The sequence below is a fragment of the Salvelinus fontinalis genome, chromosome 10, assembly GCF_029448725.1.
Source record: "Salvelinus fontinalis isolate EN_2023a chromosome 10, ASM2944872v1, whole genome shotgun sequence".
NCBI classification, from domain to species: domain Eukaryota; kingdom Metazoa; phylum Chordata; class Actinopteri; order Salmoniformes; family Salmonidae; genus Salvelinus; species Salvelinus fontinalis.
In genome coordinates this window covers 31,367,267-31,499,440 of record NC_074674.1, presented here as the reverse complement: position 1 = coordinate 31,499,440, position 132,174 = coordinate 31,367,267, and the positions used below count along the sequence as shown (strand labels likewise).

General features: G+C 44.3%; 1 protein-coding gene across 1 annotated transcript; it reads left to right on the top strand.

The window, feature by feature from the left end:
- Nucleotides 1–38,510: 38,510 nt before the first annotated feature.
- LOC129864012 (protein mono-ADP-ribosyltransferase PARP14-like) lies at nucleotides 38,511–82,489 on the top strand. The gene is made up of 18 exons (XM_055936537.1): nucleotides 38,511–38,783; nucleotides 38,942–39,057; nucleotides 69,485–69,512; nucleotides 69,790–70,026; nucleotides 70,190–70,417; nucleotides 70,608–72,899; nucleotides 73,035–73,315; nucleotides 73,560–73,796; nucleotides 75,631–75,852; nucleotides 75,998–76,112; nucleotides 76,223–76,378; nucleotides 76,657–76,719; nucleotides 76,955–77,140; nucleotides 78,280–78,483; nucleotides 78,614–79,234; nucleotides 79,904–80,049; nucleotides 80,350–80,524; nucleotides 80,700–82,489. Exons 1-18 carry the CDS (start codon nucleotides 38,600–38,602, stop codon nucleotides 80,981–80,983), a joined length of 5,775 nt encoding a protein of 1,924 aa, XP_055792512.1. The 5' UTR covers nucleotides 38,511–38,599; the 3' UTR covers nucleotides 80,984–82,489.
- Nucleotides 82,490–132,174: the final 49,685 nt, after the last annotated feature.

Sequence of the window (132,174 nt, the reverse complement as noted above, 5' to 3'; positions counted from 1 at the left end):
GGGTACTGGATAGCTCAACGGGGAAAGATCTATCAACCTCTGAGTAATTAGAAATAACTAAAAGTGTTACTTTCGTCCCGGGTTTGTGCCGAAAAGCTCCTCCCTGAATCCCCCCCCCCCCCCCCCTTGCTATTTGAGATTTCTGATCACGTTAGGCTGCATTTCATTTAATATTTTATGACGGTTTGATCGCGGGGAGGCACTCGTAATGTATGCAGTTTTCGTTTTGGCTATTTGTTTCAAGTGTATTAGTCTACAAATAAATTTCTTTGTCAAAATTCCTCATCTCTCCCATGTCTTATTCGACTAGTAGCTGTTCTGAAATGTTTATTGCTTGCCTACATTTTACTCCCTCCTCTATGTTTAATATAACACACATACATTAATTATTCATTTCGGTTGCCTATCCTGATGTGAAGTTTGTTCTATACGGCTCTAACGGCTCGGGACAGACGGACGGCTCTAACGGCTCGGGACAGACGGACGGCTCTAACGGCTCGGGACAGACGGACGGCTCTAACGGCTCGGGACAGACGGACGGCTCTAACGGCTCGGGACAGACGGACGGCTCTAACGGCTCGGGACAGACGGACGGCTCAGACGGCTCGGGACAGACGGACGGCTCAGACGGCTCGGGACAGACGGACGGCTCAGACGGCTCGGGACAGACGGACGGCTCAGACGGCTCGGGACAGACGGACGGCTCAGACGGCTCGGGACAGACGGACGGCTCGGACGGCGCTGGGTAGACGGACGGCTCGGACGGCACTGGGCAGACGGACGGCTCAGACGGCACTGGGCAGACGGACGGCTCAGACGGCGCTGGGCAGACGGACGGCTCAGACGGCACTGGGCAGACGGACGGCTCAGACGGCACTGGGCAGACGGACGGCTCAGACGGCACTGGGCAGACGGACGGCTCAGACGGCACTGGGCAGACGGACGGCTCAGACGGCACTGGGCAGACGGACGGCTCAGACGGCACTGGGCAGACGGACGGCTCAGACGGCACTGGGCAGACGGACGGCTCAGACGGCACTGGGCAGACGGACGGCTCAGACGGCACTGGGCAGACGGACGGCTCAGACGGCACTGGGCAGACGGACGGCTCAGACGGCACTGGGCAGACGGACGGCTCAGACGGCACTGGGCAGACGGACGGCTCAGACGGCACTGGGCAGACGGACGGCTCAGACGGCACTGGGCAGACGGACGGCTCAGACGGCACTGGGCAGACGGATGGCAATGACGACTGGGCTGGAGACACGCACCATAGGAAGAGTGCGTGGAGGAGGAACAGAGTTCTGGAGACGCACAGGAAGCCTGGTGCGTGGTGTAGGCACTGGTGGCAGGTCTCCTACCTGACTTCGCCCCCCCCCCCCCAAGAAATTTTTGGGTGAGCCTCTCGGGCTTCCAGCCGCTCTGCCTTGCTAGCGCCTCATAATGCCGCCTCTCCGCTTTTTGCTGCCTCCAGCTCCGCTTTGGGGCGGCGACACTCCTCTGGGTCAGTCCAGGGTCCTTTTCCGTCCAGAATTTCCTCCCATGTCCATTCCTCCTGGTACCGCTGCTGCTGTCGCTGCTGCCTGTTTCCACGCTGCTTGGTCCAAGTTTGGTGGGTGATTCTGTCACGGTTTTCTTCCATAGGTGAAGGAGAGGACCATACTGCAGCGCGGCTAGTGTTCAACATGTTTAATTAGACGAATAAACGGTAACACTAATACAAATAATAAAATAACAAATGTGAAAACGGAGACAGGCCTATCTGGTGCAGACAAAACACAGAGACAGGAAACAATCACCCACAAAATCCCAACACAAAACAAGCCTCCTATATATGATTCTCAATCAGGGACAACGATTGACAGCTGCCTCTGATTGAGAACCATATTAGGCTGGACACAGAAACAGACAAACTAGACACACAACAAAGAATTCCCACCCAGCTCACGTCCTGACCAACACTAAACAAGCAAAACACATAAGAACTCTGGTCAGGACGTTAAAGGTCCCAGTGCCTGCAACGGTTTGTATTGGTAAGTAAACTGCTACAAAAAATATACTCGCTGGTGATTTCCAAATATTGTGTTTTTTTATGGCAGTCTATGAAATATTTAGTAGCCTACGGCAGACAGATTAAAGTCTACTCTTTCAGCAGAAGCCATTTGCTTTGCAACCTGTATTTTACCGTTACTGTATTTGAAACATGGCGAAAGGCCTGTTTATACTTCCTCCTGTTTTTTCACTGACAGATTTCTTGCGCATTCCCGACTGTAGGCTATGCCTTGTTATTGGACTACACTCCATAGCTGGTGTCACGTTCCTGACCTGTTTTCCTTTGTTATGTATTTGTTTTAGTTGGTCAGGGCGTGAGTTGGGTGGGTTAGTCTAGGTTTTCTATTTCTATGTGGGGTTTTGTGTTCGGCCTGGTACGTTTCTCAATTAGAGACAGGTGTGTATCGTTTGTCTCTGATTGAGAGTCATACTAAGGCAGCCAGGGTTTCACTGGTGTTTTGTGGGTGTTTGTTTCCTGTGTCAGTGTTTGGGCCACACAGGACTGTTTGAGGTTAGTCACGTTTGTTGTTTTGTATTTTGTAGTGTTTTCTTGTTATTTACATTAAACATGTACAATTACCAATCCGCATCTTGGTCCGATCCATGCTCCTCCTCGTCTGAGGAGGAGAACGACATTGACAACCTTGACAGCTGGGCTATTTTTAAATAAATAATCTATTGATCCTCTGTGGCTAATCTTCTCATGGTGTAGTAGGCTATTCTGAATTATTTAATTTATTTCTGAACAGACAGCAGTAATTATATGACTTTGGCAAATGTATTTCAATTGATCAGGGGTGCTGCAGCTCCTCCAGAACCCTTCGTGTGGCTATGATTCCATAAGGAAATAAAAATGAAGAGCAATGCCGGAGGATATGAGAGTTGCAGGCTCATGTCTATCAGAGCAGAAAGATGGAGAGAGATCATAGAAAGTGAATCTCATCCTAGTTCTGTGATAGATACAGGCGAGCCTTTCACACAGCCACGGTCATGCGTTGGTCTCAAACATAAATTACAATAACACTACGTTTACATGCACAGTAATACTTCGATATCAAAATAGATTATGGCAGTAGGCAGATTATGTAATAGTCATGTAAACACCTTATTCTGCTTATCTTAAAAAGGCTTAAGATCAACATCGAAGTAAGCATACAACGATTAAAACAACTTTCTTTTTTGTTGCAATCTTTTGAATTGTTAGGACATGTAAACAGCTTCATCTGCTTTCCAGTTGTGTATTTGATCTGTGCATGTGCTAGCAGCAGCCGAGTGAGCCACCCTCTTTAGCCTGAATGAAGTGAGATCGGAACAACTGAATGTATGCGTCTTAGAAGTAGTTTTCACATACAAACTTTATATGTCTGAACTCAGAATCAAATACGATTTTCTGCATTTATCAGAGTGCCATCAAGTCGCCTGATTTCAGATGTAAACAGGATAATTAGGGTAATCGTTCTTCTTGCAAAGCATGTAAACGTTTTATTCAAACTGTTATATTAATCTGATTATCTATGATAATCGCATTATTGTATGCATGTAGCCGTTGCGGAAACCATAAGCTCGGAATGGCCCAACCCGAAACAACTCTTACATGCTGACCACACCGCTCGCATCGAATGCACAAGCATTGCAAAATAAATTTACACATACATGTTATTCAATCATTGCACCCACACTGCTTGCGGATCAATGAGCGTCTCTGTAGCCAGGCGCTAAAATAGAACTTGGTTCTACTTGTGATGCTTGATGTGCTGCAAGTCCCGCCTCTCCAATCTCCTCATTGGTTTTTAGGAGCAGATACCCACTTGGGTGATTGAAAGATAAACTGAGGTCCGCACTCCAGTCCAGTTAGTAGTGGTAATGTACCTAAAAGTTGGTTGCCAAACGCCATATCAAGTCAGAAAAAGAAGAAGCCTGAAGGAGGAGATATTACTAGAAACAAACTCGGTTTACCCTTTTATCTGCGGATTCATTGTTGGAGTAGAGGACCTTGTGCATTTCAGGTAAAATAACAACCCAATGTCTATATCCCAGGACAAGTAATTGCCATAAATGTTGAATGTTTTCGGCCTGACCCCAATTTAATATAGTTACCAACAATGGGAGAGTGGTGCCAGGAAATAACCTCTCACTCAACTTCAACAAAACAAAGGAGCTGATCGAGCTCAGGAGGCTGAAGAAATTTGGCTTGTCACCTAAAGCCCTCACGAACTTTTACAGATGCACAATTGAGAGCATCCTGTCGGGCTGTATCACTGCCTGGTACAGCATCTGCACCACCCTCAACCGCAAGGCTCTCCAGAAGGTGGTGGGGTCTGCCCAACGCATCCATGGGGGCAAACTACCTGTCTCCAGCCTTACACTGGGTGCACACCGAGCAGGAGGAAACATAAACCCTCACATCCTTAGCCAAAGTGGGCCACCAGTACTTCCCGCTAAGACAGCACACCATCCAGCCGATCCCAGGATAACCAGAGGGTGACGTGTGGGCCCAATAGATCAGCCGGTCGCGGACAGCAGACGGAACGTACAGACGCTCAGCTGGACACTGAGGGGGAGCGGGCTCTGCACGTGACGCCCGCATCCAGCTCCCACACTACCGGCGCCACCAAGCAAGAGGCGGGGAGTAAGGGAGTGGGATCCATGGGCCGCTCCTCTGTGTCATACAGCCGGGACAATGCGTTTGCCTTAACGTTCTGGGAGCCTGGTCTGTAAGAAAGGGTAAACACAAAACGGGTGAAAAACATGGCCCACCTTGTCTGGCGAGGGTTCAGTCTCCTCGCCGCCAGGATGTACTCCAGATTGCGGTGGTCAGTCCAGATGAGAAAAGGGTGTCTAGCTCCCTCAAGCCAATGTCTCCACGCCTTCAAGGCCTTGACGACAGTCAACAACTCCCGGTCCCTCACGTCATAGTTTCGCTCCGGGCTGAGCTTCTTCGAGAAGAAGGCACAAGGGTGGAGCTTCGGTGGCGTACCCGAGCACTGAGAGAGCACAGCTCCTATCCCAGCCTCGGACGCGTCCACCTCCACTATGAATTCCAAAGAGGGATCCAAATGGGCCAGCACGGGAGCCGAGGTAAACAAAGCCCTCAGGTGACTAAAAGCCCTGTCCGCCTCAGCAAGCTCACCAGGCCCCCTTCAGCAGTGAAGTAATGGGAGCCACTACCTGACAAAAACGTACAGGTCATGCGCCAACAGAAGACCAAGCACTCTGCGCACCAGGGACACATGCTCGGCATGAGGCGGAGTATATCAAAATGTCATCAATATACACCACTACACCCTGCCCGTGCAGGTCCCTGAAAATCTTGTCTACAAAAGCTTGGAAGACTGATGGCGCATTCATCAACCCGTACGGCATTACGGGGTACTCATAGTGCCCAGAGGTGGTTCTGAAAGCCGTCTTTCACTCGTCTCCCTCTCGGCTTCGCACCAGGTTGTAAGCGCTCCTGAGATCCAGTTTAGTGAAGAAGCTCGCCCCGTGCATTGACTCTATCGCTGTGGCTATGAGCGGTAGCGGGTAACTATACCTCACCGTGATCTGATTTAGACCCCGGTAGTCAATACATGGACGCAGACCTCCCTCCTTCACAAAAAATAAACTCGAGGAGACGGGTGAAGTGGAGGACCGAATGTACCCCTGACGCAGGGATTCGGAGACATATGTTTCCATAGCCTCCGTCTCCGCCTGTGAGAGTGGATACACGTGACTCCTGGGAAGTGCAGTGTCTACCAGGAGATCTATCGCACAATCACCCCGTCGATGAGGTGGTAATTGAGTCGCCTTCTTTTTAGAGAAGGCGAGAGCCAAATCGGCATATTCAGGGGGAATGCGCATGGTGAAGACCTGGTCTGGACTCTCCACCATAGTAGCACCAACGGAAACCCCTAAACACCTACCTGAGCACTCTCGCGACCACCCCGTGAGAGCCCTCTGTGGCCAAGAAACAGTGGGTTCATGCCAATCTAACCATGGTAGGCCCAGCACCACGGGAAATGCAGGAGAGTCAATAAGGAAGAGACTAATTCTCTCCGTATGACCCCCTGCGTCACCGTGCCCAAAGGAGCGGTGACCTCCCTAATCGACCCTGACCTTAATGGTCGACTATCTAAGGTGTGAACGAGAAAAATGGGGATCCCTAAACTATGGGCTAAAGCTTTATCAATGAAATTCCCAGCCGCGTCTGAATCGGCGAGCGCCTTATGCTGGGAATGGGGGGAAACCTCAGGAAAAGTGACAGACACAAACATATGTGCAACAGAGGACTCTGGGTGAGGATGGTGCCAGCTCACCTGGGGTGACGCCACGTCGCCCTGCCTGCTGCCTCGATTCCCAGAGGAACCCACCCGGCACCGACCGGCAGTGTGGCCTCTGTGGCCATAGATAGTGCACAACTGGGAACCCCCTCCTGTCTCCCTGCGAACCACCCATCCCAGCTCTATGGGTATTGGAGAGGGGGTGCGGGAGGATGGAACCACCAGACCCCGATCTGAACGTCCGCGAGTAGCCAGCAAGTTGTCCAGCCGGATGGACAGGTCCACCAGTTGGTCAAACGAGAGGGTGGTGTCTCTGCAGGCCAGCTCCCAATGGACGTCCTCGCGTAGACTGCAACGGTAATGATTGATCAGGGCCCTGTTGTTCCAGATGGTAAAGGCGCTCACCCGCCGCTCTACCCTCAGGTGGGTGGTTGAAGACTGCCCGGAAACGGAGGGTGAACTCCTCAAACTGATCCAATGCCGCATCTCCCTCTCTCCATACGGCGTTGGCCCACTCCAGGGCTTTCCCGGTGAGAGACGAGACGAGGGCGGACACCCTCTCACGGTCCGATGGAGCTGGGCGGACCGTGGCCAGATTGAGTTTTAATTGAAGGAGGAACCCCTGGCAGTTGGCAGCACTCCCGTCGTACTCCTGTGGCAAGGAGAGACGGATCCCACTGGGTTCAGGCGGGAAAGGGGCGCTCAGGGGAGACCCCAGTTGTGCTGGTGGAGGTGCTGGAAGAACTCCCTGTCATCTCCCATCGGTCCAATGTCTGGACAACGCGGTCCATGGGGGCACCAAGATGGTAAAGTATTACTGCATGCTCCTAGACGCGCTCCTACACCTCCATGGCCGGGGTAGCTTCTCCTGTTGACTCCATAGAAGGGTCGGTGATTCTGTAAGGGGTGCGTGTTGGTGGCAGGGAAGTCAGGCGCAGGAGAACGAACTTCGCATAAATGGAGTCATTTAATAAAACTAAATATATAAAATAATCAAAGTGGGTACAAAACCCGTCGCACACCAACACATAACTTGCACAAACATACAATCAAACAATCACCGACAACGACATGATTGGAAACAGAGGGTTAAATACACAACATGTATTTGATGGGATTGGAACCAGGTGTGATGGAAGACAAGACAAAACCAATGGAATGGAACGCCCAACCAATGGACGGCCGAACACCGCTCGAACAAGGAGAGGGGACGACTTCGGCGGAAGTCGTGACAGTGGCAAGAATTCTATATAATAATTTTAGCTGAAAACTCTTGAATCTTGCATTGTTTTTTTTATCAACTCATTAACCATGGAATTGTTACATCAAAACTCTCTTCCCAACTATTTTGCAATCTGTATAGCACAGTTGTCAACATCCTGGTCCTCAAATGAAACTGGTATAGTTTCCTATTTATGCTATTTTTATTCCTCTGCCAGTTTTGATCCTTTATATTGGGCAGACAGACCAGTTCCCTACCTCCTCCCGCTGCCACCTGCCTCCTCCATTTTCTAGGATTGGTTGTACTGTTACACCATAAACACCTCAGTCATTTCTTTTAGGATGCTAGGTGTAACTAAATGTCAATATTTCTTGTTCCATTGAGGCCAAAACTCAACAGCTCACGCCACCAAGCAGGATACAGCCTATGCTTTGATTGAAACAAAATACAAGGCTAATAGTATGTAACATCATTGTTTCTAATTTGCTCATGAAACAGTAATTCAAAAAGATCTTAGTGCATATTCCCATGAAACTGATTGAGATGAAATGATTGACATGCAGTTTGGAGTTTGGACATTTTTCCGGAAAACGTGAAAAATTAGACTTCACTATTGACAGTGATGACGGACTATTTTGAAATAAACTCAGCAAAAAAAGAAACGTCCTTTCACTGTCAACTGTGTTTGTTTTCAGCAAACTTAACATGTGTAAGTATTTGTATGAACATAAGATTCAACAACTGAGACGAACTGAACAAGTTCCACAGACATGTTACTAACAGAAATGTAATAATGTGTCCCTGAACAAAGAGGCGGTGAAAATCATAAGTAACAGTCAGTATCTGGTGTGGCCACCAGCTGCATTAAGTACTGCAGTGCATCTCTTCCTCATCGACTGCACCAGATTAGCCAGTTCTTGCTGTGAGATGTTACCCCACTCTTCCACCAAGGCACCTGCAAGTTCCTGGACATTTCTGGGGGGAATGGCCCTAGCCCTCACCCTCTGATCCAACAGGTCCCAGACATGCTCAATGGGATTGAGATCCGGGCTCTTCGCTGGCCATGGCAGAACACTGATATTCCTGTCTTGCAGGAAATCACACACAGAATGAGCAGAATGGCTGGTGGTATTGTCATGCTGGAGGGTCATGTCAGGATGAGCCTGCAGGAAGGGTACCACATGAGGGAGGAGGATGTCTTCCTTGTAACGCACAGCATTGAGATTGCCTGCAATGACAACAAGCTCAGTCCGATGATGGTGTGACACACTGCCCCAGACCTTGACGGACCCTCCACCTCCAAATCGTATCCCGCTCCAGAGTACAGGCCTCGGTGTAACGCTCATTCCTTTGACGATAAACGCGAATCCGATCATCACCCCTGGTGAGACAAAACCGCGACTCCTTAGTGAAGAAGAAATTTTTGCCAGTCCTGTATGGTCCAGCCATGGTGCGTTTGTGCCCATAGGTGACGTTGTCGCCGGTGATGTCTGGTGAGGACCTGCCTTACAACAGGCCCATTGGCCCTCATTCCAGCTTCTCAGCCTATTGCGGACAACCTGAGCAGTGATGGAGGGATTGTGCGTTCCTGGTGTAACTCGGGCAGTTGTTGTTGCCATCCTGCACCTGTCCCGCAGGTGTGATGTTTGGATGTACCGATCCTGTGCAGGTGCTTTTACATGTGGTCTGCCACTGCGAGGATGATCAGCTGTCTGTCCTGTCTCCCTGTAGCGCTGTCTTAGGTGTCTCACAGTACGGACATTGCAATTTATTGCCCTGGCCACATCTGCAGTCCTCATGCCTCCTTGCAGCATGCCTAAGGCACGATCACGTAGATGAGCAGGGACCCTGGGCATCTTTCTTTTGGTGTTTGTCAGAGTCAGTAGAAAGTGTCCTAAGTGTCTTAAGTTTGCATAACTGTGACCTTAATTGCCTACCGTCTGTAAGCTGTCTTAATGACTGTTCCACAGGAGCATGTTCATTAATTGTTCATGGTTCATTGAACAAGCATGGGAAACAGTGTTTACACCCTTTACAATGAAGAGCTGTGAAGTTATTTCGATTTTTATGAATGATCTTTGAAAGACAGGGTCCTGTTTCTTTTTTTGCTGAGCTAAAGTAAGATAACATGTTTTTATTGTCACACAATAAAATGTATTCTTCTTTTAGGTATTATTTTAGAGGAGGATGCATTTTATCCAAATTCTATAATGATATTCAATGGGCTACAAACGTTGATTGAGAAATGATGACATCATTTAAAAATATTTGGCTCCCGCACCTAAAAGAATAGCACTACAACACCACTGAGTACATGTAGGCCTAATTATGATGTTAGTTGACATTCATGTGGAAACTTTACTTTAACACTGCTTACAACTAAAGATAGCAGTCTGTTACAACAATCCTTATTTATCTTTAGACAAACTGTATGAGACAAATACATGACAAATCTGGGCACGGCAACGAATGCGCACATTTATCTCTGATTGGTTGAATCCGGACAACTGTAGCTGGAATGCAATGGCCTCAACACCGTTGATAGTATAGGTTCATACATTTGATTTCACAGTAAGTCAACAATAGAACAGTCAGTGGTGTAAAGTACTTAAGCAGAAATACTTTAAAGTGCTACATAAGTAGTTTTTTGGAGCATCTGTACTTTACTATTTATATTTTTGACAACTTTTACTTTTACTCCACTACATTCCTAAAGAAATTAATGTACGTTCTACTCCATACATTTTCCCTGACACACAAAAGTACTCGTTACATTTGAATGCTTAGCAGGACAGGAAAATGGTTTAATTCACGCACTTAAAGAGAAAATAACTGGTCATCCCTACTGCATCTGATCTGAAGGACTCACTAAACACAAATTCTTTATATCTGAGTGCTGGAGTAAAAAAAACAAGAAAATCTTGCCACTTGGTTCACTTAATATAAGGAATTTGAAATAATTTATTATTTTACTTTTGAAACTTAAGTATATTTAAAACCAAATTTAATACCAAATACCAGACTTTTACTCAAGTCAATCAATCAATTTTATTTTATATAGCCCTTCGTACATCAGATAATATCTCGAAGTGCTGTACAGAAACCCAGCCTAAAACCCCAAACAGCTAGAATGCAGGTGTAGAAGCACGGTGGCTAGGAAAAACTCCCTAGAAAGGCCAAAACCTAGGAAGAAACCTAGAGAGGAACCAGGCTATGAGGGGTGGCCAGTCCTCTTCTGGCTGTGCCGGGTGGAGATTATAACAGAACTATGCCAAGATGTTCAAAAATGTTCATAAGTGACAAGCATGGTCAAATAATAATCATGAATAATTTTCAGTTGGCTTTTCATAGCTGATCATTAAGAGTTGAAAAACAACAGGTCTGGGACAGGTGGCGGTTCCATAACCGCAGGCAGAACAGCTGAAACTGGAATAGCAGCAAGGCCAGGCGGACTGGGGACAGCAAGGAGTCACCACGGGCGGCAGTCCCGACGCATGGTCCAGGGCCCAGGTCCTCCGAGAGAAAGAAAGAGAGAAGGAGAAAATTAGAGAGAGCCAATATTTTCAAAATGTTCATAAATGACAAGCATGGTCAAATAATAATCAGGAATAAATCTCAGTTGGCTTTTCATAGCCGATCATTAAGAGTTGAAAACAGCAGGTCTGGGACAGGTAGGGGTTCCATAACCGCAGGCAGAAGAGTTGAAACTGGAATAGCAGCAAGGCCAGGCGGACTGGGGGCAGCAAGGAGTCACCACGGCCGGTAGTCCCGACGTATGGTCCTAGGGCTCAGGTCCTCCGAGAGAAAGAGAGAAGGAGAAAATTAGAGAGAGCCAAGATTTTCAAAATGTTCATAAATGACAAGCATGGTCAAATAATAAATCAGGAATAAATCTCAGTTGGCTTTTCATAGCCGATCATTAAGAGTTGAAAACAGCAGGTCTGGGACAGGTAGGGGTTTCGTAACCGCAGGCAGAAACAGTTGAAACTGGAATAGCAGCAAGGCCGGGCGGACTGGGGACAGCAAGGTGTCAGCATGCCCGGTAGTCCTGACGTATGGTCCTAGGGCTCAGGTTCTCAGAGAGAAAGAGAGAACGAGAGAATTAGAGAGAGCATACTTAAATTCACACAGGACACTGGATAAGACAGGAGAAGTATTCCAGGTATAACCAACTGACCCTAGCCCCCCGACACATAAACTACTGCAGCATAAATACTGGAGGCTGAGACAGGAGCGGTCAGGAGACACTGTGGCCCCATCCGAAGAAACCCCCGGACAGGGCCAAACAGGAAGGATATAACCCCACCCACTCTGCCAAAGCACAGCCCCCACACCACTAGGGGATATCCTCAACCACCAACTTACAATCCTGAGACAAGGCCGAGTATAGCCCACAAAGGTCTCCACCACAGCACAACCAGGGGGGGGCGCCAACCCAGACAGGAAGTTCACGTCAGTAACTCAACCCACTCAAGTGACGCACCCCTCCTAGGGACGGCATGAAAGAGCACCAGCAAGCCAGTGACTCAGCCCCAGTAACAGGGTTAGAGGCAGAGAATCCCAGTGGAGGGAGGGGAACCGGCCCTGGAGAGACAGCAAGGGCGGTTCGTTGCTCCAGAGCCTTTCCGTTCACCTTCACACTCCTGGGCCAGACTACACTCAATCATATAACCTACTGAAGAGATAAGTCTTCAGTAAAGACTTAAAGGTTGAGACTGAGTCTGCGTCTCTCACATGGGTAGGCAGACTGTTCCATAAAAATGGAGATCTATAGGAGAAAGCCCTGCCTCCAGCTGTTTGCTTAGAAATTTTAGGGACAATTAGGAGGCCTGCGTCTTGTGACCGTAGCGTACGTGTAGGTATGTACGGCAGGACCAACTCGGAAAGATAGGTAGGAGCAAGCCCATGTAACGCTTTAAAGGTTAACAGTAAAACCTTGAAATCAGCCCTTGCCTTAACGGGAAGCCAGTGTAGGGAAGCCAGCACTGGAGTAATATGATCAAATTTCTTGGTTCTAGTCAGGATTCTAGCAGCCGTATTTAGCACTAACTGAAGTTTATTTAGTGCTTTATCCGGGTAGCCGGAAAGTAGAGCATTGCAGTAGTCTAACCTAGAAGTAACAAATGCATGGATTAATTTTTCTGCATCATTTTTGGACAGAAAATTTCTGATTTTTGCAATGTTACGTAGATGGAAAAAAGCTGTCCTTGAAACAGTCTTGATATGTTCGTCAAAAGAGAGATCAGGGTCAAGAGTAACGCCGAGGTCCTTCACAGTTTTATTTGAGACGACTTTACAACCATCAAGATGAATTGTCAGATTTAACAGAAGATCTCTTTGTTTCTTGGGACCTAGAACAAGCATCTCTGTTTTGTCCGAGTTTAAAAGTAGAAAGTTTTCAGCCATCCACTTCCTTATGTCTGAAACACAGGCTTCTAGCGAGGGCAATTTTGGGGCTTCACCATGTTTCATTGAAATGTACAGCTGTGTGTCATCCGCATAGCAGTGAAAGTTAACATTATGTTTTCGAATAACATCCCCAAGAGGTAAAATATATAGTGAAAACAATAGTGGTCCTAAAACGGAACCTTGAGGAACACTGAAATGTACAGTTGATTTGTCAGAGGACAGACCATTCACAGAGACAAACTGATATCTTTCCGACAGGTAAGATCTAAACCAGGCCAGAACTTGTCCGTGTAGACCAATTTGGGTTTCCAGTCTCTCCAAAAGAATGTGGTGATCGATGGTGTCAAAGGCAGCACTAAGGTCTAGTAGCACAAGGACAGATGCAGAGCCTCGGTCTGACGCCATTAAAAGGTCATTTACCACCTTCACAAGTGCAGTCTCAGTGCTATGATGGGGTCTAAAACCAGACTGAAGCATTTCGTATACATTGTTTGTCTTCAGAAAGGCAGTGAGTTGCTGCGCAACAGCTTTTTCTAAAATTTTTGAGAGGAATGGAAGATTCGATATAGGCCGATAGTTTTTTATATTTTCCGGGTCAAGGTTTGGCTTTTTCAAGAGAGGCTTTATCACTGCCACTTTTAGTGAGTTTGGTACACATCCGGTGGATAGAGAGCTGTTTATTATGTTCAACATAGGAGGGCCAAGCACAGGAAGCAGCTCCTTCAGCAGTTTAGTAGGAATAGGATCCAGTATGCAGCTTGAAGGTTTAGAGGCCATGATTATTTTCATCATTGTGTCAAGAGATATAGTACTAAAACACTTAAGTGTCTCTCCCGATCCCAGGCCCTCGCAGAGCTGTGCAGATCCAGGACAGCTAAGCCCTGGAGGAATACGCAGATTCAAAGAGGAGTCCGTAATTTGCTTTCTAATGGTCATGATCTTTTCCTCAAGGAAGTTCATGAATTTATTACTGCTGAAGTGAAAGCCATCCTCTCTTGGGGAATGCTGCTTTTTAGTTAGCTTTGCAACAGTATCAAAAAGAAATTTTGGATTGTTCTTATTTTCCTCGATTAAGTTGGAAAAGTAGGATGATCGAGCAGCAGTGAGGGCTCTTCGGTACTGCACGGTACTGTCTTTCCAAGCTAGTCGGAAGACTTCCAGTTTTGTGTGGCGCCATTTCCGTTCCAATTTCCTGGAAGCTTGCTTCAAAGCTCGGGTATTTTCTGTATACCAGGGAGCTAGTTTCTTATGACAAATGTTTTTCGTTTTTAGGGGTGCAACTGCATCTAGGGTATTGCGCAAGGTTAAATTGAGTTCCTCAGTTAAGTGGTTAACTGATTTTTGTCCTCTGACGTCCTTGGGTAGGCAGAAGGAGTCTGGAAGGGCATCAAGGAATTTTTGTGTTGTCTGAGAATTTATAGCACGACTTTTGATGCTCTTTGGTTGGGGTCTGAGCAGATTATTTGTTGCGATTGCAAACGTAATAAAATGGTGGTCCGATAGTCCAGGATTATGTGGAAAAACATTAAGATCTACAACATTTATTCCATGGGACAAAACTAGGTCCAGAGTATGACTGTGGCAGTGAGTAGGTCCAGAGACATGTTGGACAAAACCCACTGAGTCGATGATGGCTCCGAAAGACTTTTGGAGTGGGTCTGTGGACTTCTCCATGTGAATATTAAAATCACCAAAAATTAGAATATGATCTGCTATGACTACAAGGTCTGATAGGAATTCAGGAAACTCAGAGAGGAACGCTGTATATGGCCCAGGAGGCCTGTAAACAGTAGCTATAAAAAGTGATTGAGTAGGCTGCATAGATTTCATGACTAGAAGCTCAAAAGACGAAAACGCCATTTTTTTTTTTGTAAATTGAAATTTGCTATCGTAGATGTTAGCAACACCTCCGCCTTTGCGGGATGCACGGGGGATATGGTCACTAGTGTAACCAGGAGGTGAGGCCTCATTTAACACAGTAAATTCATCAGGCTTAAGCCATGTTTCAGTCAGGCCAATCACATCAAGATTATGATCAGTGATTAGTTCATTGACTATGACTGCCTTTGAAGTGAGGGATCTAACATTAAGTAACCCTATTTTGAGATGTGAGGTATCACGATCTCTTTCAATAATGGCAGGAATGGAGGAGGTCTTTATCCTAATAAGATTGCTAAGGCGAACACCGCCATGTTTAGTTTTGCCCAACCTAGGTCGAGGCACAGACACAGTGTCAATGGGTATGGCTGAGCTGACTACACTGACTGTGCTATTGGCAGACTCCACTAAGCTGGCAGGTTGGCTAACAGCCTGCTGCCTGGCCTGCACCCTATTTCATTGTGGGGCTAAAGGAGTTAGAGCCCTATCTATGTTGGTAGATAAGATGAGAGCACCCCTCCAGGTAGGATGGAGTCCGTCACTCCTTAGCAGGTCAGGCTTGGTCCTGTTTGTGGGTGAGTCCCAGAAAGAGGGCCAATTATCTACAAATTCTATCTTTTGGGAGGGGCAGAAAACAGTTTTCAACCAGCGATTGAGTGCTGAGACTCTGCTGTAGAGCTCGTCACTCCCCCTAACTGGGAGGGGGCCAGAGACAATTACTCGATGCCGACACATCTTTCTAGCTGATTTACACGCTGAAGCTATGTTGCACTTGGTGACCTCTGACTGTTTCATCCTAACATCGTTGGTGCCGACGTGGATAACAATATCTCTATACTCTCTACACTCGCCAGATTTAGCTTTAGCCAGCACCATTTTAAGATTAGCCTTAACGTCGGTAGCCCTGCCCCCTGGTAAACAGTGTATGATCGCTGGGTGATTCGTTTTAAGTCTAATACTGCGGGTAATGGAGTCGCCAATGACTAGGGTTTTCAATTTGTCAGAGCTAACGGTGGGAGCCTTCGGCGTCTCAGACCCCGTAACGGGAGGAGTAGAGACAAGAGAAAACTCAGACTCAGACTCCGACTCGCTACATAATGGGGAAAACCGGTTGAAAGTTTCTGTCGGCTGAATGAGCGACACCGGTTGAGCATTCCAACAGCATTTCCCTCCAGAAGCCATGAGAAAGTTGTCCGGCTGCGGGGACTGTGCGGGGGGATTTATACTAACGTTACTATCTGTACTTACTGGTGGCACAGACGCTGTTTCTTCCTTTCCTACACTGAAAATACCCTTGCCTAACGATTGCGTCTGAAGCTGGGCTTGCAGCACAGCAATTTTCGCCGTAAGGCGAAAGTCAAGTCAAAGTCAAGTGGGTGACTTTCACTTTTACATCAGTCATTTTCTATTAACGTATCTTTACTTTTTTTCAAGTATGAAAATTGGGTATTTTTCCCACCACTGCCAAAAGTTGAAGCTAGTGTTTTAAAATGTAGCAATTCATATAGACCACGTATTCCCAAACTGGGGTACACGCGCAATTCCGTCGGGGGTACGCCAAATAAAAATGTGATTCACATGAAAAATATATTTAAAAAAAGTTATATATATATTTATTACTTTTTTCCCCATCATATTTTCAAACAGTCCATTTATATTTTCCAACGGGGCTATAGATTTGGGCGAGTTTCTCTCGCCCGAGTAGCCTAATTTCACTGCCAAAAATAAAATTTAACAATCTAGTGTTCAGCGAAATAACAACAATGTCAAATACAGGTAGCCTAGTCAAATAATTAACATCAAATCACATTAACCGTTAACTCTCTCACGGGAATTCCATTAACCGTCCGTATGTAGCCAAACGAAGCTGCTGCTCATGTTGGTATCTGTACTGATGGTGTAAAAGCCATGACAGGGAAACATAGTGGAGTTGTAACGCGCGTGCAAGCAGTTGCTCCCGACGCCACTTGGGTACACTGCAGAATCCACCGAGAAGGGAATGCCTGACAGCTTGAAAGACATTTTGGACACTACAGTGAAAATGGTTAACTTTGTCAAAGCAAGGCCCCTGAACTCTCGTCTATTTTCTGCACTATGCAACGATATGGGCAGCTACCATGTAACGCTTTTACAACATGCAGAACTGCGCTGGTTATCAAGGGGCAAAGTATTTACACGTTTGTTTGGAATTGAGTGGCGAGCTTAACATTTTAATAAAAATGTTCATAAAGTTTTCTTTACTGACCATAACTTTCACTTGTCTGACCTCTTGCATGATGAGAGTTTCTCACACGACTGGCCAATTTGGGTGATGTTTTTTCTCGCCTGAATGATCTGAATCTAGGATTCAGGGACTCTCTGCAACTATATTCCATGTGCGGGACAAAATTGAGGCTATGATTAAGAAGTTGGAGCTCTTCTCTGTCTGCATTAACAAGGACAACACACAGGTCTTTCCATCATTGTATGATTTGTGTGCAAATGAACTCAAGCTTATGGACAATCTCAAATGTGATATAGCGAAGCAACTGAGTGAGTTGGGTGCGTAATTACGCAGGTACTTTCCTGAAACGGATGACAAACAACTGAGAGCCTCATGAAATTGCAACAAGCGGTTTTTTGAAAATGTAATTTAATCAGAAGCCACTGCCAGATTTGGCTGCGCAGAGAGTATCCTGCCTTGGCAATTTGTGCTGTTAACGTGTGTCCTAGAAAGGTTCCGCTAGCGGAACCCCTGATAACATTCTGCTGAAAAGGCAGCGCGGGAAATTCAGAAATATTTTTTAGAAATATGTAACTTTCGCACATTAACAAGTCCAATACAGCAAATGAAAGATAAACATCTTGTTAATCTACTCATCCTGTCCGATTTAAAAAATGTTTTACAGCGAAAACACAACATATGATTATGGTAGATCACCGCCAAGTCCAAAGAACACACAGCCAACACAGTCACAAAAAGCAGAAATAGAGATAAAATGAATCACTAACCTTTGATTTTCTTCATCAGATGACACTCATAGGACATCATGTTACACAATACATGTATGTTTTGTTCAATAATGTGCATATTTATATTAAAAAAATCTCAGTTTACATTGGCTCCATGTTCAGAAATGCCTCCAAAATATCCGGAGAAATTGCAGAGAGCCACATCAAATAACAGAAATACTCATCATAAACTTTGATGAAAGATACATGTTTTACATAGAATTAAAGATACACTTGTTCTTAATGCAACCGCTGTGTCAGATTTCAAAAACACTTTACGGAAAAAGCACACCATGCAATAATCTGAGACGGCGCTCAGATAGAAATAACATTTCTCCGCCATGTTGGAGTCAACAGAAATACGAAATTACATCATAAATATTCCCTTACCTTTGTTGGTCTTCATCAGAATGCACTCCCGGGAATCCTAGTTCCACAATAAATTGTTGTTTTGTTCGATAATGTCCATTATTTATGTCCAAGTATCTACTTTCGTTAGCACGTTTAGTACACATATCCAAACGCTCGCGCAGATCCAGGCGAACGTGGGACAAAAACTTCAAAAAGTTATATTACAGGTCGAATAAACTTGTCAAACTAAGTAGAGAATCAATCTTTAGGATGTTGTTATCATAAATATTCAATAACGTTCCAACCGGAGAATTCCTTTGTGTCTATAGAAGTATTGGAACGCAAGGCGATATCATGTGGAATGCGCGTGACCAGGACCTGGCACTCTGCCAGGCCACTGACTCAAAAAGCTCCCATCCGGCTCAACATCACAGTAGAAGCTTCATTCAAGGTTCTACAGACTGTTGACATCTAGTGGAAGGCGTAGGAAGTGCAAACAGATCCATATCCCACTGGAATTTCAATAGGCGATGAGTTGAAAATTGACCAGCCTCAGAATTCTCACTTCCTGTTTGGATTTTTTCTCAGGTTTTTGCCTGCCATATGAGTTCTGCTATACTCACAGACATCATTCAAACAATTTTAGAAACTTCAGAGTATTTTATATCCAATAGTAATAATAATATGCATATTTTAGCAACTGGGACAGAGTAGGAGGCAGTTCACTCTGGGCACGCTATTCATCCAAAGTGAAAATGCTGCCCCCTATCCCTAAAAGGTTTTAAGACTGATGCCCTTTGCAAACACGTACCTATGTGAGAGTGGATTCTCAGCTCTCACTAGCATGAAAACTAAATACAGGCACAGACTGTGAGCGGAAAATGATTTAAGACTGAGACTCTCTCCAATACAACCCAACATTGCAGAGTTATGTGAATCCTTTCTCATTAACCTGTGGTGAGTTATTCACAATTTTAGATGAACAAATAAGATTTTAAGATGATTAAATAAAGGGCAAAATTATTGATTATTATTATATTATTATTTGTTCCCTGGTCCTTTAAGTGCTCTTTGTCACTTCCCACGAGCCGGGGTTGTGACAAACTCACACCTATTCTTATATTTAATAAATGTATCATATAGTGTGTGTGTGGCAGGCTTACCATAATGGCAAAAAACAACATTTGAGAGTGCGCTGACCCTGGTGCTAGAGGGGGTCCTCAGCTGGAGGTTGGATGTTTGAAGGGGTACAGGACTATAAAAAGTTTGGGAACCACTGATATAGACTACTCACCAACGGAGAGCAAGCCTCTTCCAGATTTTTCCCCGATGATGATGACCCATCGTTTCTCCCCTCTCATGCGAAGACTGTTTGGGTATGAAACGTGTTGTCCTATTTCACTGCTTCCACTGTTTCACTTTCGTGTCAGGCTCGGTTGAGGAGGAAATTGTGTGTACAATGGACCTATTGATCCTATAACCACACCTTAAATGAGTAGGCAGTGGGGTATACAAACCTTTTAGCCTATGCTTTTCTCACTAATGTGTTTAACTTAAGAACGTGTTGTTTAAAACAAATGGCGAATGGAAACGATGTGCATTATATTTCCACCTGCTTAACCATTAACAAAAATAATGAATGTTAGTTCATGCTCTTGGAGAGAGTGAACGTGATCACAGACAGACATGGGCAAGATGTCCCAATGGACAGGACCTTACAGGAGGAAGGTACACATGTTCACCAGTAGATGACACTATGCCTCAGATAATAACTTTGCTAGAATTTTCTGAGAGCTGGAGCAATGAGGGAATCCTCTTTCTGTCTCTCTCTGCGTAAATCATTTTCTTTCCATGGCCCCTTACACAGAAAGACAGATTGACAGTCACTGGATCCAGGTTCGAGTCCAGGTCAGGGGTTCCCCCCCAAATTTGCTACACTAGTTAACAGCTGCACTGCACTAATTTTCCTGGCAGTAAACAGTCTGTAGTCTATTGAGTCACAGGTGTAGCCCTACCCGATGACGCACAGAGGGAAATATGGCACAAGGGAGGGAGGGACAGCATGGGCTAAGGCTGGGGTGGGCTGTTAGCTGTCTCCAAAATTAAGCATCATTAAAGATTCCAATACAAAAGAAAGGAAATATGATGGAAACAGAGGAGATAATGGATGGATAAAGACAGAGTGTATCAAAATGGTGCTGTAACTTTTGCACATTTCTACAGAGCCCTTACGGAGCTGGATAGCTCAACTGGGAAAGATCTTAATACACTGTACCTCAGTTGACAAACACCAAATCTATTTTGGAAACAATTCCTCTCCTTCTCTAGCCATCTGTCTGTTGTCTTCATCCATCTCTCTGTCTGTTGTCTCCATCCTGTCTTTTCCAATCTGTTGATCTGAAAGTCATTCGAGGTAAAAATGTTTTAGAGTAAAACAGAGATCAGATCAGATAAATCCTGTAGATTGAAGCTTTATTTCTCAAGTGAATAAAATGCACAGCAAACCTTTATTACTCCCATAGTTTATAATACGTTAAAAACACCAACACTGCATCAGAGAAAATACAACATGAACACACACTCCTACAGAGAAGTGTGGAAGAGAAATGGATCCGAGATCATTACTAAATCCAGAAAGATGGATACTGTGTATTTCCTCAGAAGCCAGACAAGAAGGACAGAGGGAGAGGAAGCAATTCCCTGCATTACCGCTCTCCTCACATTCAGCATGCTATCATTCACACTGATGCTGCAGTACAGAGGGATGTGTAGGGGGCAGATAAAAATGGAGGGAAAAGGGGTGAGATAGAAACAGAGATACAGGAAGGGGGAAGGTGTCAGGAGTATATCTTCCTCTCTCTGTGTTTCTGTCTCTCTTTCTTTTGTCTCTAATAGAGCATGGCGTTTCTCAGAGTAGCTGAATTCTCATAGTAGACCTCAGGACTGTGAGGTCTGCTTCAGCTGCAGTGTCATGATGGGGAGGGAGCAGCTAAATACATGATTATTAATGATGTTTATGGCTGCACAATAGAGACCATAGAGATCCTATTAATTACTAAAGGGGCTATGTCATAAACCCTCATAGTTCCTGAATGGGATGAAAATAGCAGCCATATTGGTCAGGGAGAAATCCAAACCAGTCTAATTGGAATTAATGGCAGTAAAGGCATAATCTAGATTGTACTTATGCAGGAAAATAAAACAAAAGGCATGTGATGTATCAAAAATTGTGTAATAGATTGATTTGTCAACCTAAAATATTGTCATATAATCATAAATACAGTTTATACGATATTGTCCAACTTTGACGTATAAATAGCCTGTAAAATATATTGAGTGAACAAAACATAAGGAACACCTTCCTAATATTGAGTTGCACCCCCTTTTGCCCTCAGAACAGCCTCATTCGTCGAGGCATGGACTCTGCATTAGCATCGAACAGCTCCCGTGATATGCAACTTTTCAGAGAAGTTAGGAACAAATATACACAAGCAGTTAAGAAAGCCAAGGCTAGCTTTTTCAAGCAGATATTTGCATCCTGTAGCACAAACTCAAAAAAGTTCACCTCTTCCCAGCTGCCCACTGCACTGAGGCTAGGAAACACTGTCACCACCGATAAATCCACTACAATGGAACATTTCAATAAGCATTTTTCTACGGCTGGCCATGCTTTCCACCTGGCTACCCCTACCCCGATCAACAGCCCTCCACCTCCCACAGCAACTCGCCCAAACCTCCCCACTTCTCTTTCACCCAAATCCAGATAGCTGATGTTCTGAAAGAGCTGCAAAATCTGGACCCCTACATATCAACCGGACTAGACAACCTGGACCCCCTCTTTCTAAAATGATCTGCCGAAATTGCATCCCCTTTTACTAGCCTGTTCAACCTCTCGTTCGAATCGTCTGAGGTTCCCATAGATTGGAAAGCTCCCGTGGTCATCACCCTCTTCAAAGGGAGAGACACTCTAGACCCAAACTGCTACAGACCTATATCTATCCTACCCTGCCTTTCTAAGGTCTTCGAAAGCCAAGTTAACTAACAGATCACCGACCATTTCGAATCCCACCGTACCTTCTCCGCTATGCAATCTGGTTTCAGAGCTGGTCATGGGTGCACCTAAGCCACGCTCAAGGTCCTAAATGATATCATAACCGCCATCGATAAGAGACATTACTGTGCAGCCGTATTCATCGACCTGGCTTAGGCTTTCGACTCTGTCAATCACAACATTCTTACTTGCAGATTCAACAGTCTTGGTTTCTCAAATGATTGCCTCGCCTGGTTCACCAACTACTTCCCTGATAGAGATCAGTGTGTTAAATCAGAGGGCCTGTTGTCCGGACCTCTGGCAGTCTATCGGGGTGCCACAGGGTTCAATTCTCTGGCCGACTCTCTTCTCTGTATACATCAATGATGTCGCTCTTGCTGCTGGTGATTCTCTGATCCACCTCTATGCAGACGACACCATTCTGTATACCTCTGGCCCTTCTTTGGACACTGTGTTAAATAACATCCAGACGAGCTTCAATGCCATACAACTCTCCTTCCGTGGCCTCCAACTGCTCTTAAATGCAAGCAAAACTAAATGCATGCTCTTCAACCGATCGCTGCCCGCACCTGCCCGCCCGTCCAGCATCACTACTCTGGACGGTTCTGACTTAGAATATGTGGACAACTACAATTACCTAGGTGTCTGGTTCGACTGTAAACTCTCCTTCCAGACTCACATTAAACATCTCCAATCCAAAATAAAATCTAGAATCGGCTTCCTATTTCGCAACAAAGCATCCTTCAATCATGCTGCCAAACATACCCTCGTAAAACTGACCATCCTACCGATCCTCGACTTCGGCGATGTCATTTACAAAAAAGCCTCCAACACTCTACTCAACAAATTGGATGCAGTCTCTCACAGTCCCATCCGTTTTGTCAGCAAAGCCCCATATACTACCCACCACTGCGACCTGTACACTCTTATTGGCTGGCCCTCGCTTCATACTCGTCGCCAAACCCACTGGCTCCAGGTCATCTACAAGTCTTTGCTAGGTAAAGCCCCGCCTTATCTCAGCTCACTTGTAACCATAGCATCACCCACCCGTAGCACGTGCTACAGCAGATATATCTCACTGGTCACCCACAAAGCCAATTCGTCCTTTGACCGCCTTTCCTTCCAGTTCTCTGCTGCCAATGACTGGAACGAACTGCAAAAATCACTAAGCTGGACACTCTTACCTCCCTCACTAGCTTTAAGCACCAGCTGTCAGAGCATCTCACAGATCACTGCACCTGTACATAGCTCATCTGTAAATAGCCCATCCAACTACCTCATCCCCATACTGTATTTGTTTATTTATCTTGCTCCTTTGCACCCCAGTATCTCTACTCGCACATTCATCTTCGGCACATTCTACCATCCCAGTGTTTAATTGGCCTATTTATTGCCTTACCTGTCATGTTCCTGACCTTATTTTCCTTTGTTTACTCTTTATTTAGTTGGCCAGGACGTGAGCTGGGTGTGTATAGTCTATGTTCTGTGTTTCTATGTTTAGGTTTGTCATATTGACCTGATATGGTTCTCAATCAGAGGCAGGTGTTTTGCGTTGTCTCTGATTGGGAACCATATTTAGGTAGCCTGTTTATCACTGTAGGTTTGTCTGTGATTGTTTCCTGTGTCAGTGTTTGTGCCACACGGGACTGTTTTGGTTAGATTTACTTTTGTTATTTTGTATTGTGTCTTGTTCAGTTTATTATATTAAAACCATGGACACTTACTACGCTGCGTCTTGGTCCGATCCCTGCTCTTCAGACGAAGAGGGGGAAATCGGCCGTTACATTACCGCTCTTATCCTACCTCATTTGCACATGCTGTATATAGATTTTCTACTGTATTATTGATTGTATGTTTGTTTATTCCATGTGTAACTCTGTGTTGTTGTATGTGTCGAATTGCTTTGCTTTATCTTGGCCAGGTCGCAGTTGCAAATGAGAACTTGTTCTCAACTAGCCTACCTGGTTAAATAAAGGTGAAAAAAAACAAGGTGTCAAAAGCGTTCCACTGGGACACTGGCCCATGTTGACCCCAGTGCTTCCCACAGTTGTGTCAAGTTGGCTGGATGTCCTTTGGGTGGTGGACCATTCTTAAAACACACAGTAAACTGTTCTGTGAAAAACCCAAACACCTTCCAGTTCTTGACACTCAAACTGATGCACCTGGCACATACTACCATACACCGTTCAAAGGCACTTAAATATTTAGTCTTGCCCATTTACCTTCTGAATGGCACACATACACACTCCATGTCTCAATTGTCACAAGGTTGAAAAATCCTTCTTTTACTGTTCTCCTACCCTTCATCTACACTGATTGAAGTGGATTTAACAAGTGACAACAAGGGATCACAGCTTTCACCTGGATTCATCTGGTCAGTCCATGTCATGGAAAGAGCAGGTGTTCTTAATGTTTTATATACTCAGTGTATATGTAAGCAGACCATAAATGTCAACATTTTTGTTTTTTGAGAGAGAGTATATAGTAGACGATATGTGTCAAAAAGTGATTGATTACTTATATCTGTGTCTTATGTTTATGCCCTTTAAAGGACAGCCTGTCCGGATGTCCTCACGCTATCTTGGGTGTGCTTATGTAACATGATAGTGCAGCTGTTTCTCCGAAGTAAAGCAAATGTTTGCAATAAAAAGTAATGGCCTGATGATTGATGATGTGAAACAGTTGGGAATGTTTGTAGTGAATGGGGGAGGCCTGAGTTTGAACTGTTTCAAAAATGTGAAACAGTTGGTAATTTTTGTAGTGAAGTTATGGAGCTGCTGGGTAGTGAGCTTGTGACCCCTTGTAGAATGAAAAAGTCATTTCCGGGGTCGGTCTGCCTGAATATAATTAATTGTTAGACTTGTCCTGTGACAAAAAAATGGCATCGATGGTTTTGACATTGTCACCCAGACATGAAGGACACAATATACCTGGAATTGGTCTAGGATACACCAGATAAGACAGGTGAAATACTCCAGTCATAACAGACTGGCCCTAGCCCCCCGACACATAAATTATTGCAGCATAAATACTGGAGGTTGAGACAGGAGGGGTCGGGGGACACTGTGACTCCGTCCAACGGTACCCCCGGACAGGGCCAACCCCCACACCACTAGATGGATATCTTCAAACCAGCAACTTATTACCCTGAGACAAGGCTGAGTATAGTCCATGAAGATCTCCCCCACGGCACAAACCCGGAAAATACCCAAATATAACATATGTGAAAAGATGTGCTCAAAGTAAAGCTTTGCTGGTTAATTATTATTATTACCATTATGATACCATGATTATTATTATTGTTATTATATATATATTTTTTTACATTTGCCATAACTAGTAAGCCATACATCCTGACTCAATATGGGCTACCAAATATGTACCTGGGCACATATGGGAGGGGTGGGACCACATGCATTTTTTAAATTGAGGCGAGAACATGACTGCTATATTGTAATTAAAATCATTGACCCATAAGAGAACACATGAACAAAGCAAGGGATGACCCATATAGTACTAAAACAACATTACTCTTAATGAGAAATATAATCTAATAAACAAATATTTGCATAATCAAAGACATAACAACTGGCTCCAACATTGTATTTAGCTGAGGATAAAACTTTAATATTGGCAGTAAGGTCATTGAGAATAACAATAGACAATAGTTATTGTTGGTATTTTAGAGATAAATATAGTGGTTCATGAATGTTAAAGATTTGTTCACAGTGGGGATTTTGAAAGAGGGGGATTAGAACCCCAAAGTAATAGAGGTAAGAAAGATCATAAAGGTATTTTCAGATTCAAGTTTAGGGGGGTAATAACTTTGTGGAAATCACTATTCACACTATGTGGATTAGAAACATGTACAGACATAGAGAACCATCACATCAAGGAGGTGTAACAATGATGAATGGCTATTCAATGTACAACAGTATTCTTCTGTAGCAAGCAATACGTGTTAAATATGTTTACATAATCCATGGTTGAATGGTTTTATGAACTCCTTTAGAGGCTTGCAAGTAAGTTTTAACAGGCCTCATTCAGCAGTCTGAATTAACCTAGAGGCAACCAAAACATCAACGTTTATAGAGGCTTGGAGATTCTTTCCACAAGTAAGGTGGAAAGAGCTGCTTTGCCTAACTCTGTACAGACCAAAGGAATTTCCAGAGCTAGCAATGCCTGAGACTGTATGATAACTCCGACTCCTACCTCTAATGGTTATTGTAGACCAAATCAAAGTTTATTGGTCACATACACATGGTTAGCAGACGTTAATGCGAGTGTAGCGAAATGCTTGTGCTTCTAGTTCTGACAGTGAAGTAATATGTAACAAGTAATCTAACAATTCCCCAACAACTACCGAATACACACAAATCTAAAGGGGTGAATGAGAATATGTACATAAAAATATATGGATGAGCGATGGCTGAGCGGCATAGGCAAGGTGTAATAGATGATGTAAAATACAGTATATACTGTACATATGATATGAGTAATGTAAGATATGTAAACATTATTAAAGTGGCATTATTAAAGTGACTAGTGATCCATTTATTAAAGTAGCCAGTGATTGGGTCTCAATGTAGGCAGCAGCCTCTCTGAGTTAGTGATTGCAGTCTGATGGCCTTGAGATAGAAGCTGTTTTTCAGTCTCTCGGTCCCAGCTTTGATGCACCTGTACTGACCTCTCCTTCTGGATGGCAGCGGTGTGAACAGGCAGTGGCTCGGGTGGATGATGTCCTTGATAATCTTTTTGGCCTTCCTGTGACATCGGGTGGTGTAGGTGTCATGGAGGGTAGGTAGTTTGCCCTTGTGGGGCCTCAGTGTTGAGGGTCAGCAAAGTGGAGACGTTGTTTCCTACCTTCACCACCTGGTGGCGGCCCGTCAGAAAGTCCAGGACCCAATTGCACAGGGCGGGGTTGAGACCCAGTGCGTCCAGCTTGATGATGAGCTTGGAGGGTACTATGGTGTTGAATGATCAGCTGTAGTCAATGAACAGCATTCTTACATAGGTATTCCTCTTGTCCAGATGCGATAGGGCAGTGTGAGGTGTGATGGAGATTACATCGTCTGTGGAACTGTTGGGGCGGTATGCAAACTGAAGTGGGTCAGGGTGGCCGGTAAGGTGAAGGTGATATGATCCTTGACTAGTCTCTCAAAGCACTTCATGATGACAGAAGTGAGTGCTACGGGGCAGTAGTCATTTAGTTCAGTTATCTTTGCCTTCTTGGGTACAAGAACAATGGTGGCCATCTTGAAGCATGTGGGAACAGCAGACTGGGATAAGGAGCGATTGAATATGTCCGTAAACACACCATCCAGCTGGTCTGCGCATGCTCTGAGGTTGCGGCTAAGGAAGCTGTCTGGGCCAGCAGCGTTGCGAGGGTTAACAAGTTTAAATGTTTTACTCACGTCGGCCATGGAGAAATGGGGGGAGGGCGCAGTCCTTGTTAGCTGGCTGCGATGGTGGCACTGTATTATCCTCAAAGAAGGCAAAGAAGGTGTTTAGTTTGTCTGGAAGCGTGACGTCGGTGTCTGTGACGTCGCTCGTTTTCTTTTTGTAGTCCGTGATTTTCTGTAGCCCCTGCCACATACGTCTCGAGTCTGTCGTTGAATTGCGACTCCACTTTGTCCCTGTACCAACATTTCCCTTGTTTGATTGCTTTGCGGAGGGAATAACTACAGTTTATTTTCAGCCATATTCCCAGACCTTTTTCCATGGTTAAATGCGGTGGTGTGCGCTTTGTTTTGCGAGAATGCCGCCATGCATCCACGGTCTCTGTTTAAGGTAGGTTTTAATAGTCAAAGGGGTTTCAACATCTCCAATACACTTCCTTATAATCTCACTCACTGAGTCAGCGTATAGATTGATGTTGTTCTCTGAGGCTGACCGGAACATTTCCCAGTCGGCGTGATCAAAACAATCTTGAAGAGTGGATTCCGATTGGTCAGACCAGTGTTGAATGGTTCTAGTCACTGGTACATCCTGTTTGAGTTTCTGCCTGTAAGACGGTAGGAGAAAGATAGCGTCGTGGTCGGATTTGCCGAAGGGAGGTCGGGGGAGGGCTTTATATGCAACGCAGAAGTTAGAGTAGCAGTGATTGAGTGTTTAACCCCCGCGAGTACTGCAATCAATATGCTGATAGAATTTAGGTAGCCTTGTTCTCAAAATTGCTTTGTTAAAATCTCCAGCTATAATAAATGCAGCCTCAGGATATATGGTTTCCAGTTTACATAGAGTTCAGTGAAGTTCCTTGAGGGCCGTCGTGGTGTCTGCTTGAGGGGGAATGTACACAGCTGTGACGATAACTGACCAGGTGCGGTTGTTATGGGTCGGCTTCTGGGATTAGATCCATTGTCCTGGCTGGTGGTCAAAACAGAGGATCCGCTTGGGGAAAGTCGTATTACTGTTCATTTCTTTCTTCACTATGGCCAACTATGTTCAAACTATGAATAGAAACTATAATTAGAAACTATTCACACCCTGACCAAACCAAAATAGAGACAAAAAACGCTGCGCCTTGGTCTGTCTCTCCTCACGACCGTGACACTTTGATCAAAGTATGATAAGAAACTGTGAAAAACTATGAAGCCATGTCTGTGTGCGTGTGTGTAACGGCTCTCTTTCGGTGAGTGAGTTGACCAAGGCGCAGCGGGTTGTGAATACATAATAAACTTTATTTAACAAGACGAAACTAAACACACGAAGAACACTTGAATAATTTTACAAAACAACAAAACGAACTAGATAGACCTAAACTATGAACTTACATAAAACGAGGAACACATAAACAGGAACGACCGAACGAACGAGACGAGACAGTACCGTGTGGTGCAACAAACACAGACACAGTGACAATCACCCACAAACAAACAGTGAGAACACCCTACCTTAATATGACTCTCAATTAGAGGAAAACGCAAAACACCTGCCTCTAATCAAGAGCCATACCAGGCAACCCAAAACCAACATAGAAACGGAAAACATAGACTGCCCACCCAAAACTCACGCCCTGACCATCACACACATAAAAAACACCAGAAAACAGGTCAGGAACGTGACAGAACCCCCCCCCCCCTCAAGGTGCGAACGCCGGGCGCACCAGCACAAAGTCCAGGGGAGGGTCTGGGTGGGCATCTGACCACGGTGGTGGCTCAGGCTCCGGACGCTGTCCCCACACCACCATAGTCACTCCCCGCTTCTGTATCCCCCTCCCAATGACCACCCTCCAACTAAAACCACCTAAATGAAGGGGCAGCACCGGGATAAGGGACAGCACCGGGATAAGGGGCAGCACCGGGATAAGGGGCAGCACCGGGATAAGGGGCAGGTCCGGGCTGAGGGACTCTGGCAGCTCCGGGCTGAGGGACTCTGGCAGATCCGGGCTGAGGGACTCTGGCAGATCCGGGCTGAGGGACTCTGGCAGCTCCGGGCTGAGGGACTCTGGCAGCTCCGGGCTGAGGGACTCTGGCAGCTCCGGGCTGAGGGACTCTGGCAGCTCCGGGCTGAGGGACTCTGGCAGCTCCGGGCTGAGGGACTCTGGCAGCTCCGGGCTGAGGGACTCTGGCAGCTCCGGGCTGAGGGACTCTGGCAGCTCCGGGCTGAGGGACTCTGGCAGGTCCGGACTGAGTGGCAGCTCATGACTGTAGGGCACCTCATGACTGTAGGGCAGCTCATGACTGTAGGGCAGCTCATGACTGTAGGGCAGCTCATGACTGTAGGGCAGCTCATGACTGTAGGGCAGCTCATGACTGTAGGGCAGCTCATGACTGTAAGGCAGCTCATGACTGTAGGGCAGCTCATGACTGTAGGGCAGCTCATGACTGTAGGGCAGCTCATGACTGAAGGGCAGCTCATGACTGTAGGGCAGCTCATGACTGTAGGGCAGCTCATGACTGTAGGGCAGCTCATGACTGTAGGGCAGCTCATGACTGTAGGGAAGCTCATGACTGGAGGGCAGCTCATGACTGGAGGGCAGCTCATGACCGGAGGGCAGCTCTGGCAGCTCCTGACTGGCTGGCGTCTCTGGCAGCTCCTGACTGGCTGGCGTCTCTGGCAGCTCCTGACTGGCTGGCGTCTCTGGCAGCTCCTGACTGGCTGGCGGCTCTGGCAGCTCCTGACTGACGGACGGCTCTAGCGGCTCCTGACTGACGGACGGCTCTAATGGCTCGGGACAGACGGGCGGCTCTAATGGCTCGTGGCAGACGGATGGCTCAGAAGGCGCTGGGCAGACGGATGGCTCAGAAGGCGCTGGGCAGACGGATGGCTCAGACGGCGCTGGGCAGACAGATGGCTCAGACGGCGCTGGGCAGACAGATGGCTCAGACGGCGCTGGGCAGACAGATGGCTCAGACGGCGCTGGGCAGACAGATGGCTCAGACGGCGCTGGGCAGACAGATGGCTCAGACGGCGCTGGGCAGACAGATGGCTCAGACGGCGCTGGGCAGACAGATGGCTCAGACGGCGCTGGGCAGACAGATGGCTCAGACGGCGCTGGGCAGACAGATGGCTCAGACGGCGCTGGGCAGACAGATGGCTCAGACGGCGCTGGGCAGACAGATCGCTCAGACGGCGCTGGGCAGACAGATGGCTCAGACGGCGCTGGGCAGACAGGCAGTGCAGAAGGCGTTGGGCAGACGGCCGACTCTGCCCTGCTGAGGCGCACAGTAGGCCTGGTGCGTGGTGCCGGAACTGGAGGTACCGGGATGACGGCACGCACTTCAAGGCTAGTGCGGGGAGCAGGGACAGGGCACACTGGCCTCTCGAAGCGCACTATAGGCCTGGTGCGTGGTACCGGAACTGGAGGTACCGGGCTGAGGGCACGCACCTCAGGGCGAGTGCGGGGAGAAGGAACAGTGCGTACAGGGCTCTGGAGACGCACAGATGGCTTAGTGCGTGGTGCCGGAACTGGAGGCACTGGGCTGGAGACAGCACCATAGGGAGAGTGCGTGGAGGAGGAACAGGGCTCTTAAAACGCACTGGAAGCCTGGTGCGTGGTGTAGGCACTGGTGGTACTGGGCTGGGGCGAGGAGGTAGCGCCGGAAATACCGGACCGTGTAGGCTTACTGGCTCCCTTGAGCACTGAGCCTGCCCAACCTTACCTGGTTGCATGCTCCCCGTAGCCCGTCCAGTGCGGGGAGGTGGAATAACCCGCACTGGGCTGTGTTGGCGAACCGGGGGACACTATGCGTAAGGCTGGTGCCATGTAAGCCGGCCCAAGGAGACGTACTGGTGGCCAGATATGTAGGGCCGGCCTCATGACATTTGGCTCAATGCCCAATCTAGCCCTACCAGTGCGGGGAGGTGGAATAACCCACACTGGGCTATGCACCGTACAGGAGACACCGTGCGCTCTACTGCGTAACATGGTGTCTGCCCGTACTCCCGCTCTCCACGGTTAGCCTGGGAAGTGGGCGCAGGTCTCCTACCTGCCCTCGGCCCATTACCTCTTAGCCTCCCCCCCCAAGAAATTTTTGGGTGGTACTCACGGGCTTTTCGGGCTTCCGTGCTAGACTCATCCCCTCATAACTCCGGTTCCCTTCTCCGGTTGCCTCTGCTCTCCTCAGTGCCTCCAGCTGTTCCCATGGGAGGCGATCCCTTCCAGCCAGGATCTCCTCCCATGTGTAGCAACCTTTCCAGTCCAAAACATCCTCCCAAGTCCATTCCTCCTTCTTGCGCTGCTGCTGTCGTTGCTGTCCGTTAACCCGCTGCTTGATCTGGGTTTGGTGGGTGATTCTGTAACGCTCTCTTTCGGTGAGTGAGTTGACCAAGGCGCAGCGGGTTGTGAATACATAATAAACTTTATTTAACAAGACGAAACTAAACACACGAAGAACACTTGAATAATTTTACAAAACAACAAAACGAACTAGACAGACCTAAACTATGAACTTACATGAAACGAGGAACACATAAACAGGAACGACCGAACGAACGAGACAGTACCGTGTGGTGCAAAATACACAGACACAGCGACAATCACCCACAAACAAACAGTGAGAACACCCTACTTTAATATGACTCTCAATTAGAGGAAAACGCAAAACACCTGCCTCTAATCAAGAGCCATACCAGGCAACCCAAAACCAACATAGAAACGGAAAACATAGACTGCCCACCCAAAACTCACGCCCTGACCATCACACACATAAAAAACAACAGAAAACAGGTCAGGAACGTGACAGTGTGAGTGATGATCTATTATTTAACTGTGCAATATTACTCTCTCTATACTACATCTGTCGATATATACCAAAGTAACAAATGTTTAACAATGTTGCAAAGTTTTTATTTATTTATTTTTATTTTACCGTTATTTTACCAGGTAAGTTGACTGAGAACACGTTCTCATTTGCAGCAACGACCTGGGGAATAGTTACAGGGGAGAGGAGGGGGATGAATGAGCCAATTGTAAACTGGGGATTATATTTGAATTGCAAAAGTTCTGAAATACAATGACATCCAATTTTTGGGAATTATTAATAGAATGTGTTACATAGTGTGCATCTATGATAACTTTATGTAATAGATCCTCTATGTCAGTGGTTCCCAAACATTTTATAGTCCCGTACCCCTTCAAACATTCAACCTCCAGCTGAGGACCCCCTCTGGCACCAGGGTCAGCGCACTCTCAAATGTTGTTTGCCATCATTGTAAGCCTGCCAAACACACACACACACACACACACACACACACACACACACACACACACACACACACACACACACACACACACACACACACACACACACACACACACACACACACACACACACACACACACACACACACACACACACACACACACACACACAATACATTTATTAAACATACAGTTGAAGTCGGAAATTTACATACACTTAGGTTGGAGTAATTAAAACTTGTTTTTCAACCATTACACACATTTTTTGTTAACAAACTATAGTTTTGGGAAGTCGGTTAGGACATCTACTTTGTGCATGACACAAGTGATTTTTCCAACAATTGTTTACAGACAGATTATTTGACTTATAGTTCACTGTATCACAATTCCAGTGGGTCAGAAGTTTACATGCACTAAGTTGACTGTGCCTTTAAACAGCTTGGAAAATTTCTGAAAATGAGGTCATGGCTTTAGAAGCTTCTGATAGACAAATTGACATAATTTGCATCCATTGGAGGTGTACCTGTGGATGTATTTCAAGGCCTACCTTCAAATCTAGTGCCTCTTTGCTTGGCATCATGGGAAAATCAAAAGAAATCAGCCAAGACCTCAGAAAACAATTGTTGACCTCCACAAGTCTGGTTCATCCTTGGGAGCAATTTCAAAATGCCTGAAGGTACCACGTTCATCTGTACAAACAATAGTACACAAGTATAAACACCATAGGACCATGCAGCCGTCATACCGCTCAGGAAGGAGACACGAGATGTCTCCTAGAGATGAACGTACTTTGGTGCGAAAGGTGCAAATCAATCCCAGAACAACAGCAAAGGACCTTGTGAAGATGCTGGAGGAAACAGGTACAGAAGTATCTATATCCAAAGTTAAACAAGTCCTATATCGACATAACCTGAAAGGCCACTCAGCAAGGAAGAAGCCACTGCTCCAAAACCGCCATAAAAAAGCAAGACTACGGTTTGCAACTGCACATGGGGACAAAGATTGTACCTTTTGGAGAAATGTCCTCTGGTCTGATGAAACAAATATAGAACTGTTTGGCCATAATGACCATCATTTTGTTTGGAGGAAAAGGGGGACGCTTGCAAGCCAAAGAAGACCGTCAGAACCGTGACACACGGGGGTGGCAGTGTCGTGTTGGGGGGGGGGACTGGTGCACTTCACAAAATAGATAGCATCATGAGGTAGGAAAATTATGTGGATAAATTGAACCAACATCTCAAGACATCAGTCATGAAGTTAAAGCTTGTTCACAAATGCGTCTTCCAAATGGACAATGACCCCAAGCATATGTCCAAAGTTGTGGCAAAATGGCTTAAGAACAACAAAGTCAAGGTATTGGTTTGTCCCTTCAGACAATTTGTGGGCAGACCCGAAAAAGAGTGTGGGAGCAAGGAGGCCTACAAACCTGACTCAGTTACACCAGCTCTGTCATGAGGAATGGGCCAAAATTCACCCAACTTATAGTGGGAAGCTTGAGGAAGGCTACCCAAAACGTTTGACCCAAGTTAAACAACTTAAAGGCAATGCTACCAAATACTAATTGAGTGTATGTAAACTTCTGACCTGTCACGTTCGTCGTAGTGAGGAGACCAAGGCGCAGCGTAATGTGAATACATTCTTCTTTAATAAAAAGAAGAACACTTAAACAAACTAACAAAAACAACAACACAAACGTGAAGCTATAATAACAGAGTGCTGCCATGTAACTACACATAGACAACTTCCCACACAGACAGGTGGGAAAAGGTAACCTAAGTATGGTTCTCAAATAAAAGACAACGATAGACTCTGATTGAGAACCACACCTGGCCAAAGACACAAAAATACAAATCATAGAAAAAAGAACATAGAATGCCCACCCAAATCACACCCTGGCCAAACCAAAATACAGACATAAACAGCTCTCTACGGTCAGGGTGTGACATGACCCACTGGGAATGTGATGAAATAAATAAAAGCTGAAATAAGTCATTCTCTCTACTATTATTCTGACATTTCACTTTCTTAAAATAAAGTGGTGATCCTAACTAACCTAAGACAGGGAATTTTTACAAGGAATTGGGAAAAACTGAGTTTAAATGTATTTGGCTAAGGTGTATGTAAACTTCCGACTTCAACTGTTTAGAGTCAGGATGTAAGGCTTACTAGTTATGGCAAATGTAAAAATAATAATAGCCCAATGGTGCATGTACAAAGAAAAAGAATGCAATTCAACCATTGATGGATGGTGACGAAAATAATGACATTGCTAGTAGTCATGTTAATCTTTTCAATGTTTTATTGGTGGTGTTTATGGATTTGCATGTGGCTGTGCATTATATGATGCCTGGATAGGAAAGAGGATCTGATCATGTCCATTGGTATTCTTGAAATATTCTGGATCCAAAAAGACATACATTTGTTTTGGAGTTAATTCACCATCTGCTTGCATTGTTTGGTAGTGTATTAGCGTGGTATGAGACAACATAACCAATACAATTTTAGTAAAATAAAAATGAACAGTATTTTCCTAAATTGGTGTTATCACATCAACAACCAACAAAATCCTTTAGAATATTTTCAGTATAGAATGACATGTACACAGATTATATGACATCTTTTTGCATTTTGTCTTAATGATTGTTCTTTAGTAAATAGGAAAGTCAGCAGTGGGTTAGTCCGAGAAACATTAACTCAACAGTTGTTTTATGTCTGTGAAACCTTGAAATGTACATAATGAGAAGTGATTTTATTGGGTAATAGTATCAAATATATATCATTTATATCAAAATTTATACCAAATATATATCATTTGCACTCGTATAAACTGTTTTCATCACTAGCTTGTAAACCCATTCTTGTATGTTTGAAATAGCGCTCATATTAACTGTTTTCATCACAAATCTGTCAATCAACCAAATGTATTTCTTTAAACCCATCTTTGCATCATCAGTTGTCACAAAGTGTTTTACAGATACCCAGTCTAAAAAAAACTAAGACCAATCAATGCATATGGCGAAGCACAGCATCTAGGAAACACTCCCTAGAAGTCATAAACGTAGGATTAAAAATAGAGCTGAATCATGCTCCGAGGGCTGTGCTGAGTGCACATTTAAGACTACATGAACCCCTTATTGCTATTCAAGATGTTCCAACGTTCATAGTTGACCAGCAGTGTCCGATAATAACCAGGGTGGCTATAGAGTGGGCAAAAGTTCAACACTCAGGAGTCAATGTCATGTCATTTGTCTTTTTCAGAGAGAGAGAGAGAGAGAGAGAGAGAGAGAGAGAGAGAGAGAGAGAGAGAGAGAGAGAGAGAGAGAGAGAGACGACCTATTACATAAAGTTATCGCAGATGCACACTATGTAACACATTATATTAATAATTCCCCAAAACTTTGCAACGTTGTTAAACATTTGTTACTTTGGTATACATCGACAGATGTAGTAGAAAGAGTAAGAGAGCGAGAGAGTAATATTACACCGTTTAATAATAGATCATCACTCACACACACACAGACATGGCTTCATATTTGTTCATAGTTTTTTATCATAGATTGATCGTAGTTGGCCATAGTTTCTAATCATAGTTTCAAATCATAGTTTCTAGTCTGAGATGTTTTGATATAAGAGGCTTGAAAAGAACCTAAGAGGGCAGAAGCTATTTTCTACAAACATTATGAAGAAAAACAACGGCCACTGCTCAATGGATAAATAGCCTTCATATTTTTAAAACATAGATGTCAATGAAAACAATTGATAAATATCAGTCTTAAATAATATCTATATACAAAGATCACATTGAATATTCAACTCGCCTTCAAATAGCGCCATGAGGAAGAAAAGATTCCCAAATTATATTTGTGCTATTCAGTCTTCAGGATGTTCTGGGATGATGGCTTTTGGGGAAGGGCAGTTGAGTGAGCTGGGGCCTTTTATGGCCCTGCCTCTGGGAGCCTATCAGCTTGTGACATGATGCGAGAGTGAAAGAGGGCCTACCTGTAAGATCTTTTGTGATATTTTGTGCTACAAACATGCTTATACTTAAAGAGGTGTTTGACCATTCATCTCAAACACTCATGTTGACAAGATGTTGGGGAATCACTGGAGGAATGTACTGACAAACTGAGCATCTCAGTGTACAGCTCAATAAACCGAATGGGTGTTTTGTTACATTTCAGTCTTCTGTGAAGTATTTAAAGTGTCATATTGGGATGGCTATGAAAAGCCAAATGACATTTACTCCTGAGGTGCTGACCTGTTGCACCCTCTACAACCCCTGTGATTATTATTATTTGACCCTGCTGGTCATCTATGAACGTTTGAACATCTTGGCCATCAATCAATCAATCAAATGTATTTATGAAGCCGTTCTTACATCAGCTAATGTCACAAAGTGCTGTACAGAAACCCAGCCTAAAACCCCAAACACGCATGCAATGCAGGTGTAGAAGCACGGTGGCTAGGAAAAACTCCCTAGAAAGGCCAGAACCTAGGAAGACACCTAGAGAGGAGCCAGGCTATGAGGGGTGGCCAGTCCTCTTCTGGCTGTGCCGGGTGAGATGGCCAAGATGTTCAAATGTTCATAGATGACCAGCAGGGTCAAATAATAATACCATGTACTGTTATAATCTCAACCCGGCACAGCCAGAAGACGACTGGCCACCCCTCAGAGCCTGGTTCCTCTATAGGTTTCTTCCTAGGTTCCTGCCTTTCTAGAGAGTTTTTATAAAGACAACATACGGGTAGAGAAGTAGAGGAAATGTCTACAAAATAGATTTGGTGTTTGTCAACTGAGGTACAGTGTATTAAGACCTTTCCCAGTTGAGCTATCCAGCTCCGTAAGGGCTCTGTAGAAATGTGCAAAAGTTACAGCACCATTTTGATACACTCTGTCTTTATCCATCCATTATCTCCCCTATTTTCCATCATATTTCCTCTCTTTTGAGGTTGTTACAAATATTAGAAGCTTTAATGATGCTTCAATTTGGAGACAGCTGACAGCCCCATAGCCTTAGCCCATGCTGTCCCTCCCTCCCTTGTGCCATATTTCCCTCTGTGCGTCATCGGGTAGGGCTACACCTGTGACTCAATAGACTACAGACTGTTTAATGCCAGGAAAATGAGTGCAGTGCAACAGTTAACTAGTGTAGCAAATTTGGGGGGGAACCCCTGACCTGGACTCGAACCTGGATCCAGTGACTGTCAATCTGTCTTTCTGTGTAAGGGGCCATAGAAAGAGAATGATTTACGCAGAGAGAGACAGAAAGAGGATTCCCTCATTGCTCCAGCTCTCAGAAAATTCTAACAAAGTTATTATCTGAGGCATAGTGTCATCTACTAGTGAACATGTGTACCTTCCTCCTGTAAGGTCCTGTCCATTGGGACATCTTGCCCATGTCTGTCTGTGATCACGTTCACTCTCTCCAAGAGCATGAACTAACATTCATTATTTTTGTTAATGGTTAAGCAGGTGAAAATATAATGCACATCGTTTCCATTCGCCATTTGTTTTAAACAACACGTTCTTAAGTTAAACACATTAATGAGAAAAGCATAGGCTAAAAGGTTTATATACCCCACTGCCTACTCATATAAGGTGTGGTTATAGGATCAGTAGGTCCATTGTACACACGATTTCCTCCTCAACCGAGCCTGAAACGAAAGTGAAACAGTGGAAGCAGTGAAATAGGACAACACGTTTCATACCCAAACAGTCTTCGCATGAGAGGGGAGAAACGATGGATGAATATCCTTATCCCATCACTGTAGACGTCAGTTGGACAAACTCGGTCTCTAAAGGGATACAGAACAAGCTTCAGATTTATTTTCAAAGTAAAAAGAAGTCGAGTGGAGGGGACTGCTTGGTGCACTACGAGGATCAACACTCCACTAGAGCAACTGTTTATTTCAAATCTGAGGATGGTAAGCAGATCACCACGGATGAATATAGTATAGTTGTCATTTTATAGCCTACTGTAGGATATCATAATTGTGAAATATTGTTAACCATACAAATGTAAATATGTACAAGTGACTTCCAGTAAAGTGACGTGTGCATGATGTCGCATTTGTCTCCACAGTCAGGGAAAGGGTTCTATCGAGAGATAACCATGAAATGACTGTAGACAATGAAACTGTGAAGCTGCGCTTGTCATCATCATCGGGGGAAAATCTGAAAGAGGCTTGCTCTCCGTCGGTGAGTAGTTCATGTCAGTGGTTCACAAACCTTTTATAGTCCCGTACCTCTTCAAACATTCAACCTCCAGCTGAAGACCCCCTCTAGCACCAGGGTCAGCACAATCTCAAATGCTGTTTTTTTTGTAAGCCTGCCACACAGGCTTTTGTAAGCCTGCCATTTATTAAACATAAGAATAGGTGTGAGTTTTTTGTCACAACCCTGCTCGTGGGAAGTGACAAAGAGCTCTTAAAGGACCAGGGCACAAATAATAATACAATAATCAATAATTTTGCTCTTTATTTAACCATCTTAAAACCTTATTTGTTCATTGAAAATTCTGAATAATTCACCACAGGTTAATGAGAGGGGTGTGCTTGAAAAGATGAACATAACTCTACAATGTTGGGTTGTATTGGAGTGAGTCTGTCTTAAATAATTTTCCGCTCACAGTCATGTATTTAGTTTTCATGCTACTGAGGGCCGAGAATCAACTCTCACATAGGTACATGGTTGCAAAGGGCATCAGTATCTTAACAGCACGATTTGCCAAGGCAGGATACTCTGAGCGCAGCCCAATCCAGAAATCTGGCAGTGGCTTCTGATTAAATAACATTTTCACAAAACCGCTTGTTGCAATTTCAATTAGGCTCTCAGTTGTTTGTGTCATCAGTTTCGGGAAAGTATCTGCGTAATTGCGCACCCAACTCACTCAGTTGCTTCGCTATATCACATTTGACATTGTACGTAAACTTGAGTTAATTTGCACACAAAAAAATCATACAATGATGGAAAGACCTGTGTGTTGTCCTTGTTAATGCAGACAGAGAAGAGCTCCAACTTCTTAATCATAGCCTCAATTTTGTCCCACACATTGAATATAGTTGCAGAGAGTCCCTGTAATCCTAGATTCATATCATTCAGGCGAGAACAAACATCACCCAGAATGGCCAGTCGAATGAGAAATTCGTTATCATGCCAGCGGTCAGACAAGTGAAAATTATGGTTAGTAAAGAATATTTTAAGCTCGTCTCTCAATTTAAAAAAAAACTTGTCAATACTTTGCCACTTGATAACCAGCGCACTTCTGTATGTTGTAAAAGTGTTACATGGTGTAATGTTGTTCGTCTGAGGAAGAAGGAGTAGACCAAAGCGCAGCACGTGTTCATGATGTTTATTATAACCTGAACACTGAAACAAAAACAAAAGTGGAACAAAACACACCAGTTCTGTCAAGTACTCACACAAAACAGAAAACAACTACCCACAAAACCAACATGGTAAATGGCAACCTAAATAGGCTCCCCAATCAGAGACAACGAGAAACAGCTGTCTATGATTGGGAACCAATTCAAGCCACCATAAACCTACAAACCGCTAGACCACAAAAAATCCCCATAGATTTTCAAAATCCCTAGACAACACAAAAACCCTAGAAAATCCCCATAGATAAACAAAAACCCTAGACAAGACAAAAACCCTAGACAATACAAAAACCCTAACAATACAAAAACCTAACAAACCACCCTTGTCACACCCTGACCTAACCAAAAAATAAAGAAAACAAATATAACTAAAGTCAGGGCGTGACACATGGTCGTTGCCCATATCATTGTGTAATGCAGAAAATAGACGAGAGTTCAGGGGCCTTGCTTTAACAAAATTAAACATTTTCACTGTAGTGTCCAAAACGTTTCAAGCTGTCAGGCATTCCCTTCTCGGTGGATTCTGCAGTGTACCCAAGTGGCGTTGGGAGCAACTGCTTGCACGCGCATTACCACTCCACTATGTCTCCCTCCCTTTTGCACCAATAGTACAGATACCAACATGAGCAGCAGCTTCGTTTGGCTCCATATGGACCGTGAGTGGAATTCCCGCGAGAGAGTAACGGTTAATGTGATCGGATGTTAATTATTTGACTAGGCTACCTGTATTTGACATTGTGTTGTTATTTCGCTGAACAGTAGACGGTTTAATTTTATTTTTGGCAGTGAAACGAGTCTACTTAGGCGAGAGAACTCGCCCAAATGTATAGCCCCATTGGAAAATATAAATGGACTGTTTGAAAATGTGAAAAAAGTTACAAATAAATAAATATATATAAAAAAAAATTTAAGAGTGTGTGTATATATATTGTTTCATGTGAATCACGTTTTTATTTGGCATATTCCCGACAACATTTGTAACGGTTGTCGAAGTCGTTCTCCTCCTCAGACGAGGAGGAGCATGGATCGGACCAACATGCAGAGTGGAAAGTGGTCATATTTTAAGGAACGTAGACTGAACACTTACACATACAAAAACAACAAACGTGACAAAACCGAGAACAGTCCCGTGTGGCACGAACACTGACACGAGATACATCACCCACAAACAAACAGTGAGAACAGCCTACCTTAATATGGTTTTCAATCAGAGGAAACGTCAAACACCTGCCTCTAATTGAGAACCATATCAGGCAACACATTAAACCCAACATAGAAACACAATACATAGAATGCCCACCCCAACTCACGCCCTGACCAACTAAACACATACAAAAACAAGGAAAACAGGTCAGGAACGTGACAACATTGCCGGGTACCTCAGTTTGGTAATACCAGGTCTATATGAATTGCTACATTTTAAAACACTAGCTTCAACTGTTGGCAGTGGTGGGAAAAGTACCCAATTTTCATACTTGAAAAAAAGTAAATATACCTTAATAGAAAATTACTCAAGTAAAAGTGAGTCACCCAGAAAAATTCTACTTGAGTAAAATTCAAAAAGTATTTGGTTTTAAATATACTTAAGTATCAAAAGTAAAAGTACAAATTCCTTATATTAAGCGAACCAAGCAGCATGATTTTGTTTTTTATTGTTATTTACGGATGGCCAGGGACCCACTCAAACACTCAGATATAATTTAAACAAAACAGTTGTGTTTAGTGAGTCTGGCAGTTTAGATGCAGTAGGGATGACCAGGGATTTTCTCTTTAAGTGCGTGAATTAAACCATTTTCCTGTCCTGCTAAGCATTCGAAATGTAACGAGTACTTTTGGGTGTCAGGGAAAATGTATGGAGTAGAAAGTACATAATTCTTTTTAGGAATGTAGTGGAGTAAAAGTAAAAGTTGTCAAAAATATAAATAGTAAAGTACAGATGCTCCAAAAAACTACTTATGAAGCACTTTAAAGTATTTCTACTTAAGTACTTTGTAAGGGCTGTTGTCCTCCTCTTCCTCAGATGAGGAGAGGAGAGAAGGATCAGTGGACCAATACGCAGCATTAGGGAAATATGCCATCTCTTTATTTGACACGACGGCACACGAAAACAAAACACTTACAAATTTACAAAACAAGAAAACGACGTAGATGAAAACCTGAACATGAACTTACATAACTAAAACGTAAAACTCACGGACAGGAACAGACTACATCAAAACGAACGAACAGCCAAACAGTCCCGTATGGTACATACATCGACGAAACAGGAGACAATCACCCACAAACAAACAGTGAGAACACCCTACCTAAATATGACTCTCAATTAGAGGAAAACGCAAAACACCTGCCTCTAATTAAGAGCCATACCAGGCAACCCAAAACCAACATAGAAACAGAAAACATAGACTGCCCACCCAAAACACACGCCCTGACCATAAACACATACAAAAACAACATAAAACAGGTCAGGAACGTTACAGAACCCCCCCCTCAAGGTGCGAACGCCAGGCGCACCAGCACAAAGTCCAGGGGAGGGTCTGGGTGGGCAGTTGACCACGGTGGTGGCTCAGGCTCTGGACGCTGTCCCCACACCACCATAGTCACTCCCCGCTTCTGTCTTCCCCTCCCAATGACCACCCTCAAACTAACATCCCCTAAATGAACAGCCAACACCGGGATAAAGGGCAGCACCGGGACAAGGGGCAGCACCGGGACAAGGGGCGGCACCGGGACAAGGGGCGGCACCGGGACAAGGGGCGGCACCGGGATAAGGGGCGGCAGGTCCCGGCTGAGAGACTCTGGCAGATCCCGGCTGAGGGACTCTGGCAGGTCCCGGCTGAGGGACTCTGGCAGGTCCCGGCTGAGGGACTCTGGCAGGTCCCGGGTGAGGGACTCTGGCAGGTCCCGGGTGAGGGACTCTGGCAGGTCCCGGCTGAGGGACTCTGGCAGGTCCCGGCTGAGGGACTCTGGCAGGTCCCGGCTGAGGGACTCTGGCAGGTCCCGGCTGAGGGACTCTGGCAGGTCCCGGCTGAGGGACTCTGGCAGGTCCCGGCTGGACGGCTCTGGCAGGTCCCGGCTGGACGGCTCTGGCAGGTCCCGGCTGGACGGCTCTGGCAGGTCCCGGCTGGACGGCTCTGGCAGGTCCCGGCTGGACGGCTCTGGCAGGTCCCGGCTGGACGGCTCTGGCAGGTCCCGGCTGGACGGCTCTGGCAGGTCCCGGCAGGACGGCTCTGGCAGGTCCCGGCAGGACGGCTCTGGCTGGTCATGGCAGGACGGCTCTGGCTGGTCATGGCAGGACGGCTCTGGCTGGTCATGGCAGGACGGCTCTGGCTGGTCATGGCAGGACGGCTCTGGCTGGTTATTGCAGGACGGCTCTGTAGGGAGGAGAAGGAGAGACAGCCTGGTGCGTGGTCTAGGCACTGGCTGCGCTGGAGAGGAGGAAACAGCTGGAGAGAGAACCCGGAGAGACAGCCTGGTACGGGGGGCTGCCACCGGAGGACTGGTACATGGAGGTGGCACCGGGTATAACGGACCGTGAAGGAGGACCCGTGCTCTTGAGCACCGAGCCTGCCCAACCTTACCAGGTTGAATGGTGCCCGTAGCCCTGCCAGTGCGGCGAGGTGGAATAGCCCGCACTGGGCTATACTGGCAAACCAGCCGGCCCGAGGAGACGCACTGGTGGCCAGATGCGTTGGGCCGGCTTCATGACATCCAGCTCGATGCCCAACTTAGCCCTCCCAGTGCGGCAAGGTGGAATAGCCCGCACTGGGCTAAGCACGCGTACTGGGGACACCGTGCGCTTTACCGCATAACACGGTGTCTTACCAGTACGACGCCTTCTACCTCCACGGTAAGCACGGGGAGTTGGCTCAGGTATCCTACCCGGCTTTGCCACACTCCTCGTGTTCCCCCCCCCCCCAAGAAATTTTTGGGTCTGACTCACGGGCTCCCAACCGCGTCGCCGCGCTGCCTCCTCATACCAGCAGCTCTCAGCCTTCGCTGCTTCCAACTCATCCTTGGGACGGGGATATTCCACTGGCTGAGCCCAGGGTCCTCTACCGTCCAGGATCTCCTCCCAAGTCCAGGAGTCCTTGTTGCTCTGTTGAGCACTCCCTTGCCGCTTGGTCCTAGTTTGGTGGGTGATTCTGTAAGGGCTGTTGTCCTCCTCTTCCTCAGATGAGGAGAGGAGAGAAGGATCAGTGGACCAATACGCAGCATTAGGGAAATATGCCATCTCTTTATTTGACACGACGGCACACGAAAACAAAACACTTACAAATTTACAAAACAAGAAAACGACGTAGACGAAAACCTGAACATGAACTTACATAACTAAAACGTAAAACTCACGGACAGGAACAGACTACATCAAAACGAACCGAACAACCAAAACAGTCCCGTATGGTACATACATCGACGAAACAGGAGACAATCACCCACAAACAAACAGTGAGAACACCCTACCTAAATATGACTCTCAATTAGAGGAAAACGCAAAACACCTGCCTCTAATTAAGAGCCATACCAGGCAACCCAAAACCAACATAGAAACAGAAAACATAGACTGCCCACCCAAAACACACGCCATGACCATAAACACATACAAAAACAACATAAAACAGGTCAGGAACGTTACATACTTTACACCACTGACTGTTGTATTGTTGACTTACTGTCAAATCAAATGTATGAACCTCTACTATCAAAGGTGTTGAGGCCTTTGCATTCCAGCTGCAGTTGTCCGGATTCAACCAATCAGAGATAAATGCGCGTATTCGTTGCCGTGCCCAGATTTGTCATGTATTTGTCTCATACAGTCAATGGTTTGTCTAAAGATAAATAAGGATTGTTGTAACAGACTGCTATCTTTAGTTGTAAGCAGTGTTAAAGTAAAGTTTCCACATGAATGTCAACTAACATCATAATTAGGCCTACATGTACTCAGTGGTGTTGTAGTGCTATTCTTTTAGGTGCGGGAGCCAAATATTTTTAAATTATGTCATAATTTCTCAATCAACGTTTCTAATGACAGATGTAGCCCATTGAATATCATTATAGAATTTGGATAAAATGCATCGTCCTCTAAAATATTACCTAAAAGAAGAATAGCTAAAATAATACATTTCACTGCACATATCCGGTGTATGTGACAATAAAAACATGTTATCTTACCTGAACTCAGCAAAATAAGAAAGGTCCCTTTTTCAGGACCCTGTCTTTCAAAGATCATTCGTAAAAATCCAAATAACTTCACAGATCTTCATCGTAAAGTGTTTAAACACCATTTCCCATGCTTGTTCAATGACCCATAAACAATTAATGAACATGCACCTGTGGAACAGTCGTTAAGACACTAACAGCTTACAGACGGTAGGCAATTAAAGTCACAGTTATGACAACTTAGGACACTAAAGAAGCCTTTCTACTGACTCTGAAAAACACAAAAAGAAAGATGCCCAGGGTCCCTGCTCATCTACGTGAACGTGCCTTAGCATGCTGCAAGGAGGCATGAGGACTGCAGATGTGGCCAGGGCAATAAATTGCAATGTCCGTACTGTGAGACGCCTAAGACAGCGCTACAGGGAGACAGGACAGACAGCTGATCGTCCTCGCAGTGGCAGACCACATGTAACAACACCTGCACAGGATCGGTACATCCGAACATCACACCTGCGGGACAGGTACAGGATGGCAACAACAACTGCACGAGTTACACCAGGAACGCACATTCCCTCCATCAGTGCTCAGACTGTCCGCAATAGGCTGAGAGAGGCTGGACTGAAGGGCTTGTAGGTCTGTTGTAAGGCAGGTCATCACCAGACATCACCGGCAACAACAACATCGCCTATGGGCACTAACCCACCGTCGCTGGACCAGACAGGACTGGCAAAAAGTGAGGAGTCGCGGTTTTGTCTCAACAGGGGTGATGGTCAGATTCGCGTTTATCGTCGAAGGAATGAGCATTACACCGAGGCCTGTACTCTGGAGCGGGATACGATTTGGAGGTGGAGGGTCCGTCATGGTCTGGGGCGGTGTGTCACAGCATCATCGGACTGAGCTTGTTGTCATTGCAGGCAATCTCAATGCTGTGCGTTACAGGGAAGACATCCTCCTCCCTCATGGCTTATCCTGACATAACCCTCCAGCATGACAATGTCACCAGCCATTCTGCTCATTCTGTGCTTGATTTCCTGCAAGACAGGAATGTCAGTGTTCTGCCATGGCCAGCGAAGAGCCCGGATCTCAATCCCATTGAGCATGTCTGGGACCTGTTGGATCGGAGGGTAAGGGCTAGTGCTTTTCCCTCCCCAGAAATGTCCGTTAACTTGCAGGTGCCTTGATGGAAGAGTGGGGTAACATCTCACAGCAAGAACTGGCTAATCTGGTGCAGTCCATGAGGAAGAGATGCACTGCAGTACTTAATGCAGCTGGTGGCCACAGCAGATACTGACTGTTACTTATGATTTTCACCGCCTCTTTGTTCAGGGACACATTATTACATTTCTGTTAGTCACATGTCTGTGGAACTTGTTCAGTTCATGTCTCAGTTGTTGAATCTTATGTTCATACAAATATTTACACATGTTAAGTTTGCTGAAAACAAACGCAGTTGACAGTGAAAGGACGTTTCTTTTTTTGCTGAGTTTATTTCAAAATAGTCCGTCATCACTGTCAAGAGTGAAGTCTATTTTTTCACGTTTTCCGGAAAAATGTCCAAACTCCAAACTGCATTTCAATCATTTTATCTCAATCAGTTTCATGGGAATATGCATTAAGATCTTCTTGAATTACTGTTTCAAGACCAAATTAGAAATGATGATGTTACATACTATTTGCCTTGTATTTTGTTTCAATCAAAACATAGGCTGTATCCTGCTTGGTGGCGTGAGCTGTTGAGTTTTGCCCTCATCAGAACTAAAAACATTGACATTTAGCTTCACTGAGCATCCTAAAAGAATTGACAGGTGTTTTTTGTGTAACAGTAATTTAGGCCTACTACTAATCCAAGAGTACAACCAATCCCCCAAAATGGAGGAGGCAGGTGGCAGCGGGAGGAGGTAGGGAACTGGTCTGTCTGCCCAATATAAAGGATCAAAACTGGCGGAGGAATAAAAATACCATAAATAGGAAAGTATACCAGTTTCATTTGAGGACCAGAATGTTGACAACTGTGCCATACAGGTTGCAAAATAGTTGGAAAGAGATTTTTGATGTACCGATTCGATATATGAGTTGATATAAAAAACAACGCAAGATTCAAGACTTCGTGCTTTTCAGCTAAAATTATTATAGAGAATTTTTGCCACCACGAAAATGTAGAAAAATTGGGGCATAAAATCAATGAAGCTCTGCAGATTTTGTTGTGAGGATACAGAATCAATAGACCATTTATTTTGGTATTGCCCTCAGGTAGCCTGTTTCTGGTCTCGGGTTCAGGAATGCATATTGTAGCATTGATCTAAAATTGACCCTAGCAATAGTACTGTTAGGAGATCTGGAGAGACCGGGTCAGTCAATTACTAATATACTAACACTCTTAGTAAAAGTATTTATCTTCAACTCGCAATCTGTGGATTCTATTTGATTAGATAGATTGAAATTGTACATTAAACATCACAGCATAGTTGAAAGATAGTCAAAATAAAACATAATAAAAAGTATGTTTGTATGACACTGAGGGGCAGTGTTTTTACAGCTAATGCCGGTTTGCCTGAGGCTGATGCCGTGCAGGTGTTTGTTCCCATGCAAATACACACATTCTCATTCAAATAAACGCATACAAGAACACGCACATACATGTAATAGTGCCAGAGGGAGCATGAAAATGTGAAGGAAAAAAACGATATATATTTTTATTTTATTTATTTGGCGTATCCCTGACGGCATTGCACGTACCTCTGGGGGTAAAAAGTTAATTTGAGTTGCCTCTTCGTTAATTCATCTGCCTTCCCCCTTCATAAAAAACATAATGTAAAAAATAGATTTTCCGCCCAGGAAAATTCTAACATGCTGACCAGTCTGACTGCCCGTCCGCATGTTGATTTTGTCCACCCACACCAGACGCGATCAGGACACACAGGTTGAAATATCAAAACGAACTCTGAACCAACAACATTAATTTGAGGACAGGTCGAAAAGCATTAAACATTTATGACAATTTAGCTAGCTAACTTGCTGTTGCTAGCTAATTTTCCATAAATAAATAATAAAATGGTAAACTGAGTTTGTTTCTAGTAATCTCTCCTCCTTCTTCTTCTTTGGACTTTATATGGCAGTTGGCAACCAACTTTAATGTAGGAGAATATAACACATTGAATCTGGTAAAAGATAATACAAACAAAAAAACATACATTTTATTTCCCCCCCTATCTTTGAAATGCAAGAGAAAGGTCATACATAGCAGTGTAGACGTCTTTGTCCTGTCGTGTCCCGTGTCCCTCGTATATATCTTTTTACATCTTTTTCTTCGCATATCTTTTAAAAATACTTTCTTAAGCCTCAACTTCTAAATACTCTCCTGCAACCCGCCTCACCCAATGTGGCGTGGATCTGCTTTTTTCTAAAGTATTTCTATTTACTTCTGATCTGGAATCCATCTACTGAAGATAGCCAGCTAACTGCCTACCAGCTATCAGTTAGCAAACCATTGCTAGCGGTCATCAGCTAACCTTTAGCTCGGAAAGCTCTCGCTAGTTCGAACAACGTGACTAAAACCAGAGCATAACGGACCTATCTCTCCATATCCCCGGATTCCTACCGCAAACTCTGAACATTTTCATCTGGATCTTCGCAACTAGCTAACCACAATCCCGGGTGACCACTCCTGGCTAGCGTTTCCATCCCGGAGCAGGCACCGGAGCAGGCACCAATTAGCCTGAAGCTAATTGGCTAGGGCTCCTGTGCTACCACTGAAGCCCACTCCTGGGCTACAAGACCCGGACCCATTTACTGCCGGTACGGAGCACGGAACCCCGCCTATCCTCTACGACTGGAATACCGACATAATCTGCCCGGGGACTCCAACAGGCCCCTCAGGCGTGACGCCCGCTGAAGGCCCATTCTGCTAACCTACTAGGCCTGTTAGCTACCTAGAGCTACCTGGAACCCTACTAATTCCACGACTGGTCTATCGACGTCACCGCACGAAGAGGCAAAAACAGACTTCCCCCCCATCGCGACGTCCCCCAAAGGCTAACTTGCCTGCCCCGGTCTGCTAACTGCTAGCTTATCTTGCAGCTAGCACAGCCAGGAAGCTAGCACCAGTTAGCAAACACAATTCTACAATTCACAACCTCTCTTTCGCCATCGCTATCCGGCTTGGATTCTCTGTCGACACGACCACGTCTGGTTTGCAGACGTGCCCTCAACCGGTGCCCTCAACCGGCCTCCGTCTGAGCAGACCCCCTCCGTCTGAGCAGACCACCCCCCCGGGCTACTAACTTTAAACGCGTGCTAGCTTAGTGGAGGCCTCACTACTCCATCTACGGCTGCCCCCTGGACACTATGATCACTTGGCTACATAGCTGATGCCTGCTTGACTGTCCATTAATTCACGGTACTCCATTCTGTTTATTTGTGTTTTATCTGTCGGCTCTGTGCCTTAACTCAGGATCTGTGTGTAGTTAATCCGACCCTCTCTGCCCAGTCGTCGCCATTTTTACCTTCTGTTGCTGTGTTAGCTGACTAGCTGCTGTTATCTCACCTGCTGTTTTAGCTAGCTCTCCCAATCATGACCAGCAATCACTTTGTGCCTTATTGTATGTCTCTCTCAAATATCAATATGCCTTGCATACTGTTGTTCAGGCTAGTTATCATTGTTTTGGTTTGCAATGGACCCACGTAGTTCCACTCTCCGTACCTCTGATACCTCCTTTGTCCCACCCCCCACACATGCGGTGACCTCACCAATTGAGACCAGCATGTCCAGAGATACAACCTCTCTTATCATCACCCAGTGCCTGGGCTTGCCTCCGCTGTACCCGTGCCCCACCATACCCTGGTCTGCACATTATGCCCAGAATCTATTCTACCACGCCCATAAATCTGCTCCTTTTATTCCTTGTCCCCAACGCTCTAGGCGACCAGTTTTGATAGCCTTTAGCCGCACCCTCATCCTACTACTGCTCTGTTCCTCGGGTGATGTGGAGGTAAACCCAGGCCCTGCATGTCCCCAGTCACCCTCATTTGTTGACTTCTGTGATCGAAAAAGCCTTGGCCTCATGCATGTCAACATCAGAAGCCTCCTCCCTAAGTTTGCCTTACTCACCGCTTTAGCACACTCTGCCAACCCTGATGTCCTTGCCGTGTCTGAATCCTGGCTTAGGAAGGCCACCAAAAACTCTGAGATTTCCATACCCAATTATAACACTTTCCGTCAAGATAGAACTGCCAAAGGGGGGGGAGTTGCAATCTACTGCAGAGATAGCCTGCAAAGTTCTGTCATACTTTCCAAGTCTATGCCCAAACAGTTTGAACTTCTAATTTTAAAAATTAATCTCTCCAGAAATAAGTCTCTCACTGTTGCCGCCTGCTACCGACCCCCCTCAGCCCCCAGCTGTGCCCTGGACACCATCTGTGAATTGATCGCTCCCCATCTAGCTTCAGAGTTTGTTCTGTTAGGTGACCTAAACTGGGATATGCTTAACACCCCGGCAGTCCTACAATCTAAGCTTGATGCCATCAATCTCACACAAATCATCAAGGAACCCACCAGGTACAACCCTAAATCCGTAAACATGGGCACCCTAATAGACATTATCCTGACCAACTTGCCCTCCAAATACACCTCTGCTGTCTTCAATCAAGATCTCAGCGATCACTGCCTCATTGCCTGTATCCGCCACGGGTCCACGGTCAAACGACCACCCCTCATCACTGTCAAACGCTCCCTGAAACACTTCTGCGAGCAGGCCTTTCTAATCGACCTGGCCCGGGTACCCTGGAAGGATATTGACCTCATCCCGTCAGTCGAGGATGCCTGGTCATTCTTTAAAAGTTACTTCCTCACCATATTAGACAAGCATGCTCCGTTCAAAAAATGCAGAACCAAGAACAGATATAGGCCTTGGTTCACTCCAGACCTGAACTCCCTCGACCAGCACAAAAACATCCTGTGGCGAACTGCAATAGCATCGAAGAGCCCCCGTGATATGCAACTGTTCAGGGAAGTCAGGAACCAATACACGCAGTCAGTCAGGAAAGCAAAGGCCAGCTTTTTCAAGCAGAAATTTGCATCCTGTAGCTCTAACTCCAAAAAGTTATGGGATACTGTAAAGTCCATGGAAAACAAGAGCACCTCCTCCCAGCTGCCCACTGCACTGAGGCTAGATAACACGGTCACCACTGATAAGTCCGTGATAATCGAAAACTTCAACAAACATTTCTCAATGGCTGGCCATGCCTTCCACCTGGCGACTCCAACCTTGGCCAACAGCCCCGCCCCCCCCGCTGCTACTCGCCCAAGCCTCCCCAGCTTCTCCTTTACCCATATCCAGATAGCAGATGTTCTGAAAGAGCTGGAAAACCTGGACCCATACAAATCAGCTGGGCTTGACAATCTGGGCCCCCTATTTCTGAAACTGTCCGCTGCCATTGTCGCACCCCCTATTACCAGCCTGTTCAACCTCTCCTTCGTATCATCTGAGATCCCCAAGGATTGGAAAGCTGCCGCTGTCATCCCCCTCTTCAAAGGGGGAGACACCCTGGACCCAAACTGTTACAGACCTATATCCATCCTGCCCTGCCTAGCTAAGGTCTTCGAAAGCCAAGTCAACAAACAGATCACTGACCATCTCGAATCCCACCGTACCTTCTCCGCTGTGCAATCCGGTTTCCGAGCCGGTCACGGGTGCACCTCAGCCACGCTCAAGGTACTAAACGATATCATAACCGCCATCGATAAAAGACATTACTGTGCAGCCGTCTTCATCGACCTGGCCAAGGCTTTCGACTCTGTCAATCACCATATTCTTATCGGCAGACTCAATAGCCTCGGCTTTTCTAATGACTGCCTTGCCTGGTTCACCAACTACTTTGCAGACAGAGTTCAGTGTGTCAAATCGGAGGGCATGTTGTCCGGTCCTCTGGCAGTCTCTATGGGGGTACCACAGGGTTCAATTCTCGGGCCGACTCTTTTCTCTGTATACATCAATGATGTTGCTCTTGCTGCGGGCGATTCCCTGATCCACCTCTACGCAGACGACACCATTCTGTATACTTCCGGCCCTTCCCTGGACACTGTGCCATCTAACCTCCAAACGAGCTTCAATGCCATACAACACTCCTTCCGTGGCCTCCAACTGCTCTTAAACGCTAGTAAAACCAAATGCATGCTTTTCAACCGTTCGATGCCTGCACCCGCACGCCCGACTAGCATCACCACCCTGGACGGTTCCGACCTAGAATATGTGGACATCTATAAGTACCTAGGTGTCTGGCTAGACTGCAAACTCTCCTTCCAGACTCATATCAAACATCTCCAATCCAAAATCAAATCTAGAGTCGGCTTTCTATTCCGGAACAAAGCCTCCTTCACTCACGCCGCCAAACTTACCCTAGTAAAACTGACTATCCTACCGATCCTCGACTTCGGCGATGTCATCTACAAAATAGCCTCCAATACTCTACTCAGCAAACTGGATGCAGTTTATCACAGTGCCATCCGTTTTTTTACTAAAGCACCTTATACGACCCACCACTGCGACCTGTATGCCCTAGTCGGCTGGCCCTCGCTACATGTTCGTCGTCAGACCCACTGGCTCCAGGTCATCTACAAGGCTATGCTAGGTAAAGTGCCGCCTTATCTCAGTTCACTGGTCACGATGGCTACACCCACCCGTAGCACGCGCTCCAGCAGGTGTATCTCACTGATCATCCCTAAAGCCAAAACCTCATTTGGACGCCTTTCCTTCCAGTTCTCTGCTGCCTGCGACTGGAACGAATTGCAAAAATCTCTGAAGTTGGAGACTTTTATCTCCCTCAACAACTTTAAAAATCTGCTATCCGAGCAGCTAACCGATCGCTGCAGCTGTACATAGTCCATCTGTAAACTACCCACCCAATTTACCTACCTCACCCCCATACTGCTTTTATTTATTTACTTTTCTGCACTTTTGCACACCAGTATCTCTTCTTGCACATGATCATCTGATGATTTATCACTCCAGTGTTAATCTGCTAAATTGTAATTATTCGATTTATTGCCTACCTCATGCCTTTTGCACACATTGTATATAGATTCTCTTTTTTCTACCATGTTATTGACTTGTCTATTGTTTACTCCATGTGTAACTCTGTGTTGTTGTCTGTTCACACTGCTATGCTTTATCTTGGCCAGGTCGCAGTTGCAAATGAGAACTTGTTCTCAACTAGTCTACCTGGTTAAATAAAGGTGAAATAAATATAAATAAAAAATATACTTTTAGGTGTAACTTAGATGTTGTCCACAAGATGGCAGCAGTGTGTGTGCAAAGTTTCAGACTGATCCAGTGAAGAATTACATTACTACAAAACATTTTGTATGAAGTCTGCCAGGAGTTTGCCCAAATGTGCCGAATTGGTACGTTTATACATTTTCAAGTAGATAACTATGGAGAACATGCAAAAATGCTATTGTAATAAAAAGTTTACACACTCCCAGGAATGTCATACATTATGGATCATTAGCTTCCCTACAGAAAATACACTAAGCTTCCCACATCTAGATGGCCGGGCGGGGGATGTGGAGCCAGAGACAGCAGTGGGGTCAAACTGGGAGAGGTGGGACGTCCAGCACGTCAAGCTTCACAAATAGAACCAAGTTATATTTTAGCGCCTGACTACGCAGCCGCTTGTGAGTAGTGTGGGTGCAATGATTGAATAACATGTATGTGTACATTTATTTTGCAAAGCTTGCGCATGCTACTCGAGCGGAGTGGTCCACCCACAAAGCTCGTGCACATGTTGATTTTGTCCACCCACACCAGACGCGATCAGGACACGCAGGTTGAAATATCAAAACAAACTCTGAACCAAATAAAATAAAATAAAAAAAGTATATTTTCCCTGTTATTGTGGGTGTAGTGAAATGCTCCAAGAGTGCAGTAGTATCTAACAGTGCAGTAGTATCTAAAAACGATTCACAACAATACACATACACATCAATCTAAAAGTAAAAGAATGGAATTAAGAAATATATAAATACTAGCTTGAGCAATGTCGGAGTGGCATTGACTAAAATACAGTAGAATAGAATACAGTATATACCAGAGGTGTGGACTCGAGTCACATGACTTGGACTCGAGTCACAAATATGATGACTTGCAACTCGTCTTTGACACCAATGAGTCGTGACTTAACTTGGACTTGAGCCTTTTGACTCGAACTGACTTGATACCCTCCCCAAGCCCAAATATTTAAGAAAGTGTGCGGCGCATCAACTCTTAATTTAACGGATTACAGTTTGAATCGGACAGCAGCCAATCAAATTGTCCCAGCTGAGAAAAAGTTGCGCGTGGCAGTGCAGAGGAACGTCGGCGACTGAATTCAGATGGAGCCCTTGGAAAGATGATACCCCCGAAAAAATTGGATATAAAGACTAAACTGTATCAACAAAAAACGGATTGCTACTTCCAAAACATGCGGGAAGATAATAACAGACGGAGGCGCAACAACTTCCAACTTTGTTCGACATTTGAAGCTGCACAATGAACGATAAGTCCTGGCGAATATAGCCAACAGCTATATCATTCATAACTTTGCCAGTGTAGCATGTTGGCTAACGTAACGTTAAATCAATGAGGCTCCACACAGTCAGTCAGTGCGGGAACGTGATAATTGCACCCAAGATTGAGCTACAACTGGCAAGGCAGTTGGTAGCCTAAATCCTGCCAGATATTACTGCTGTTCCTAAAGCCATTGACATATGTTAGTCTATGACACACATTGTGTGTGTGTGTGTGTGTGTGTGTGTGTGTGTGTGTGTGTGTGTGTGTGTGTGTGTGTGTGTGTGTGTGTGTGTGTGTGTGTGTGTTAAGGTTGGGCGATTGTGTACAAGCCTACATCGCCCGATTGCACCCCATAGCGATCCTCGATAGTCGATCGCTATTGAGGGGGGTCTTTCTTATGGCTACCCATGTATTTCCATGGAAATATAAAGTTTATTTGGAAAGTAATACATATATTTTTAAAGCATTCATGATTTGCGTAAATGTAATATACTAACTATTAGTCTTGTTAAACATCTGAAATGGTATTACATTTGGTGAAGAGCACATTATGACTTGTTTAGGACTCAAAACTCAAAGTTTAGGACTTGAGACTTGAGTTGATACTTCTCGGTCTTGACTTGATACTTGACTCGTAGTTGCCTGTCTTGACTTGGGACTTGAGTTCTAAGACTTGAGACTTACTTGTGACTTGTAAAACAATGACTTGGTCCCACCTCTGGTATATACACATATGAGATGAGTAATGCAGTATGTAAACATTATTTTAACTCAAAACACATTTTATTAGTCACATGCGCTGAATACAACAGGTGTAGACCTTACAGTGAAATGCTTACTTACGAGCCCCTAACCAACAATGCAATTTAAAAAAATACTGATAAGAATAAGACATAAAAGTAACAAGTAAGAGCAGCAGTGAAATAAGAATAGCAAGACTATATACAGGGGAGTACTGATACAGAGTCAACGTGCGGGGGCACCGGTTATTTGAGGTAGTATGTACATGTAGGTAGAGGTAATAAAGTGATTATCCATAGATGACAACAGAGAGTAGCAGTGGTGTAAAGAGAGGGTGAGGGGGGGGGGCACTGCAAATAGTCTGGGTAGCCATTTGACTAGATCTTCAGGAGTCTTAGGTTTTGTCGTGCCCTCTTCACGACTGTCTTGGTGTGCTTGGACCATGTTAGTTTGTTGGTGATGTGGACACCAAGGAACTTGAAGTTCTCAACCTGCTCCACTACAGCCCCGTCGATGAGAATGGGGGTGTGCTCGGTCCTCTTTTTCCTGTAGTCCACAATCATCTCCTTTGTCTTGGTCACGTTGAGGGAGAGGTTGTAGTTCTGGTACCACACAGCCAGGTATCTGACCTCCTCCCTATAGGCTGTCTCGTCGTTGTCGGTGATCCGGCCTACCACTGTTGTGTCATCGGCAAATTCAATGTTGTTGGAGTTGTGCCTGGCCGTGTAGTCATGAGTGAACAGGGAGTATAGGAAGGGACTGAGAACGCACCCATGAGGGGCCCCTATGTTGAGGATCAGCGTAGCGGATGTGTTGTTACCTACCCTTACCACCTGGGGGGTGGCCCGTCAGGAAGTCCAGGATCCAGTTGCAGAGGGAGGTATTTGGTCCCAGGGTCCTTAGCTTATTGATGAGCTTTTAGGCCTAAACAGTCATTTAAACATTATTAAAGAAGCCAGTGATTCCAAGTGTATGTATATAGGGCAGCAGCCTTCAAGGTGCATGGTTGCCTAACCGAGTGGAAGCCGGCTAGTAATGGCTATTTAACAGTCTGATGGCCTTAAGATAGAAGCTGTTTTTCAGTCTCTCGGTCCCAACGTTGATGCACCTGTACTGACCTCACCTTCTGGATGATAGTGGGCTGAACAGGCAGTGACTCAGGTGGTTGATGTACTTGATGATCTTTTTGGCCTTCCTGTGACATCGGGTGCTGTAGCTGTCCTGGAGGGCAGGTAGTTTGCCCCCGGTGATGCGTTGGGCAGACCAGACCGTACCATCTTCTGGAGAGCCTTGCGGTTGAGGGTGGGGCAGTTGCCGTACCAGGCGGTGATACAGCCCGACAGGATGCTCTCAATTGTGCATCTGTAAAAGTTTGTGAGGGTTTTAGGTGACAAACCAAATTTCTTCAGCCTCCTGAGGTTGAAGAGACGCTGTTGCACCTTCTTCACCACCACTGTCTTTTTAGGTGGACCATTTCAGATCGTCAGTGATGTGTACGCCGAGAAACTTGACGTTTTCCACCTTCTGCACTGCGGTCCCGTCAATGTGGATAGGGGCATGCTCCCTCTGCTGTTTTCTGAAGTCCACGATTAGCTCCTTTGTTTTGTTTGCATTGAGTGAGAGGTTATTTTCCTGGCACCACTCTCCCAGGGCCCTCACCTCCTCCCTGTAGGCTGTCTCGTTATTGTTGGTAACTATATTAATTTGGGGTCAGGTCGAAAAGCATTAAACATTTATGGCAATTTAGCTAGCTAGCTTCCTGTTGCTAGCTCATTTGTCCTGGAATATAAACATCGGGTTATTATTTTACCTGAAATGTACAAGGTCCTCTACTCCGACAATGAATCCACAGATAAAAGGGTTAACCAAGTTTGTTTCTAGTAATATCTCCTCCTTCAGGCTTCTTCTTTTTCTGACTTTATATGGCGGTTGGCAACCAACTTTAAGGTGCATTACCACTACCAACTGGACTGGAGTGTGGACCTCAGTTCATCTTTCAATCACCCACGTGGGTATATGCTCCTAAAAGCCAATGAGGAGATGGAACATGGGTATATGCTCCTAAAAACCAAGGAGGAGATGGGAGAGGCAGGACTTGCCGTGTGTCAAGTGTCACAAATAGAACCAAGTTCTATTTTAGCGCCTGGCTACACAGACGCTCGTTGATGTGCGAGCAGTGTGGGTGCAATGATTGAATAACATGTGTAAGTTTATTTTGCAACGCCATGCGAGCGGTGTGGTCAGCATGTAAGAGTTGTTTCGGGTTGGGCCGGCCTGAGTTTATGGTTTGCTCAACGGTTACATGCACACAATAATGCGAATATTATAGATAATCAGATTAATATAACAGTTTGAATAAAACATTTACATGCTTTGCAAGAAGAACGATTACCCTAATAATACTGTTTACATCTTAAATCAGGCGACTTGTTGGCACTGATAAATGCAGAAAATCGCCAATCAAAATAAACGTTCTACCACATTGACCATTTTAATTGTGGCAAACATATATGATTCTGAGTTCAGACATATAACGTTTGTATGTGAAAACTACTTCTAAGACGCATACATTCAGTTGTTCCAAACTCACTTAATTTGAGCTATAGAGTGACAGTAGGCTCGCTCCTTTGCTGCTAGTACATCAATTAATCAAATATACCGCTGGAATGCAGATTAAGGTGTTTACATTTCCTAATAATTCAAAAGATTGCAACGATAAAAAGGTGTTTTAATCGACGTGTGCTTACTTCGATTTTGACCTTACGCCGCTAAAATAAGCTACACCGTTTAAGATAAGCTACACCGTTTAAGATAAGCAGAGTAAGGTGTTTACATGACTATTACAATCTGCCTACTGCCATAATCAGTTTAATATCGAATTACTACTGTGCATGTAAACATAGTGTTATTGTAACTTATGTTTGAGACCAACGCATGACCGTGGCTGTGTGAAAGGTGCCCATGTATCTATCACAGAACTAGAATGAGATTTAACTTTCGATGATCTCTCTCCATCTCTCTGCTCTGATAGACATTGGCCTGCAACTCTCATATCCTCCGGCATTGCTCTTCATTTTTATTTCCTTATGGAATCATAGCCGCACGAAGGGTTCTGGAGGAGCTGCAGCACCCCTGATCAATTGAAATGCATTTTCCAAAGTCATATAATTACTGCTGTGTGTTCAGAAATAAATTAAATAATTCAGAATAGCCTACTACACCATGAGAAGGTTAGCCACAGAGGATCAATAGATTATTTATTTAAAAAATAGCCCAGCTATGGAGTGTAGTCCAATAACAAGGCATAGCCTACAGTCGGGAATGCGCAGGAAATCTGTCAGTGAAAAAACAGGAGGAAATATAAACAGGCCTTTCGCCATGTTTCAAATACAGTAACGGTAAAATACAGGTTGCAAAGCAATTGGCTTCTGCTGAAAGAGTAGACTTTAATCTGTCTGCTGTAGGCTACGAAAATATTTCATAGACTTCCAAATACAGTTTTTTACGGCCATCACCAGCGAGTATATTTTTTGGAGTAGTCTATTTACCACTACAAAACTGATGTAGGCACTGGGACCACACTCGATGAGCTGTATGGGACCATGAGCAACCAAGGGTGAATGTTCACCCAGAAGCGACACTCCTAGTGGCCGGGGACTTTAATGCAATAAGTTTTACCTGATTTCTACCAGCATGTGACATGTGCAACCAGAGGGAAAAAAACTCTAGACCACCTTTACTCCACACAAAGCTCTCCCTCGCCCTCCATTTGGCAAATCTGACCATATTTATATCCTCCTGATTCTTACTTACAAGCAAAAACTCAAGCAGAAAGTACCAGTGACTCGCTCAATACGGAAGTGGTCAGATGACGCAAATGCTAAACTACAGGATTCTTTTACTAGCACAGACTGGAAAATGTTCCGGGATTCATTTGATGGCATTGAGGAGTATACCACATCAGCCACCGGCTTAATCAAAAACTGCATTGACGATGTCGTCCCCACAGTGACCATACGTACAGATCCCAACCAGAAGCCATGGATTACAGGCAACATCCGGACTGAACTGAAGGCTAGAACTGGGACACTAATCTGGACACTTATAAGAAATCCCGCTATGCCCTCCGACGAACCATCAAACAGGCAAAGTGTCAATACAGGACTAAGACTGAATCCTACTACACCGGCTTTGACGCTTGTCGGATGTGGCAGGGCTTGCAAACTATTTTAGATTACAAAGGGAAACCCAGCTGCGAGCTGCCCAGTGACACAAGCCTACCAGGTGAGCTAAATGCCTTCTATGCTCGCTTCGAGGCAAGCAACACTGAACCATGCATGAGAGCACTAGCTGTTCCGGACGACTGTGTGATCATGCTCTTCATAGTCAATGTTAAATAGGACACCAGCTCACCTATTTGGTTTAACATTACTTTGTCCCGCAACGAGCCATCTGTAAACAATGGCTTGTGGCGGGGACAAAGCAAGCTATAACGGTACCTGGATGCAACTGTCTAGCTAGCTAGCTATATAGCTAACAATAGCTAGCAATAAAACAACTTTTTGATACAGTTGAGACAATAATGTATGTACATGTAGCGATCTTGGCATTTTAACTGTAGACTCTTACAGTTAAAATGGATTATGATCATTCACGGCAGACTGAAACAATTTCAAAATCATTTTTCCCACTCGGCTTCGACCAGTCCAGACTGCTTTACCACAGAAGACAGAGCTGTGTTGATACCAGCAGCTGTATTCAGGACAACACTGGTATTGAAATCTGTATCTGCACTTTGCATGTAGTCCATGATGAAAATATTTGTAAATCCAATGGATCTTTCAAATATCTGCAGTAGCAGAGAGCAGGATGTGCCATTTGACAGAGAAGCCTTGAGTGACAGAATGGGCTGTCTTTCTTGTGAATGTCCCAGCCCCTTCATTAGCTCAACAAATCATGGCTAAGCAAGATTCTGTATTTTCGCTGTGTCTAAACAGCTTTGTGATTTCACATTGTATTTATATTTACAGGTTACATACAAGTTTGTTATTAAGGCACATGAAAGTTCATATGTTCAAGAAGGCATTTCTGTCCCCCAAAAAACATAACTTGAGGGGGGAAAATGTTTTTTTTTTAACTTTCAAATGCTTCTCCTGTGAAGTAGTGATGTCCATCATATGACCGGCATTCTGTAATGGGTCACATTTGTAAACATTTTTATTATAGATACCCATTAGTTCCTATAAGCTACTCTTTCTGTGTTCAGCAAAATTAAGGCAGTTACTCAGTTTTAAAAACATTACAATACATCACAACAGATTTCACAGCACATTGTGTGCCCTCAGGCCACTACTCTACTACCACATATCTACAACACACAATCCATGTGTATGTTATCATGTGTGTGTGTATGTGCACGTGTGTCTCTTCACATTCCCTGCTGTTCCATAAGGTATATTTGTATCTGTTTTTTTAGATAAAATGTTACTGCTTGCATGAATTCCTTGATTTGGAATAGAGTTCCATGTAGTCATGGCTCTATGTGGTACTGTGCACCTTCCACCTCTGGTGGCATGTCTTGTGGGGTATACATGGGTGTAAGATATGTGTGCTAGTAGTTTAAACAGACAGCGTGGTGCGTTCAACATGTCTACTTCTCACAAGCACAAGTGGTGATGAAGGCAATCTCTCCTCTAATTTGAGCCAGGAGAGATTGACATGCATATTATTAATGTTAGTTCTCCGTTTACATTTAATTTGAATTGAAGTCCCACTTTGTGGCCCCTGATCACACGACTGGACAGTAGTCCAGGTGGATAAAACTATGGCCTGTAGGACCTGCCTTGTTTATAGATAGCATTGTTAAGAAGGAAGAACAGTGCTTTATTATGGACAGACCTCTCCCATTCTTAGCTACTTCTGCATCACCATGTTTTGACCATGACAGTTTACAATCCAGGGTTACTCCAAGCAGTTTAGTCTGCTCAACTTGCTCAATTTCCACATTATTCATTACAAGATTTAGTTGAGGTTTAGAGTTGAGTGAGTGATTTGTCCAAATATTTAGGACTAACTTATTTCTTGCCACCAATTCTGAAACCGATTGCAGCGCTTTGTTAAGTGTTGCAGTGATTTCACTTGCTGTGGTAGCTGATGTGTATAGTGTTAATTCATCAGCATACATAGACACACAGGCTTTACTCAGAGTGTAACGCTTGTCGTGGTTGGAAGAAGAGGAGGACCAATGCGCAGCGTGGTAAGTGTCCATAATGATATATTTAATAAATCAAACAGAACACTGAACGAAATAACAAAAGTACAAACAACCCGAAACAGTCCCGTATGGTGAAAACACTAACACAGGATACAACCACCCACACAACACAAATAAAAACAGGCTACCTAAATATGGCTCCCAATCAGAGACAACGACTGACACCTGCCTCTGATTGAGAACCGTACTAGGCCAAACACATAGAAAATCACCTACAGCACAAAACATAGAAAAACAACATAGAATGCCCACCCCAACTTACACCCTGACCAAACTAAAAATAAAGACATAAAAAAGGAACTTAGGTCAGAACGTGACACAGAGCCAGTGGCAGGTCATTATTCAAGATTTTAAAAAGTAAGGGGTCTAGACAGCTGCCCTGGGGAATGCCTGACTCTACCTGGATTATGTTGGAGAGGCTTCCATTAAAGAATAGCCTCTGTGTTCTGTTAGACAGGTAAATCTTTATCCACAATATAGCAGGGGATATGAAGCCATAACATACCCATTTCTAGTAGCAGATTATGATCGATAATGTCAAAAGCTGCACTGAAGTATAACAAAACAGCTCCCACAATCTTCCTATTATCAATGTCTCCAAGCCAATCATCAGTCATTTGTGTAAGTGCCGTAAATGTTGAATGCACTTCCCTATAAGCGTGCTGAAAATCTGTTGTTCATTTGTATACTGTGAAACAGCATTGTATCTGGTCAAGCATTTTTTTTTTCAAAAAGATAACTAAGGGTCGGCAACAGGCTGATTTGGTCAGCTATTTGAGCCAGTAAAGGGTGCTTTACTATTCTTGGGTAGTGGAATGACTTACTTCCCTCCAGGCCTGAGGGCACACACTTTCATGTAGGCATAGATTGAAGAGATGGCAAATAGGAGTGGCAATATTATCCGTTCTCATCCTCATTAATTTTCCATCCAAGTCGTCAGACCCAGGTGGCTTGTCATTCTTTCTAGACAACAATATTTTTTTCACCTCTTCCACACTGACTTTATGGAATTCACATCATTGGGTGAGTCAGTGGAACTGGAAAGCATTTTTAGGACAATCATTTCCCCCTCATTTTGTAGCCTACAATATGTTTCCACACACCTAGCCTAGGCTATTGATGGAGTCAAGAAACATTTGTTTTAATTGAAATCCATTAGCCTGTTGTTGAGATTGTTTGTGCGGTATTAGGTATTAAAAGTCTTATGCCAAAGTCTCCAGTCTTGTATAATGACCTAGAATTGCATTAATTTGCATTTATAAAAAGCCACATTTTTCCTGGACCCTAGGCTACAAAATCTTTTCCCCAAATGTGTAATGAATATGATGGGAGACAGAGCTGGTTTCAAGCGCAGAGTGCAGCAGGTGTTTATTTGTAAAGGACCACAGGAGAAGGCAGGAAGCTGGGTCCAAGGGCAGGCACAAGGTCATATACAGGAAATCCAATAGGCAAAAGTACAGGCAGGGAATAGGCAAAAAGCGTCATTCGTGAGGATGGCCAAAAACCATCATACACAGCAGGACTAATACAGGAAAAACAGAGCATCGAATAGAAGTGTGTAACAAAACAATCAATACCTCACAATGATGGGGTGCAAAGAACTAAACTAAATAGTGTGTGATAATGACATACAGGTGTGTGAACAGGTGATCAGAATTCAGGTGATTGGGATCTGGAGAGTGAGCTGCGTTCAGGGGATCTATGTGTTTGAGAGTGTGAGTTGGAAGCAGACATTACAATATGTGCCACTTCTGTAAGTGCCTCTACTGCGCAATGCCACTATGCAAATGTAATGAATGCATGCAATGCTTTATTATAAAGGTGATTTTTTTATAATAAATTGCGTAGTGGCATAGCGTAAAGTTCCTCTGGTCACCACCCTCTCTTGCTCACTTGTTTCGGCACCTTCTGATTTACAAAGTAAGCACTGCAGTCTACACTATGACGGGGCGAGTTCATAGTGTGGAGTTTATAATGCGTCATGCATGAGCCCCAAGTCCATAACCACTATTTTGAGGACAGCCGTTTTAGCAGCCCCTCTGAGTTTTCTGTCTGTGGCTGTTCTTTTTATTTCAGATTTTGCCCAGGAACAGGAAATAGCTAGCCACCAAGCACAATCCCAATACTCGCCCTACTTCTGCCACTTGTTGCTGCAGTTTGGCAGCGCACTTAGCGAGTTGGTTACCTCTAGGCTGCTATACATATTTATTTGGTTTCTCATTCTATCATTTTCCATTAAATTTTGGCAGCACTACTACTCTGCATTTACAGAGTGCTCAGGACCTCAGACTGGGGCGAAGGTTCACCTTCCAACAGGACAACAACATTAAGCACACAGCTAAGACAATGCAGGAGTGGCTTTGGGACAAGTCTCTGAATGTCCTTGAGTGTCCCAGCCAGAGCCCGGACTTTAACCCGATCGAACATCCCTGGAGAGACCTGAAAATAGCTGTGCAGCGACGCTCCCCATCCAACCTGACAGAGCTTGAGAGGATCTGCAGAGAAGGATGAGAGAAACTCCCCAAATACAGGTGTGGCAAGCTTGTAGCGTCATACCCAAGAAGACTCAAGGCTGTAATGACTGCCAAATGTGCTTCAACAAAGTAATGAGTAAAGGGTCTGAATACTTACATAAATGTGATATTTCTGTTTTTAATATTTAATAAATTAGCAAAAATTCTAACAACTGTTTTTGCTTTGTCATTATGGGGTATTGTGTTTAGACGGATTAGGGGGAAAAAACTATTCCATCAATTTTAGAATAAATCTGTAACCTAACAATATACACTGCTCAAAAAAATAAAGGGAACACTTAAACAACACAATGTAACTCCAAGTCAATCACACTTCTGTGAAATCAAACTGTCCACTTAGGAAGCAACACTGATTGACAATAAATTTCACATGCTGTTGTGCAAATGGAATAGACAAAAGGTGGAAATTATAGGCAATTAGCAAGACACCCCCCAAAACAGGAGTGATTCTGCAGGTGGTGACCACAGACCACTTCTCAGTTCCTATGCTTCCTGGCTGATGTTTTGGTCACTTTTGAATGCTGGCGGTGCTCTCACTCTAGTGGTAGCATGAGACGGAGTCTACAACCCACACAAGTGGCTCAGGTAGTGCAGTTCATCCAGGATGGCACATCAATGTGAACTGTGGCAAAAAGGTTTGCTGTGTCTGTCAGCGTAGTGTCCAGAGCATGCAGGCGCTACCAGGAGACAGGCCAGTACATCAGTAGATGTGGAGGAGGCCGTAGGAGGGCAACAACCCAGCAGCAGGACCGGTACCTCCGCCTTAGTGCAAGGAGGTGCACTGCCAGAGCCCTGCAAAATGACCACTTTATTTTAAGAATGTGAAATGTCAGAATAATAGAAGAGAGAATGATTTATTTCAGCTTTTATTTCTTTCATCACATTCCCAGTGGGTCAGAAGTTTACATACACTCAATTCGTATTTGGTAGCATTGCCTTTGAATTGTTTAACTTGGGTCAAACGTTTCAGGTAGCTTCCCACAATGAATTGGGTGAATATTGTCCCATTCCTCCTGACAGAGCTGGTGTAACTGAGTCAGGTTTGTAGACCTCCTTGCTGGCGTATGCTTTTTCAGTTCTGCCCACAAATGTTCTGTGGGATTGAGGTCAGGGCTTTGTGATGGCCACTCCAATACCTTGACTTTGTTGTCCTTAAGCCATTTTGCCACAACTTTGGAAGTATGCTTGGGGTCATTGTCCATTTGGAAGACCCATTTGTGAACAAGCTTTAACTTCCTGACTTATGTCTTGAGATGTTGCTTCAATAGATCTACATAATTTTCCTACCTCATGATGCCATCTATTTTGTGAAGTGCACCAGTCCCTCCTTCAGCAAAGCACCCCCAAACATGATGCTGCCACCCCCGTGCTTCATGGTTGGGATGGTGTTATTCGGCTTGCAAGCGTCCCTCTTTTTCCTCCAAACATAGCGATGATCATTATGGCCAAACAGTTCTATTTTTGTTTCATCAGACGAGAGGACATTTCTCCAAAAAGTACGATCTTTGTCCCCATGTGCAGTTGCAAACTGTACTCTGGCTTTTTTACGGCAGTTTTGGAACAATGGCTTCTTCCTTGCTAAGCGGTCTTTCAGGTTATGTCGATATAGGACTCGTTTTACTGTGAATATGGATACTTTTGTACCTATTTCCCACAGCATCTTCACAAGGTCCTTTGCTGTTGTTCTGGGATTGATTTGCACTTTTCGCACCAATGTACGTTCATCTCTAGGAGACAGAACGCTTCTCCTTCCTGAGCGGTATGACGGCTGCGTGGTCCCATGGTGTTTATACTTGCGTACTATCGTTTGTACAGATGAACGTGGTACCTTCAGGCGTTTGGAAATTGCTCCCAAGGATGAAACAGACTTGTGGTCTACTATTTTTTTCTGAGGTCTTGGCTGATTTCTTTTGATTTTCCCATGATGTCAAGCAAAGAGGGATTGAGTTTGAAGATAGGCCTTGAAATACATCCACAGGTACACCTCCAATTGACTCAAATTATGTCAATTAGCCTAGCAGAAGCTTCTATAGCCATGACATCCTTTTCTGGAATTTTCCAAGTTGTTTAAAGGCACAGTGAACTTAGTGTATGTAAACTTCTGACCCACTGGAATTGTGATACAGTGAAATAATCTGTCTGTAAACAATTGTTGGAAAATTTACTTGTGTCATGCACAAAGTAGATATCCTAACCGACTTGCCAAAACTCTAGTTTGTTAACAAGAAATTTGTGGAGTGGTTGAAAAACGAGTTTTAATGACTCCAACCTAAGTGTATGTAAACTTCTGACTTCAACTCTATATATACACTACATGACCAAAGCTGTTAGAACAGCTTCTAATCTTCTCGGAAGGCTTTCCACCAGATGTTGGAACATTGCTGCAGGGACTTGCTTCCATTCAGCCACAGAAGCATTAGTGAGGTCAGGCACTGATGTTGGGCGATTAGTCCTGGCTCGCAGTCGGTGTTCCAATTGATGGGGGTGAGGTCAGGGCTCTGTGCAGGCCAGTCAAGTTGTTCCACACCGATCTCGACAAACCATTTCTGTATGGACCTTTCTTTTTGCACTGGGGAATTGTCATGCTGAAACAGGAAAGGGCCTTCCCCAAACTGTTGCCACAAAGTTGGAAGCACAGAACCGTCTAGAATGGAATGGTATGCTGTAGCGTTAAGATCTCCCATTACTGGAAGTAAGGGGCCTAGCCCAAACCATGAAAAAGAGCCGCAGACTGTTATTCCTCCTCCACCAAACTTTGCAGTTGGCACTATGCATTGGTGCAGATAGCGTTCTCCTGGCATCCGCCAAACCCAGATTTTTCCGTTGGACTGCCAGATGGTGAAGCGTGATTCATCACTCCAGAGAACGCGTTTCCGCTGCTCCAGAGTCCAACCGAGGCAAGCTTTACACTACTCCAGCCGACGCTTGGCATTGCGCATGGCTGCTCGGCCATGGAAACCCATTTCATGAATCTCCAGACCAACAGTTCTTGTGCTGATGTTGCTTCAAGAGGCAGTTTGGAACTCGGTAGTGAGTGTTTCAAGCGAGGACAGACAATTTTTACACGCTACGTGCTTCAGCACTCGCCGCTCCGTTTTGTGAGCTTGTGTGGGCTATCACTTCAAAGCTGAGCCATTGTTGCTCCTAGACGTTTCCACTTCACAATAACAGCACTTACAGTTGGAGGCAGTTTATATACAGTACCAGTCAAAAGTTTGGACCAGCTACTCATTCAAGGGTTTTTCTTTATTTATACTATTTTCTACACTGTAACCAAAAAGTGTAAAACAAATCAAAATATATTTTACATTTTAGATTCTTCAAAGTAGCCACCCTTTGCCTTGATGACAGCTTTGCACACTCTTGCCATTCTCTCAACCAGATTCACCTGGAATGCTTTTCCAACAGTCTGGTTGAGTTGCCACAGATGCTGAACACTTGTTGGCTGCTTTTCCTTCACTCTGTGGTCCAACTCATCCCAAACCGTCTCAAAATCAAATCAAATCAATTGGGTTGAGGTCAGGTGATTGTGGAGGCCAGGCCATCTGATGCAGCACTCCATCACTCTCCTTGGTTAAATAGCCCTTACACAAGCCGGAGGTGTGTTTTGGGTCATTGTCCTGTTGAAATCAAATGATAGTCCCACTAAGAGCAAACTAGATGGCGTATCGCTGCAGAATGCTGTGGTAGCTATGCTCGTTAAGTGTGCCTTGAATTCTAAATACATCACAGACAGTGTCACCAGCAAAGCAACATCACACCTCCTCCTCCGTGCTTCATGGTGGGAACCACACATGCGGAGATTATCCGTTTACCTACTCTGCGTCTCACAAAGACATGGCGGTTGGAACCAAGAATCTCACATTTGAACTAATCAGACAAAAGGACAGATTTCCAGCAGTTTGTCCATTGCTTGTGTTTCTTGGCCCAAGCAAGTCTCTTCTTATTATTAGTGTCCTTTAGTAGTTGTTTCTTTGCAGCAATTCTACCATGAAGGCCTGATTCACGCAATCCACTCTGAACAGTTGATGTTGAGATGTGTCTGTTACTTGAACTCTGTGAATAATTTATTTGGGCCACAATTTCTACGACTGGTAACTTATGCTCTGCAGCAGAGGTAACTCTGAGTCTTCCTTTCCTGTGAAGGTCCTCATGAGAGCAAGTTTCATCATAGCACTTGATGGTTTTTGCGACGGCACTTGAAGAAACTTTCAGAGTTCTTGAAATTTTCCAGATTGACTGACCTTCGTGTCTTAATAAGGATGGACTGTCCTTTCTCTTTGTTTTTTTGAGCTGTTCCTACCATAATATGTACTTTGTATTTTACCAATTATGGCTATATATCTTCTGTACCACCACAACACAACTGATTGGCTCAAATGTATTAAGAAGGAAAGAAATTTCACAAATGAACTTTTAACAAGGCACACCTGTTAATTGAAATGCATTCCAGGTGACTACCCATGAAGCAGGTTTAGAGAATGCCAAGTGTGCAAAGCTGTCATCAAGTCAAAGGGTGGCTACTTTGAAGAATGTCATATATAAAATATCTCAAAATAATAAATATATTTTGAGTTGTTTAACACTTTTTGGGTTACTACATAATTCCATATGTGTTATTTCATAGTTTTGTCTTCATTATTATTCTACAATGTAGAAAATAGTTTGGTGTGTCCAAACTTTTGACTGGCACTGTATATCTATATATTTAGCTGAAATGATCATGATTTTACAATCATTTCAGACCAAAAACTAAAATCTAAGCATGCAGCTGTCCAAATTTTGCAAGATTTTACTTTTGCCTTAACAGAGTTTAGCTGTAGGCTTTAACTGTAGGCTAGTGCTGTCTTAGCATGACAGGCTAGCCAGGGCTTCAAACTGATTTATAATACATTATTTTTATGGCTAATATTAAAGAGCATACTTGAAAAGTTTCCCATTGGATAACTATTTGACACATACATTTGGTTTGTTTTGCTTGTTTTCCAGCTTGGTGCTACAAGCAATGAATTGTCAGGTAACATCTTTTCCTTGCTTCTGTGGTGACTAGACAGAACAGATCAGACTTGTTGATGCATTCCCTTGACCTAATATTATTATATTGAATGTTTTGCCTAATACATTTCATAATAATCCTTGTTGGCGTATCATTAGACAGTGTTGCAAAATGCAGCCTTTTCAGGCCATATCTCCTTGTAAATTTGTCGTAGGCAGAAATGTGCCAGTGAAGTCAGAGAAAGGTGAAATTATGAATGAGGTTATTGGATATAAATATCCAGTGTGTTTAATCCCAGGTGTGTCAAGTGAAGCACAGGAAGCTCCCAACTCTGAGAGTTTGCCTGGAGAGGAGGGTGGAGCTGAGGTGTCTCCTCAGAGCTCTGCTGTGGTGCTGGAGAGAGTTCCTGAGAGCATGTCGAGAGACTTGCTGTTGTTGCTGGTGGAGACCCTTTCTGGCCTGGAGGAAGACAACTTCTCCCTGGAGGTCATCAGTGAGACAAACAGAGCTGTTGTGACCTTCAATAATCCCAATGGTAGGTCACTATTTCAAATTGTCATTTTTTTTTTAAACGACACAAAATAAACTGAATTTCACTTCTTAACTATTTTAAACAGATCTCTCCCTCACACGAAGGGATTATGTTTTCAAAAACTGTTGTGCATGATATTAAGGATATGATTGCTGTCTGTCTTTAGATGTGGAGCATTTCCTCACTGAGAGCAAGAGCAACAAGAGTTTCCAGAAGCAGGGTATGATTGGCCGGTTGCTAGAGAGGTGCCAGAGTGTGAGACTGGAGAACCTGGCCTCCAACATACTTCAGGATATGCTGGAGCTCTACATTGAGAAGTGGGCTGGCCCAGCAAAGGACATCACTGTGTTTCGTGAGGAACAGGCAGCAATTGTCACCTTCCATGCACCAGAAGGTAAAACCTGCTGTTTTATTAAATAAATGTTCATAAATGTATTTATTTGGTAATCTATTTATTTCTATTATAAGAATACTTGAATGTAGCTATTCTGTTGTTGCAGCAGTCTCTTGGCCTCTACAGAAATATTCAGTTTCTGCCCTCAGTTCATGCTATAACAGACAGTTCGTTATCTATGTCATTTCAGATGTGCAAACCACTCTAAATGAACGTCTTGTAATTGGCAAAGTCTCAGTCAACGTGTATCCATACTACGAGTCCTTAGGAACTGCCTTGTATGGAAAGGAGAGGCCAATGTGGAAGATGCCTGACCCTTTCATAGAGTGTGTGCATTCTGCCGTATGGAAATTCCTCTCCACGAAGAGACAGTTTTCCCGCATCACTGACCAGATGAAGGTCCACTTCTGTCAAGTAAACATGGATACTCCTGAGGTTAAACTCAGTCCTTTGCCAACCCTGCTAAGGCAGAAAGGACTAACAAGCAAAGACGTAGATGGATGGAAGCAGAATGCCTTGATTGTCTTCCGTGACATCATGGCCCAATTTGCTGTGTTTGAGTGTTTTGCAAGTGCCCCAGCATGGAAGGCAGTGGAGAAAGAAGTCCGCTCGGTGGTGAAAGAGGATGCTGTCCTAGCTATGGATGTCTCCAAAGGGTCTCTGACAGTTGCAGGTCTGGTCGAAGACACGAAGCGACTCAGGGGGCTGGTGGAAGACCTCATGCAGAGGGCCATGAGTCGGATAGAGAGGCAGAGGGACGGCATCTCGGAGGAGCTGGACGTGTCCCCTGCCATGTTCTATATCCTGCAGCAGGAAGGACTTCGGAAGCGCGCAGCAGACGAAGCCCCAGAGATGGGTTTTTCCTACACAGACAACACCAAGAAGTTGGTTCTCTCAGGTCTTGTTGCAGAGGTGTACAAGGTGAAGAACTGGATCCTGGAGAGGGAGCTCAAGATGAATAAGAAGCAGCTGAAGCTGGACCCTTACCTCCTGGACTTCCTGCTGTCAGTGGACAGTATGGAGATGTCCCAGGACATCTTCACGTCCCGGGGCATCAGTGCTGAGTACAGCGTGGAGGGTGGAGAGGTACTTCTGACTGGTAGCTCAGACAGAGCCTTGGCTGATGCAGAGCAGAGGGTAAAGACTGCCCTGTCCCTGCAGAGCCTTAAGGTGGAGGACCAGGAGGTGCTGAGAAAGCCTGAGTGGAAGGATCTGAACAACAAGCTAATGAATGCCTACAACTCCCGAAAGAAAAGAACGGTGGTGATAAAGCTTCACCCAGAGAGCAGAGACAGAATCATTGTGTCTGGCTTCCTGGACCCGGTCAGAGAGGTCAGCAACAGTCTGCGGGACTTTGTTGAAAACTACTCACGAGTCAAAGAGACTGTCCGTGTCAAATCCTGTGCCGTGGTTAAATTCATCCAGGAGAACAAATCCCAGGACTGGAAACCTTTTGCCAAGCGTGATGAGGTGAATGTCCACTTTGACCCCAGAAGGCCCAAAATTGTCCTTTCTGGAGCCCGTCTCTACGTCAAGAAGGCCAAGGGGTCATTTCAGAAGATGGTAGCAGCCTTCTGCACTGATGAGCTTACCATCATGAAGCCTGGAGCAAGGAAGTACTTCCAAGAGAAGGGAAGCATGTTTCTTTCTATGGCGATGAAGGAGTACGGCTGTGTGGTGCTGCTGCAGGAAGACTACATGCTGGAGGAAGAAGAGGGCGATGATGAAGATGAGGAGGAAGGGTTTGGCCCGTCATCCTGCTGTGAGGTGAGGACACCCAATGGAATCCTGGTCTCCGTCAGTAAGGCTGACATCTGCAAGTTCAAAGTGGACGCAGTAGTCAACGCAGCCAATGAAGACCTGCAGCATATTGGAGGCCTGGCTTTAGCATTACTCAAGGCTGCTGGTCCACGGCTGCAGGAGCTCAGTGATCAACATGTTCGTAATAACCGCCGACTGCAACCAGGAGACGCCATTGTGACAGATGCAGGCAATCTGCCCTGTAAGTATGTGGTCCATGCGGTTGGTCCACGGTTCACAGACTTTGACCAGCGAACAGCCATACAGCGTCTGAAACAAGCTGTGAATGAGAGCCTGAGGGAGGCTGCGAAGGTTAACTGCTCAACTGTTGCCGTCCCGGCCGTCAGCTCTGGGATATTTGGCTTTCCTCTGAACCTGTGCACTGAGACCATTGCTGTGGCAGTGCGTGACTACTGTGAGAACCTAAGGGGTCAGACCTCTCTGACTGAGATTCACCTGGTGGACAACAGTGACAACACTGTGAGAGCCCTGGCCAGCGCTGTCCAGAAAACGTTCAATGACCTGCACCCAAAAATGACCATGCCTCTGCAGGGTGCACATAGGGGAAGTGGACAACGGGGAAGTGGACAATGGGGAAAAGGACAGCATAGTTACGTACATCAAGGAACTGGATATCAGGGACAGTCACCATGGGGACATGGCAGAAGAGGTGGAGGTGGAGGTAGAAGGGGAGGAGAAGGTAGAGGTAGAGGGGGAGCAGAAGGTAGAGGTAGAGGGGGAGCAGAAGGTAGAGGTAGAGGGGGAGCAGAAGGTAGAGGTAGAGGGGGAGCAGAAGGTAGAGGTAGAGGGGGAGCAGAAGGTAGAGGTAGAGGGGGAGCAGAAGGTAGAGGTAGAGGGGGAGCAGAAGGTAGAGGTAGAGGGGGAGGTAGAGGTAGAGGAGGACATGGAGATAGGGGAGGAGGAGTTAGAGAAAGCGGAACTCAAAGAAATTATCATGGAAACCAAGGGGAGCAGAGGAGAGAGTATGGCCAAGAGAGGAAGTTTGAGGGGGCAGGCAGTGGGGAAATCCTACAGACCAATCGCACACAAGAGGGTCTGAAGATCATTCTGAGGAAGGGAAATATCCAGGAGGAATATGTGAGTACACATACCATAGTTATCAGAGCACCAAGTAAACAATTGTTGTATAATACATGTATTATAGGTAGTACATCAGATAACCCAGAGTATAAGATGTATAATTTGTTTACCTTTCATTCTACTCTTCTTTATCTGGAATGACAGCTGTCTTGTAGAAGTCATAATTTATGTTTGAAAAGAAATACGTAGCTGTTCCCTTCTCGCTTCATGAATGTTTGGTCATTTGTTTTGACACCTCTAGTCTGAGGGCATCGTCAACACCATCTCTGAGGATTTGGACCTGAGTAAAGGTGCTGTGTCCAATGCTATCCTAAAGGCAGCCGGTCCTGGGCTCCAATCAGCAGCCACAGATGAGGCTCGCGCCATCAGATTGGCCTATGGTGATGTTGTGGTCACCGACGGTTACGACCTGCGATGTCAGAGGGTGATCCATACTGTCTGCCCCCATTGGGACCAGGGAGCTGGCTCAGCAGAGAAGGTAAGCTATGAGTTATTGACAGTGTTTAATTTGTAAATCGGGAGGTCCCGGAAGGGGTGGGGGTATCCAGAGGGCTCTGAGGTGCTGGAGCACATTGAGAAAAAACGTGTCAAACACAACGTAGCAGCGCATCAGACAGAGTAAACAGCCAAGTAGCCTACTGTCTATGTTGGTGAAACGGACAGCACTCTCCAAGGTGCTGATTCATTCAAAGCATTTTAGACATCACTGCAGTATGCCCACATACTTGAGTATAGTTGCAGGGCTTACGCAAGTCCAAATTTCTGATAGCCTATTTTCTAGACATCGATGTACAGCAACATTTTTAGATGACACTGCAGAACACCCGTCATATGCACACAAACTCAGCTGTGGGGTTTGCAAGACCCCAATGTAATATCATTTTCAAGACATCAATGTAGCAGTAGAACAAATATCACAATATCAGAATATAACTTAAAGTAAAATAAATCTCTGTAGGCTACAGCAGAACACACATATGAGAATATATACGCCTCCTGCCTATGTGATAATATGAAGCACATATTCAGATAACCTTCACAGTACAGAACAAGTTTGTAAAGGGAAAAAAATGTCCTACCTTAGTTTTCCAAACCTCCAGCAATGACTCTCCCCATGTCAAGTCCATTTAACTCCTGAGAGTCCATTTCTTGCTCAAAGCCATGAGCGGGCCTGTGGCTGTGACCTTTAGCCTCCTTCTAAGGCTGTTCTGAAGACTGGCAATTTTTTTTTATTTTGAGTGTCAACTATAACTTGGGTGTCCTCTTTAGCCTCGTCTAGAAGGCTTGCTGCCACCAAATGTGCCCTGGTTCAGGCATGTTCAAAAACCTTGTTTTACGTCTGAGGCATAGGATGTTAACTTACTGTACATTCCACCCACTCTTTTGCTAGTTTAATCCCTCCAGTCATTTCTAGACCCAAGCTCTCTACCTTTTTGCATGTTGTGCAGCCCAATTTTGAATTATGAATGACAAGCCAGGGGTTATGTGTTTGCTTGAACTGCAAATTACACCTGCTCCGAGCCCTTAGTCTGTGGATGCACTGCCCCCCTCCTCCCAGCTCCCCGTCTGCCTCTCGCTCTGAGTCTGACTCTCTAGGGGGCCTTCTAGCTAGTGGAGGGGCCGGTGGTGATGTTGAACTGTTGGGATTATCAGCGCTGCTAGCTTAGGCATTGCCATCAGGAACAAATTGCACCTCACACCTCCTGCACTGACAGTTCTCTGGTTTGTTCTGGGTTCAATTCACCATCTTTCTCTAGATTTTTGGACTTGAAAAATGTCATCAAACTCGATTGGCTTTTCTTATCCATTTTATTTGGCGTTCCCACAATTCAAATTCAGTAGTGAGACAACTAATGTGATTAATGTGATTACGTAAGGACCTCTTCACTAGCTGACCACCACTACCAAGACCTGTGTCGAGATCAGTTACTTACCCCACCCTCCCTCCCCATAACCTTTATGTACAAATAAGAGAGCAGGTCTGGAATCAGTGTGGCAGGAAAGGATGAAGGATCCCCACGCTTTTACATGATGGTCTTTCTGTTGGGCAGGAGAAATAACGAGGAGGCAACTTGATTTAACGCTGATCGCTTTTATTAGAATGTCTGTAGTGCGAACAGTTAAACAATTAATAAATCATGTCGTGAGACGTACCGGATCCGGGCAAATAGGTGCCGGAACAAACAAAGTCAAATCTGATAGATGCCGGAACAGGTTCCAGCTCAAATTAAGCACTGATTATTGAGAGTGGGAGTGCATCGAAAGGTTTTAGTAACATTTTTCTAAAATTGTCCATGTGTTTGTGATTTAAGATATTGATAACGATGATCAGAGATTGCCTGAGTGAGGCAGAGAAGCATAGGCTGGCATCCCTGTCTTTCCCTGCCATTGGAACTGGGAACATGGGATTTCCTAAGGGCCTGGTGTCCAAGCTTCTTCTGCAGGAGGTCAAAAACTTCAGCCAAAGAAGAAACTCAACACACCTAAAAGAGGTGGCCATCGTGGTCCACCCCAGCGACACCCAAACTGTGAATGTAAGTTTGAAGATGGAAAATGGTTTAAAGGGGGATTCAGTGTTTATCATCACACAGAGGTGCATAACCTCACCTTTGTCAGTGTGTGTTGTGCTCTTAGATATGTTTGATAAATGCTCCACACTTTTATATCTCCTGTTTACAGTGCTTTATCAGGGAATTCAAAGGTCAGACACAAGGGTATACTTGGCAGAGTTCACAAGGTTCCGGCCAATCACAACATCCCAAATCCTATGTTGGCCAATCACAGCAGCCCTCTGGTAAGCTTAATTCACAGCCTTCAAAGTCTCCCCAAAAAGACCCTGCTGCCTCTTTAGAACGTGTCTGTTTCCACAGAACCCCCTTGTCTAAACATGTTATTTTTCATTAGGCGCAGGCTTCTTTGGACAGGTGTCATCCCCTTCTCTGGGTGTGTACAGCATGCAGATGGGTCACATTACTTTTGAAGTGTCATCAGGAGACATCACCAAGGAGACCAGTGACGTCATTGTCAACTCCTCCAATAAGGACTTTAACCTCAAATCAGGTGACTTGTACCTCTGACAATAGCATAGGTGTAGTAACTAATGTTTCATGTTTATGAGGCTACTAAGACAAATACTAAGGAACACCTTATAAGGATGTTTAACATGTACACATCTGAAATGTTAGAAATCCAAATGAACAGTGTTTACAGCTACACATTCAGGAAGCAAGCTAAATCCCATACACCCATACACCCCCACAGACACACAACTTATTTAATGGTTAAATTGTTGACTTAAAATAAAGAGCCATATTGTACTAATGTCTTTTTTTCTTTAGGTGTATCCAAATCCATTTTAGAAGGAGCTGGATTGAAGGTGGAGTCGGAGTGCTCAGAGATTGGTGTGTATCCATGTCCTTGAGTCAACATATACTGTAGTCATGTTACTGGTCAAAGAGACTGGTAGTCATGTTAGATATGAATGAGATGACATTTCAGTACTGTTTGATACTGTCTGGTTAAAGTCTAAAGTCAGTTTCCAATCCATGGGTCCTACAACACTGGTGTGCATTGATTGTACAATTTAGTAACTTAGATTCTTGACATCTAAATCTTTCCTTTTATGCTTTTCTACAGTCAAATCCCCAAGCTTCCAATTGTGCAGGATGATCATGACATCAGCAGGATCTCTCCCATGCAAACACATCATGCACATTGTGGGACAGAATGACCCTGAGATCATTAAAGAGACTGTGTACAATGTTCTCAAGAAGTGTGAGGAGCGAAAGTTCACCTCAGTGTCCTTCCCAGCGCTTGGAACAGGTACTCTGCTTTAATGGTCTTTATTGGAATACACTGTCTTGTGTAGTTGCATGTCTTTATTGTACTTGTTGCCTGTTCTGTTGTGTTCTTTGTTTCTACCGTGAGGTTGTAAAGTGGCCATATGCTTTGCTTCCATGTGCTCTGAAAGGGACTACCTGCTACGTTTCTTAGCCTAATTTAAAAAAAAATCCTGTTTTTTCTTCGTCTTTCTGCTTTCCCCCCAAACATACTTTGCCTCGCTCTTTACCTTGTTTTGTTCTCTTCCTTGCATATTTTCTTGTCTCCTTCCCTTCCTTTCATCTTTTCTTGTCTCCTTCCCTTCCTTTCATCTTTTCTTATCTCCTTCTCTTCCTTGCATCTTTTCTTGTCTCCTTCCCTTCCTTTCATCTTTTCTTGTCTCCTTCCCTTCCATATTTTTCTTGTCTCCTTCCCTTTTTTAAATATTTTCCTTGTCTCCTTCCCTTTTTAAAATATTTTCCTTGTCTCCTTCCCTTTTTAAAATATTTTCCTTGTCTCCTTCCCTTCCATATTTTTGGGGGATTAGTCACTCTCAGGGACAGATTTGCTTTCATCATGTCATTGTCTATCTGTAATTCTGTCTCCATGTAACGTTCGTCATATTCCTCCTCCTCGGACGAGGAGGAGCATGGATCGGACCAACACGCAGAGAGGTATGTAGACATAATGAATATTTATTAAAGCAAAGACGAACATACGAAGAACACTTGAACAGAAACAAAACGACGTAGACAGACCTGAACTTGAGAACTTACATAGACACGAAGAACGCACGAACAGGAAAGACTAGCCAAACGAAACAGTCCTGTGTGGTGCAAACAGACACAGACACAGGAACAATCACCCACAAACAAACAGTGAGAACAGCCTACCTTAATATGGTTCTCAATCAGAGGAAACGTCAAACACCTGCCCCTAATTGAGAACCATATCAGGCAACACATTTAACCCAACATAGAAACACATAACATAGACTACCCACCCAGCTCACATCCTGACCAACTAAACAAAGTTCAAAAACAACAGAAAACAGGTCAGGAACGTGACACTCCATCTATGTCTTTCTGTTTGCCTCCATAGCCATGTCATTGTCTGTCTGCCTCCATCTGTCTGTCTGTCAGGCCAGGGTGGGGCGAGTCCCTCTGCTGTTGCGGACGCCATGATTGACGCAGTGGTGGACTTTGTGAAGAAGAAAAACGGACAGTTTGTGAGAAGTGTGAAGATCCTGATATTCCAGACTGCCATGGTGACTGAGTTCCACAAGAGCATGAAGAGGAGAGTGGGAGAAGAAGTGGAGGAAAAGGGCCTTTTTACCAGGCTAAAAGGTCAGTGAGAATGGAAGTGTGCGAGGTAGAAGACAATATGAGCTTAATGTGTACTAATACAATATAGTTGTTATAATCATAAGTAACACTTTGTCAAGGAGTTTATATTGTGTGTGCTCTTTCTTCATAGATACAGTGACAACCTACTTTATGGGACCCAGTGATGAGCGCTCTGCCCGTGAGAACTTTGTCATGGAGGGAGAGGAGTTTGCCCCAACCGTGTTCCAGCTGTGTGCAGAGAGCCCCCAGGCTGTGAGCCGTGCCCGTGACTGGGTTAAAAACCTCATAGTGAAGGAGCAAACTGAGAAAACCATCAAGAACCCGTACATCAGCCAGCTGAGCCAGGGGGATGTAGAGAAGTTGCAGGCCATGCAGAGGGAGCTGATGGTCAGGATACGCCTGGAGAAGAAGGGCCCCGACTCCTTGATCCGCCTGGAGGGCCTGAGCCGCGATGTGCTTACAGCAGACAGCCTCATCAGCAACATGGTCCTGGACCAGGAGAGGGCAGAGAACCGCAGACAGGCAGCTTTCCTGGTGAGCAGCCTGGTGGAGTGGCAGTACAAAGACCACAGAGGGACAATGGTGTCTTTTGACATGTTCACCAACTACATCCTGGAGGAGGCTGTGAGAGACAACAGCAAAGTGACAATCAAGATCAACAATAAGGATTATGAGGCAAATGTAGCCCACAAGAGAGCTGTCAAGATTGGGAGCAGAATAGAAATTGAGTTACTGAGAAAAGACCTGAAAGGTGGGTCCATCCATAATAAATACTCATCTGTCTAGACTGCATTAAAATGAAAGTATGGAGAACGGTGATATTAAATATAAAAGAATGTGTTATTTTTAAGAACACATTTTTTGTGTAATTTTGTGGATGCATACAGTATATCAGGGGTCTCCAATCATGTTTATCACAATAGCTACTTTATAGCTTTAAAATAGGCACATTCTTCTCGTATCCTCTACCCTGCAACTCGTTCTTGGTGTACAAGAGATGTTTTCTGTCAATATACCTGGTAAAATAATGGTCAATAAGCAGTATTTGGCATGACAGGACCCATACAATTCTCTTGTATTTTATATAATTTCGTTTTCTGTTTTAACTATTTTTGTCTGTTTTCTACTCTCAATATTGCAATTATTCATAGATAAACAACTAAAATAGAGTTTCTGAGTGCAGGTCAATGCTTACCTCACATCAGAAGACAATTTTTTAGGTAAAAAAATAAGACAAAAAAAACATAAGAACATGTGTCGTTCTAGCGATGTTTTTCTGCGGTTAGGCCTACTGCTGCAGCACGTCATGGAACTGAGTATGTCATCAATATGCATTTAAAGTTGTGAATCTTTTTAATGACAATACTTATTGCGGAATTAATTGACACCTAAATGCCAAACTCTACTGTGTTTTGTCCAGACGATACATCAGTGTCTCTACCTGCACACTGGGATGACATGAAGGGTTCCCTCTTAATGCTGGTCCCACTAACTCCAGGATCCAAGGAATACAATGAAGTGGAGAAGGAATTTCGGAAGACTTTGCTCACTGACACCATCATTACAGTATGTTTGTGAAAATGTATACCTGAATTTCATTTGCATTCCACAATAGACTGATTTTCTATGATGACGTTATATGAAAGCCTCACATTTTGTGACATTGATGTTAGAAATCCCTCAACTATCATTTAAAAAAAAAAATACGTTAAAGGCAACAGCTTTCTGGATTTTTTTTAAAGAATGGAACTGTAATTCCTGGTCCAGTGAAATGTGTAATTCCTATTCCTTTGCTGTTCGATACATATTTAGCTAGGTGGGATTGCAGTTGTCGATTTCTACATGTGTTTTGTTTGCTATTCGAAGATTGAACGAGTCCAGAACGATTCACTGTGGAAGAGCTACCAGATAAGAAAGAACCTCCTGGAGGAGAAGAACAAGCACACAAACAACGAGAAACTGCTCTTCCATGGCATCAGTTCCAACTCCATCACCCAGATCAACAGCCATGGCTTCAATCGCAGCTACTCTGGAACACATGGTATGAGAATGGTCTCATGGAAACATGTCTGATGACCAATATTCTTTACTGTTATGTTGAGACCTTTTCCTAAGGGAGGAGGAGTTTGATGTTGAGACGTAAATCAATCTGATCAATTCGGTATCATTGTTCATTTTTTTTACAACTCTTTAAGTACAATATGTTTTTCGTCCAGGTGCTGCAATTGGCAATGGGTCATACTTTGCTGTGGACTCCAGTTATTCAGCAGGAGGATATTCTAAAGCTGATGCACAAGGGAACAAGCGCATGTACCTGGCCAGGGTTCTTGTTGGAGACTACACTCTGGGAAAAGCAGGCTTGATTGTTCCTCCTGCAAAACCTTTAGGGAAGGATGACGATTTGTACGACAGTGTCACAGACAACACCTCCAATCCAACCATGTTTGTGATCTTCAGTGATGTGCAGGCTTATCCAGAGTTCCTCATCACATTTCAGTAAATCATATTTAACTGTACCTTCATTAGTATATCAATACTTCACAACAAATTCCATATGTCTGTGTAAAGGGTTTTAATGGTATGTGGGTTAGTTGTTATAGCCATGTCTGAGGTTAGACATCCTTAGAGTAACCAGTGGTGTAAAGTACTTAAGTAGTACTTTAAAGTATTTTTTACTTAAGTTTTTTTTGGGGGGGGGGATTTCTGTACTTTACTTTACTATTTATATTTTTGTCAAATTATACTTTTACTTCACTACATTCGTAAAGTAAATAATGTAGAGGAGACTGGGGATGGTTGTAACACGGGACAGTTGTAACCCTTGCAATTCCTCCAATCAGGAGCGAGGTAGAATCATATGATTCCCTGTGCACATGCTCAGTTTAGTCCTGAACCCTCATGTGAAAAAGTCCTTGTGATTACCTCTGGAGATTCTATTGACAGAAATCTGATTTTGAGGTAAGAAAGTAATTATTTTGAAAAACATTGTTTTTGTAATGCATAAAGTCCTTTGTTGTTCCATTCACCAAACTTATATCAGGTTTATAACCAGTCTGTAGAGATATTTGATGCAAGTTAGCAATGCTAAAGTTTTAACATTTTAGCTCAAATGGAAGCTAGCTAATGGCTGGAAGGGTCAGGGTTAGTTGTAACAACTGGATATTTTTGGTACATGTTTTCTTTTACTTTCAGCATGCCTAGATCATGGAAAATAAAGACACAGGGGATTACCTCTTTTCAAAGTGTGGAGAGGTAACAATTTCATGTCCAAGGAGGTCTGGTTGCAGTGCTGGGAATGCAAATTATGGGCCGACCAAACCTGTACCACTGTCACAACTGTGACTGATTAAGTGTCCAACATTCAGTCACACACACACACCAAAGATGTTCAGGTGTTTAGTTTAGCCTAATTGATGTTTAGTTGAGAAACATAATTTAGTGGAGGGTTAAATAATAAACATTTTATTATTTATATGTATTATTATTTCTGCCAAATAAACATGGCAATGTTGCTCTAATGGTCTCAATAAAGGCATTCAATAATTAGTTGCATGTCATGATTTATGCACTTTTTCAATCTGTTACAATTCACCCCAAGCACTGTTACAACTAACCCAGACCACTCCTTGTATTTATGACCACACCATGCATTTGCAGTTTGATTTACATCATAACCACACCAATTTGTAAAGGACAAATGTAGGTTGTTTGTATCAAGTTTTGAATACACTACCATAAACAATCTCTGAGAAACTGACAGAAAGGTGAGAAGTGTTACAGCCATCACTGGTCTCCCCAACTATTTACTCCATACATTTTCCCTGACACCCAAAAGTACTTGTTACATTTTCCAATTCACACACGTACTGTATCAAGAGAACATCCCCGGTCATGCCTACTGCCTCTGATCTGGTGGACTCACTAAACACATATGCTTCATTTGTAAATTATGTCTAAGTGTTGGTGTGCCCCTGGCTATCCGTAAATAAAAAAGCTGTGCTGTCTGGTTTGCTTAATGTGAAGAATTTGAAATGATTCATACTTTTACTTTTGATACTTAAGTATATTTAAAACCAAATATTTTAGCCTTTTACTCAAGTAGTATTTTACTAGGTGACTTTTACTTAAGTCATTTTCTATTAAGGTATCTGTCACGACTTCCGCCGAACTCATCTTCCCTCCTTGTTCGGGCGGCGTTCGGGCGGTCGACGTCAGCGGCCTGCTAGCCATCGCCGCTCCATTTTACAATGTTCCATTTGTTTTGTCTTGTTCCCCGCCCACCTGGTTTATATTCCCTAATCACACTGCATATATATATATTCCTCTGTTCCCCCCATGTCTTTGTGTGAAATTGTTTTGTGTTTGTTGCATCGCACCAGTCTGGTTTTTCACCCTGGGCATCGCCTGTACCCTATTTGGGGAATTATTGGTTAACCTTATTGTTATATTATTGACTGTATTTTGCGCTTGTCACTTTTGCCGGTTGGCTTGAGTTGTAGCTGTTTGCGCCCGTCGGTTTGTTGCTCTTGGCTAATAAAGTCGCCTGATCACCTATTCTCTGCCCTCCTGCACTTGACTCGAATGACCAGCAGCGAAACCCTGACAGTATCTTTACTTTTACTCAAGTATGACAATTGGGTGAGAGTAACTACTCTCTATTGACATATAACTTATATTGCTTAGCGGCCCGGTTGATTAAAACGTCTTAAAACATTTGTTTAAGATTACCAAGAAACACTCTGTGCGCCCCTGATTTAGCCCACTGAAGTAAAAGGTTATTTAGGTTAGCATTAAAATGGGACCATCTTTACAATAACCCATTCAAAAGAGGATGGCGTAATTGACAGAGACATACAACGTACATTCCATCTTCGGGCGCCAGACATCCTTGGACATTCCCAACGGACATCCTCTAAAAAAAAATGTTGTTTGGGGGTACCCCTTGTGTACAGTCGTGGCCAAAAGTTTCGAGAATGACAAATATTAATTTCCACAAAGTTTGCTGCTTCATTGTCTTTAGATATTTTTCTCAGATGTTACTATGGAATACTGAAGTATAATTACAAGCATTTCATAAGTGTCAAAGGCTTTTATTGACAATTACATGAAGTTGATGCAAAGAGTCAATATTTGCAGTGTTGACCCTTCTTTTTCAAGACCTCTGCAATCCGCCCTGGCATGCTGTCAATTAACGTCTGGGCCACATCCTGACTGATGGCAGCCCATTCTTGCATAATCAATGCTTGGAATTTGTCAGAATTTGTGGGGTTTTGTTTGTCCACCCACCTCTTGAGGATTGACCACAAGTTCTCAATGGGATTAAGGTCTGGGGAGTTTCCTGGCCATGGACCCAAAATATTGATGTTTTGTTCCCTGAGTCACTTAGTTATCACTTTTGCCTTATGGCAAGGTGCTCCATCATGCTGGAAAAGGCATTGTTCGTCACCAAACTGTTCCTGGATGGTTGGGAGAAGTTGCTCTCGGAGGATGTGTTGGTACCATTCTTTATTCACGGCTGTGTTCTTAGACAAAATTGTGAGTGAACCCACTCCCTTGGCTGAGAAGCAACCCCACACATGAATGGTCTCAGGATGCTTTACTGTTGGCATGACACAGGACTGATGGTAGCGCTCACCTTGTCTTCTCAGGACTGATGGTAGCGCTCAGAAGTCCAATCCCTGTACCTTTTGCAGAATTTCAGTCTGTCCCTGATGTTTTTCCTGGAGAGAAGTGGCTTCTTTGCTGCCCTTCTTGACACCAGGCCATCCTCCAAAAGTCTTTGCCTCGCTGTGCGTGCAGATGCACTCACACCTGCCTGTTGCCATTCCTGAGCAAGCTCTGTACTGGTAGTGCCCCGATCCCGCAGCTGAATCAACTTTAGGAGATGGTCCTGGCGCTTGTTGGACTTTCTTGGGGACCGAAAGCCTTCTTCATAACAATTGAACTGCTCTCCTGGAAGTTTTTGATGATCCGATAAATGGTTGAGTTAGGTGCAATCTTACTGGCAGCAATATCCTTGCCTGTGAAGCCTTTTTTTGTGCAAAGCAATGATGACGGCACGTGTTTCCTTGCAGGTAACCATGGTTGACAGAGGAAGAACAATGATTCAAAGCACCACCATCCTTTTGAAGCTTCTAGTCTGTTATTCAAACTCAATCAGCATGACAGAGTGATCTCCAGCCTTGTCCTCATCAACACTCACACCTGTGTTAACGAGAGAATCACTGACATGATGTCAGCTTGTCCTTTTGTGGCAGGGCTGAAATGCAGTGGAAATGTTTTTGGGGAATTCAGTTCATTTGCATGGCAAAGAGGGAAATTGCAATTAATTGCAATTCATCTGATCACTCTTCATAACATTCTGGAGTATATGCAAATTGTCATCATACAATCTGAGGTAGCAGACTTGGTGAAAATTAATATTTGTGTCATTCTCAAAACTTTTGGCCACGACTGTACATATAATGAACATCAACAGTTGTTGACCATTCATATGGATTTGCTGAGAAGTCTTTTTGAAAGGTTAAACAGGTTCATTACAGTACGTTCTCGGACACTCCGGCCGGACATAACTGTTTTCAGACAGTAGTTTCAAAGACCCTCCACACACCCACACACACACCCAAAGATCCAATTGGCTCTTGTAGTAAACCTTGCTGTCTGTCTCTCCAACATTTTCAATATTGTTTCAATATTCAAATTCGATTTCCAGCTGTCCAATAGTAATCAAAGTGTCTGGCGTCGGGACGAGACAAACAGGCAGACAGCGTTTCTCACCCAGTCAAAATCACGAATCAGCTGGCAGAATTTTTATGGATATATACAAAGAAATGAAAATTCGAAAAAATGTAATAAGAAACGAAGTGCAGCTAATTTGCAGTCTTTCCAGCTTCAGTTTGAAGTGATTGTGTTAGCTGTGTTGTTGGATAGCTCCTGTGAAAAAAAAAGTGTCCTGACGAGAGAACACATTTTCTATACCAGGCGAAATCGCGTCTCATTAGCTCATTGTTATGGACGTGTCCAAATAAATGTCACTAGAAAACAGCTTAAACAAACGCAAATGCAGCTACTGTTGTTACTCTGGCCGTACTGTTTGACGTGACTATCATGACACAAGGCGAGACCCAGATGCAGACACAGGAGGCAGGTGGTTGGAGTCTTACAATATGTATTAATCCAATAGGGTAAGGCAAGAGAATGGTCATGGACAGGCAAAAGGATCAAAACCAGTTCAGAGTCCAAAAGGTACCAAAGGGCAGGCAGAATCAAGTTCAGGGCAGGCAGGATGATCAGGCAGGCAGGAAAGTAGTCCACAGTCAGGCAGGGGTCAAAATCGGGAAGACTATCAAAAAGAGAATAGCAAACGGAGTACGGGAAAAACACGCTGGTTGAGTTGACTAACATACAAGACGAACTGGCACAGAGAGACAGGAAACACAGGGATAAATACACTGGGGGAAATAAGCGACACCTGGTGGGGGTGGAGACAATCACAGGAACAGGTGAAACAGATCAGGGCGTGACAGTGGCTGTAAGTTAGTTGGCTAGCTAGCAAGCAAGGGATAAGAACGTTGGCAGCCAGTATGGCAATGGAACATTTAGAACGAAGGACATAGATACAGAACAAAACGTCTCTGGCAACCGAACCGATAGAACGAATGACCAGCCGGTTTGGGTAGCAAACCTAAATTTGTGTTGGGACTATATATTGTGGAAAGATGAAATAGTATAAATAAATTCATTAAACTAACATTTTTTCATTATTTGAATATGTTGGTAACCCTTTGTATAAAATTGACAGGCTGGTGTTTGGAGGATACACTGTCACAATTTTCTGGTCCTCGACTTGGTCTCTGGCTTAACAACACCTGTGACAATATATCCTCCTAACACCAGCTTCTCAAGCATTATCACTTCATTAGACAAGTTGTAAATGCAACAAGTACTGATATTGTATCATAAAATAGCACTCTCAGCAGAGAGATCATAGTATACGGTATGTGTCAAAATGTGATTGATGAATTATTTCTGTGTCTTATGTTTATGTCCTTTTAAGGACATCCTGTCCAGATGTCCTCATGCTATTTAGGGTGTGCTTATGTAACATGATAGTGCAGCTGTTTCTTCGAAGTAAAGCACATGTTTTCAATTAAAAGTAATGGCCTGATGATTGGTGTGTAGTGACCTTATAGAAACTGAAATAAAATGTGTTTTTCGAGTGAACTTATGGAGCTGCTGGGTAGTGAGCTTGTGACCCCTTGTAGAAAAAGTAATTTCTGGGGTCGGTCTGCCTGAGTATAAGTAAGTGTTGTAATTGTCCTGTGACAAGTCTAACACAGATCAACCACAAAAAAACTATAGAAAACATGTTTCCTAGACTAATTCTAGGTGTATTGTGTCCTTCATGTCTGGGTCACAATGAGAAAACCATCGATGACATTCTTTGTGATGCACCTGATTGTTTTAATGGTGTGCTTGATATGATGAAACAAGTGCAGCAGTTTTTACACCATAATGAACATTTATGAAGATGGTCCCTTCTGTCCTCAAGACATAACTTGGGCTTAACTGCAAGGTTGATCTATCACGGAAAAGAGAACATAAAAAACCTGGAAGGCCCTGGAGATCCAGTGAGGAAGGGGGGGCGGGTGTCAGGTTACACACTAGGAGAGCGAGAGAGAGGGCACAGCCCCAATCTTTCCTACAACAAAATAATAATTGTAATATGTATGCATTTCGGTATTAACATTTTTGAAGAAAATAAGGAGTTTTAAAAATAATTTACCTTTAATGATTGAAATCTCTATTCGTCTGGCCCTCTGTCTCTTATCAAGTTGGTGTGTGTGTGTGGGTGTGTCAGGTTACAACCAGAGAGAAACGTACTGAAAACATTATTTCTATGAACAAAATATATTTAGAATCTTTCCTACAACAAAATAATAATTCTAATATGTATGCATTTATTTACTAAATATTTTGAAGAAAATAAAAGGGTTTTAAAAATAATTTACATTCAATTAATGAAATCTCTCCTCCAAGAGGTGTCTGTCTGTCTGCCGAGAGAGATCCCTGAGCAAAACCTTACTTTCATGAACAAAATACATTTTAAAAACTGTCTTTCCTATAACAAAAAATAATTATACATATAGACATTTAATGCGTATTAAAGTGTAGTATTATGTGTTAATAATATGTATGATTTATATACATTTTTTGGGAGAAAAAAAACGTGATGGCTATATATTCATAGTTAACTTTAAGAATTGTAATATGTTTTAAATCCTGTACTAAAGATTTAGAAAAAATAAAAAAGGGGTTTAAAATAAAATTGTATTTACCTTTTAATGAAATCTCTCTGTCTCTCTATGTATGTCTCCCTGATCTGTTTATCTCTATCTCTACACATCTCCGCTGTTGAAAACAAAATGTTAGTCTAAAAGAAATATGAGATAATGTCTAAATGCTTTTTACAGTGGAGATCAAGTCTATAAATTGCCTGACTGGGCTGATGAGACAGTGGATTGCGCAGTCAAATGGCACAGAGTAAATAGGCATTTTAACGTCATAGATTTATCCAGTGGTAAATTGTGGAATAGACACTGTCTGGAATGCGGTTTTAACCAAACGGCATTTAGGATTATACCCACCTGTTGTATAAATCCTTTAAAATCAAATTGTATTTGTGAAATGCGCTGAAAACAGGCCTCAATGTAAAATGCTTACTTACAAGCCCTTAACCAAAAATGCAGAGTTTTTAAAAAGTTTGAAGATATTTTCAACAACAAAAAATTAGGCTACACTCTCTTTGCTTGCGTCCCAACTGGCCAATAGCCTGGGAAAATGTAGAGGGCCAGATTTTAAAAAATTATATAAAATCAAACTTTCATTAAATAACACATATAAGATACCAAATTAAAGCTACACTCGTTGTGAATCCAGCCAACATGTCAGATTTCAAAAAGGCTTTTCGGCGGAAGCATAAGATGCTATTATCTGATGATAACACAATGTCAACAAAGAGAGTGTAGCCTATTTCAACCATGCCGGCGCTACTCAAAACGCAGATATAAAATATAAAACATGCATTACCTTTGACGAGATTCTTTTGTTGGCACTCCAATATGTCCCATAAACATCACAAATGGTTCTTTTGTTCGATTAATTCCGTCCATATATGTCCAAATTGTCCATTTATTTGTCCCGTTTGATCCAGAAAAAACAGCTTCCACTTTGAAGATTGTCACTACAAAATATCTAAACAATTACCTGTAAACTTTGCCAAAACATTTCAAAGTACTTTTGTAATACAACTTAAGGTATTTGTAAACATTAATAATCGATCAAATTAAAGACGGGTCAATCTGTTTTCAATACAGGAGATCAAACTCACGCTACTTTTCAAGTCTTGCGCAACTCTCAAACAAAACACAAGACGTTACTCTACTTCCTGGTGTTTTTCTTCTTCATTGCACAAACGAATAACCTCAACCTATTTTCATACACTGGTGACATCCAGTGGAAGCAGTAGGAACTGAGAGTAGAGTGATTAGAATTCTGCCTGCCCATAATAACTCATTGAACAGACAGTGACTTTAAAAAAACAAAAGTTAGTCCTCAGGGTTTTGCCTGCTACATTAGTTCTGTTATACTTACAGATATGATTCAAACAGTTTTAGAAACTCCAGTGTGTTCTATCCAAATCTACTAATGATATGCATATCTTATATTCTGGGGATGAGTAGAACGAAGTTGAAATTGGGCACGCTATTTTTCCCTAAGTGAAAACTCTGCCCCCTATCCTAGAGAAGTTAACTCCTTTATCGTCTCTGCTTCGCTCACCTCCAATACCGCCCTGACCGGCTCTGGTTCCATCCTCGGCTCCTTACGGTAAGCAGGGGGAGTTGGCTCAGGTCTGACTCCTGACTCTGCCACACTCCCTGTGTCCCCCCCCCCCCCCAAGAAATTTTGGGGCTGCCTCTCAGGCTTCCAGCCGCGCTGCCGAGTTAGCTCCTCATAATGACGCCTCTCTGCTTTCGCTGCCTCCAGCTCTGCCTTGGGGCGGCAATATTCGCCTGGCTCTGCCCAGGGTCCTTTACCGTCCAACTCGTCTTCCCATGTCCATTCCTCCTTCTCGCGCTGCTCCTGCTGCCGCTGCCTGTTACCACGCTGCTTGGTTACCACGCTGCTTTAGAACAAAACAATAAACAGACGAAAACCAACGAAGCTACAGTCCCGAATTAGTGAACACAGACAAAACAGGAACACACTAACAGGAACAATCACCCACAAAACACACTACAAAACAGGGTACCTAAATATGGTTCCCAATCAGAGACAACGCAAAACACCTGTCTCTGATTGAGAACCATATCAGGCCAAACACAGAAATAGACAAACCAGACAAACAACATAGAATGCCTACACAGATCACACCCTGACCAACCAAAACATAAAACATACAAAGCAAACTCTGGTCAGGGCGTGACAGAGCTGGTGTAACTGAGTCAGGTTTGTAGGCCTCCTTGCTCGCACACGCTTTTTCAGTTCTGCCCACACATTTTCTATAGGATTGAGGTCAGGGCTTTGTGGTGGCCACTCCAATACCTTGACTTTGTTGTCCTTAAAACCTGCTTGGGAAAGGGGGCAGTATTTTCCCATGAAAAGCGTGCCCAAAGTAAACTGCCTGTTACTCAGGCCCAGAAGCTAGGATATGCATATAATTGGTGTATTTGGATAGGACACACTCTAAAGTTTCCAAAACTGTTAAAAGAATGTCTGTGAGTATAACAGAACTGATATTGCAGGTGAAAACCTGAGGAAAATCCATCCAGGAAGTGCCATTATTTTGAAATGGGTGTTTTTCCATTGAAAGGGATATGACCCAGATTACTTTCCTTATGGCTTCCACTAGATGTGAACAGTCTTTAGACATTGTTTCAGGCTTTTATTCTGAAAAATGAGGGAGAATGACTACTTTGAATGAGTGGCCAGTGGAAAGTCCCATAGCTGTTTGGTGTGTGCTCGCCTTTCGTTGTTTTTCCTTTATATTGACGACGCTATTGTCCGGTATAAATATTATTGATTATTTAGACAAAGAACAACCTGAGATTTGATTATTAACATCGTTTGACATGTTTCTACGAACTTTACTGGTGCTATTTTGATTTTTGGTCTGCCTGTTGTGACCGCCTTTGAGCCAATGGATTACTGAACAAAACGAGTCAACAAAAGGTTTTTGGACATAAAGAGGGACTTTATCGAACAAAACAAACATGGAGACTTGTGAGTGCAACCATATGAAGATCATCAAAGGTAAGTGATTAATTGTATTGCTATTTCTGACTTTTGTGACTAATCTACTTGGCTGGAAATTGTTTGTATGTCTTTTATGTGCTGGGCGCTGTCCTCAGATAATTGCATGGTTTGCTTTCGCCGTAAAGCCTTTTTTAAATCTGGCACAGCGGCTGGATTAACAAGGAGTTAAGCTGTATTTTGATGTATTACACTTGTGATTTTATGAAAGTTAAATATTTATAATACTGTCATTTGAATTTGGCCCTCTGCAATTTCACCGGATGTTGGCGAGGTGTCCCGCTAGCGGCATGCCTTTCCCAAACAGGTTTTTAAGCCATTTTGCCACAACTTTGGAAGTATGCTTGGGGTCATTGTCCATTTGGAAGACCCATTTGCGATCATGCATTAACTTCCTGACTGATGTCTTGATATGTTGCTTCAATATATCCACATAATTTTCCATCCTCATGATGCCATCTATTTTGTGAAGTGCACCAGTCCCTCCTGCAGCAAAGCACCCCCACAACATGATGCTGCCACTCCCATGCTTCACGGTTGGGATGGTGTTCTCGGACGGGGGTACCGGGGGTATCGTTGGACGGGGCCACAGTGTCTCCTGACCCCTCCTGTCTCAGCCTCCAGTATTTATGCTGCAGTAGTTCATGTGTCGGGGGGCTAGGGTCAGTCTGTTATATCTGGAGTATTTCTCCTGTCTTATCCGGTGTCCTGTGTGAATTTAAGTATGCTTTCTAATTCTCTCTCTCTTTCTCTCTTTTTCTCTCTTTCTTTCTTTCTTTCTTTCTTTCTTTCTTTCTTTCTTTCTTTCTTTCTTTCTTTCTCTCTCTTGGGGGAACTGAGCCCTTGAACCATGCCTCAGGACTACCTGGCCTGATGACTCCTTGCTGTCCCCAGTCCACCTGGCCGTGCTGCTGCTCCAGTTTCAACTGTTCTGCCTGTGGCTATGGAACCCTGACCTGTTCACCGGACGTGCTACCTGTCCCAGACCTGCTGTTTTCAACTCTCTAGAGACAGCAGGAGCGGTAGAGATACTCTGAATGATAGGCTATGAAAAGCCAACTGACATTTACTTCTGAGGTGCACCCTCATCAACCACTGTGATTATTATTATTTGACCTTGCTGGTCATCTATGAACATTTGAACATCTTGGCCATGTTCTGCTATAATCTCCACCCGACACTGCCAGAAGAAGAATGGCCACCCCTCATAGCCTGGTTCCTCTCTAGGTTTCTTCCTAGGTTCTGGCCTTTCTAGGGAGTTTTTCCTAGCCACCGTGCTTCTACACCTGCATTGCTTGCTGTTTGGGGTTTTAGGCTGGGTTTCTGTACAGCACTTTGTGACATCGGCTGATGTAAGAAGGGCTTTATGAATAAATACATTTCATTGTTCTTCAGCTTGCAAGCCTCCCCCATTTTCCTCCAAACATAACAATGGTCATTGTGGCCAAACAGTTCTATTTTTGTTTCATCAGACCAGAGGACATTTCTCAAAAAAATACGATCTTTGTCCCCATTTGCAGTTGCAAACCGTAGTCTGGCTTTTTTATGGCGGTTTTGGAGCAGTGGCTTCTTCCTTGCTGAGCGGCCTTTCAGGTTATGTCGATATAAGACTTGTTTTACTGTGGATATAGATACTTTTGTACCTGTTTCCTCCAGCATCTTCACAAGGTCCTTTGCTGTTGTTCTGGGATTGATTTGCACTTTTCGCACCAAAATATTTTAATCTCTAGGAGACAGAACGCGTCTCCTTCCTGAGCGGTATGACGGCTGTGCGGTCCCATGGTGTTTATACTTGTGTACTATTGTTTGTACAGATGAACGTGGTACCTCCAGAAGTTTGGAAATTCTTCCCAAGGATGAACCAGACTTGTGGAGGTCTATAATTTTTTTTCTGAAGTCTTGGCTGATATCTTTTGATTTTCCCATGATATCAAGCAAAGAGGCACTGAGTTTGAAGGTAGGCCTTGAAATACATTCACAGGTACACCTCCAATTGACTCAAATTATGTCAATTAGCCTATCAGAAGCTTCTACAGCCATGACATCATTTTCTGGATTTTTCAAGCTGTTTCAAGGCACAGTCAACTTAGTGCATGTAAACTTCTGATCCACTGGCATTGTGATACAGTGAATTCTAAGTGAAATAATCTGTATGTAAACAATTCTTGGAAAAATTACTTGTGTCATGCACAAAGTAGACGTCCTAACTGACTTGCCAAAACTATAGTTTTTTAATTAACAAAAAATGTGTGGAGTGGTTGAAAAACAAGTTTTAATGACTCCAACCTAAGTGTATGTAAACTTCCCACTTCAACTCTACAGTGCAGATCAATTCTTCAAATTCATTATTTTGCACAATATCTTATCACTGTATTGGCTAACCAAAGTTGACCAACTCCCAGACCAAAATGTCTGACCTTTATCCCATCATAATAAGGTTCATATCCATTCTAGTATTCTAATTCCTAATTCTCCAGTTGGCCCCCCAGACCCCGTGCCCCCCCCCCCCCCCCCCCTCGCCAGTGTCTCCATCCCTGTCAGAAGGATCTAGCTTCTCCAACAGGCAGAATGAAATAGACTGTTATGCCTTAATCCTGGAAAGAGAGGGAGAAGAAATGGATAGATTGAGGTAAAGAAAGAAGGAAATTAAGAACATCTGTGGCAGTGAAGGCAATTTAATGTTCAATGTTGACCTGTATTCTCTGAAAGACTATCATGGATATATGGAGTGTGGTGCTAGGTTAGCATGCACTGGTTCTCAGTACTGGATTTGTATGGGGTATAGGCCTATCCTTGTGGGATTAAAGTCTTACTGTGTTGCGAGAGAGCGTGAGTGTGTGTGCGAATGTTAAGCGAATGTAAAGCAGACTATGGGATGTCTCTGTCACATCCCATAATGCCACACACCGTTGACTGCTAAACTCCTGGAAGCGGCTGGAGATCCGGGGGCCAGGTTCCTCTAAGCGCTCTCAGTGTGGGGGCTTGGCACACTCATGGTGGATTCTGCTGCTGGCACAGATTGTGTGTGTCTACCCCCTTAGTGTATGGATGATGTATGTACTGTATTTATTTCAGTCTCATTGTATGCTGTGTCATAAATCTGTTCTTTAGTGCCATGCAGATTAGTGTCCTCATAGCGGGAGACAGTAACTCTACATCTGTTTTTCCAGTCGCTTGAAAGTTGATGAAAGTCCAAAGCCAAATTTCAACTCTAAAACGTTAAACTATGGTGAACTATCATATTGTCCTACACTCTCTTTTCTTGTTTATTGTCTCCCTCCTTTTGTACTTCCTACTCCAGCTCTATCTGTCATTGGCGACGTTCCCTCCAGCTCGTTGCTCATCCAGTTGAGCTGGCAGTGGCAGTTAGTGCAGTTGATGGATAGTGGAGGGAAGGGTTGGCTGTTGGCTGTTTGCCAAATCGACTCAGTCATGTATATGAGCTTCCTCTCTTTTGAAATGTGTTTATTAATACGACTATGGTTTTACTCTACACAACCCCAAGACTTTTCTATTTCTCTCACTCCTTTATGCAAAGACTCATTCTCCCATCTAATATATTCATGTCTTCATCTTTCTTTCTTTTTGCTCACCATTCATTTAATTTCCTCTAACTGATCCAATTAACACCCATTTCAGTTGTATCTACCTTTCATAATAGCTACACACTTTACAAAAGCTGCTTAAAGCAAACTTTCAAAGAGGAGGTTTGACTGGATTAGTGATATGCTGTATGATATGCTGGTACTGGTTCTGACAGTGTGGCTGGCTATTTTTGGAGTGCTATTTTTACTCTGACTCTCTTGGTAAAGTGCTCCTCTCCTGGGAGACAGGGTTGTGTGAACCACCTCAGGTCATGAAAGAAGTGTGTGTGTGGGGGTTTATAAATAGAATATAAACACTTAATATATTTCAATGAACTGTTGGTATTTGTCAGTGACAAGAAAAGGTTATTGTGGGGGTAAAATTGTCTGAGCAATAATTGTCAGCTTTTCTAGACAGAGAAAGGTGGAGATAGAATTAGACTGAGTGAGAGAGCAGCCTCCTGCATTGACTGACTAAGCATTTCCCCAGTTCAGTGGAGTGAGAAACAGAATGTGGTCTAAAAGCTCTGTGTCTCCATACAGAGCCAGTTTACATAATGGGTCCCAATTCAGTGTGTGTATGTCCCTCTGGGTGTATTGTGAGTGTATATTTGTATGCCTTTGTGTGTCATGTTCCTGACCTGTTTTATGTTATTTTTGTATGTGTTTAGTTGGTCAGGGCATGAGTTGGGGTGGGCATTCTATGTTTTGTGTTTCTATGTTTAGGTGGTTGGTAATTAGCCTTATATGGTTCTCAATCAGAGACAGGTGTTTGACTTTTCCTCTGATTGAGAATCATATAAAGGTAGGCTGTTCACACTGTTTGTTTGTGGGTGATTGTCTTCCGTGTGGGACTGTTTCGGTTTGTTCATTCATGTATGTAGTCTGTTTCCTGTTCGTGCGTTCTTCGTCTATTGTAAGTTCTCAAGTCAGGTCTGTCTACATCGTTTATTTGTTTTGTAGTTTATTCAAGTGTTTTTCGTGTTTCGTCTTCGTCTGTCAATAAATCATTATGTATTCACAACCCGCTGCATTTTGGTCCTCCGATCCTTCTCTCCTCTTCTCGTCCGAGGAGGAGGTAGATCTAGACACCCGTTACATTGTGAATGAATCGCTTGGTGTGTGCGTGTGACCGCAGGCATGCGTGTGTGTCCTCTGTGTCCCCAGCAGCTTCCTGCTGCAGCCTGTATGACTGCATTCTGTAGATTCACTGTATTTGTGAAAGTTTGCATTATTAATGATGGTAAAACTCATTGCTCTGCTGTTTAGGAGGCAAACTTTTCTTCACGCAATTTCCCTTTTCTGGTCAAGGGCTCAGCTTCCACTGACAATTTAACACATAACATCACAAATGTCCTCTGTGTCTTTACTGTGAGAAACAGTTCAATCATACAGTCATATTGGACGCGTCATCAGAGGCGTCATGCCCATAGGGGGCACAGGGCCACGTGCCCCCTCAGATTTGTCCTGTTAACCCTTTCATGCGTGAGTTTCAAATATCTCTAACGGTTGCCCCAGCGTGAGTTTTTTTATGCACGTGATGTTAGAACGTTCTCTCTATTCCAGAATGTGATTGTTATGTAACAGTACATTTACTGCCCTCAAACCAAGGAATTAAGCATGTTTTTATTTATAGGCTATTTCAACTTCAATTTAAAATGATTTTCTAACAAGTTTTTATTTTCTAAGAACAGTTTGAATTGAGGTGTGTTCCGCCTCCTCATTCATTCACATAAAAATTGTAATTTGAACTTTTGCTGACAACTTCATTTTTGGGACATTTCTGACCCGGACAAAATTCCCCAAGCTCTTCCCAATTGTTTGTGCAGTTCAAGTCTGCAGACATTTGCGCATCTCCCGTCAGAACAGGATCTGCACACGTGTTCATATTTTCCATCTGTTGCCCACATCGCAGTCATTGTTGTTTCGTTACTAATAATAACTTTGGAAATGTGTGCGTTTCTATCAAAGTAAGTGCCTTATTACGTTGTAATAGTTTCAGTATGTCGTTTCTATTGTAGCTTACTGTATGTATGGAGCAAAATATTTTTGTGTATACTCCTCTAGCACTGCATCTCAGTGCATATGATATCAATACATATCAATGGGAGTCCCATAGGGCGGTGCACATTTGGCCCAGCGTTGTCGTTAAATGTTAAATGTTTGGCCCAGCGTTGTCGTTTGTTGTTAAATGACTTGCCTAGTTAAATAAATAAAAAATATGACCATGGTTTGTTTATTTGGTCTATTCAGCATAGCTCTGTTCTGCCCTGTCTTGCCCTCTTGTGTGGAGCTCAAAAGTTAGTTTCTTACTGTTATAACTCAAATTTGGGATTTTGTCAATGCAATATACTATTTTTATAGCAGTGTTTATTATGTTATTTCTTTGTAATATTGTTTTATTGCTATATCCTTATATTGTATTCTAATTAATAATTCCTCTTTATTCTGTACTTTCAGAAACCACAAACAGTATTTGCCAATATCATAACTGGAACTGGACATCTTTGGAGCTGAAGATTGAGGCCAGCTTTAGTATGCTAGCATACACTCCTTAACAGTTTTACTGGATGACAACACAGCAAGAAAACACATAGGCCAATATGTAATAGTGGTCTATTTTATTGCAGTATTGGTGGTTGGTTAAACAACAACTTGTTTTACTAGAGGGAAAAAAACAGAATATACATAACTCATATTTAATATTCATGCAGTGACTGAACAACAACTGCATTTCCACCCCCACCTCCAAAGGCAAAGTATCATGGCAGGTCACCTGTCAAGTCACCTGTCAGGTCAGTCAGTCACTTATTGCTGCAGATGTGCTCAATAGTGCTTGAGCATATGATACTCCTCAAAGCATGGTGAAATACATAGAGGTGTATCACAAGCTAAACACATGTATTTTGTCAACTTCCTCTGCTTACTTCTCCTGGTGCCAGACAGGCAGACTTTGAAGTGCCTCCGTGTGTGACTACCTTGAGCAGCAGTTTGAGGGAATTTGCAGGGAAAATGCCATGCAGTGAGGCGTAGGGGATTGTCTGGCAGCAGGACGACCCCCAGTGGATGGGCGCCGAGGGGTGTGGTGCTCTTTCAGCAGCTCTCTCATGAGTTCTCTCTGTGCTTTTGGTAGGTAATTACTTTACCTATGAGGGAGTGGGGAGGATGATGGAAGGGAGAGGATGATGAGGCAGTGGGTAGGTGGGTGAGATATTGTCACTATAATTGCATAATGGATTTGTATGAGAACTGTACATCCAATTACAAAAATACCTTGTTCAGTAATCATCTCACCTGTTAGTTGGCGGTGAACTATGCTGCTGTTGAGGGCAGCAGTGTCGATCAGATGGAAAAATATCTTCTTATACCACTTGGTCGTTTTCCGAGTGCATTCTACAAAGCTGTTTATCATGTCCGCCTTATCCACTGCCCCCATTTTGAGGTTACACAGTCTGGTTAGATTTTTCTCTCTCCCGTCAGGTGGTTCACCTTTCCTGTGTCCGACATAGTTGCTGTATGGACAGTGGAGAGGACATGGACGTCTCGTTTGTCATGCCACTTTACTGCCAGCTGTTGACTGTTCTCCTTGAACCCCTCCTCCCCTCTCTGCATCTTCCTGCATCCGAATGCCGGCATCCCCTTCCTGTTCGACCTGACTGTGCCACAGGCACCTGTGCTGTTGGAGAGCAGATGCTGGAAGAGTGTGGGACCGCTGTACCAATTGTCCACATACAAAGTGTGTCCTTTGCCGAGATGAGGAGCCAGCATGGTCATCACCACGGACCCGGACACCCCAAGCCCCTCATAATGTTGGATGTCAGTGGTGGACCCTGTGTAAACTATAATGTCCTGGACAAATCCGGTCTTCACGTCGCACATGAAAAAGAACTTGACCCCAAACCTGTGCCTTTTGGAGGGAATATATTGACGGAACGCCAGCCTACCTTTCCATAACATCAGGGACTCATCAATGCATAGGTCCTTGTATGGCACAAAGACCCGACCAAATGCTGATGTCAGGCTGATAAGAACATTTCTTATTTTGTATAACGGGTCATTTAGGATGGCAGTAGCATTGTTGACTAAATGCAGGCATCGCAGCAGAACTAGGAAGCGGTCTTGGGAAAAGAGGGTGAAAAAGAAGGGAGTTGCAAACATAGGATCTGTGCTCCAGTAGTCTCTTAGGAAGTTCTTCTTTACTATCCCCATGAGAAGGACTGTCACCAGGAAGGTATACATTTCACTAATTGTGGTTGTCACCCATTTAGCAAGTTTCCCCCTCACTCCTGGCTCTCTTATCCTGTAACTCCAAGGCATAGTGTTTGGTCTCCTCTACCATGTTTCCCACCAGCTCCTCTGTCAGAAACAACTTGAAGCACTCTGCCTCAGTTGGAAATGGCAAGGGGCTTTGCACTCCAGACTGGGACTCATCAAAGCAAACAGCAGGGCCAGGGGGATGAAATGGCTGGCGGCCTTCCAGCTACCACAGAACTCCTGTACTTCATCCACTGTCGGTCTGCCTCCATCACGACCAGCATCTTCAAAGGGACCTGGGACTTCATCAGTGGACAAGGGAACCTCAGATTCATGGTTCTCAATGGCTTCAAGGTTGGGGGGCAACTCCTCACTCACTGTCAGAATCTGATTCCTGACTTTCATACTCAGACTCATTGTCAGAATTGTAAAAAATCTCCAGAATTTCCACATTTGTGAGTTGTCTCCTTTGAAAAGACATTGCTAATGCTACAGCTTAGCTCACTAGCTACATACATCAACAACAACACTGAATGGCTCAGAGTGGGAGTGAGAGGTTACGTGGTTGACTGCAGTCACGCACCACTTGTATCAATAAATCACTGTCAGAAAATGTTTTGTGTGGTAATTATTTACAGTGGGACTGTCATGTTCCTGACCTTATTTCCTTTATTTTGTCTTTGTTTAGTATGGTCAGGACGTGAGCTGGGTGGGCATTCTATGTTATGTGTTTCTATGTTGGGTTCTTTTCAATTAGCCTGATATGGTTCTCAATCAGGGGCAGGTGTTTTACGTTTCCTCTGATTGAGAACCATATTAACTTCTACCGCCTCAAAAACCCGGATCCGGGAGCACCCCCCACCTCCCCCACCAGTAAAAAAGCTGAATGGCATAGCTAGCATAGCGTCACAAGTAAATACTAGCATCTAAATATCATTCAATCACAAGTCCAAGATACCAGATGAAAGATCCACTTCTTGTGAATACAGCAATCATTTCTGATTTGTAAAATGTTTTACAGGGAAGACACAATATGTAAATCTATTAGCTAACCACGTTAGCAAAAGACACCATTTTTCTTTGTCCACCATTTTTTCTCTCCACCAGTAGCTATCACCAAATCGGCCAAATAAAGATATTGATAGCCACTAACCAAGAAAAAACCTCATCAGATGACAGTCTGATAACATATTTATTGTATAGGATAGGTTTTGTTAGAAAAATGTGCATATTTCAGGTAGAAATCATAGTTTACAATTGCACCCACCATCACAACTCGACTAGAATAAATACAGAGAGCAACGCGTATTACCTAATTACTAATCATAAAACATTTCTTAAAAATACACAGCGTACAGTAATTGAAAGACACAGATCCTGTGAATCCAGACAATATTTCAGATTTTCTAAGTGTCTTACAGCGAAAACACAATAAATCGTTATATTAGCATACCACATGTGCAAACATTACCCCAGCATTGTGTCACGATCGTGTGGCGGATTAACGGACCAAAATGCAGCAGTTGGAAAATAAGCCATCTTCTTTTATTATAACACGAAGATGAACACGACACAAAAACACTTTAACAAAACAACAAAATAACAAAACGACCGTGAAGCTACAAACGTTGTGCACTTACACACACTGGCTACAAACGTTCTTACATAGACAATTACCCACAACCAATGAGAGCCTATGGCTACCCTAAATAAGGCTCCCAATCAGAGACAACCGAAATCAGCTGTCTCTAATTGGGAACTCATTCAGGTAACCATAGACTCTCCTAGACAACTAAACATACATAGACAATACTAGAAACCTGTACTCCACACAAACCCATATACTATACACAACCCCTTTTCCATAAACAACACCCAAAACCAACAAAACAAAAACATTCCCCATGTCACACCCTGACCTAACTAAAATAATAAAGAAAACCAATAATACTAAGGCCAGGGCGTGACATAACCCCCCCCTTGAGGCGCGAACTCCGGGCGCACCATACACAGTCTAGGGGAGGGTCTGGGTGGGCTTCCATCCACGGTGGCGGCTCCGGCTCTGGTCGCGGTCCCCACGTCACCACAGTACCTAAACACCTCCTAGGCTTCCTCCAAACGACCCCCCTCCACCTTAACCCCATTGCATTCAGGGGCAGTTCCGGACTAAGGGGCAGTACCAGGGTAAGAGGCAGTACCAGGGTCAGGGGCAGTACTAGGGTCAGGGACAGTACTAGGGTCAGGGACAGTACCAGGGTCAGGGGCAGTACCAGGGTAAGGGGCAGCACCAGGGTAAGGGGCAGCACCAGGGTAAGGGGCAGCACCAGGGTAAGGGGCAGCACCAGGATAAGGGGCAGCTCCGGACTGAAGAATGGCAGCTCCGGACTGAGGGACTGCAGCTCCGGACTGAAGGACTGCAGCTCCGGACTGAGGGATGGCCCATGGCTGGCTGACGGATCTGGCTGCTCATGGCTAGCTGACGGATCTGGCTGCTCATGGCTAGCTGACGGATCTGGCTGCTCATGGCTAGCTGACGGATCTGGCTGCTCATGGCTGGCTGACGGATCTGGCTGCTCATGGCTGGCTGACGGATCTGGCTGCTCATGGCTGGCTGACGGATCTGGCTGCTCATGGCTGGCTGACGGATCTGGCTGCTCATGGCTAGCTGACGGATCTGGCTGCTCATGGCTAGCTGACGGATCTGGCTGCTCATGGCTAGCTGACGGATCTGGCTGCTCATGGCTAGCTGACGGATCTGGCTGCTCATGGCTAGCTGACGGATCTGGCTGCTCATGGCTAGCTGACGGATCTGGCTGCTCATGGCTAGCTGACGGATCTGGCTGCTCATGGCTAGCTGACGGATCTGGCTGCTCATGGCTAGCTGACGGATCTGGCTGCTCATGGCTAGCTGACGGATCTGGCTGCTCATGGCTAGCTGACGGATCTGGCTGCTCATGGCTAGCTGACGGATCTGGCTGCTCATGGCTGGCTGACTGATCTGGCTGCTCCTGTCTGGTTGGCGGCTCTGGCAGATCCTGTCTGGTTGGCGGCTCTGGCAGATCCTGTCTGGTTGGCGGCTCTGGCAGATCCTGTCTGGCTGGCGGCTCTAGCGGCTCCTGTCTGGCTGGCGGCTCTAGCGGCTCCTGTCTGGCTGGCGGCTCTAGCGGCTCCTGTCTGGCGGACGGCTCAGTGGGCTCATGGCAGACGGGCGGCTTTGCAGGCTCATGGCAGACGGGCGGCTTTGCAGGCTCATTGCAGACGGATGGCTCAGATGGCGCTGGGGAGACGGATGGCTCAGATGGCGCTGGGGAGACGGATGGCTCAGATGGCGCTGGGGAGACGAGCAGTTCAGTCAACGCTGTGCAGACGGCAGACTCCTGCCGGCTGAGGCGCACTGTAGGCCTGGTGCGTGGTGCCGGGACTGGTGGCACCGGGCTGGAGACACGCATCTCGGGGAGCAGCAACAGGACGCACAGGACTCTGGGGACACACAGGAGGCTTGGTGCGTGGTTTAGACACTGGTGGTAAAGGGCTGGAGACACGCACCATATAGCTAGTGCGTGGAGGAGGCACTGGTGGTACTGGGTTGGGGCGGGGAGGTGGCGCCGGAAATACCGGACCGTGCAGGCGTACTGGCTCCCTTGAACGCCGAGCCTGCCCAACCTTACCTGGTTCTATGCTCCCCGTCGCCTGACCAATGCGGGGAGGTGGAATAACCCGCACCGGCCTATGTAGGCGAACCGGGGACACCATGCGTAAGGCTGGTGCCATGTACGCCGGCCCGAGGAGACGCACTGGTGACCAGATGCGTTGGGCCGGCTTCATGACATATGGCTCAACGCTCAGTCTAGCCCGGCCGATACGTGGAGCTGAAATGTACCGAACCGGGCTATGCACGCGTACAGGAGACACCGTGCGCTCTACTGCGTAACACGGTGTCTGCCCGTACTCTCGCTCTCCACGGTAAGTACAGGGAGTAGGCGCAGGTTTCCTACCTGACTTCGCCACACTCCCTTTAAGGCCCCCCCCAAGAAATTTTTGGGTTGTACTCACGGGCTTCCAGCCTTGTCTCCGTGCTGCCTCCTCATATCGCCTCCTCTCGGCTTTCGCTGCCTCCAGCTCTTCACGAGGGAGGCGATATTCTCCAGGTTGATCCCACGGCCCCTTACCATCCAGTATCTCCTCCCATGTCCAGAAATCCTTTGTGGGTAGGTCCTGTTGCCGCCTTCCATGCCGCTTGGTCCTATGGTGGGTAATTCTGTCACGATCGTGTGGCGGATTAACGGACCAAAATGCAGCAGTTGGAAAATAAGCCATCTTCTTTTATTATAACACGAAGATGAACACGACACAAAAACACTTTAACAAAACAACAAAATAACAAAACGACCGTGAAGCTACAAACGTTGTGCACTTACACACACTGGCTACAAACGTTCTTACATAGACAATTACCCACAACCAATGAGAGCCTATGGCTACCCTAAATAAGGCTCCCAATCAGAGACAACCGAAATCAGCTGTCTCTAATTGGGAACTCATTCAGGTAACCATAGACTCTCCTAGACAACTAAACATACATAGACAATACTAGAAACCTGTACTCCACACAAACCCATATACTATACACAACCCCTTTTCCATAAACAACACCCAAAACCAACAAAACAAAAACATTCCCCATGTCACACCCTGACCTAACTAAAATAATAAAGAAAACCAATAATACTAAGGCCAGGGCGTGACACATTGATTCAAGGCAAAAAGAGCGATAGCATTATCACCACCAAAATGTATTAATTTTTTCACTAACCTTCTCAGAATTCTTCCGATGACACTCCTGTAACATCATATTACAACATACATATAGAGTTTGTTCGAAAATATGCATATTTAGCCACAAAAAAACGTGGTTATACAATGAGAATAGTAGCAAAACTGGCCTGAAAATGTCGGGCGCCTTATTGGACAGTGATTTAGTCTAATGAATAAATATTCATAAACTTGACTAAAAAATACAGGGTGGACAGCAATTGAAAGACAAATTAGTTCTTAATGCAATCGCTGAATTACATTTTTTTAATTATCCTTACTGTGCAATACAGGGTGCGCCAAAGCGAAGCTACCCCAAAGAAAATGGCGGAATATGCGTTTAACATTTTTCTACAGAACAACGATTTATCATCATAAATAGTTCTTACTATTAGCTGAACTTCCATCAGAATCTTGGGCAATGTATCCTTTCTCCGGTCTAATCGTCTTTTGGTCGAAAGATGTCCTCTTGTCCTGTCGAAATGGCCACTAACGTTCGGCATGTACTGGAAAAGTGCCCAGCTCTTGGGAGTGCGTCACAAAGAAATGCCAGAAAATCGCACTAAACGGATATAAATTGCTATAAAACGGTTTAAATTAACTACCTTATGATGTTTTTAACACCTATAACGAGTAAAAACATGACCGGCGATATATTACTGGCTAAACCAAAGCTTGGAAAGAGGCCAGTCCGACGTCCATCGTGCGCCAAGCGCAGGGAAGAAAAGACATGTACTTCCGCTCTTTGGTCTTTTATACAGGCCCTGATTGCGCAATCGACTCCATTCAAATTGTCACCACTTACTGACATCTAGAGGAAGGCGTAGGCAGTGTTTGTATCCCCATAGCATTCACAGGGACATTAAAACTGACCTGGGAACAGGGGCCAAGATTTCTGAAATCTCACTCCCTGTCAGGAAAAGTGCTGTAGAATGAGTTCTGTTTCACTCAGAGACATAATTCCAACGGTTATAGAAACTAGAGAGTGTTTTCTATCCAATAACATGCATATTGTACGAGCAAGAATTGAGTACTAGGCAGTTTAATTTGGAGACCAATTTACGCTAAGTCGAAACAGCACCCCCTATATTCTCAAGAGGATAAGGTAGGCTGCTCACACCGTTCGTTTGTGGGTGATTGTTCCTGTGTCAGTGTTTGTACTACACGGGGCTGTTTCGTTTCGTTTGTTAGTCTGTTCCTGTTCATTGCGTTCTTCGTTGTCTGTAAGTTCACATGTTCAGGTCTTGTAACGTCGTTTATTGTTTTGTAGTTTATTAAGTGTTTTTCGTCTTCGTTATTATTATAAAAATAAATATGGAAACATACCAAGCTGCATTTTGGTCCGATCCTTGCTCATCCTCAGACGAGGAGGAGAACGAACGTTACAGAATCACCCACCAACCAAGGACCAAGCACCATGGGATAAAGCAGCAGCAGCGATCGTAGAATTTCTGGACATGGGAGGAAATTCTGGACGGTAAGGGACCCTGGACACAACCTGGAGAATATCGCCACCCTCGTGAAGAGCTGGAGGCAGCTAAAGCCGAGAGGCGGTGGTATGAGGAGGCAGCATGGAAGCGAGGCTGGAAGCCTGTGAGTCAAGCCCAAAAATGTCTTGGGGGGTGGCTACAACGGAGTGTGGCGAAGTCAGGGAGGAGACCTGCGCCAACTCCCCGTGCTTACCGTGGAGAGCGAGAGTACGGGCAGACACCGTGTTATGCGGTAGAGCGCACGGTGTCTCCTGTACGTGTGCATAGCCAGGTGCGGTACATTCCAGGTCCTCGTATCGGCCGGGCTAGATTGGGCATTGAGCCAGGTGCCATGAAGCCGGCTCAATGCGTCTGGTCTCCAGTGCGTCTCCTCGGGCCGGCATACATGGCACCAGCCTTACGCATGGTGTCCCCGGTTCGCCAACACAGCCCAGTGCGGGTTATTCCACCTCCCCGCACTGGTCGGGCTACGGGGAGCATTCAACCAGGTAAGGTTGGGCAGGCGCAGTGCTCAAGGGAGCCAGTATGCCTGCACGGTCCGGTATATCCGGCACCACCTCCCAGCCCCAGCCCAGTACCACCAGTGCCAACACCACGCACCAGGCTTCCAGTGTGTCTCCAGAGCCCTGTTCCTCCTCCACGCACTCGCCCTGTGGTGCGTGTCTCCAGCCCAGTACCACCAGTTCCGGCACCTCGCACCAAGCCTCCTGTGCGTCTCCAGAGTCCTGTGCGCCCTGTTGCTGCTCCCCGCACTAGCCTTAAGGTGCGTGTCCTTAGCCCGGTACCACCAGTTCCGGCACCACGCACCAGGCCTACTGTGCGCCTCACTCGGCCAGAGTCTGCCGTCTGCCCAGAGCCGCCTGCACTGCCCGTCTGCCCAGACCCGCCTGCACTGCCCGTCTGTCCTGAGCCTTCAGAGCCGCCCGTCTGTCCTGAGCCTTCAGAGCCGCCCGTCTGTCCTGAGCCTTCAAAGCCGCCCGTCTGTCCTGAGCCGCTAGAGCCGTATGTCAGTCAGGAGCCGTCAGCCAGCCATGACCAGCCAGAGCCGTCAGCCAGCCATGACCAGCCAGAGCCGTCAGCCAGCCATGACCAGCCAGAGCCGTCAGCCAGCCATGACCAGCCAGAGCCGTCAGCCAGTCATGACCAGCCAGAGCCATCAGCCAGCCATGACCAGCCAGAGCCGTCAGCCAGTCATGACCTGCCAGAGCCTTCAGCCAGTCCGGAGCTGCCCCTCAGTCCGGAGCTGCCCCTCAGTCCGGTGCTGCCCCTTAATCCAGTGGGGTTAATATGGAGGGTGGCCGTTAGGAGGAGGCCACGGAAGCGGGGATCGACTATGGTGGGGTTGGGACAACGTCCAGAGCCAGAGCCGCCACCGTGGACAGATGCCCACCCAGACCCTCCCCTATAGGTTCAGGTTTTGCGGCCGGAGTCCGCACCTTAGGTGGGGGGGGGGGTACTGTCACGTTCCTGACCTTATTTCCTTTATTTTGTCTTTGTTTAGTATGGTCAGGACGTGAGCTGGGTGGGCATACTTATTTTCCACCATAATTTGCAAATTCATTAAAAATCCTACAATGTGATTTTCTGGATTTTTTTTTCTCATTTTGTCTGTCATAGTTGAAGTGTACCTATGATGAAAAGTACAGGCCTCTCTCATCTTTATAAGTGGGAGAACTTGCACAATTGGAGGCTGACTAAATACTTTTTTGCCCCACTGTATATATTTACTGTTTTATTCAGATGTTTTCAATTACAGTTGACAAATCATGCATTCCGATTCTTGCATAGAATGTAATGGGCACATATTATGTGTGTAAAAAACTTTTTTGAAGGTTGTACTGATTATGAGCTAAGCTAATTCCAGCTATGTAGCCATGTTTGTTGACATACAATGCCTTCTGGGTTTCACATAATCGTCTGTTTGACCAAAGATGTTATAGCAAAATGAGGTGAGTAAAGGTCCACTCATTTTTTGAGGACTTTCGGAAATTAATGGTGGGATGTGAACGATGGTAGACGACACACCCCTTCAACATGCATACTATAAACAGACCAAACTCATCTTGTCTTATCTTATTATCTTTGGTTTCTGTGAGGAAGAAAAGCATGGCTGCACGCTGAAACTAATCATTTTCGGATTACTTTCGATTTCTAGAAAGTGTTTTACTAAATTATTTCAATCAATGGTGAGCTCACCTGTGATGTGATTAATTATACATAGTAAATGCTATTAGCTAATTCATATTGTAGTTTATGTCAGCCGAGAGTTAGAAAATATGACCGCTTGTATTGTGTCAATCTTTCCTCAGTTATTGCTAGGTGTCACGATCGTCGTATGAAGGAGACCAAGGCGCAGCGTGGTATGCGTACATTCTCTTTATTAAAAAAACGAACACCGAACAAACTAACAAAATAACAAACGAAACGTGAAGCTATTCAATATAGTGCTGACAGGCAACTACACATAGTCAAGATCCCACACCAGAAAGTGGGAAAAGGGCTGCCTAAATATGATCCCCAATCAGAGACAACGATAAACAGCTGTCTCTGATTGGGAACCATATCAGGCCAACATAGACATACAAAAACCCCTAGACCTACGAAAACATCAGACATACAAAAACCCTAGACATACAAAAACTAGAGTACCCACCCTAGTCACACCCTGACCTAACCAAAATATATAGAAAACTGAGATATCTAGGGCGTGACACTAGGACAAATGTAGCCTACATTTTTTTCCGGTTAGGATGATTGTGTTATGATATAGATACTTCTGTGAATATCTGAACATTGCATCCAAAAATAAACTGCTCACATTCTGGACATAACTTTGTAAAGCCTATGTTTGTGTAAATAGTTTCTGAAAAAAGGTGTGGCCAGCTCAAATGCTCATTGTTGCGTCAATCGAAACTGTCCATTCTAAATAAGCGTTCGAATCACACAGGTGTGATCGTACGCTTCATGGACCACTGTAGAGCGATCACACCCGTGTGATGTTATGTGTGAAAGGGTAAAAAAAAACGACATATTTATTGCAATTGGTTGTTGCTTCTCTTTATTACTACTAGCCACCTAGCAATTATATGATGTTAAAACGGCTAAAGCTAAGACCTAGATGCAGACACAAGAGGCGGATGGTACGAGTCTCAGAGTTTCTTATAGTACAAGTGGCAGGCTAAAAGGGGAGTCAAGGCAGGCAAATAGTTGTAATCCAAATGAGAGTCAGGCAGGTACAGGACGGCAGGCGGGATCAGGACAGGCAGAAAGGTCAGAACTGGGAAGACTAAGAAAACCAAAAACTAGAGCACAGGAAACACGGGAACACTCTGGTAGGACTTGATAGGACAAGACAAACTGGCAACAGACAAACAGAAAACGTGGGTATAAATACACAGGGGATAATGGGGGAAGATTTGACACACGTGGTGGGGGGGTGGAGACAAACACAAAGACAGGTGAAACAGATCAGGGTGTGACAGAAGTTGGTTTTGCTAGCCCAGAAAGATACCTAATTTCCCAACCTCATAACTAGCTACCATGAAGCCATTTCAGGCTATCAATCAAGTTAGAGTAGCTAGCTAGTCTAACAATTATCTTAGCTGGCATGCCTGCTGGCAAGGTTGATAAACTTTTACCCAATCTTTTACCCAGATTTTAGCAGAGATGTGTTGAAGCATATTTAGTTTATTTTAAATAAGAACCACCAGTCAGGAGGATACAGACAGCACAAGAGGGATGCTTACATATGCAGAAAAATACATACATATTTTGACATTGAATTAAGTATAATGATTATGGCTCTAGATTGCAGGAAAACACTGTTTCAGGTCAGGGAGGCTCCCCTCCGGACCACCCCTCAGCCATCCTCACGTACGTTGTACCCCTTAAGATTTTTGGGGTGCTTGTCATTACAGCATAGTATGCAGCGGAGAATTGTGTCAGTTGTATTTGATGTGCTTTTTTTGTTTACCTTGATGTGGAGAGAATATATCTTCCAGAGAGAAGTGTGATAGACAGTGCATTCGGAAACTATTCAGACCCCTTGACTTTTCCCACATTTTGTTACGTTACAGCCTTATTCTAAAATGTTTTAAATAAATAAAAATCCTCATCAATCTACACACAATACCCAATAATGAGAAAGCGAAAACAGGTTTTTAGACATTTTTGCAAATGTATTAAAAATGAACAGAAATACCTTATTTACATAAGTATTCAGACCCTTTGCTATGAGACTCTAAATTGAGCTTAAGTGCATCCTGTTTCCATTGGTTATCCTTATGTTTCTACAACTTGGAGTCCACCTGTGGTAAATTCAACTGATTGGGCATGATTTGGAAAGGCACACACCTGTCTATATAATTTCCCACTAATACAGGATTGTGTCGAGGCACAGATCTGGGGAAGGGTACCAAAAGAATTCTGCAGCATTGAAGGTCTCCAAGAACACAGTGTCCTCCATCGTTCTTAAATGGAAGATGTTTGGAACCACCAAGACTCTTCCTAGAGCTGGCCGCCCAGCCAATCTGAGAACGGCCTTAATCAGGGAGGTGACCAACAACCCGATGGTCACTCTGACAGAGCTCCAGAGTTCCTCTGTGGAGATGGGAAAAACTTCCAGAAGGAAAACCATCTCTGCAGCACTCCACCAATCAGGGCTTTATGGTAGAGTGGCCAGGCGGAAGCCACTCCTCAGTAAAAGGCAGATGACAGTCCGCTTGGAGAATGCCATGGGGCACCTAAAGGACTCTGACCATGAGAAAAAAGATTCTCTGGTCTAATGAAAGCAAGATTGAACTATTTGGACAGAAATGCCAAGTGTCACGTTTGGAGGAAACCTGGCACCATCCCTATGGTGATGGTGGCAGCATCATGCTGTGGGGATGTTTTTCAGCGGCAGAGAATGGGAGACTAGTCAGGATCAAGGGAAAGGTGAATGGAACAATGTATAGAGAGATCCTTGAAAACATGCTCCAGAGCGCTCAGGACCTCAACTGGGGGCGAAGGTTCACCTTTCAACAGGAAAACGATCATAAGCACACAGCCAAGACAACGCAGGAGTGGCTTCGGGACAAGTCTCTGAATGTCCCTGAGTGGCCCAGCCAAAGCCTGGACTTGAACCCGATCGAACATCTCTGGAGAGACCTGAAAATAGCTGTGCAGTGACGCTCTCCATCCAACCTGAGTGGAGCTTGAGAGGATCTGCAGAGAAGAATGGGAGAAACTCCCCAAATACAGGTGTACCAAGTTTGTAGTGTGATACCCAAGAAGACTTGAGGCTATAATCGCTGCCCAAGATGCTTCAACAAAGTACTGAGTAAAGGGTCTGAATACTTATGTAAATGTGATTCTTTGCAATAAATTCTAAAAACCTGTTTTTCCTTTGTCATTACAGGGTATTGTGTTGAAATTGATGAGGGAAAAAAATAATTTAATCAATTTTAGAATAAGGCTGTATTGTAACAACATATGGAAAAAGTCAAGGGGTCTGAATACTTTACGAATGAACTGTATGATCAGGGCATTATACATTTCAAGCGCGCTACGCAGTCCATCAGCATCACAGTCTGCTGTAGGTCCCTAGACTACCTTCAGATAACAGAGGAATATTCTTCTCTCATCCAGTGGAAACAGCTGAAAACACAGGGCCCCAAGTCTAATATACATAGCACAAAGGACATAATCTATACAGCACATTATGCAGTGCAAAGTCCTTACCTTGCTATTGTCAAACTAAGAAGTTGTTACGGTTCTTGATCCAGTTGGTTAAGTGGATGGCCTCCACAGATTGTAGTTTCTTTGCCTGGTGTCTGTCCTCATTTGGTTAACTAGATGGAAGTGTTAAGAAACAGTACGTTTTTGCCTCATTTCATGTATAGATGATGTATATCTGTTGGTACGTGCGTTTGTTGAATTTGTGTTTACTTAATTTTGTTTATGCATTGGGAGTAAGTGTTTGAGCGTGTGCATGTGTGTGGATATGGGTGTGTGTTTTTGGAAGTGGGTGTGTGTGGGTGTTGGCGTGCTTGCATGAATGTGTGTTCTGCCAAAGCTGCAATACTCCATTATGGTGATTCCTTTGGGGAACACAGGGGAAAGGCAGAGGTGAAAAGCACAGTCGCTCCATAAAGATTCAGCTCCATTTAAAAAGCAGACATTTAAAAATGCACTACCGTTCGAAAGTTTTAGAACACCGACTCATTCAGGTGTTTTTTTTCATCTTTACTATTTTCCACATTGTAGAATAATAGTGAAGACACCAAACTATGAAATAACACATATGGAATCATGTGGTAACCAAAAAGTGTTTAAACAAATCAAAATATATTTTAGATTTAAAATTCGTCAAACAGCCACCCTTTGCCTTGATGACAGCTTTGCACACTCTTGGCAATTTCTCAACCAGTTTCACCTGGAATGCTTTTCCAAAAGTCTTGAATGAGTTCCCACATATGCTGTGCACTTGTTGGCTGCTTTTCCTTCACTCTGCGATCCGACTCATCCCAAACCATCTCAATTTGGTTGAGGTCGGGGGATTGTGGATTAAATAATAATATAAACAAATTCAAAAAGACTGCTTCCAAATTTCTTCACTAAATGTAGTGTGTCCACCCACTCTGAATCGTTCAGATCTTTCTGTAACATATCATTAACATTATATCCCAAAAGTCAGATTTCGTAACCTAATACATCCGATAATAAGCACTGAGCTCTGTTGACATAGCCGAGCAGATTTCTCGTAACAACTTTTGTGGTCATCGTCTTCAAAGTTGTTTCCGCATGTCGTAGAAAGCTAAATTTGCATGACACAAACTAATTTAATTGTAATATGCTTTGAAAATTAAAAGCTTGTTATTACCATGTTTTTGTGAGAGATCTTCGGGAAAAGAACAGGAATTTCAAAATAATATGAAAGCGTATAATAAAAAATGTCTCAGAATCGATATCCATCTTACCTCTATATTGTGTTATGTTCTGCAGATTCGAGAAGAAAGATGGTGAGGTTAACAGGAAAGTGAGCCTGTCAGGTTGACTACTTTTTCTCTGGCCTCCATTGATTTAGTCACCCTAATTCTGGCCATTCTACAAGGGTGAAACCTCCAATAACTTTGGAACAGATTATGATAGAGGCATTGGTTTTCTTAGAGAACTATCTACACAATTAACATATTATCTTACATTGGTCAAAATATGTGTTTTTGACACCGTACTAAATGGAAAACAAAAACTCACTAAAGCACCCCTGCAATACTACATTAATAAGTTAATTTTAGCAACCCTGGGCTACTTGAACAGAGAACAGGAATGATGAAAAGGGTGAAGGTAATGGATGGCAGGTGAAGGGAAAGGAAAGATTCAAGAATTGTTACCTTTATTTTACCAGGAGATCTCTTGAGGTTATATTTTTCAAGGTTTTTAGAAGCCGGGAAGAATTTGAAATGTGAGCGATAGGAGAAGGAATAGAGCAGTCCAGAAAGGTTTACTAGGAAGGGTAAAGATGGACATGATATTACACTGGAGATATGTATGAGAGGATGCAGAGGCGGTGGAACAAGGAACAGATGAGAAGAGTTATCATAGAGGGTTATACTGTAGATGTGCTTAGGACACGTCCAGATTTCACTGCAATGCTAGACTTAGTGGGCTGTTTCACTTGGACATCAACTGAACCGCTGAGGTGTGATGCATTAGTCTTATGTTTTGGGGAAGAGTTACAAAGGGACTATCTTTAAAGACATTCTCTGGTACTTTGGCGACTAAAAATATAATTTTTAAAGCTCCCCTTTGGGCTGGATGTGTCAATGTGTAGTTCGTATATGCATAATCTTTTAGCAGTGGTGTAAAGTAACTAAGCAAAATACTTTGAAGTACTACTTAAGCCGTGTTTTGGGGTATCTGTACTTTACTATTTATATTTTAGACAATTTCTACTTTTACTCCACTACATTCCTAAAGAAAATATTTACTTTTTACTACCATACATTTTTCCTGACACCCAAAAGTACTTGTTACATTTCGAATGCTTAGCAGGACAGCAAACTGGTCCAATTCATGCACTTCTTAAGCGGATGCGCGGTCATCACTACTGCCTCTGATCTGGTGGACTCACTAAACACAAATGTTTTGTTCGTAAATTATGTCTGCTTGTTGGAGTGTGCCCCTGGCTATCTGTAAATTTAAAAAAATGTAAATAGTGCTGTCTGGTTTGCATTTGAAAGTATGTATAGGATTTACTTTTACATTTCATACTTAAGAATACTTAAAACCAAATATCTTTAGACTTTTACTCAAGTAGTATTTTACTGGGTGACTTTCACTTTTACTTGAGCCGTTTTCTATTAAGGTATCTTTTACTTTTACTCAAGTATGACAATTGGGCACTTTATCCACCACTATCTGAGCATAATTATGAGATGAGGGAGACATGGCAGAGGAGAAAGGATCTGAGGAGAGAGAATGCAGAAACAGTCAGTGGTGGAAAAAGAACCCAAATCTCATACTTGAGTAAAAGTATAGATACCTTAATAGAAAGTTACTCTAGTAAAAGTGAAAGTCAGCCAGTAAAATCCTACTTTAGAAAAAGTCTAAAAGTATTTTGCTGTAAATATACTTAAGTATCAAAAGTAAATGTAATTGCTAAAATATACTTTAGTATCAAAAGTAAAAGTATAAATCATTTAAAATGCTTTATATTAAGCAAAGCAGAAGGATCCATTGTCTTGTTTTTAAAATGTATGGACAGCCACTCAGACATTATTTACAAACGATGCATTTCTATTTAGTGAGTCCACCAGGCCAGAGGCAGTAGCGATGACCACGTGTTCTCTTGTAAATGCTTGAATTTGACAATTGTCCTTTTCTGCTAAGCATTCAAAATGTAACGAGTACTTTTGCTGGTCAGGAAAAATGTATGGAGTAAAAAGTACAGTAGTTTCTTTAGGAATGTAGTGAAGTAAAAGTTGTCAAAAATATAAATAGTGAAGTAAAGTACAGATAACCCCAAAACAACTTAAGTAGTAGTACTTAAGTAGTACTTTAAAGTATTTTTTCTTAAGTACTTTAAACCACTGGAAACAGTAAAATAGATGCGAACAGTATTTTATCTACAGTATGACTCCTGCACTTAAGACAATAAAAACAGACTTGTATTCCTTTTTGTGAGAGGCACGAATCATCGCAAGGAACATCAAGGGAGGGAATAATCCACCAATCAAACCAAAAACAACCCACTGCTGGCTTCCATCCTCTGACGGGAAAACACTGTAATTTCCATGCAGGTTTTCAGCATTATCTGTTCTCCCTCTTACCTACTCTCCACTGCCACCCACCGTGTTTGCAACCTTGTTAATTTCTTGTCAGTTTCATGGATATGTGCAGCCTGGAATGTTTTATTTAATATTTTAATGAATCTATTCAGCAGACAGGAGAGAGTCAGAGTTTCTCTGCTCACCCTGTCCAATTAAATTCAGGCCTCCAGGTGTGAGGAAGGCTGGTGGAAGGTGTGAGGAAGGCTGGTGGAAGGTGTGAGGAAGGCTGGTGGAAGGTGGGAGGAAGGGAGGAAGGGAGGGGGAGACGGAGAGGAAAGGCAGGGGCTGTGTGGAGGATGAACAAGGAACAGAGAAATGTAAGGTGCTGCTGATGAAGGGACTTTAAAACGCATTCACATACTGTACATGCACAGCTTGTTTTTCAAACGTCTTGTTTTGCTATGCTTAACTACTGTGCCATGGTCTATTTATCGTGCTAAGCTATAGTGTCATGGTCCATTTATAGTCTTGAATCTAGATACTTTGTTTTCAGTGTGTTTTTTGAGCATATGTAATTATTAATATTGATGACTATGTTGTGAATTTATGAGCTAGCCAATGAGGGAAGGTTCTACAGCACCGTGCTCTCCCCACAGCTCTGAACTTCAAGGCTTTCCAGCAGCGATTGCAAGTCTGTTGAAGCACAAACTTAGAGCATTATTTATAACTTTCCTCCTTTGTGTCCAGTCACAGTGAGAGGAGGCTACCGTCGACTTCTCCCACTTTCCATCCCTTTCATGACAAGATCAGAGATTACTTTGGATGATTAAGTAATGACAAGGTAACATCATGCTAGTTACATACATGTTAACCATCATATGATTCCTGATCTTTGATTTAATTTAAATTTTATTTCACCTTTATTTAACCAGGTAGGCCAGTTGAGAACAAGTTCTCATTTACAACTGCAACCTGGCCAAGATAAAGCAAAGCAGTGCGACAAAAACAACACAGTTACACATAAACAAACGTACAGTCAATAACACAATAGAAAAATCTATGTACAGTGTGTGCAAATGTAGAAGAGTAGGGAGGTAAGGCAATAAATAGGCCATAGAGGCAAAATAAATTACAATTTGGCATTAACACAGATAGATGTGCAGATGATGATGTAAAAGTAGAGATACTGGGGTGCAAAAGAGCAAGCGGGTAAGTAATAATATGGGGTTGAGGTAGTTGGGTGTCCTATTTACAGATTGGCTGTGTACAGGTACAGTGATCGGTAAGCTGCTCTGACAGCTGATGCTTAAAGTTAGAGAGGGAGATATAAGACTCCAGCTTCAGTGATTTTTGCAATTTGTTCTAGTCATTGGCAGCAGAGAACTGGAAGGAAAGGCGTCCAAAGGAAGTGTTGGTTTTGGGGATGACCAGTGAAATATACCTGCTGGAGCGCGTGCTACAGGTAGGTGTTGCTATGGTGACCAGTGAGCTGAGATAAGGCGGGGCTTATAGACTTATAGATGACCTGGAGCCAGTGGGTTTGGCGAAGAATATGTAGTGAGGGCCAGCCAATTCAGGTCGCAGTGGTGGGTAGTATATGGGGCTTTGGTGACAAAACGGATGGCACTGTGATAGACTACATCCAGTTTGCTGAGTAGAGTGTTGGAGGCTATTTTGTAAACGACATCGCCGAAGTCAAGGATGAGTGGGATAGTCAGTTTAACGAAGGTATGTTAAGCAGCATGAGTGAAGGAGGCTTTGTTGCAAAATAGGAAGCCGATTCTAGACTTAATTTTGGATTGGAGATGCTTGATGTGAGTCTGGAAGGAGAGTTTACAGTCTAACCAGACACCTCGATATTTGTAGTTGTCCACATATTCTAGGTCAGAGCCGTCGAGAGTGATGCTAGTCGGGCGGGAGGGTGCAGGCAGCAAACGGTTCAAGAGCATGCACTTAGTTTTACTTGCATTTAAAAGCAGTTGGAGGCCACGGAAGGAGTGTTGTATGGCGTTGAAGCTCGTTTGGAGGTTTGTTAGCACTGTATCCAAAGAAGGGCCAGATGTATACAGAATGGTGTCGTCTGCGTAGAGGTGGATCAGAGAATCACCAGCAGCAAGAGCGACATCATTGACATATACAGAGAAAAGAGTCGGCCCGGCAATTGAACCCTGTGGCACCCCCATAGAGACTGCCAGAGGTCCGGACAACAGGCCCTCCAATTTGACACACTGAACTCTGTCTGAGAAGTAGTTGGTGAACCAGGCGAGGTAGTCATTTAAGAAGCCAAGGCTATTGAGTCTGCCGATAAGAATGCAGTGATTGACAGAGTCGAAAGCCTTGGCCAGGTCGATGAAGACGGCTGCACAGTACTTTCTTTTATCGATGGCAGTTATGATATCGTTTAGGACCTTGAGCATGGCTGAGGTGCACCCATGACCAGCTCAGAAACCAGATTGCATAGTGGAGAAGGTATGGTGGGATTTGCAATGTTTGTTGACCTGTTTGTTAACTTGGCTTTCGAAGATTTTAGAAAAGGCAGGGCAGGATGGATGTAGGTCAATAACATTTTGGTTCTAGAGTGTCTCCCCATTTGAAGAGGGGGATGACCGCGACAGCTTTCCAATCTTTGGGGATCTCAGACGATACGAAAGAGAGGTTGAAAAGGCTAGTAAAAGGAGTTGCAACAATTTCGGCGGATCATTTTAGAAAGAGATGGTCCAGATTGTCTAGCCCAGCTGATTTGTAGAGATCCAGATTTTGCAGCTCTTTCAAAACGTCAGCGCTCTGGATTTGGGTGAATGAGAAGCGGGGGGGACTTGGGCAAGTTGCCGTGGGGGGTGCAGTGCTGTTGACCAGGGTAGGGGTATCCAGGTGGAAAGCATGGCCAGCTGTAGAAAAATGCTTATTGAAATTATCGATTATCAGAGATTTATCGGTGGTGACAGTGTTTCCTATCCTCAGTGCAGTGGGCAGCTGGGAGGAGGTGTTCTTATTCTCCATGGACACACTTTACAGTGTCCCAAAACTTTTGGGAATTCGTGCTACAGGAAACAAATTTCTGTTTGAAAACGTTAGCCTTAGCTTTCCTAACTGACTGAGTATATGGGTTCCTGACTTCCCTGAAAAGTTGCATATCACGGGGGCTATTCGATGCTAATACAGAATGCCACAGGATGTTTTTGTGCTGGTCAAGGGCAGTCAAGTCTGGGGTGAACCAAGGGCTATATCTGTTCTTCGTTCTACATTTTTGGAATGGGGCATGCTTATTTAAGATGGTGAGGATATCACTTTTGAAGAGCAACCAGGCATCCTCTACTGATGGGATGAGGTCAATATCCTTCCAGGATACCCGGGCCAGGTCGATTAGAAAGGCCTGCTAGCTGAAGTGTTTTAGGGAACGTTTGACAGTGATGAGGGGTGATTGTTTGACCGTGGACCCATTACGCACGCAGGCAATGAGGCAGTGATTGCTGAGATCCTGGTTGAAGACAGCAGAGGTGTATTTAGAGGGCAAGTTGGTCAGGATGATATATTTGAGGGTGCCGTTGGTTACGGATTTAGGGTTGTTCCTGGTAGGTTCCTTGATCATTTGTGTGAGATTGAGGGCATCTAGTTTAGATTGGTGACCACCCTTTATTTCCCCTTCCCACTGCTCAGGTTTATCTGTACTGGTCTGCCTCAGAGAGCCACTGTCCTGCACCGCTAGCTGCATTCCTAAACAGCAATTCAACAGGACACAACACATCTAGTAGTCTATGTAGCTGTGTGTTCTAGAGCCCCTACTGTTCTGCCCTGGTCTCTCACTGCGGCAAACTCTGAGTTTACATCTGTCCCACTCTCACTCCAATAATGTCAGCTGACCACTTGTTGACCCCAATCCCAAGAGATGAAGACTTAGCCACACCTGAGTGAGCTTCTTCTCTTTGCATCTATAGGCCTACAGTACACACATCCACAAAATCAACCTCCCACTTGTACTTACACTCTCATTTACTAACACATCTCAAATGAGATCATGTATCCTCAGTGTCTGAGATTTCTGACTGTGCAGAGGGAGCACTCTAAATTTGGAACAGGGAGGAAGGCAGTGTGTCTCATTACATCTTTCATTAACCTGCCGTCCTTTGACCTACATGTCACTCCATTCCCACTAGATCTGTAGCTTCACAATGCTGCCTACTGCCAGGGATACTGAGGACAGATTGTTATATTCTGTATGACAGAGGACCAAAAGGCAATTCAGCATTAAGTCCAAATAACACAATTTATTGTTCTGGGTGAGAGCCATTTCCTCTGTGTTCAACAGAAATACAGAAATTGTAGTTTCATCCTTCTTTGTTGGCCTCTAAACCCTGAGCTCTTCTCGGCTCCGGGCTAATAGACACTGTATCTCTGATTTAATATCTGGCTTTAAAAATAGAGAATGATTAACATTATACCCACCCTTCTCGGTGGTGTGTTCTGACCCCATAAAAATTGTAGTAATGCCAATGGTTCTGACAGAGTGGGTGAAAACATCTGGGTTGACCTGGCCACAGGCAGTGGTGGAAAAAGTACTCAATTGTCATACTTGAGGAAAAAGGAAAAAGGAAATGTTGTAGATCCAATTCCTTAAGCAAATTTAATTTTTAATTTTTACGGACAGCCAGTGGCACACTCAGGAATGATTTACAAACACGATATTTCTGTTAAGTGAGTGCACCAGATCAGCAGCAATAGGGATGAAAATGTGTTGTATTGATAGGTGCATGAATTGGACCATATTGCTGTCCTGCCTAAGCATTCGAAATGTAGAGAGTACTTTTGGGTGTCAGGGAAAATGTATTGGAATAACAAGTATATGTTTTCTTTAGGAATGTAGTGGAGTAAAAGTAAAATATGTCAAAAAATATAAATAGTAACGTACAGATACTCCAAAAAAATACGTAAGTAGTACTTCTAAGACACTGACGTTAGACCACATGTACCACTGTTTATGTAATGAGTTTCTTAATGAGGTGGTAATAGCACTTATGGGCTGTTATTATGGGGTGGAAATACTGCAGCAGCAGCAGTTTAGTTGTTGCCGACTGAAGATGGGGTTTGGGTACTGTTTATTTAGCGTTATTCTATAATGTAGAATTGCTACAGTAGTTGGTATGCTGCATAATGTACTGTAATGCTAGTGGAGCTGCTCCTGACTTCATACCTTTTCGACATAGCAGCAGTGCTTTCCAGTCAAATAATAGCATTACCGTTTGTTTGCCCTTTAGAAGGATTGTTTTTACTGCACAGGGATCAAAGTGGCAACACTGCATGAAGAGGTAGAGCAATCTTATGGCAGAGTTCCATTTAGGCTAGCGTTGCACGATGACGCACCAATGGGACAATAAATAGGCTGATTAAGATTACGATCATTTTATTGGTCAATTGCACACAAGGGCCAACCGAAATTTGACTTTTGCTTTTAACCCAACCCCTACGAAATACACACATACATACACATACAAATAGAGGTTTTGGAGAGGTGTGGGGGGCTGCCACACTAGGCGCCCAGGGAGCTGTTGTACTGCACTTCATTGTGCTAGCACCACTATGTAATTAAGCAGTACCTTTTTAGTGGCACAGTGGGACATGGAGAGCCTATCATGCTATCAGCATGCTGAACTAAGTCTGCTCCAGAGTTCACTTTCTGCTGATGGCCTTTAAAAGCATAATGAGTACATGATGAGGCCACAGACAGCAGAGAGGCTGTAGAACAAATCCATCATTACAAGCCGCTTAGTAACTTCAAACTTCACTGGCTGGTTCCCGAATATCATCACACCAAGATCAATCAGCTTTACACTAATTAGCGTTATACACACACACATACACACACCACACCACCAGCATATACATACACAGATAAATACATTAGATCATACATAACTATCTCACACATTTAATGCGAACATGAGATCACCGTATCATACATCTCTTACTCCAGTTCACTGATCTGGTTTTAATTGAGTGTGAACTGAGCTGATACACAGTGTTTGATTTGGAGTGAAATAGGTGCAGGTACTCATTTCGACAGATTGTGTATTATGAGTTATGCATGTGATATACAGTGTGTCATAATGAGTGGTATCAGTCTTAGCGAGTGTGATGATGATGTGTTTGTTACTAACTTGCTATACTGTCAATTAATTCTCTCTCACTCCCTGTCTGCATTTAAGGGATAGGCATCCCGCTAGCGGGACACAAGCTGACAACATCCGGTGAAATTGGAGGGCGCGCAATTCAAAAAATTATCGTAATATTAAACATTCATGAACATACAAGTGTCTTATATAATTTAAAAGTTTAAATTCTTGTTAATCTAACTGCGTTGTCCGATTTCAAAAAGGCTTTACGGCGAAAGCATACTATGCGATTGTCTGAGGACGGCGCCCCACATCAACATATTATTCAACCAGCACAGGCTTCATAAAATCACAAATAGCAATTAAATAAATCACTTACTTTTGAAGATCTTCCTCTGTTTGCAATCCCAAGGGTCCCAGCTACAACATGAATGGTCGTTTTGTTAGATGAAATCATTCTTTATATCCCAAAAAGTCTGTTTAGTTGCCACCATCAATATCAGTAATCCACTCGTTCAACATGCAGACTAAGGAGTCCAAAAAGCTACTGCTAAACCTCATCCAAACAAGTCAAACGACATTTCTATCTAGTCCTCAGGTACTCTAAAATGTAAATAAACTATAATATTTCATACGGAAAGTAGTATGTTCAATAGGAAAGGAAAATTAGTAAGCGCGCACCCTCTCCCTCGCGTGCCGAAAGACTGATATTGTTCCGGTGCTCTTCTCACAAAAACTTCAAATACTTGTTAGTTTTTCAAAAAACAAGCCTGACACCTTGAATAAAGACTGTTGACATGTAGTGGAAGCCATAAGAATTTCAATCTGAGAGACACATTTACATAGAAACAATAGGTTTCCAAACAAACACATTTTCCGGCTGGATTTTCTTTGGATTTCTGCCTGCCATATTAATTCTGTTAAAGTCTCAGACATTATTTTAGTTTTAGAAACTTCAAAGTGTTTTCTATCCAATGCTACCAATTATGTGCATATCCTGGCTTCTGGGCCTAAGTAACAGGCAGTTTACTTTGGGCACGTCAGTCAGGCGGAAATTCAGGAAACTAGACCCCTTAATGCCTATCTATCTTTAAACCAGCTATCAGAGTGCATCCTTCACTTCTCATCAATCAAGCACTCCTCCCCTTCTCCCGCAGACATCTATATCTTCTCATCCTCTATGTACCCCCCTCCCCCTCGTGAAGTTCCCCCCTCACTGTTAGACATGTACAGTATAGACTTGATCATGTACAACCCCAACAAAAGCCTCTCTCTCTCTCTCTACCTGTGTTTGTTGCTTATCATTATAAAGCAGGTTGCTAACATGGTATTTAGGTGCACATGTGTGTATAGAGTATATGGCTTTATGAGTGTGTTTCTATGCGATAGTGTTTACATTTGTCCATGCATGTGCCTGTGGGCATGACTGAGCAGTGCTTAATTTGTAAATCGGGATGTTCCGGAACAAACAGTGAACACGAGAGGGAGTTGACTTAGGGAGTTCTGAGGTTCCGGAACGCATAAAATAAAAAATAATAAAGCATTGCATTCACATCATCGCATTTGCGTAGTGACATGGAGCAGTAGAGTAGAGACACTTACAGAAGTGGCACACATGGGAAACATTTTTAGTAGCATAATGTCCGGGAAAATGGTGGCCTTTTATAAATGCATTTCATGCAATTCTACATCATTTTACATGACTGGATACTTTGGCAGAATCTTTGTTAATACAACACAAATAATAAAAATATCAGGCTACTTTGACACTGACAAACTGAGAATCAGAGATCAATAAAAAAAAACTTGTCTTGAATCCATCAATAGCCTGGGATACGTGTGTGAAGACACATATTGTAGGCTACAATATGAGGAGGAAATGATAGTCCTAAAAATGCTTTCCAGTTTCACTGACTCACCCAATGATGCACAGCTCATTCACTGGTGATGGCTTATGCACTCGTGCCAAAAGCCCATCTCTCTTTCGGTGGCCTACAGCATAGAGTCTAAATAAATGATTAAGTGCAATGCTTGAGAGATCAGGCTCATGTCTATCAGAGCAGAGAGGGAGAGAGATCATAGTAAGTGAATCTCATTCTAGTGTCGTGACTATACATTAATTAATCTGTAGACTGATATTTATCTACTCAACTAACTATGTTTAATTGTTACCAGATTAAATTAATCATGTAACAATTACTTCATTAGGATTTGGGGCACCACAAGAGCAGTTCTTTAAAGAGTTACCATCTCCTGAATTAAACATCCATAAACAGTCAACTTATTAATCATAACCTCGTATTATATCATCAGTCTGGACAGTCGTAACCTTGCATCTGCAAAAACCTGAGCCTTGCTTATGATTCAGTAATACACAAATTTGTTTAATTATTTATTTACTAGCTAAATAAATGGTAACACAGGATAAACATACACACTTAATACATTAGAAACAGGTCCCTAGCGGACTGATAACAATATGGCTGCTAGTTACAAAATACATGGAGAGGGCGAGAGAGAGAGAGGGACAGACATAATACTTTGGTACATTTAGAAGCTACTCTCACAGAAATCATATACTTTGCACACAAACCCCCGCCCTCTTTGAGTAAGAAATCATGAATGTATTTACGTGAAATGCCTTGGTTCATCATGTATTTCTGTCGGAACCAGGCCGCCTTGGAAAGGGAGTTGGGCCTTTTCGCGGCACGCTTGTAAGGCTCTGATTGTCCAAAAGGGTTTTCCACCCGTCTTCCACTGTTGTTCTCCTCTGCCATCGTACGGTGTCTGTTGACTTGTCATGTAGTCCTGAACAGAACTACAGTTTATTCTACTTCCATTCGCTCTGGAAGATGCTTCTTTGAAGATAGGCTAGCCAGCCGTGTCGATGGTTCCCAGTGAGGTGATGAGAGTAGCGTACTACTGTGATTTGAGAAGAGTAGTAGAATGGTCCCAATTAAATTCACTTTCGAAGATACTTTACTAAGGACAGCTAATCAGCCGTGACCAGTGATTGTCCGGGACTTGACTATCGTCTCTACCTCGTGTTGAGATTCAGAGTTCAAACCGCTTTAAACGTGAGCTACAGCCCGAAGTCACTCTGGTCTGATATGTTAATTCTTAACCAACCATTTTTTACAGTTTGTTCAAAATGGGTGGTTCTGTCAGGCTGACACTCTATCTGACATAGTTATAGAAACTATTTCCTCTTATAGTTTCTCAAATTAAAACCTGCCATATGCATATGCACACATTGTCACAATACAGAGGCGGATGCAAGATGCAAGCAACGATGGTTTAATGAAATAGTTTACAGCATCAACAGGACAGACAGAATATACTCAGACAGAATCCAACCCAGGGCCTAGGGCACATCCTCTGATGATAGCGTGCTGAGAAATCCAAGGGAGTGAGTCCGGCTGGGTAGGAAGGAGCACAGCAGATAATCCCCACAAGGGCTACGAGAAAAAGAGCACTGACACACGACACAACCTCAGGGAAGAAACAACGATCTGACAGCAAGAAACACAGGTTACAGAACATATAAAAGGGGAAGATAATTAATTCCAGCTGGCGCAGACAATCAGGCCAAGATTGGAAACCACGCCCACACAAACACAGGAGAGAGAGAGAGAGAGAGAGAGAGAGAGGCAGTGGATTCATGAACCGTGACACTACCCCCCCCTAGGAACGCCTCTTGGCGTTCCCAGACAAATCTACCTGTCGATTGAAATCATCGATAAGGGAGTGATCCAGAATGTCCCTAGCGGGTACCCAACTTCTCTCCTCCGGACCGTAACCCTCCCAGTCTACCAGGTACTGGAATCCGCGTCCCCTCCTTCTCGAGTTCAAAATCCGATTGACAGAAAAGGTGGTCTCCCCATCAACAAGTCGTGGCGGCGGGGGAACCGGGACCGGCGGGTTAATGCGTGCCTGAAACACCGGTTTTATCTTGGACACATGGAAGGTAGGATGAATTCTCCTATACGCCGGAGGAAGCTTGAGCCGGACCGCCACCGGACTAATGATCCTGGTGACCTTGAACGGCCCGATAAATTTGGGGGCAAGCTTGTTAGAAACGGATCGGAGTGGAATGTTCTTCGTGGAAAGCCACACTCTTTGTCCAACGACGTATACCGGAGGCTTCGACCGGTGGCGATCGGCCTTAGCCTTGGTGCGCGCCCCCACCCGGAGGAGAGTCTCACGGGCTCTGCTCCATACGTGACGGCACCTCTGGATGAAAGCGTGAGCGGAGGGAACCGTGACCTCGGACTAAGTACTGGGAAAGATAGGTGGCTGGTAACCTAAACTACACTCAAACGAAGAGACCCGTGGCTGCCACTGGCAACGAATTGTGAGCGTACTCAACCATAGAGAGTTGTTGACTCCAGGAAGAGGGGTTCTTAGAAACCAAACATCGCAACACTCTCTCCAAATCTTGGTTGGCCCTCTCCGTCTGACCGTTGCTCTGGGGATGAAACCCTGAAGAAAGACTTACACTTGCTCCCAGTAACCTACAAAACTCCTGCCAAAACTTGGACACAAATTGGGGCCCCCGGTCAGAAACTACGTCCATCGGCAGGCCATGTAAGCGAAAGACATGATCCACGACCGTTACCGCTGTTTCCTTGGCAGATGGTAATTTAGGCAAGGGAATAAAATGAGCCGCCTTCGAGAACCGGTCCACCACGGTCAAAACAACCGTCTTGCCCTGGGAGGGCGGGAGACCGGTAACAAAATCTAGCGCGATGTGGGACCAGGGTCTCGAAGGGACCGACAGCGGTTGGAGTAACCCATCTGGGGGTCGATTAGAACTCTTCCCAGTGGCACAAACCGAGCAAGCCAAGACAAAACTGTGAATGTCACGAGCCATCAGCGGCCACCAAAAGCGTTGCTTCACTAAAAAGCTAGTACGGCTGACTCCTGGATGACACGCTACGTTGGAGCAATGCCCCCACCGAATAACATCGGACCGACACCCCTCCGGCACAAACAACCGATTAGGCGGACAACCGGGCGGAGGCGTTACCCCTTCTAAGGCCGTTCTGACCCTCGATTCAACCTCCCATATAAGTGTGGAGACCACTAGGGTCCTGGGTAGGATGCACTCGGGAGTGGATGGTCGTTCGGAATGGTCAAAAATACGAGAAAGGGAATCGGGTTTGACCTTCTTGGAACCCGGGCGATACGAGAGAGAGAAGTCAAAACGTCCGAAAAAGAGTGCCCACCGCGCCTGCCTGGAGTTGAGTCGGTTGGCGGTTCTGATATATTCCAAATTTTTGTGATCGGTCCAAACTATAAAAGGTACCCCCGAACCCTCTAACCAATGGCGCCACTCCTCCAATGCTAACTTCACTGCCAACAACTCTCTGTTGCCAATGTCGTAGTTGCGTTCCGCAGGTGATAACCGATGGGAAAGGAACGCGCAAGGGTGCATCTTGTCGTCAGAAGAGGAACGTTGGGAAAGTACCGCACCTACCCCCACCTCTGAAGCGTCCACCTCCACCACGAACTGACGCGAGGGATCGGGAGCTATGAGGATGGAAGCCGAAACAAAGCGGCTCTTGAGTTTGGTGAATGCAGCCTCGGCTGCATCGGACCACCTGAACGTCACTCTGGGGGAGGTTAAGGCGGTAAGAGAAGCAACTATCTGGCTAAAGTTGCGAACGAAACGCCTGTAGAAATTGGCGAATCCCAGAAACCTCTGTAGGGCCTTACGGGAATCTGGGCTTGGCCAATCCACCACAGCCTTAACCTTGTCAGGATCCATGCGAATACCTTCAGTCGAGACGATGTAACCTAGGAATGGAACAGATTGTGCATGGAAAATGCATTTTTCCGCCTTGACAAAAAGTCCATTCTCCAACAACCTCTGAAGCACTCGTCTGACGTGCTGAACGTGTTCCTGGAGAGAAGAAGAAAAAATCAGTATGTCATCCAGGTAAACATATATGAACTGATCAATCATATCTCTCAGCACGTCATTGACGAGTGCCTGGAAAACCGCTGGGGAGTTGGATAACCCAAAAGGCATGACCAAATACTCGAAGTGCCCTCTGGGGGTGTTAAACGCGGTCTTCCATTCGTCCCCCCTCCTTATGCGAACCAAATGATAAGCATTGCGTAAATCCAACTTAGTGAACACGGATGCTCCCTGTAACCTTTCAAAGGCTGAGGACATCAACGGTAAGGGATAGGTATTCTTCACTGTGATGTTATTCAACCCACGGTAATCAATGCAAGGACGCAGAGATCCGTCCTTCTTCCCCACAAAGAAGAACCCCGCCCCCGCTGGAGAAGAGGAAGGACGAATGAATCCAGATGCCAGAGAATCAGAGATGTATCTCTCCATAGCCTTTCTCTCAGGAACAGAGAGTGAATATAACTTGCCTTTAGGCGGAGACTCACCTGGCAATAATTCTATTGCACAGTCATAGGGACGATGCGGAGGAAGAGAAGCAGCACGGGACTTGCTGAACACCTCCTTCAGGTCGAGGTATTCAACGGGCACGTTAGACAAATCCACTGCCTCCTCTAGAAACACAGAATCAGACACAGATGAACAAGCAGACACTAAACAGGACTCAAGACACTTGTTACTCCACATAGATATAGAGTTATGACCCCAGTCAACTCTGGGGTTGTGTTGGGTGAGCCAAGGGTGGCCGAGAACTAATGGTGCAAGGGGTGAGTCCATGAGTAGAAATGATAGTGTCTCAGTGTGATTGCCAGAAGTGATGAGTGTGATAGGTTCAGTGGTGTGAGAAATGTTGGGGAGTTCTTGACCATTGAGAGCGTTGACGGATATCTTGTGCGTGAGTGAGGTGATAGGAATCTGGAGCTTGTGAGCGAGCTTGAAGTCCATGAAATTACCCTCTGCTCCTGAGTCCAGTAAAGCTTGGGTGTCGTGCGTGTGGGTGGCCCATCTTAGTCTTACCGGGAGGAGAGTAGATGATGAGGTCTTCTCTGTGGTGACACCACCCGATAGTAGCCTCATACTTACTACCGGGCCTGATCTTTTACCGGACAGGAGTGGATAAAGTGGCCCGCTCTACCACAGTAGAGACAAAGTCCTTGGGATCTCCGCCTCTCCCTCTCCTCCCGGGAGAGGCGAGCTCTCCCCACCTGCATGGGTTCGTGAGCGGAGGCTGAACTGGCCGTGTTCCCGCTGCTGGCATGCCAACCCTCCGTGTCGTTATACGGTCTGTTAGGGTATGCTCGGCGGCCAATACGACTCAGACGAGCGTCGACCCTCAATGCTAGTTCCACTAGTCCATTTAAACTCCTGGGAAGGTCCAGAACATAAATCTCCTTCTGGATCCGGTCCTCCAGCCCATGCAGGAACATGTCCCACTGCGCCTCCTCGTTCCACTGACATTCTGTGGCCAGAGTGCGGAATTGAATGGAGTATTCCGATACTGAACGGTCTCCTTGGCGAAGGTCAGCGAGTAGTCTGGCCGCCTCCCTACCCGCCACGGCCCGATCGAAGACCCTTCTCATCTCCTCGGAGAGTGTCTGGAAGGAGGTGCAGCATGGGTCCTGGTTCGCCCACACCGCCGATCCCCAAAGGGCCGCTTTGCCTGATAGCCGTGTGAGTACGAATGCTACCTTAGACTGTTCACGGTTGAAGGTCCGTGGCTGCAACGAGAAATACATGGAACATCTCGTCAGAAAAGCTCTGCAATAGTCAGGATCACCTGAATAACCCTCTGGTGTCGGTAGCCGTGGCTCTAGCTGGGAATCCGGCTCTGGCGGGGCGTGTTGAACTGCCGGTGTAGGTGGCGCAGCGAGACCCCACAGATGTTGTAATTGTTGGGTCAGCTGGGATACCTGCGTCGCAATGGCTTGTACTGCCCGACCTGTGCTAGAGATGTTCTCCTCTTGTTGGTCCATTCTCGTGATACTGCGGGAAATGAATTCGGTCAGACTCGTTGAACTCGCTGCATCCATGATGTGGTCAGATCGTTCTGTCACAATACAGAGGCGGATGCAAGATGCAAGCAACGATGGTTTAATGAAATAGTTTACAGCATCAACAGGACAGACAGAATATACTCAGACAGAATCCAACCCAGGGCCTAGGGCACATCCTCTGATGATAGCGTGCTGAGAAATCCAAGGGAGTGAGTCCGGCTGGGTAGGAAGGAGCACAGCAGATAATCCCCACAAGGGCTACGAGAAAAAGAGCACTGACACACGACACAACCTCAGGGAAGAAACAACGATCTGACAACAAGAAACACAGGTTACAGAACATATAAAAGGGGAAGATAATTAATTCCAGCTGGCGCAGACAATCAGGCCAAGATTGGAAACCACGCCCACACAAACACAGGAGAGAGAGAGAGAGAGAGAGGCAGTGGATTCATGAACCGTGACACACATACTCAGCTGTGGGGCTTATAAGACTCGAATGTCACATACTTTTCAAGATATCAATGTAGCAGTAGAACAAACATATCACAATCATTTGATTTGATATCAGAATATACAGTGCCTTCAGAAAGTATTCAGACCCCTTGACTTTTTCCACATTTTGTTACGTTACAGTCTTATTCTAAAATGGATTAAATACAAGAAAAATCTTCAACAATCTACACACAATAACCCATAATGACAAAGTGAAAGCAGGTTTGTAGAATGTTTTGCAAATGTATTAAAAAGAAAAAACAGAAATACCTTATTTGCATAAGTATTCAGACCCTTTGCTATGAGACTCGAAATTGAGCTCAGGTGCATCCTGTTTCCATTGATCATCCTTGAGTTGTTTCTACAATTTGATTGGAGTCTACCAGCTCCATTCGTTTTTTGTTGGATACGCTATGAAGCACATATAGCTTGTCCATAAATATTTTTTTATGTTTGATAGCTCCCATCTCTTTTACCACATCGCCTACTGCGAGCTCAAGCCTGTGTGCCGAGCAGTGCCAAACAGTTATATTTGGGAAGAGGGCCTGGAGCCTTGCTGTTACTCCACTCTTGCATCCCAGCATGACAGACGCACCATCACACGTAATTCCAATGAGGGTTTTTGAGATAAAGTCCTCCGTAAACTTTACACCCTCTAATGCAGATAACAGATTACGGACAATTCCCCCAGCAGATAAGTCCTCCAGTTCCACAAGATCAACAAAAATGTTAGCTGGTACGTTCTTATCTGCCAGCTGAAGTTTGATGTATACAATCAAGGTGTCACGCCCTGACCTGAGATATCGCTGTTTTCTTTATATTTTGGTTAGGTCAGGGTGTGACTAGGGTGGATACGTTAGTTTTTGTATTGTCTAGGGTTTTTTGTATGTCTAGGGTTTTTGTAGGTCTAGGTGATTTGTATGTCTATGGTGGCCTGATATGGTTCCCAATCAGAGGCAGCTGTTTATCGTTGTCTCTGATTGGGGATCATATTTAGGTAGCCATTTCCATTTGGTGTTTGTGGGTTCTTGTTCTATGTTTAGTTGCCTGTCTGCACTATTCATATAGCTTCACGTTTCGTTCGTTTTGTTGTTTTGTTAGTTTGTTCAGTGTTCTTTCTTTAATTAAAAGAAGAATGTACGCATACTACGCTGCACCTTGGTCTCCTTCATATGACGAACGTGACACAAGGCACTCTTATTTATTCAAACCAGTAGCCTCATCGAGCATTAGGCTGATTTTGGGAGAGCACTGTACTATTCTTTCAAATTGTTTTAGCTTCAATTCGGATTAAATGTGCTGCTGTAAAGTGCCTTGCAAAAGTATTCACCTCCCTTGGCATTTTTCCTATTTTGTTGCCTTACAACCTCAATTTAAAATTGATTTTGGGGGGGTTTGTATCATTTGATTTACACAACATGCCTACCACTTTGAAGATGCAAAATATTTTTTATTGTGAAACAAACAAGAAATAATACAAAAAAACTGAAATTTGAGCGTGCATAACTATTCACTCCCACCAAGTCAATACTTTGTAGAGCCACCTTTTGCAGCAATTACAGCTGCAAGACTCTTGAGATATGTATCTATAAGCTTGGCACATCTAGCCATTGGGAGTTTTGCCCATTCTTCAAGGCAAAACTGCTCCAGCTCCTTCAAGTTGCATAGGTTCCGGCTGCTGTACAACAATCTTTAAGTCATACCACAGATTCTCAATTGGATTGAGGTTTGGGCTTTGACTAGGCCATTCCAAGACATTTAAATGTTTTCGCTTAAACCACTCGAGTGTTGCTTTAGCAGTATGCTTCGGGTCATTGTCCTGCTGGAAGGTGAACCTCCGCCCCAGTCTCAAATCTCTGGAAGAGTGAAACAGGTTTCCTTCAAGAATTTCCCTGTATTTAGCGCCATCCATCATTCCTTCAATTATGATGAGTTTTCCAGTCCCTGCCAATGAAAAACATCCCCACAGCATGATGCTGCCACCACCATGCTTCACTGTGGGGATGTTGTTCTCGGGGTGATGAGAGGTGTTGGGTTTGTGCCAGACAAAGCGTTTTCCAAAAAGCTCAATTTTAGTCTCATCTGACCAGAGTACCTTCTTCCATATGTTTGGGGAGTCTTCTACATGCCTTTTGGTTAACACCAAACGTGTTTGCTTATTTTTTTCTTTAAGCAATGGCTTTTTTCTGGACATTCTTCCGTATGTCCAGCTCTGTGGGGTGTACGGCTTAAAGTGGTTCTATGGAAAGATACTCCAATCTCCGCTGTGGAGCTTTGCAGCTCCTTCATTGTTGTCTTTGGTCTCTTTTTTGCCTCTCTGATTAATTCCCTCCTTGACTGGTCTGGGAGTTTTGGTGGTGCCCTCACTTGGCAAGTTTTTTGTGGTGCCATATTCTTCCCATTACAGGTTGTAATGCAACAAAATAGGAAAAACGCCAAGGGGGTTAAATACTTTTGCAAGGCACTGTATGTTGGAGCAAGCAACATTGGAATGGAGAATTGTCCCCATGTCAAGTCTATTTAACTCCTGACAATCAATATCTTGCTCAAAACCGTGAGCGGGTCTGTGACATTTATCATCCTTGTAGGCTGTTCAGTAGTGTCTATGTTTGTATTTTGAACGTTAACTACAACCTGTGTTAAGATGTCCTCTAGCCTTGTCTACATTGCTTGCTGCCGTTAAATGGGACTTGGTTTGGGCATGTTCAAAATACTTTTTTCTGAGGGCTTTTTGTTGCTTTTTTACATCGGAGGCAGAGGATGTTACTGTACATTCCACTCTTTTCTTAGTTTCTATGTTGTCCAGCCCAGCTTTGAATTTTGCTTGACAAGCCGGGGGTTATAAGTTTGCTTGGTCTTGAACTGAGCCTCCGTCCAAATTACACCTGCTCCAGGTAGCTAAGGCATCGCCATCAGGAGCAGTTTGCTTTTCACTCCTCTCATCCGGCACTGACAGGTTCGATTCACCATGTTTTTCAGGATTTTTGGACTTGATCAACTTCACTAAAGTTGATTGCCTTTTGTTATTAATTTCTGATTTGTCTTACCCTCAGTTTCAACTTCAGAAGGGAGACGACTAGCCTTGGCTATGTGACGTGTTGACACAGGGACCTCTTCACTGTGCTTTTACATGATGCTTTTCTGCTAGGCGGGAGAAATAACCAGGAAGCAACTTGATTTAACTCTGATTGCTTTAAAAAAAAAATACAGTGCAAACATTGAACAAATGGTATAAATAATGCCGCGTGAGGTACACAAGCCGGGCAAATAGATGCCAAAACAAATAAGGTAAAATCTGAGAGGTGCCGGATCCTGTCCCGGCAGAATCCAGCTCAAATGAAGCACTGTGACTGAGATCACCTTTTCATGCATGTTAAAGTACATCAGTGTTTTTCCACATTGTCCTCATGATCGAAGCCAAAAGTTTCTAGTAGATAGACCAAATGGTTCAAGAGAAAATAGCCTCATACCT

Coding starts and splice junctions, on each gene's coding strand:
- LOC129864012 (XM_055936537.1), top strand. CDS start 38,600: ATGGATGAATATCCTTATCCCATCACTGTAGACGTCAGTTGGACAAAC. Junction 76,113..76,222: donor CCAATCACAGCAGCCCTCTG/GTAAGCTTAATT, acceptor ATTTTTCATTAG/GCGCAGGCTTCTTTGGACAG. Junction 77,141..78,279: donor CTTCCCAGCGCTTGGAACAG/GTACTCTGCTTT, acceptor TCTGTCTGTCAG/GCCAGGGTGGGGCGAGTCCC.